This window comes from Hydra vulgaris, chromosome 01 (genome assembly GCF_038396675.1).
Source record: "Hydra vulgaris chromosome 01, alternate assembly HydraT2T_AEP".
NCBI lineage: Eukaryota > Metazoa > Cnidaria > Hydrozoa > Anthoathecata > Hydridae > Hydra > Hydra vulgaris.
Genome location: NC_088920.1, coordinates 55,492,857 through 55,637,035, shown reverse-complemented (window position 1 = coordinate 55,637,035; position 144,179 = coordinate 55,492,857). Strand labels below are relative to the sequence as shown.

The 144,179-nt window shown below is 27.4% G+C and overlaps 3 protein-coding genes and 3 long non-coding RNA genes across 8 annotated transcripts; 3 read left to right on the top strand and 3 right to left on the bottom strand.

Annotated features, from left to right (window-relative positions):
* Positions 1 to 5,191: 5,191 nt before the first annotated feature.
* On the bottom strand, positions 5,192 to 5,889 carry LOC136074566 (protein FAM200A-like). The gene is made up of 2 exons (XM_065786898.1): positions 5,822 to 5,889; positions 5,192 to 5,651 (listed from the first exon to the last, which is right to left on the bottom strand). Exons 1-2 carry the CDS (start codon positions 5,887 to 5,889, stop codon positions 5,192 to 5,194), a joined length of 528 nt encoding a protein of 175 aa, XP_065642970.1.
* Positions 5,890 to 27,094: 21,205 nt separating this feature from the next.
* On the top strand, positions 27,095 to 71,704 carry LOC100209202 (disks large homolog 1). Its single transcript, XM_065788701.1, has 15 exons — positions 27,095 to 27,363; positions 44,906 to 45,019; positions 45,584 to 45,631; positions 45,864 to 46,091; positions 47,995 to 48,204; positions 52,115 to 52,283; positions 57,231 to 57,333; positions 61,439 to 61,595; positions 61,711 to 61,919; positions 63,695 to 63,871; positions 63,970 to 64,045; positions 64,136 to 64,427; positions 65,739 to 65,911; positions 70,629 to 70,830; positions 70,944 to 71,704. Exons 1-15 carry the CDS (start codon positions 27,280 to 27,282, stop codon positions 71,048 to 71,050), a joined length of 2,349 nt encoding a protein of 782 aa, XP_065644773.1. The 5' UTR covers positions 27,095 to 27,279; the 3' UTR covers positions 71,051 to 71,704.
* A 7,026-nt stretch (positions 71,705 to 78,730) lies between these two features.
* Positions 78,731 to 92,709, bottom strand: LOC105844442 (uncharacterized). 2 transcript variants are annotated; one of them, XR_010635546.1, is made up of 5 exons: positions 92,629 to 92,709; positions 92,284 to 92,384; positions 92,021 to 92,066; positions 91,056 to 91,143; positions 78,731 to 79,306 (listed from the first exon to the last, which is right to left on the bottom strand). It is a non-coding gene; the product is annotated as an uncharacterized LOC105844442 (long non-coding RNA). The 2 variants fall into 2 exon arrangements; XR_010635545.1 differs by having other exon boundaries at positions 92,544 to 92,683.
* LOC136074904 (uncharacterized) lies at positions 84,160 to 89,491 on the top strand. Its single transcript, XR_010635544.1, has 2 exons — positions 84,160 to 84,438; positions 84,882 to 89,491. It is a non-coding gene; the product is annotated as an uncharacterized LOC136074904 (long non-coding RNA).
* A 16,416-nt stretch (positions 92,710 to 109,125) lies between the features above and the next one.
* On the top strand, positions 109,126 to 115,439 carry LOC136075450 (uncharacterized). Of its 2 annotated transcripts, none has more exons than XR_010635954.1 (7): positions 109,126 to 109,599; positions 110,320 to 110,592; positions 111,255 to 111,353; positions 112,090 to 112,248; positions 112,552 to 112,614; positions 112,700 to 113,791; positions 113,913 to 115,439. It is a non-coding gene; the product is annotated as an uncharacterized LOC136075450 (long non-coding RNA). The 2 variants fall into 2 exon arrangements; XR_010635955.1 differs by having other exon boundaries at positions 109,130 to 109,599; positions 110,320 to 110,377.
* A 24,755-nt stretch (positions 115,440 to 140,194) lies between these two features.
* Positions 140,195 to 140,899, bottom strand: LOC136074565 (uncharacterized). The gene has a single exon (XM_065786897.1). The coding sequence runs from the start codon at positions 140,897 to 140,899 to the stop codon at positions 140,195 to 140,197; it is 705 nt and encodes a 234-aa protein (XP_065642969.1).
* Positions 140,900 to 144,179: the final 3,280 nt, after the last annotated feature.

Here is a 144,179-nt window from a genome sequence, read left to right as displayed (position 1 = left end):
TGATTTAATTATTTGTTCATCTTGCTAAAAAGAATTGTTTCAAATATGTTAAAATTTTCACGCGAACCATAGAATTGTTATTTAAAAAATTAACTTTTTTATTTATAAAACAATTTAGCTTAAATAAAACTATAGCTAGTGTTAGTTTTATTACAATGTTGTTAGAATTTTTGGGGCTGGGGCTACTTTTATATTTGAGGCCTTTTTATGTGCCACAGCGTAAAAATGATTAAAAAAAAAGTCTTTTTGACTATTCCGGGGCCCGGGGCTACTGCCTCCTTTAATCCCAACCCTCCTTAATCTAGCATTGGAAATAAGACACGAGTATATGTATAAAAGTTATATTAAACTCTTTAATAAATAAAAGAAAATTTGCTTCTTTATTAAGCAATCGTAAGATCTTACTTTATGTAAAAAATTTATAAAAGAGCGATGTTTCGAAAATATTTGTTCTAAACGTAATTTATTTGCTTTAAGTTTTATCGCATTAAAAGTTATTTTCTATTTCTAGTTTATTTTTTTATGTTATTGTCTTTCATCGGTCCAATTAATCTTTTTTGCGCTTTTTTTTTTGTTTTTTGAAATTTATTCAAATTGACTAAAAAATCTGGCCAGCTTTTCGCAACTAAATATTATTCCCGTGGTCAGTTATCGAGAGCGATCGCTCCCGCTTCCCAACCAAGCCTGTTAAGTCTCTGTGTAATATGTTATAAAATCGCAACATGTAATCAAAAATCTATACAATGCAACTCTTGCAATAAGTGGATCTACATTAGGTATAATAATGTTGATAAAAAATTCTACAATTCTTTGATGATTAAAACTGGCTATTGGTACTGTTTTAATTACTTGGAAAACACTCTACCATACTCTTCTCTGACAGGATTTTAAGGTCACTATAAATGGTGCAAATATATTTACTCATAATTTATTTTATTACTCTTCATCTAACCTTAATAATATTTTTCAAAATAAACTTGACAATGATAATATTAATTGTGAATACTATGATACAACAGAGTATAACAATGCTATTAGTATTGATTCAAAAACCTATTTATAAGTAAATATATCATCCCTGACATATTACCTTGATGATCTAAAACTTCTACATTCCCTTATGAATATAAAACCCAACATCATTGCTATATCTGAAACTCCATTAAATCACAACAAAACACTTTGAGCTGATATCACTTTATCATTGTAATAAATGAGGAACTATTATATATATAAAATCTGAATTAAATTATCACTTAAGATCTGACCTCAAAATTCAGAATAAAGAAGAACTAGAATTAACCTTTATTGAAATTTTACTGCCATCAAAAAAAAATATTGTTGTAGGTTGCATTTATTGCCACCCATGTATAAACACTAGTGAGTTCAATATCACTTATATACAACCCTACTTGACAAGCTATCAATAGAGAATAAAAATGTAATTCGTTTAGGATACTTCAACATTAATCTTTTAAAATATGACTCCTGTAATGATGTTTCTAACTTTCTAGATCTTATGTGCTCTTTCTCCCTTTTCCGATTAATTACTCAATCAACCAGAATTACTCCAAAATCAAAGACACTCATAGATAATGTATTTGTAAACTTTCACACTCAAAATACTAAATTAGGCAACCTAACAGTATGCCTTACTGACCATCTTATTCAGTTCATATTCTTTCCATGCAAGAACTTAAAACAGTCTCACCATAAACTATATTGTAGATATTTTAAAAAATTGGATGAAAAAAGTTCTCTTAAAGACCTTAAAGAAACTGATTCGCTTTCAATAAACCAACAAAGGGAACTATTGCGTTAATAACTCTATTTCTAAATTTTTGGATGTATAATACTTTCAAAAATTCAAATATTATAGAAATCAAATTAGTTACGAACTGCAATACTCAAAAAAAACTTATTCAACCTACTTTAATGAAAATCTAAATAACCTTAAAAACACCTGGAAAGGAATAAGGAGTATTATTTATATTAAATCAAAGAACAACAATAATATAGATAGTTTAAATACCAATAGTAAAACTATAACTAACAAGAAAATAATAGCAAACACATTTAATGATTTCTTTTCTTCAATTGCAGATAATCTTGCTAAACAAATTATATCTCCTAGATTTTAATTCCATTAAAACCAAATTAAATTAAACAAAAATAAAGATTAAAACCAAAATCCTGATACTTTCTTTATATCTCCAATTACTTCTCAAGAAGTAAATGACTATATCTCCCAACTTGAATCAAAAAAAATGAACTGGACCCAATAGCATTCCTTCAAAAATAATGACCTTAGCATCTTAAGAATTGAGTTTCCCCTTCAGTATAATAATAAATCAATTATCTCAATCGGAGATATTCCCTGATTTATTTAAAGTTGCAGAAGTTGTTCCAATTTTTAAAAGCGGCTGTAGACAAGATCCTTGTAACTATCGGCCTATATCCTTACTCTCAAATGTAGGTAAACTAATTGAAAAGCTTATGTATAACAGGCTACTCAGTTTTTAATTCTATCAGATAGCATATATAGTCTGCAATTTGGATTCCGAAAGAAACACTCTACTAACTAAGCACACATATAACTGAAACCATACACCAGACTTTGGATCAAAAACAATTCGCTAATGAAGTGTTTGTTGATCTGCAAAAAGTTTTCGATACTGTCAACCATGAAGTTCTATTATCAAAGCTGTATCATTATGGTGTAAGGGGAATTTCTCTGAACTGGTTTAAGTCATATCTTAACCATCGTCCACAAAACGTTTCTATTGGTAATATTTCATCCACTACTAAGTTTACGTCTATAGGTGTTCCTCAGGGTTCAACTCTGGGTCCCCTTCTTTTCCTTATCTGAATACTCAAAGGTATATCATTTTGCTGATGACACTAACCTTCTGATTGTAGATAAGTCTTTAAAAGCTAAATAAGTACCTAAATTATGACCTAACATCACTGGTTCAATGGTTGCAATCAAACAAAATATCTTTGAATGTCAAAAAAACTGAGTTGGTTCTATTTAAACATCGAGGCAAAAAAATTACCAAAAACTTAATTTTAGAATTAGTGGTCAAAAAATAAATATTGTAGATAAAATAAAATATCTAGGCATATTATTAGATGAAAATCTTTTGTTCCTTCAGCAAATTAAATCCATATCAAACAAGCTAAGTTGAGCAAATGTAATTCTTACCAAAATAAGACATTTTGTGAATTACAAAACCCTTGTTAATATTTGACATGCTATTTTTAACTCCCATCTACGCTATGGTTGTCAGATATAGGGACAAAGTTCATCCGTTTATAAAAAAAACCTCATAAATCTCTAGAATAAATCTTTAAGAATAATTTACTTTCAACCTAACAGTTTTAGTTCTGAGATACTGTATAATCTTTCTAAAATTTTGAAGCTTGATGAACTTATCTACTTATCAAACTGTGTTCTTGTGTCGGACATTTTCCACAATAATATGCCCAGCTGCTTCACTAGCTATTTTAAATTCACAAGTGATATTCATGGTTATAAACTTAGGTCTGTATCTTACTGTAGTCTCTCTGTGCCTTTAAAACAATCACATAAGTATGGCATAAAGTCAATCAAGTATCAATCAATTCACTGTTGAAACTCTCTAAACTAACTAAAAAATATTCTTTAAAATGACAAATAAAAATGTCTTCATAACCCATGTAAAAAAGTATATCCTCAATAGTAGCGGACCGGCAAATTTGAGCGGCCCGGGAAACCCAAAGTGGACCGGCCTCAAAAAAAATATATATATAATATAAAATAACATTTTAATATAATATTACATATAAATACATACTTAATAAAAATTAAATAAACAAAAGATTCTTAACCATTTAAATATTTACTAATACCAGGAGCATTTTTTCTTATTTTATCTATTATTGTATAATTATTTAAATTAACCAAAATATCCTTCTCTATCGCCATAAGCATCAAAAACTGCAAATTATCTAGTGGCAAGGAAGATCTGAGTCTATTTTTTATAATTTTTAATTTGGAAAAACTACGTTCACAAGCTACTGGCGTCGAAGATAAAGTTAAAATAAATTTATATGCAAAATAAACATTGCTGTATACTTTGCTATATAAATTATATTTAGCCAAGAAATTAAAACAGCAATAAATACAATTTTTGCAACTCTTTTTGTTTTTGAGGCATACTTCACTTATTATTTCTGAATCTGAATCAGTTATTTCATCGGTGTTATATATATCTTGCATAGATATTTTAAAGTCGTCCCATTTTGTCATTAAATCAGTTAATTCCTCCCTTAAATTTGACGCTGTAGCAGTTTTATGATATTTTACTAGTAATTTACTGAGCTCTTCTAAACTGTTTTCTGAACATTTATTGTCGGTAAAATTTTTAGGGTCTAATATTGCCATGTCTGCATATAATTTTCCATGATTTTTAAAACGGTTTTCTATAGTATTTATTGTGGTATCCATAATTACGTTAAACGTGGTTATTTTATATTTTTCGATTGGGTTTTGAAATTCATGATCTTCGCTTATTTCGTCGGGCATTTTCTTTCGTCGTCTAAATCTCTCTTCTAGTATATCTTCTTTGACAATTGTTTCACAATTTTCCTCTTCAAGTCGTGTATTTGCACGTTTAGCAAATGATTTTGACTTTTCTTTTACATTACTAAAATCACGTGAAAATTTTTTTAACGAGTTTAATGTGGAAGTTACCATGCTATAAGCTGTTAAATAATTTAAATTGCTGGTTTGTAAATATTTAGATAACGGTCCAATATATTGAAAATTTTTTAAATAAATATGCGCTGTAAGTATAACTTTAAATTTCAATAAAGGCTCCATTAGTGTTGATGCAGTGTGTCTAATTTGAGGATTGAAAGATACATTAGACATAAAATAATTCAAAGTTATCAATAAGTCTACATATAATGAGGATTCTTTGTTATCATAATGCCCAAAAAAAATTTTAAGTGCTGTTTCTTTTGCTGACCATCTTGTTTCACCTATAACGTTAAGTCTCTGATACCTTATTTTTACACTGGTGTTTTCCCAAACATCCATACGTTAATAAGATTCTCTTACGGCACACGAGTTGAGTAATTGAAAGAGAGAAGTACCTTCAATTACCGAATTAGTAGCATCTGTGACAACTAAATTCAATACGTGGGCTTAACACCAAACGTGAATTTGACCAGGCGATTCTTTACTTAACCAACTGGTGAAGCCATTATACTGTCCACGCATGTTTGCTGCTCCGTTTGTCGAATTTCTGATACAATTTTTAATATGTAATCCATTGTTTTTAATAAAAGTACTAATTAAATTGCACATGTCTTTCCCTGTAGACGATTTGCAATTTAAAACAGCTACTACACGGTCATAAATATTTCCCTTTACATATCGGACAACAATTGAGCACTGATCCTTTTGTGTTATGTCCTGTGTGGTGTCAATTTGCAAAGAAAAAATACCTGCTTCCTGCATATCTAACAAAATGCTATCTTGAATTAATTTTCCACTGGCCAAAATTACCTGGTTAATAGTAGATTTTGAAATTAATGAAATGAAACTGCCTCTACCTTTAGTTCCCGCAGATGTTTCATTATTTTTCTTCTTTTCTTTGATGACTCTTGATAAATGTAATTTTAAAACAGCGTCATATTTAGAGAGTAGCAATATTATTTCTAAAAAATTACCATGATCGTCTTAATTATTTTCAAGTGAAAGTGAAGAAACAGATTCAGATCGGTGAGCGCGAAAAGCTAATCCTCTTTTTCCAATTAATTTTACAACACCTACATTCTTTCCAATACTTGCTTTCGTTCAATAATATTTTTCTGACGTATGCTTCCTTCATTTGTGAACATTAAATTATAAATATCTTTGACTTTAGATTTGAGCATATGACATTTTACACAATTTTCATGAGTTTTACTATTTTCATGTTCTTTAACACGTTGCAAAGTGTGCCTCTAGTCCGTCATTCCACGATTTACAAAAGAACTCTCGTTTGTAATATCACTGTATACCAAACACATGGTACAAAACAGAGCATTTTTTTCCAAACTATATGATAGCCAACGCCTATTTACTTTATCTTCTCTATAAAATATTAAATTTGGTTTAAAAGACAAATTAGTAATGTCATCAATGGTTGGTAGGCATGGATGTTTTTTAAAAAACTCTTCATAATTTTGATTTCCTGGCCTTATCAAATAATTATCTGATAAGAAATTAAACATTTTGTTTGTTGGTGTTATCATTTCATTATTGGCCTGGGTGGAAGTTGAAACTGAAGTTATTTCTTCGAGAATTGATGTTTCAACTTTATCTGCGCTAATGGGACACATAATAGTATCATCATTCCTCGAAACTGATGAACTTAAATCCAAATTCTTATTCAAATTTTCAATATCAAATGCATTGATCAAAGAAGTTGAAGCAAACATATCACTTAATTTAAGAGTATTTTTAGCAGCTTCTTGCATGATTTTTTTTCTGCTTTTCTCTCTCTTTTTAAGCGCCTCCTTTAAATTTTCTTTTTTCCATTTTTTCTAAATAATAAACGTAAATAATTTAACAATATAATACAATAAGTATTTATTTAATCCATTAACCCCTAAACAAAAATTAATCGATAATTTATTCTTAAAGTTTGCATTGATAGTATACGCTTTAAGAAAATAAGATTTATCAAAAATGTATGAAAAGAACAATAAATCATCTTACATATATATAGTTTATAAAATAATAATAATAATATTATATAATTAAAATAAAATGAGCACTTCCAGATGGATGCAATATAAGTTAACAATTTTGTTTAAATTGTTTCTATATATAAATTCTACGAGCCTGCATTATTGGGTTAAATTAATTGATGGATAGTAAAACATTGGGGGGAAAATAGTTAAATAGACAACCTGTTAAGAGTTAATTTTAAATATCACCGGACGAAAGTGCAAGGTGTAAAAATAAAATGAAATAAATGTATAAAAACATATTTTCTAATTATGTGATTGCAATACCAGTATTTGGTATTTTTATACTATATAAATATAACATTATAAAACAAAAAAAACAAAAAAATATATATATAATATATAAAAATAACCTTATAAAATATTAGAATTAAGAAAAAAAATGAGAATAAGATCTGCCAACAACGTTCTTAAGATTTTTTATTTTTAAAATGCAATCTAAAAAATTTTAGTTTTGTAATTTTAACAATTTTTATAAATTTATAAGATGTATTTTAAACGCTGTTCGACCGGCCCACCGGGAAATGTCCCGGTGTCCCGCCGGCTAGTCTGCCACTGGTCCTCAATAAAAATAATCAATGAACTATCAGTTATGCAATCACCCCCTAGTTATTCTCTATAACTAAATTTTTAATAAAACAAAAGTTTAAAACTCATAAATAAAGATAAAAATAAATATAACAATATAAAACCAAAAAATAGAAATAAAAATATAAAACTCATAAAATAGAAATAAAAATATAAAACTCTAAAAATAAAACATAAAAATATATAAATGTTCATACAGTCGCAATCAAATGTCGACGAATCTTCTTCACAAGAATATCTAAATATAGATTATCTAAATATAACCTGTGGAATTCCACAGGGATCTATACTAGGGCCCTTATTATTTCTGATTTATGTTAACGATCTCCATGAAGTCTCAAAATTAACAACTATAATGTTTGCTGATGATACAAACCTATTCCTATCTAATAATAACATCAATAAACTTTTTTTTGATATGAACATTGAACAAACAAAATTATCTGACCGGTTTAAGTCAAATAAACTTTCACTCAACATTGATAAAACTAAATGGATTTTCTTTCATCCACGATTTTAAAAACATTTACTTCCAAGTAATTTGCCTCTTCTTCATATTGATAATATTCAAATAAAAAGAGTAGTTTTCACAAATTTCATCATTGTAGATGAAAACCTATCATGGAAGAATCACATCGGACATTTATGCACAAAATTGTAAAAATCATTGGAGTTTTATATAAAGCAAGAAGCGTTTTAAACAAACATTCATTAACTCAACTATATTACTCTTTTATACACTGTCATATTAATTATGCTAATATTGCATGGGGTAGTACCCATAAAAGTAAATTAAATCCACTTTATTGTCAGCAGAAGCATATTGCACGTCTTATAAATTTCAAAAATCGTTTTACTCACGTAAGGCCACTCTTATTTAACATGAATGTTCCTAATATATATATCAATTAAATGTTTATAATGTTCTTTGTTTAATGTTTAAATGTAAAACCAACTCATCTCCAGCTTCCTTTTTTGATTTATATTCTTTAAAAGAAAAAAATAAATATTCTTTAAGAAATGATGATTTTATTAAACAACCAAAATTTTAAACAAACTTTGGTAAATTTTGCATTTCTTTTCGTGGAGCTTTTTTATGGAACCAAATAATTTTAAAAAATTTTGATTTTTCTCATGAATGAAATTATTATATGTTCAAAAGAAAATTAAAAAAGCAATTTTGTTAATTGAAAATATATTTATATACTTTTAATTTTACCCAGTTTTGTCATCAATCATTTATATTTTACTTTTATACAATATTGATTTAAAGTTTATGTGTGAAACTATATCTAAACACCATTATTTCATTTTTGTTAAAAGTTGCAGTGACATTATTTGTACAGTAGTCATTTATTATTTACTTGTTTACTTAAATTTTTATTTTAATTCGTAATATTTGTAAAAAGTTTGTATTACGAACGGTATATACTTTTAATATTGAATTTAATTTTGTAATAAAAAATATATATTAAAAGATAAAAAAAATATATAAAAAGATAAAAAATAAAAAAATTGATGTATGTGAATGGAAGCATCTGCAAATATTGTATGTATGGTAACCATTTTTGACAGTGGTTTAGCATTTTTGTCGGTGGAAGCGTAAACATAAACGCACCAACATTTGAAAAATTCTTCTACACAATCTTTTGGACAACCTTAAAGTGCATTTGGATGTACCTAGTGCAATCATATTCTAATTATTTTCGTTTATTTATTAATTAATTAACAATTAAGATTAGTGTAATTGTAAGTTACATTTGTGTAACAAGAATCAGTGATCGTATAGATGCGAGTAAGATGCGAGACGTATTAGTTCATCAAGAATATTATGATATTATTGTTTTAGCTTGAGTCATGCGGTTCAGAAGAATTGGTATTTTAATTCAAGCCATAAAGACCATAACTAATGAAAAGTTTAAAATTTGTATTTATTTACTTTTGTTTTTTCTAAAATCTAAATTAAGTTCAAAGTTCTTCAACAGCGGTTCTTGGTGACAAGACCTGTACGGTCTTCTTTGAGTATCCGCGTTCTTTATCTTTATTCTTTATTTTATTTTTTTTAACGATTTCTTTGCATGTAATTTTTCTTATTGATATATTTGTAAATATTTTATTACATATCGTAATAAAAAACAAAAACAAAAAAAATAACCTCATTTTCATCATCCTGTAAAGTTTATATGGCTCAAAAGTTTGTGGCGTTGTTACTAAACCATGTAACATGTAATAAATAAACAATAAACTATTTTCTATGCAATCGCCCCGCTTAATTCTCTATAACAATTTTTTTTTTTTTTTAATTCTTTTTATTTTACTTTAATGCATATTCGATATTTCTATTTCCTTATAAAATACTATGCTTAAAAAAATCTGGTACATAACAAAACTCTCCTAGGATTTCTCCTTCTTTGACTCTTCTTACCAAGTCGTTAAACTTCTCTCCATTTTCTTTCCTTTATTATGCCGGTTATATTTTTTGTTATTGATAATATTATGATTTTTATATTTTTTATTTTGCATTATTATTAAAGATAATCACTATTATATATATAGATAAATACATAGTAAAATATATATATAGATTATACTTTTTTATATTAATGTATTTAATATTGTTATTACTATTTATTACTATTATTATTATTTATTATTATTTATTATCATTACTTATTATTATTATCATTATTATTATTATGCTATAATTTATACTATCATAGGTCTTTACACGTCATCAGTTTATAACTGTTTGTAAATGTCTCGCACGATTGTATATATATACAGTTATTATCAAAGTGAAAATATATTGATTTGATAATATTATGTTATTGATACATTATTTGATTCAAAAACGGAATCCGCCGAAAAAACATTGTTAGTGGCACAAAGAACAGCATTTAATTAACTTGACTTTAATTTAGTCATATTACTTAGTGTCGTTACAAAGAGGCGACACCAATCGTTATTGCTTTGCACTCAGCTAACCACATTGCAAAAGAAAATGACGTCTGAAGAAACATTCGCATATTTTTTGGATAACAAACTTTCAAAAAGTGTTTGTGAAAATACTCATTAAGAAGCACCATGCAGATTTCCGTTTTATCGAGTAATTTTCGAAATAAAAAATGAGTGCTCACCTTTAAAAACATCCGCTGAAGTTAATGAAACAAAGTCCAAAGTAAACTACAGCATCTTATGGATAAGGTACATCCAAGAAGCTTGTGAAACTACAACAATTTTAAAATATTTGGACAATAAAAAAAAAAACATTGATAAGTTAATACTAATTAGTAGTATGGGTATAGTAGTTAGGGGTATGGACGAAACATCAAGTCACTCAAAATACCATCAATGTTTTAATAATTCCGTTAAGATTCGGATCTATAAGTCACAGCAACATCACCTCTTCGACGATATGTACAATCAGATTCAAACAATGCTTTATAGAATAACATAATGTCTCAGAGTATTAGACTCTGTAGATCAATTTTGCTGGAGTATATAAAGGAAAATAAAAAAGTGGTATTAAAAATTAAGGATAAAATTGAAAAAGAAATTCTTAATTTATATTCTGTTGAAGTTTTCCTTCCAGAACATAAGTATATTTTTATCAACAATAGCTTTGTCCTTTCAATGATTGATCTTAGTTTACATCAAAGACACTTCTTTGACACAATATTGTCCGATTTGTCACGCCACTTGATGAGCAATCTAAAAATCTGTAAGTTGGATTCGTTACAGGTGGGCAGGCATTGTGCTATGGCATTCCACCACTACATGCTTGAATAAGGTTTTTTAAATTAAAATTTTAAATTTTTAACATATTTCAATAGAACTGAAATAAAAACTTGGAAAGTAAAAGAGCTTTTACAAATTCAATATTCATTGAGAAATAAAAATTATTTTTGATAGAATGTTTAAAGAATTTGGTTTGAATGTTGATGACCAATTAGATATAGATGGAAAAGAATAAAGATCTAAACTGTATAATCTGTATAATGTATAACTTTATATTTGTTTGCATACTATATAAATTTATTAAATACATAAAAAATATTAAATAAAGTATTTTAAAAATTGTAGTGATTTGGTTCAAATCATTGGAGTTTGGAAACAAGATTATCCCAAAAGTTTATTTATTAGTTTTATTATTATTTATTATTGGTTAAGAATTAAAACGACAAACTTTAATTCTCATTTAATAATCTGTTAAAGTTCAAAAAATATCGAATTGTAGTAATTATAATAAAGTTTTCCCCTCCCCAAATTGAGGGTGTTGTAAACTTTACATGATCATAACTTTCAGAGAGTAAAACATTATTCAATGAAAATTAAAATTTATTAATGAATTTAAATTTAGTATAAGATAGCAGCAAAAATCTTTTTTGGACTCATTGCACTCATATTTCGGGGTAGGGAGGGGGGTGGGGGTGAGGGGTTAACTTTTTGAAGTATTTTTCATCCCGGGCTTTAATCACCGCAATTTTTTTTGCAAAAAATTTATTTTGACTTAAGCGTGAACATAACAAATTTGGAGCATTGGAAAATTGTCCATTATTTAAATAATGCTAATATCACTTATAAAAAAATCCGACTGGTGCCCCCAGCGCTCGTGTCATCTCCCAACAACCGTCCTTACCCCCCCCCCAACCATGCTGCGTGTTTGAGGTGGTTAAACACAAAAATCGAAAATATTTATCTTAAATCTCTATTTTACTCGAATAAGACTTGATATCCACTATTCAAAGGCGATTTTACGGGTGTGTGTGGGGGGGAGGGTGGTGTTACACCCCATTCCTCTAAAAGAAGGTAATTTTCAATTTATCGTCGGTTTTTTCACGAATTTAGTTGGCCAAATAATATCAAGCCAGTTGGTACTTTTTGAGAATTCACCCCCCCCCCCCTCATTTCATTCGTAGAATTGCTCCTATTTACAGTCGATGTTTTCGCTTCGAAGCTTTCTTTAAGCCTTTACTAAACCATGGCGAATTTAAGGTTTTAACTTTAATTTTAACTTCTGTCTCTGGGAAGTGTTTTTCATACAAGTTTGAAAAATTGTGATGGAAGTTATTAAACATGGAATTAACATCATTGAGTGATTCTAATGGAGACCAGTCTATATTTCCTAGTTCATTTTGAAACGCTAATTGATTGTTTAATGATAGGAGGCGTTTAGTAAATGTGACTTTATTTTGTTTTTGTTTTTGTTTATTTGACGTATTAGCGGATATGAAAATTGGCATGTGATCTGAAATTGGTGTTTTAATTATTCCTTTTTTTAACGAGTTTTCAAATAAAAAGTTAGTTAAAATATTGTCTATTAATGTTGCTGAATTTCTTGTTATTCTTGTTGGTTTGTTTATTAAAGGGATCACACCATATCGAAATAAATCATTGTAAAAGTTTCAATTTTTTCAATTCAAATTATTTCAATGGAATCTTCCCACTGTACCATGGTACAACATGAGCTATGAAAAAAAAAACACGGTTCACCCATAGAAATTCCATGGAATTTCAATTTCCATGGGAAAACCATGGTTATTTTATAAAATTCCATGGAATTTCCTTGGAATTCTATGAAATATTTCCGTAAGGGTTAACTAACATATTAAGATAAGTATGGTCACTATGTGTCTATGTTAACGGTATGAGTTTTGACATGAATTTTTTCTAGCATTGAAGACATTTTTTCATGAAGGCTATATTACTCTTCTCATTAATATTACTGAAAGACGTTGACGATTCAAGCTGTAGAATAGTGCATAACATAGAGGAAGGTGTATGTTGAAAAATGATTATGTCAAGTTTCTGTTAACTTAAAGCATGACTAAAACACCTATTTGTGATCTTCGAAATAACTTTTACATTTATTGAATTTTAACGCTTGCAAAAATTCACTAGACTTAAATGCTATTTGCGAGACTTGAATTCAGCTATTTTATCTTCGGATTTCAGTGTTAATATCTAATGACTCCAATGGTTAAATGCTTGGCCTGGGTATATACTTATGCATCAATTCACTTACTTATCAAGAAATGAGATTTAAATTCTCCGACAATTATTTATGTGCTTTCGCTTAGAACCTCTTTACTCAATAACCCTATTTTATGCTCTTTACTTTTTTCTTCTTTACAAGATTGCATACTTTAGATGTAAATTATGATCAAATCGGCCAAACCCTTTCTCTTCATCCTTTTGCCATTATTGTAGTTATTAGAGACTTTAATCCTTATTGCTTGGCTTGGCTCAAATACCACTGACCCTGTTAGCACTAAAGACCATAAATAACTCTGTATTTCTCAACCTGTGTGGCCGTGGTGACGTGTTAGAGCGTTAGTGGTGAAGTGGTTAGAGCGCATGCTTTAGAAGCAGGAGATCCAGGTTCAAAACGAGCTCTGGACATATTTTCGCGTCACGGTAAGAAAGGAGGCGTGAACTTACTGGTTAAATGCACTTCCGCGGTGCCCTTTGACAAGACCATTAGGTCTTCTTGGAGCACCTAAATTCAAAAAAAAAAAAAAAAACAAGTCTCGTGAGAAGAAACGCCAATTTATTATTGCAAGAAATCAATGTAAAAAAATCTTTTTTGATGCTAAGCTTCATTATCCTCAGTTTAATGAATCTCGTATCTTATCTCTGAAGTTAGGTTCTTAAGACATTTTTCAAATCTTCAACAATATCACTAATTCATAGCAGTAAAAAACTTTTTTAAACTGGGTGGGGAGAGGGTTATGAAGAGGAGGGACTTAAGCAATCTGTCCGGATGCACATCGGTTAAATATTATAAATGCAAACATGTTGAGTAACTATTATGGTTATAACTTTTTCAACTCCATGCTCTTGTACTGTAGTTTGATGAACTTTTACCTAAAAAGCACGAAATGAATTATTATTTGCATATCTTTTAAAAAAAGATATCCAAATAATAGTTCATTTCGCCATTGAAAAATAGATTTTGACATTAAATCGATTTTTCAATGGCGGGGTGAACTTTTTTTAAAAGATATGCAAATAATAGTTCATTTCGAGCTTTTTAGGCAAAAGTTCATTACATTTAGTCACACGGGGGAAAAAGCAAAATCAGGGTTAAACTATATGTGCTGGGCTACCTTCCGATTTTGAAACATCCCTTTTTTCGAAGATTTTTTCTTTTATGTTTTGTATATTATTAAGTACACAATAATTATTTTTTTGTTTCTAATTCAATAGATAAATGTTTATTCTTTTAAAAAAGTCTTTTGACATTGTTTTTTGTTAGTACATGTGCAATCTACTTTTTCCTGTCCGGGGCTATCCGACTTTCCCCTAACTAAAAAGATTTCTCAACTTTATACATATGTTTCGACTAAAAATCTTCTTTTTTTTTTATCTCTTAAATCTTGAATTACCCCTACTCCGTTTATTTTCCTGTCAACACCTTGAGAGAAGAGTTTGAAGCCACAACCAATGCTCCTGGCCTTGCTGCCTTTCTACCTGGTCTCCTGTACACACAGTATGTCTAACTTTCCCCTCTCCATCGCATCAGCTAGCTCTCTCCCTTTAACGATCATAGAGCTCACATTTAACGTACCAAATTTAACCTCCATCTTCCTGCTCATCCTCCTCTCTTTCAGCTTTAGAGCTCTTTTTCCCCCTTTCCTCTTCCTCCTTGTCCCAACAGTAGGCCAATTTCCACTAGTTCCCGGTTGGGCTACAGCACTAGAGGCGGTTGTTGTACACTCGGGCCCCATCCGATCCGGTATGAAATTCCTATTGTTGATCCCCATCATTTGATTTGGCGCAGTTCTATTATTGATTATCGATGTTAATTCTTAAACATGTCAAATTTAAAAAAGAAGAAAATGTCTGGAAACGATTATAAAAAACTAAAAGACGCCGAATGTTGGAAAAGATATCGTAAAAACTACGGCAGTGTTCAAATGTATTTTAAACCTATAGAAACACCAAAAGATGTCGCTGTACGTGATGCTGATGATGGTGACTCAGTCACAGATCATACTACTTTGGTGAAGCCCATTATTAGTTTCCTAGTAAACTACTCAACAGACCCTCACTTATTTTGCAATGAAAACATCACACCTGCAGTTAATCAAGACTTACTACAATACGGGCCGTGCCACTTAGGACTTTATGATATTTTAATGATTTCACAAAAGGTAACAAGGGAAGGCCCTTTAGCACAACTAGGTAGAAAAAGAAACTGTTAAAAAGTTTACGGAAGAGGAACATAATCGTCTTTGGTTGATTTATTTCCCTATAGTTAAAGAAGAAAGAGCATAGAAGGAGTATTGATTGGCAAACAAGGATTAGTTTTTCATGGACGAAAAGCCAATGCTTAATTTTCAGAGAACTTGGTAGTAGGGGTTCCTGTAATGAAGGTAATTTTCTCGAACTCATAAAGCCTATTGTTAAATATGACAATGCATTAGAACAGGATGTCAGTCAAAGTTACCGCAACGCCTCCTATCTAAGTTCTGGCATCCAGAATGACCCTATACAGTATTTGGCATCTGAAGTTAAGCAAAAATATGTTCTGAAGTGAAGAATTCAAAGTATTTTGTAGTTATGATAGATTCCACAAGTCGAGTTGATAAATTTTCTATGTATTTGCGATATGTTACACCTGGTGAAGATTTTACTGAAAGGTTTTCAGTTCCTAGAGCTACTCAATGCAAATGTTGAAACCTTTTTTGATCTTCTAAAGTCTTCTTTAGATGAATTGGGTATCCCAGCAAAACTGTGCTAAAGCCAGTTATATGATGGTGCAAGCGCCATGTCTGGTAAAATTTCTAGGTTGCAGAAAAGAGTTAAAGATATTGCACTATTTGCTTTGTTTTATTGGTGCTGGTTGATGCTGAAAATTCTTATGTGCAATCAAAATTATTTTTTGGCACTTTAGAAACCGTATACACATTTTTTACTAGCTGTTTCGCTGGGTTAACTTAGCTCAAATAAGAGCAACGTCAGAGTGTGGAAAACTTTGCCTTTAGTCTGAAACGTCTCAGTGACTCAAGTTGGGCATCTAGAAAAGTAGCTGGTGATTCTATTTTACAGAATCTTCCAGCATTGGTAATAGATTTGAAGAAAATTGGTACAGGCCAAATAAAAAATTGTACAGTCAAGCAACTGGCAGCAGCTAAGGGAATTCTAGTATCACTTCAGAAATTTGAACTTGTTGTACTTCTAGTCTTTTGAACTAAGCTGTCAACACTGGTTTTTTATTTGTCTCAATAATTACAGAAAAGTACTACAAACATAGTTGTTGTGTCAGCTACATCAAAATCTTTGAATCTCAACTTAACAATATTAGAGAAACTATGATGCTAGTTTGAATGATCTGAAAAAAGAAGCCAATGACCTTGCTAAAAATGCAATATAGCAACAGCTTGTTAGCAGAAAAGAGTTGGAAAAAAGAAACAACATTATGACGAGCTTGCAAATAACGAGTGAAAAGAAGATACCCGAAAGAATTTTGTGGTTGATACTTACCTGGTCTCACTAGACTCTGTAGTCAGCACAATAAAGCGTCGATTTCAACAGTTCATGAAGATTGCTTTAAAGTTCAAATGTCTAGATCCGAAGCATTATGAGGATAAAGATAGTTTAGAGCTTATCAAAATTCTTTCAGAGCAATTTCGGAAGAGTTGAACATTAACAATGCATTAAAATTTATACTAACTAATGATCTCTGTGACACTTACTATACTATAATACTATACTAATACTAATATACTATAATAATATGCATGACGTTGCCGATTTCGAGTGCATCACCGCAGTCTTTTAGCAGATAAATGCTCCTTAAGTCGTATTTATGGTCCACTATGAGCGAGGAAAGATTGTCGGAAATGCCATTATTGACAATTGAAAGAGACTTGAAGTTGTGTTACATGGTTTTTCCCGAATGAAACCTAGAAGAATGAAGCTAAATACAGTTTCATTGTTGTATTATTAAGAATAATATATTAAATTATTTTAATTATTATAATATTAAATTATTGTAGTGTAATTACTTGTTGTTTGTTATTTTGGATGTTGCCAACATTCAGGGGAAAAATTTCTGAGAGGTTGCCTCCATAAGCCCGCTTTTGGGGGACCTTACAGCCCCTAGACGCGTTTTCAAGAAACATTTGTTCCCCAAGTTATCAAACCCTGGCTGCGCCTCTGTATGGAACATATAGGGTAACTTTAGGAATCCTTTAGTAATCCTAAGATCCTATCGGAATCCTATAGAATCTATAGGATTGCTATAAGATTCTATAAGACTTTTTTACTAGGGAAGGACTTTTTACAATTTGACTTCCTTCACAAAGCCAATTCTTTTTTTTACGAAAGCTTTTATCATTTTATAAGAAACCAAAAAATATATAGACAGCATTAGTTGTCTCTTCCCCTGCCCCCTGAGCATCTATTTTTGTTCTTCTATTTCACAAAAGTCTTACCACTCATTTTATATTTTCTTGTTATTTTTTATTTAACTACACAATTTACTATATCTTTTTATTATCACGTCTCCCAGGTCTACGTAACCAGACGGCTCCGTTCGTCACTTTTTGCAATTATAATGTCGCATAAAATTTTCTAATTAACTTGCCCTACTTTGAAATAATGTCATTTTAAAAAGCTTCTTTAACAAAAAATTAGCAACGTAAAAGCTAATACGACGTAAATAACTTTTAGTTTTTGTTATTCCTAACATTTCAGAACAAAAATTTAATTTGAATAAGGTAACTGTATAGCATAAAAAGTATAAGATTATTTAGTTTTTAATACGCATAAAAAGATATTTCGTTACTAAATTCATCCAAGTTCTCAAACTTTAAGACAGTTTATTATAATCCCTGACTTTTTAGCATAGTTTTCTAGCATAGTTTTCCTTTTCTTTCATTTTTGTATCGAAAGGATATAAAGTTTACTAAATTTCACCAACTTTATTTAGTTATTTAAGGACAAAATTTTGATTCAATGAAATAAGTTACTTCAAAATTTACTTTTTCGTTACTATTTTTAATAAGTTTTTAAGGTTTGTTTCGCACCGAACATTTTGAAGAAGATGCAATATGCAAATAATGATATTAGTTGAAGTACAAGTTTTTTATAAGTAAAAGTTTCAGGTAACAAATAAAAAACTAAGATGAGTAAAATATATTTAATAGTTAAATTTTGACAAATATTTAAATTTTTTCTCAATTTTATATGAAATTATTAGCTGTGTAATTTTATATGAAATGCCAAATTTTCTGACCCCCAATCAAAATGAGGGAGATTTTAATTTTGCATGGTCGTAACTTTTTAATATACTTATTTAGTTATTGTATATTTGTTTATATAAACAAACCAGTGGCGTAGCTAGGTAACCAAGGGCCCAGGGGCAAATTAAAAAATGGGGCCCCACTGCTATGTAAACTGATTAGGTTTTATCAAATAAAAATATGAAATATACAAATACATTAAAAATGCTAAGCTACTTAAGCTCTTTTTTTGTGCACTGCAGGGCAGGTAATAAAAATATTAAACAGTAACAACATAAATTACAATTAATACTTGGTATAGGTTTGGCTAATAAAACGAAATAGAGAAGATTTACGGGTTTATTATATAAAGGTCGGGCCTACCAACTGACTAAATAACAATTATATTAAAAAATTTTTCCTAGCTTTAGTTTTCGCAAAAGTATCAATGACTTCGTTTAAATCCAGGCTTGATGCGGTTTTGTTTTCAATTACTATTAGCGATAAATGTCGGAGTCGAAATTGGCCCATCTTACTTCTTAAATAATTTTTTGTTATATTTAATTTGCTAAATGACCTTTCAGCTGCTGCAGAAGTGACAGGAATCGTAAAGAATAATAACATTGCTGTAAATACTTCCGTTTGGTCGCATTCTAGCACTCCATATTTGCTCATTATTTCCTTACATAATTGGTGAGCAGTCCATGCTTGAGTTAGTTAAGGTAAAACTAGATGGTAAATATTAATAAATTGAAGTGAAAAACTAAGGCCTATTATATCTGAATATTTTTTCTTTGGAATTCGTCACACTTTTGTAATAAAGTTGCTTCATCAACATGTAATAAAAATATAGGTGTTAGAAAATCGAATATATGACAGACTGCACTAATACCAATAAAACGTGTATCTAATTGAGATATTGCTGTGTCTAGTACATTATTGAAAATCACAATTTTAGATATTTTTTCTCGGTTTAGAAATCGGTGATCAACAGCTAATTCATCAAAATGTTTTCTAACTTTTCTTTGCCTTTTTTCTTGAAAATGGGTATCAATACCATATTTTCTTGCAGTTTCACTAGCACTTGAATAATTCGAAATCAGTTGCACTTGAATAATTCGAATTCAGTTGCACTTGAATAATTCGAAATCATTTCTACAAATTTGCAACTTTGCTTTGGTCTCTGCAAAAACTTTACTCGCCTCGACCAAATTAATGTCGCATTTTTGTAAAGTTTTGGATGCATAATTGATGTCGGTCAATACACTGTGCATGAATTCGCAAAGCAACACGAACTCTAAATTTAGCATTTTTGTTTTGATACTCTCTGCTTCACTACGCTTATCTTTATTAGGACTCTTTAGAACTATTTCTGATAATGTTTTGATAATATCAAAATAACGAAGTTTTATTGCAGATATCGTATTGACCCTACTGGACCATGTAGTCTAATTTATTTAAACAATACAATATTAGATAATCTAATATTGCATTGTTTATACAATATATAATATAATAGTATAATATAATTAGTGCTGGGCAACGAATAAAATTTTTAATCGCGACTAATCGCACGATTTGGTGGTTTGCTTGCATCAAGCGTGTGTGCTGCTATTAAGTGATACTTCAAACTTGAAGCACTACAATGACAAGAAAATTCAGCTTTGCAGTGGTTACACAAATAGCTTTATTTTTATCAACTCCACCGTCTGGAAATAGTTTAAAATAAAAATGCCCATATAAGAGTTCTGTACCTTTTTCCATTTTTTCGGTTCACACAAGATATTTTTTGTTTCAAATTAATCTACATTAAAAAAAGTTTTTACTTGAATCAAGCAAACACATAAAAAAATTTATGTCTTTACACGGTTTTTTGACAAAAGTTGCAAACAATATATTAAAATTATTCGCTTGAATGTTAAAAAAATAACTACGCGCAAGTTTAGAACGTTTTTGAATGTTTTTGACTGAATAAGAATGTTTTTATTATAAGTTATTATAAGTTTTATTATATGTTTTTATCATAAAAACATTCTTATTCAGTCAATAACATTCAAAAACGTTCTAAAAATTTTATGAATATTTTTGTTAGAAGAAATATACAACTTTTCCGATTATGTTAAGTGTAATTATGCACATATTTATTTAGAAAGCTTATTTTGTCCATAGTTATTAATTTTTTTATTTATATAAATGAAATTTTTATAAATAAACTTGACATAAATAAATGAAAAAACATATCTTTTGACAATTTAATAATCACATAAACTAAAATAATTTTAAATATTTTAAACAAATTTGTTTTAGAATTGACGCGCTGCAGCTCTTAAAGGCTTACAACAAATGCTTTCATTGGTTAAAACGCGAGGTGAAGCCCACCCCAAGCAGCCAGTAGCTTACTGATTAACATCCCACCCCCTGCTGTGATCCAGCCTGGGTCACCCAGGGTTTTGTGTGTGTTTTCAGAAGCAATGAGCAACGGACTTTCAAAATAATAATAACAAAAAGTTAAAACGCGCGATAAAATAATTGTCGGCTTTAATTTATTAATGCATTAACTCGATAATAACGCGTTAACTTGCCCAGCATTAAATATAATATAATATATAATACTTAAACAAATACCTGCTACTACCTACGTACTCGAGCACAATCTAATTTAGATTGTGCTCGAGTAGGTAGGTACTCAATGTTCACTGACGACGTTAAAAGTAAAATAAAAGAGAAACACACTGATACGCTTCAAGTGTCGTTGGGGAATGACGCACATATCACCATCCGTCAAATTGACAACACTGCCAACCAATAGAAAGAATTTAGGGAAATTCCCTAGGCATAACTTCTCATAAACATAAACTATTTTTCTATATCATTTTTCTTTTTTTTTTTTCTTTTTTTTTTAATTTATTTTGTAGTCTATATATTTTTTTGTTTCTTTATAAAATTTATATAACCTAATAAATATGATATAATAATTTTTTTTTTTTTTTTGAGATTTATTAAATTGTAAATTTTATTTTACTATTGTTGTTATTATTGTTCCTGTTATTTATTTTGATATTTTACATTATTATTATTTATTCATTATTAATTTCATAAAATCGACACAACGTCATAACAATATTCATGATTAAGCAAAGTGAACTTAGCTGTTCGGAACTATCCGATATTATACGTGATCAAAATGAAGCTATTCAAAGACTTCGAAAGCTATTCAAAAAATCGAATTATAAGAATCGAAAAAAGAAACCGAAAATAGTTCAGCTATATTTTGGTCAAATCTTTATAAAAAAAAATAAATCTGCAGAAAAAGCTATTGTTGTAAACTCAATTACCAAAACCATATTATCTGAACTGGAAGAGAAAAAAAAGCGTGAAAAGAACATAATCGTTTTTGGAATTCCAGAATCAAATAATTTAAATGAACTGGAAAAAAACAACGACAATAAAAAAACAATTGACGAGATATTTGAGGAAATTGATAAAGGCAATGAAAAACCTATTATAATAATAAGATTAAAAAACAAAAAAGGCTCAAAAACTCCTCCGCCCATTATTGCTGTACTTCCTGAAAACAGCGAACGCAATAAAGTTTTACTTGCCACTCCCTAGCGGCAAGTAAACTTTATTAAGTAAAACTTAATATTATTATTATTATTGTTATTATTGTTATTATTGTTATTATTGTTATTATTATTATTGTTATTATTGTAATTATAATTATTATTATTATTATAATAAAGTAAAACTTTATTGCATTTGTATATTTTATGTTTTGCCTAATTACGCAAAAACATAAAATATACAAATGTCTTCTTTAATCCAGATATGACACTCGCCGAAAGGCAAATCGATTCTCAACTTAGAAAAGAAAGAAATAAGAAAAACCAAATACTCCTAGAAACTGAACCAAACTCACCTTTTCGATGGTGCATTAGGCGCAATGAAGTCATCAAACTTAATTTTCGTAAACAAAAAATACAAAAAACTATAAAAAATTGGATTAATTTTTAAACCATTAAAAAAATTACTGAAATTAAATCCGTCAAAGCTATATACACAAACATCGACTCCTTATTAAATAAACGCCATAAGCTCAAACAAATTGTAAACAATCTGAAACCCGAAATTATTTTTTTAACAGAAACTCTGCCTAAAAATGAAAAAATTGAAGTTAATGATCTCGAGTTTGCTATTGAAAATTACTTGCTATTTAATTTAATAACTTAATATTTAATTACATACAAATCACAACAATAGTTCTTGCCGAAGAGGTTTAGCAATATTTATACAAAGCAAACTAAAGTCATCCCTAATAAACCTAGATATATTTCCATCTGAATTCCTCAGTTGTGAAATTACAACGAAAACTTCTAATTTATTGTTAAGTTTATATTACAGATCACCAAATAGTAACGATGAAAACACTAACGGCATAAATCAACACATTGCCAAACTTTCAAACAAATATCCAAACATTCTTATCATTGGAGATTTTAACTACCCAGATGTCAGCTAACAAAATCCAAAACATCCTATAACAAATTCCTCTAAATAAATTAAATTTACTGAAAATATTCGCGATTCTTTTTTAACCCAACATACTTCAAAAGCAACACACATCAGACAAAATCAAAGCATTTTACCGTATGTCAAACCAAAAAGAAAAAACAAAGAAGCATTCCCTGACATCCAATACAATAATATTGTTGCAACTACTGATCTAGATAAAGCTCATCTATTTAATAGTTTTTTTGCTAATACTTTTTCAAACAAAAAAATAACAGCAACACCACTATTTGATCTAACTTATAAAAATGTAAATCCACTAACAAACAATATTGATCTAAGTCCAGAAAATATCGAAATAAACCTCAAAAGTCTAAACTCATCTATATCATCAGGCCCTGATGCATTACATCCAATAATATTTGAAAAAACTTGCTTTCAAATGTCTAAACATTTATCTATTATTTTAACAAAGTCCTTGAGAGTGGATCAATACCCCAAATATGGAAAGACGCAACAATTACACCCATAATCAAAATAGGAGACAGATCAAAGCACTTTAGACCTATCAGTATAATTTGTACTTTAATAAATATCTTTAAAAAATTATAAAAAATCATATTATGATCTACCTGATTAACAATAACTTAATAAGTCCACACCAATATGGATTTCGTCCAGATCATTTCTGCTTAACTAACCTTTTAACTGTAATTAACTATTGGACATCATCACTTGATAATAATATTACCATCGATAACATTTAACTCGATTTTGAAAAAGGCTTTGACAAAGTTCCACATAAATTTTTTATTTTTAAACTTATAGCTTATGGTATAAATGAATCAATACTATATTGGATTAAAAACTTTTTGAAAAACCGTAGACAATGAGTTGCTGTTATTGGTACTTATTCAAACTGGGTACCCGTTAAAAATGAAGTTCCCTTAGGCTCCGTCCTTTCAGCGTTACCTTTTATTATGTATGTCAACGATATCCCTGAAGTACTCAAATCAAAAGCTGCTCTTTTCGACGATACCAAAATCATCCGTTCTATTGAAAATACTCAATTTGCGCAAAAATTACAAAATGACATTGACGCTCTTGTTACATGGTCTCATAAATGGGGAATGAAATTTAACATTGATAAATGTTCTGTAATGCACTTAGGAAACAACAACAAATCCCATACTTATAATATGCTTGATCCAGAAAAAAATATAAGAGTAAACATGAAAACCACAAATTGCAAACGAGATTTAGGTGTTCACATAGATTCGAACTTATTATTTTCCAAACACACAACTATTTAAGTCAACAAAGCCACACAAATAATAGGAATAATAAAAAGAACATTTACATCGTATCCAGGCTTACTATCCTTCAAAAAACTATTTTCAGCACTAGTCCTCCCTCACCTAGAATATACTGTGGATCAATCTGTAACCCTGAACTTCTCAAAGACAAACGGCAAATAGAAAATGTGTTAAGAGCTTCGAAACGAATCAATAGATTATATGATCTACCGTATGAACAAAGATTGTTGGCGTTAAATATGACAACTGTAAAATACAGGCTACTTCGTGCAGACCTAATCAACGTCTATAAATGGTGCACAAATAACAATAGTGACAGAAGTCTTTTTGAAATAGATAGCCAATTTATTACTCGTGGTCATGTATATAAACTGAAAAAACAATCTTCACGATTAAATTTACGTATGAACTTTTTTTCTCTAAGAATAATAGATAAATGGAACTTTCTTCCTAATGACATTGTATCAGCATTGTCTCTAAAAACGTTCAGCTGCTTTTAGACAATCATCTAAAAAATGAATGGCTACTCTAGGACTAATCCACATTTTATTTTCTATTAGTTATACAAACTCTGTAATTGCCAAGTATTATATAACTAGGTTGACAGGCAGTTCATGCCAACCCAATTTATAGTAAAACTTTAATGTTAAAAAAAAATAATAATAACTTTTGAATTTCTCTCAACTGTGTTGTCATGATTAAAGAGGAGTTGTAAATTGCAACCTGTCATATTCATTTTGAAAATGGGAGAAATTTCCAAAAGTTCAGTTTGATCGAGATTTCAAGGGTTCGAGGGCCCCCTGAGCTTGAGGGCCCCACGTAGTCCCTCGGTTGCTACGCTGCTGAAACAGACTATACTTATGTTTGGAGTTTGCTAATTGTATGAATGTCTGCTCAATGTATTTATATATATATATATATATATATATATATATATATATATATATATATATATATATATATATATATATATATATATATATATATATAAGGTTGGTTTCTGATGGTGGTCAAAGGTACGTGAAGCTAAGTGGAAACATTGTGCCAATTATAATGTGTTTGCTGGGTCGAAACTTCTAAAATAGTTTGGTTTTCATTGTACCTCAAAAAGAGTTCTAAACAAGAATACCTAAAAAAATACGCAACAATTATATGATTTACCTTCTGAATCTTTTGTTACACCTAACCGAAAACCAAGTTAATAAAGAAATAAAAATTGAAACATCAAAAAGGTTTGTTGAACATCAAAATTTTAACCAACCTTACTATTAAAACAGACTTTAAAAGACGTTGACCAATAAGTTTTGAAAACTTTGCTTTTTTTAAAACATCTTAAAACATCTATAAAGTCATATTGGTAGAATGCATCCTAATGTCGTATTAACAATGATTTTTATAAACTGATTTATGGTAATATATATTAATCGTTATGATCTTGTTTCATTCTTTATATACTTGAAAATGTCAATTTAATTCTCAATATATACTATTTTTTCTTATAAAAACTTGTGAAGTAGTAACACGGTGTTCGGCAAAAGTTTTTTCTTGCTTCCGCCTTTAACATAATTGTAAACTTGTGTATTGCAATTTGAAACATTTATTCAACATAATTCTTATCCCACTTTGTTGAAGATAACACTTTCTATGTTTATGACAACAACATAAGTAGGGTTATTTTTCGGCTTTAACTAAAAATAGAAAATGTTATTTCATGGTTTTTATAAACCAAATGGTTGATCCTGATGAACTTCAAATTCAATTAGTTTTCTTATAAAGATGCGATGGTCTGTTTGTAAATGTTGGTAATGTTATTTGTCTTTGCTTCTTATAAGGTTAAACTTTTTGGGTTTACAAATGATAGAGTCTTAAAGTTTGATGATCTTATTAAAAATCAATGTGGGAAATCAAATAGTAAATGCTTTGTTCTCTCGCGTATGAGAAACTTTTTGTCACGAAAACAAGTTACTCTTTTATTCAATATTTTTATATCGTCTAATTTTTTTTACTGTCCATTGATTTAGATGTTTTGCTCAAAAGGTGATAACAATGCTTGTAACTTCTGGCCATGCACTGCGAGCATTGAATATCTACCATTGTATCTTTTTAAGATTATTCGTTGCTGATAAAAAATGTATAGTAGAAATTTTATAACAAATTTTTAGATCCCTATTGTGCTGACGTCCTGGGTTCGAAAATGAAAATTGCCATACTAAGCTAGGAACTGTTGAATTTATCTCCAGTCCCACCGGCTTGATTGCAATTCTTAGTTCAGAAGCGTAATAAATTAGCAACAACAGTAATATTGCAGTGCGCTATATTAGTAGCATCTGATCGGCTGAACTCATTGAATACAACTTTAAGCTCTAGCTCTATGTATGCTTACAATAACTAAAATCAATTACTAAAGAATTAATTAAATATATAGGATAAAAGATAAAACAACTCACTGGATTCCATATATTTTTTGTTCCATGACGAGTTGTCTGTTGCAACTGATTGTTTATTTAAAAAGTAAGTCTGTTATATAAAATGCTTATGAATATAATTTAATTCTAAAACTATCAAAAACTTAAGAAAAATTTTTCCCTTTTTACTTATGTTGCTTATTTAATAATTTTTCTATTTATCATTTAATGAAACTTAATAAAAAAAAAAAAAAATTTTAGTGTTATTGCCAATTTAACTTTGTCTTAAAGATTCAAAGCGCCTTAATTCTGTTGGTTCATGTTATATGTGATAAGCCAGGGTTTATTTTTTTAATTTTAATGCGAAGGGCCACTATAACCTTATTCTTTTATTGACCCATTTTAAATCTTGTAGTAACTTTTAATGACAAAAGTTTAATTCATTAAATGGAAAAAAGAAAGAAGAGAAAGAGTTTTAAGCAACGTTTTATTTGTTTTAATGTTTTAAATAGAAGGAAAAGTAGGAAAAAGGTATCTTGTACAATATAAGCAAAAGTTTAATATAGTAATTTATCATTTTTTGTAACATCTTTATTTACTCTAACACTACTTAGTTATTAAACTTTACTAATTAGTAACTTTTGCTAGGCAAATTTCAGTGAGTATATCATATACTCACTAAAATGTACAATATGTAAAATATACATTATATATATATATATATATATATATATATATATATATATATATATATATATATATATATATATATATATATATATATATATATATATATATATATATACATGAATATATATATTTATAATATATAATTGCTCTGTTCTTTTAAGAACATTGAGCACTCTATTGTGTAGAATACTTTTTAAAGTTGTTTAAATATATACATATATATATATATATATATATATATATATATATATATATATATATATATATATATATATATATATATATATATATATTAAAAAACTGATATGTATGGTTTTACACCTAAAATAAATTAAAAACCAACTAAATTTATTTAAGAAGTTTTTTATGACATTAAACTGTCATTTTTGAACATAATTCTTTTTGTCATACTTCAAACATTATTTTCTAAATATTTGTTTTGAAACTAAAAATCTGTTTTGAAACAATTTTTTTTCTAATAAAAATTATCTTTATAATTTTAAAGTTAACATATATTGAGCTCTGAATGTTTCTATATCTTCTCTCTTACGGTAACAAGAAACTAAGACGCACATGTTTTTTTTCTCTATATATACATATAATCTGTGTTGTATAAAATACTTTCAAAAAAGTTTTTTAAAATACTTAAACAAATAATTGATCAAAAAAGTATTTAGAATACAAATACAAAATAATTTCAAGCAAAAATATTTAGAATACAAAATGCTCTGTATCAAAGTATTTTTTATTAAAGTATCAAAATACAAAATACTTTTTTCGATTCTTGAAAGCAGTACAAGTTTAAAAAGACTATTGAATCTAATCTAAATGTTTATTGGGATTCAGCAAAAACAGTTGTTTAAAATGTTTATTTGACAGCTGATTTTAGTGTGGCATAGCGAATAAGGCTCATTTTTAAATTAGACGTTCAACTAGACCAGACAATGCTAATGAGAGCCGCTGTCAAGTATTTACAATATCTTCAAGATATTGTAAATACTTGACAGTGGCGGCTGACTGGCTAGCTAGTGTGCAGTTTGTTTTAGGTGTTTCTGATATTAATGTTTCTTCAGCATCTGTCAGGACTTCACCTAAATTGAAATTTTGCACTTCTTCTATAAAGGCTTTTTTTAACCCAGTCTCTTTTTTCCCTTGAAACTGCTTCAAATGAGGATGAGATGCAATTGCATAGATGAACTGTTGTATTTAAAAAAAATTCTGGAAACGCTGATCTAGGTTTGAAATCAAAGGAATCAAATGCATTTACATTTAACTGCCTTTCCTAATTCTGTGATTTAAAGTTCTTTCTTATCAATGTTCAGCAGTTCTTAGGATGAAATATAAAGATTAATGACTCCATAAGTACTTGTCTAAATGATCAAAAATAATCTCATAGAAATTAGGATTGTTTTTGATCATTTAAAAACACCAAATTCTTAAAGAGTTGTTGACAAAGGAGAATAAACTGTATTTAACACGCATGACCAAGTTTAATTTTTATAGATTGCGATTCTCGTGAAAAGGGATTTCAATTCATAAATTTTAATAGTTTGCAAACATATGTTTCTTAGTTTTTTCTAAGGGATTGTTAAGTGCCATGTCAAGTTGTGTTAATATCTTTAACAATCCTCAAATAATAAGTTAATTAAATATTCCAAAACAAATTTTTTTTTGAGATGAGAGATTGAGAGAGAACTTCATAAATTTAAATGTTTTTTTTTTTCTCTCAAAGATTTTAAAATACTGGTTTGATTAATGTGCTTTTGTAATTAATAAATGACAACAATACAAAAAGTTCTTTTAGGTAACTTAAAATCGAAATATAAACATTTATCTACATTTTTCCTTTTGCAGTTAATTTTTAGGTAGAAAAATGCTTTTATATATAACCTTCTATAAAATGTATAATAATCAAATAGAGCAATCAGGATTAATAAAGTTTTAAAACAAAATTAAAATAAATATAAAAATTTTTAAAAAATCTTTTTTTTTTCCTGCTATTTAAATTAAAATAAAAATAGCGAAATAAATGCTTTGAATAAATTCAGAAAATGAAAACAAAATACCTGCACTTAAAATATCAAAAGTAGAGGAACAGTATTCATTTAATTACAATTAAATATTTTAGGTGCAGTATATTGTTGTTTTTGAAAAAAACTATATAAATCATTTCTTAATATAAACTCATTTTTTCCAATTTTGGTTGGCTGGTTTAGCTCTTAACCAACTTCTTAATCCAACTTTCATTTTGTCAAAAACCTACAGTTAACAAATCCTAATATAGCGCAAACATTTTTTTATATAAAAAGAGAAACCCAATCTGATTGTATAAACTAAATCATTTAAAAAAACTCTGGTAAATATATTTATTATATAAACTAGATATTTTTATAACAAAAAAAATTATGCAGATTGTTAAGATAATATTAACATCTCAAGCGGAAGTATAATGGCAAAGTAATGTTTTTTTTGTTAATATCTCAATAAATAATTTGGTAATAGTAATATATTAGAGTTGTAACTAATAATTTGGTAAGTGTACCAAGTTTACTTATTGAGTTACCACTTAGCTATATCATTATTAAGCATAGTTTCATTATTTAAAATCCATGTCAACTATAGCTTTAAAAGACTTCACAGAAATAACATTAACGACATCTGTAGGTAGGCAATATTAGTCAAAAGGTGCACTTTTTGTTAAAAAATAATGCTTAGGCAAAAAAATAGTCATTTCTTGATTATGTTTCATTTGATGACCTCTTGCTGATTAATAACTTCTTGGCTAAATTTCATTAAGTTTACTTTTTCGATTGTTTGATTGTTTTTTGATTATTTCATTGAATAACATGCTCAATTTGAATAATAAAGTAATAATGAATAATAAAGCAATAACATGCTCATTCGAATTAAGTCACCCTGAATCCGTTATACAACTAAATTAGTGAAACTTAACTTTTCTTATAACATAGCTTTTTTAGTGGTTATGTTATTCATGTAGCAGGATGCTGGACCTTTTCTAAAAGATTAGTTCCATTTATCAGACATGTAGACCACACAGGTACAACAAATTTAATTAATGGTCTTGCAAAAGTTATGTATATTTTTAGTAATTCTCTGTTTAAACCTAAAAATGTATTGCTCAACATACCCAAAACCTTGTTTGCTTTACTTGCTTCACTTGGTTTGGCAAGTTAAATAAGTTCCAAACTTATTTTCAAATATTTATTTGCAATATAAACATTACTTGTCTCAGCACTTGGGAATTATGTATATCGGTAACAAAATTGGGATTTGAGTAAATATTTTGTTTTTTAGCAAATGTTTTAGTGAACAAAAAAATTTTGACTCAAAAAACTGGTGTAAATACCAACCTTACCTTACCAACCCTCAGAATTAGGGTCAACATTCCGCAATGCCGACCTAACAGCCGACTTGAAAGTGTTTGAGGTCGGCAAAAAATTGCTGACATCCTTTCTATGTTTTATGGTCACACCTTAGTATCGAATAATTATTGCTGACCTGATGCCGACCTCAAAAAGATTGAGATCAGCAAATTATTGCCGACCTCATTTTTCCTAATTCCGAGGGCTGCTTATCTTAGTTTTATTACTAATGTTGTACACAAGTGCAACAACCTTTTTGTCTAAAACCGTCAAAGTTAATAATTGCTGAAATTAATGTTCTGAATTCAAAATTTGCATACTATCTACAAATTTCTACATTAAATATGTATAATTTGTTCATTTTCTTGTAAAATTAATTAGTTTAAATTTAACTATTTTGATTTTTTTTTTTAAAGCAGATGAATTTTTCAGATATTGTTTATTTATTAATGTTAATTTATTATGGTTGGTTATAAAATAGATTTTAATGAATGATTAACTAATTAATTAAAATATCTGGAAATATTTCTGGTCTTCTGATTATTAGTTTTATCGTTCTCAGTAGAAGCCAAAAACACTGTCAATTTTTCATTTCAGTAAAATTTATTTAAAAAATTTAATTTATTGTATGTTAATTAAAGTATTATATATAAAGATGCCAATTAATTCAAGTATTATATGTAAAATCGTTCTAAAGCTATTTGCACATTGTAAAAAACATTAAAATCTAATTTTAGTTATGGGAAAAACTCTAAAAATTTATTTAAAAATTAAATGTTTTAAATTAAATGCAAATTAATTAGTGATAAAAGTAATAGTCAATAAATACTAGCACTAAGTGACCTGTAATACGGGTTATTAGTAATTAAATCATTGCTTATTGTTAACGACAAAAAAAAGACTACATTAATATCAGTTAAGTTCTTTTTAAAATCTGTTACACACAGCAGGTACCAAAAAAGGAAAATCAAGTAAAGCCTGCCAACACCTAAAAGAAATAAAAAATAATTACAATTTTTAATTACAAAAGTATCATTTGCATTGTATTGTTAGTAGAATTAGGATAATAATATAACAGAAAATATAAAAAATTAAAAAAATAGCTATAACAGTCCAGCTCTATCATCACAAAACACAGAAACAATAGCGCATAGCATAAGATATTTGTAAGGACACATTACAAACATGTCTCTCCAAAATAATTAAGAGTAAAATAATAATAATAAAAAAAGACTAAAATAAAAATAATAAGAAAAGATATGGCTAGACAAAGGCTAGACATTAAAAAAAGAGAAAGAAAAACTAGAAAAAGGCTAGAAAACTAGAAAAAGGCTAGACAACTAGAAAACTAGAAAAAGGCTAGACAACTTAACATAAAAACACGGCCAAATAACACCACAAATTAATAAGATATTTTATCAACTAAAATACTTGAACTAAAAAGATTTTACTTATTACAATATTGAACAATTATGGTTAAACAATTTGAACAGTTATATTATAAAATAGCAAGCAACTCGTAAAATATTTTATATACATGGTCATTATTAATTGTGGTTAAAGTTAATTAAGAAGTATGTAAGAGCTCAGTAATTACATGTTTTATTGATGCTCCCTGTACTAATTCTCATTTAACTCTCATCTAGAAGAGAGAGGGTGAGAAAGCATTCTCCAAAGCAACATATTAAAAAAAGTAAAAAAGACACGCAGTAAACAAAATTATTTTTTCCTTTATTATTTGAAGTTCCAGCTTCTCTCTAACTGATGACTAATGATTAATAGAGTAAATTTCATATCATTAAATTATCACAAAATTAAAACCATGATTCAACTGTAAGCAAACTAATCAAGTGATGACAAAGGCAACTAAAAAAAAAGAACATAATTATGTTTGAATTTATAAAAAAATTTAAAATCATTTTAATTTAAAACTGTTATTATAAATAGTAGAATTCATTCTTAGTATTGTTTTAAAGTGTTTAAAATCAAATAAACAAAAATCAACACTGCTTGACACTAAATTCTGGCAAGTAAGTTTTCTGCTCGCCGAGCAGCATTTTTTACATTTCAACAATGACTAATTTAATCTTGCCTAGCTCTATCTCTTTCATTTAGACAACAATTAGTTAGTGTAGTTGTTTATTAAAATAAAATATATATTTTATATATATATATATATATATATATATATATATATATATATATATATATATATATATATATATATATATATATATATATATAAAGTTGTTTATCAAAAATAAAACAATATTTATGTTAATAAATTGTAGTTTAACAAAGAATCTAGACTACAATAAAAGTGTAAAAAATGAAGCAATATCAGTCAGTATGTTTTACTCTTAAGTAATAAAAAAAATTAAGGAATTCAAGAGTATGTGTATATTAATATTTTCTAAGAGAAAATATTCATATACAGAGAAATATAAAATAAACTGAGATATAGGCACATTTATGTATATAAAATTATTTGTCAACAAATTACAGACAGTTTTCCATGTTAAATACATGAAATATATATCTAATAAAGAATATACCCAATACAAAATTAAAAAAAATAGCAAACTTACTAATATCAGTACCAGTTCTACTGTCTAAAAATTTTTATTATTATTAACCCCTTTTAATGATAATAATAAAAAGAACAATAAAGTGATCTAAATTGACTAAAAATCACTTCACCTATTTCCAATCGCTCTAAAAAATAGTTTTCAGCTCTTTCCAATTGCACTAAAATATAAAACAAAACTTGCTAAGCTAAGTTGCTTAGTTCTTAAAAATCTGAAAACAGAAAAGCAAAAAAACCTGGAACAAACATTTTTTATTAAAACTACTATATTTAAACAAATTAAATTAAATAAAGCTCTAGGACTTTCTTCATTGTTGATGGCAAAACTATAGCACGTCCTGGTCTAATACGATGATCATTTCCATGGTCGTTTACATGTTTGTGTAAGGCATCATACTGCTCGCTTCTCTGTTAAGGTTAACTGTCTAACTGAAAGTCTATAATTGTAATACTGAAATAATGTAACATGATTTCTAACCAATGTAGCATGTTCAAGGTTGTGAATCAATTGATTATGTCTACCAGCATCACTCCTTTGAAAAAAATAGAATAAACCATAGGATCTAAGTTGGCAAACATACTTGATATAGTTTTAAGAGGATGACCTCTTGGGTAAATAACAACTTCCCTGGAAGCAGGTGGAGCACCATCTTCGCCAACAAATACAACCGCAACATCACCATGTGAAGGGAGATTATAGCAACATCTATCTTGCCCTTCAAGTAAAGACATTATTACAACTGAGCAACCTTCTATAGCTGCTCAGTGAATTTCTTCATCTTCCAACTCAGCTATGTTTTTAAATGCAGGAGCAATTGGGTTCTCTTCACTAATAATATTTTCTAATCGAAACATTAAATCATTTAAGCAAAGATCATTACCACATTGTTGCATTCTAAAATTTACCGCCGCAAGTGTATCATAGATGTATAGTTGACAATATGTCAGCGGAACATCTTGATTTGGCCTAAGATTATCTATACGATGAAAAACTTGACCACATATTCTAAAACATGACGGCCCATGATTCATTGAACTACATTAGCTTTAAATGAAGCAAAAGAAAGACAAGCATTATAATTTCGAATATATTTAAAAAAATTCAGATTAACATTTTTATCTTGCATAGTTTCCTTTAAATAAATCTTCTAAATCTTGTAGAAATGATGAAGGTTGCAACATAACTACCTTTCAGTTATGGCAACATAAAAATGTGTTAAATTTCTTAGCACCACAATGCTGACAAATATAACTCATTTCTCCTAAATAATTATAATCTGGAATAGTATTACTTCTTGCTATACAATGCATTCTTTCGCATCTAGCAGCAATTCTAGCATTTTATCGATTATTAATTTCATCCTGCATAAGCTTATCTCTTTCATTATTGCAACAATTATTTTCAACTCGCCTAACCAAGCTCTCCTCATTTGGGTTTGAACTATTTGCTGCTTGCCGAGCAGCATTTCTAGCATTTTGTCACTTATTAATTTCATCTCGCCGAAGCCTATCTCATTCATTTCTGCAATGATTAACTTGCGTATTAACATTTCCATTTTCTAAACTAATATCTACTTCTAGCCTAATATCATCCATTTAAACTTCACTTTTAATTGAAATTAGTAACGAAAAATCTTAAATGAATCCTGAAGATTGTGATCTTTCCTGAAGATTTTTCCTATATAATTTTTATTCTACTCTAAATAGCACACACAAATAATTTTTTTAACAAATAATTTAACAAACTGCCATTTAAAATAAGTTATACAATAATCTTATGACTTTAAAAAAAATATATATCAGCTAGGAGATGTTTGAAAAAAAATTAACTAATAATAATAAAGAAGATATCAAAAACATGCAATTCTAATTATAAACATACTGCTAACACAGAAAAATTAAAAAAAAATGTTGTAAACCCTTTTTTGCAAACTTAAATATTTCTTTGGAAAAATTATTAGTAAATGTTTTTAAAAAATTCACAAAACTTTACAATATTTTGCTTTTTAATACATCATCTGATAAATCTTAAATAAAAAATGTAACGAATATGTAAATAAGAAAAACATTACATACAAAAAATGAATAAAAAGCTGTTGTGATTTACCAGAGTAGTAGTTGTAAAATATTATTTTATGTTAGCTTTTACAAAATAATTTATGCTGGAACATAATTTATTTTGTAAATTTTATCATTAAAAACAACTGCTTTTAAACATTCACTAAAAAGCAAAAAAAAGCAGCGATTTTTAGTAATAAAATTGCCTATTTATCATTTTTAACAATAGACACCAATGTGAAGGTAAGCCATATGTCTATCAACTCAAAAGATAACAAAAAAATAACATCACAGCAACAACACACAACAATAGCACACACCATAAATTAATATAATATCCATATAACATAATTTATATAATATATATATATCCATATAACATATATATCCATATAATATATATCCATAATATATATCCATATAACATATATATCAACATAATATATATCCATATAACATAACTTAAGTAACATAACATTCATATATAACAGAACATAAGTAACAACATTACGCAAAATGTGATTAAAATACATTATTATGTATTTTTAGAATAATTAATAATAAAGGTTTGAAAACACCCAGACCTAAAGCAGTAACAGTTTGACACTAAACACTGTTGTGTAACTCTCTGTTATATTACATCACTTGGCTGGCAAGGTTGACAAATCTTGCTCTACACGTTTACCAAGTCATAGCACTTTGAAAACATGGAAACAACATAATATAAACATATGTACCAACTATAAACACAATTAATGTATTTAAATATGTATTTAAGGTTAAATATGTACCTTATATACATATTTAAACACATTTATAAAACAATTATACAACCCTTGGAATTAGGAAAAATGAGGTCGGCAATAATTTGCTAATCTCAATCTTTTTGAGGTCGGCAATAATTTTTTCATACGAAGGTGTGACCATAAAACATGGAAATGAGGTTGGCAATTTTTTGCTGGCCTCCTTTTTTTCAGGTCGGCATTGCCGAATGCCCACATACACATACTTATCAACAAAGCATATATGCAAACAATAAACATGTGCAAACAAAAATTTTAAAAATGATGCAAGAAAATTTAAAAAGATTCAATGTAAACAAAATAAATATATACTAACAATATACTTCATTTTTTTTTTTTTTAATTGAACTGTAATCCTCATAACAAAATTTAGCTTTTACATACAATAACATGTGACAAGCCATGTCAGTGTTAGCACAAAATTTTAATTTATTTTTCTAAATTTTCTAAAAAAGAACAAAAATAGTTAATAGCATCACAGAAATTTCAAAGTAGTAATAACCAATTTTATGGAAATAGCATTAGTATAACTTTTTTGTTGCGTAAAAAATAAATAGGCCTCATCCAAAGCCCTATTTTCCTTCTAAAAAATAAAATTATAAAAACTGCTAAAAAATAAAGCTAAAAAAAAAACTAAAACAAACAAAATGTAAACGATTTTAAAAATTAATAGGAGTGATCCTTTCTACTTTATATGTAATAAAAATGTTATTTATAACTATTTTCTATACTTACTTCATATATAATATGATCTTAACGATGATTATTTATCTAAATGTGATTCTTTATGTAATAGTTCTAAACTAATAAGTAATAAATAAATTCCAAAAGGAAAAAAAAATTTTAACTCCCTTAAGAGATCTTTCTCCAATGACCGCATGTATTTTGAAAACGCGCTCTTTTAAAGCCTAGTAAGTAATGAAACAACGGTAAATGTTAAACGTTTTCTGTAGCAATTATATTAAGATATGTGAATATATATGTTATTGAAGTTTCGTTTTGTTTTAAAATAACTATAAGTTGTTTAAATTAGTTTTTGTATGTTTTTAAACACCTCTGTATTTAATTTTAGATAAACAACTGTGCAAGAAAGTTACTAACCAGTGATGTATCCAGGCCGATTTTGATACTGGTATACTGGTATGGGTCCCCAAATTTCTGCCCAAACTCAATTTAAAACAATTTTATATTAGCACCAAGTTTGTCATAAGAAAATTAAAATATAACAATTCTTTATTACTTATTGTCTTGCTGTTTTGTGATAAAATTTGTTACAATAATTATGATGATAATTATTATGATAAAATTTACTATGACAATTACGAAATTGTTATAAATGTTGTTTAGAAAAAGAAACATTTGAAAAATGACTTTTAAAACAGATTATTGATGTATTTTAAGTCAATCGGAATGCTTAATATGTTACAATTGGATTAAAATGTAAAATGAACATTTTGATTGCATTAAAATATGAATCGCTTAGCAGTTTATATTTTTAAATAAAAACATTAACTTTTTAAAAATACTCTTAATATAAGTTTTTCCTCGACTTATGTTTTCATCACTATAATTTACAATACGATTAAACTTTTTAATTTCAAATAACAGCAAAATTGCATTAAAAATATTTAAATAATAAAATAAATAAAAGTTTTTTAAAACATAATAACATATCAATAATTACATTTAAAAACAAGATTTGAAAAGTAAAAGAATAACAAAAAAGTTATTAACTTATGAATGAATGAAATAAAATTTTGAATGAATTGACCTTGTTATGTAATAAATATGCTGTGTAATAAATCTTCTTAGTCTATATAAAAGAAACATACTTACATTTTTAATTAAATTTTTTAGTCATTGCTTGCTTATGAAATATTATAGTAAATGCTTCTCATACAAATAAAGCATTTAAATGAAAATTAGCGGCAAATGTTATCGTTAAATTAGCGGCAAATGTTATCGTTAAAGCTGTCATGTTGTAAAACTTAAAATACCTTTTAAAAAAAAGGTCCTTTACCCGTAGACAGGATTTTTAGACGGGTATACCCAAAAAATTTATGGATACGTCACTGCTGACATGAAATATTAAATGAGATTTGATAAAAATATATAATAAGATTAAACTATTTAAAAATATTTGATCACCGCTAAATTCCATTAGATTTTTTTGGTTTTCAGTTGTTTCATTTTTAATATTAGATTGTACTGTATGCTTTATTTTTCTAGTTTTTATCTGATGATTTGTCAAATATTGAAGTTAAAATCATAATTAATTATAATAATAATAACACATCAGTAATAATAATATGATTTTATAATGAGATCAAGATCAATGCACAAGTATTTTTTATTGAATAAAAACTCTTAAGTTTTATGATAGTGCTTATGGTTTTTAAATATTAAAAATTTAAAGACCAGAAGCATTTCCAAGTATTGCAATTCAGGATTTCTTGATTGACCCCTTTGTCATTAACAACAAATGGTTTTTCAATTCATTTTTAATGATTGACATTAAAGTTTTTGCATTTTTTAATATTTCCAAATAGAACTTAACATTAAGCAATTTTATGAGAAGGTGAATAGTGAAAAAGTCATAAAGTACTAAAAAGAATTTCTTGGATTACATTTATTATTATAATAGGTTTGTTGCAAAATATAGTTTAAAGAATGATTTTGTATTTTTATATTATAAGATAAATATTGATTGAAAAAAAAGCTCAGGCTTTTGCAGGAAGGCATGCGATTGCACACAGTTATATGACCAGGCAAATAATATTTTACTTCCATTATTTGATCAGAAATGAAACAGGCTGAATATAAAGATTCTGAATTATATTTTAGAGAAATAAATGACATCCAAAGTTTTATCTTTACTAATTTTTTATATAGTGTAACAAATGTAGTAATGTAGTTTGCTGATAATGATTTTTGTTTAAAGTATCATTGAAAGTTGCATATAATTTTTTAAACTTTTATTATATAATAGTATGGATTTTTTATAATAAATGTTATTAAAAAAAATATTTTGTTTTTATAAATAGCGACTTTCTTTGAGAACTAAAGTTCCATTAAAGAATTTTAAATAAGAATCATTAAAGTTAATACACTTAAAGAGATAAAAAATTTTTGAAAGCCATTACAATTAAATAAGTTTGATCTTTAGTGCTTTAATATTAATGAAACACTTTTTAATGAAGTTTCAAAACAATACTAATGATTTTTTACACAAAGTAATAATGAATATTATATATAGTTTTTTTTATTTATATAACTATTTATTTTTTATGATAAACAAACTTTTTGAAACAAATAAAAAAAAAAAAAGAATAATGTATAAATGTTTAAACAAAGGATGAAATGGTTTTTAATGCGTAATTGTTTACTAGGGTGTGTTTACATGTGGAAACTTATATTTTTAAATTAGTAAAAAAACAACACTATAATTCAAATTAAGTGCGAATATTTTTTTAAACAATCATTAGAAGTAAATTGTTCCTTTATTTTAAAGGTTTTTAAAACATATTATAAATGGCATGCAATTGTGTGCCTTACTGTGAAGGCTTCGTACTAATCTACTTGAAAAATTGCGTTCCATGAATTTAAATTGCCTTAAAAGTGTTAGCTAATTTTTGTTGTTGTTGAAGTAACCTTTTTTTTTTTTAAACATCTTTGCTTCCAACAAGGCTGCAAGCAGCCACTAAAGTTGGAAGTTACTGAAAGAGAAAAGATGAAGATTGTAGAGCAAGGTAACGATTGACGGGCGACTTAAAAGATTGCAAATTATATGAATCAGGAAAGCAAGATGAAGGAAGCGAATTCCAAACGACTGATGTTTGAGGAAAAAAACTAGACAAATAAGCGTTTTTGGAGCACTTAGGAACAGTCACAGATAAAGGATGACACTTAATTGAATGACGAGTAACACAAGAATGAATTTTAGTAGATGGCACAAGAGACGCTAGCTCTTTGAAGCAGTGCCCATTATAGTATTTGTAGAAAAGAGAAAGAGAAGCAACATTATGACGATGTAATAATGGTTGGAGGTTGGCTGCAAGAGCAGGTCTAACTATGTTTACAATGCGTTTTTGCACCTTGTCTAAAAGAGAAAGGGCATCATTAGAAGATCGGCCCCAGATATGGCAACAGTATTCCATACAAGGCCGGATTTGAGATTTATAGAGATAGAGAATAGAATCCGAAATGCAACCTTAGCAGATGCTAATTTTGCAACTGATTTGATATATGGTTTCTAAGAAAGATTGGAAGTAAGAGTTAATCCTAGAAGATGAAAAGTAGGTGACTCATCGAGTACATCACCGTTCATAAATATAGGAAGATCTAAATTATTGCGATAACGAATGGCTGAAAAAAATTGAGTTTTATCTGAATTAAAGTTCACCAGCCACTGTGAGCCCCATGCTGTAGCAGAAATGAGATCCTTTTCAAGCTCAAATGCCCCCTCTAAGCAATCAGAGGGTTTTGGTTTCTTATCACGACAAGAATAAATGGTAGTATCATCTGCAAACAATGCTACCTTAGATGTGAGAATATCTGGAAGATTGTTAATGTAAATTAAAAAGAGTATAGGGCCAAGGATAGAACCTTGAACCCCTGAAGTTACAGAATAAGAAGAAGAGTGTTGTCCATCGAGGACAACTTTTATGCTACGATTGGAAAGGAAGGATTCAATGATCTTAAGGATGTTGCCAGATACACCATATGAAGAAAGCTTATGGAGAAGACCAGCATGCCAAACTTTATCAAACGCTTTTGAAATGTCAAGAGCGATGGCCTCAACCTCTCCACCTTCATCTAATGCACGATAATACCTGTCAGTTATTACTGTTAGCAAATCAGCTGTAGAACAAAAGATCGAAATCCATATTGATGGTCAGAAAGTAAGTTATTAGATTCAAGATAAGAAATTAAGTGTTTGTTAATTAAACATTCAAAAACCTTGCTAATGATAGGAAGAAGACTTGTGGGACGGTAGTTAGACGAATCAGATCGCTCTCCAGAATTTTTCAAAATAGGAATAACAGATGCCGCTTTCCAGCAGACTGGAAAACAAGACTCTGATAAGCACTTGTTGAATAGTTTTGAGAGTATAGATGACAGCTCCGGAGAACACTTCTGCAAGACAATAACAGGTACGTTGTCCGAGCCACAAGCTGTAGAAGAGTCTAGGCAGGAAATCACTTTAGATACAGATGCTGGAGTGATATGAATGTCAAGCAATGGATCAACCTGTTTGTTGGCAATATCAGGTAGAACGCAACTAGTGGAATCAAGAGATGATATTGATTAAAAGTTTTTAGCAAACAATTCGGCTTTGTCTTTAAGTGAGGTGACAAAGTCTGAACCATACAAGAGAGGTGGAATTATAGATTTGCCCTTATTTTTGATATTATTAAAGATTCTCCAGAAGTCACGAGAGCCTAATTTTTGAGATAAGATAAGAGATTTCATGACCTGAGAATAGCGGGTTTTGGCGATAGACAAAACCTTTTTACAATTGTTTCTAGCAGTAATAACAAACGTCTGTTTTCTGGAGAATTGTTTTGCTGATAAATATAGAAGTAACAGTTTCGATTGGCAACCTTCGCAAAAAATTTCCCAGCAGCACAGTGTGAGGAAAACCACGGAGGAGAGTGAGGCTTGACCTAGAATCGTCGAGAGGGAATAAAAAATTCCATGCCAGCCTGAATCCACGAAGTTATGTAAGAAGCTCATTTGTCGACAGGAATACGAAAGATTTCTACCCAAGGGCCATCACGAAGAAAATCACGGAAAGAATCCCAGTCAGCTTTACTGCAGTTGTAAGAGGTTCGATAATAGGGGGATTCAGGTAATGAAGAAGAATGAGATATTAGTTTTAGAGAGATCAAACTGTTATCAGAAGAACCTTAAGGTGAATGTGGAGAAACTGAGCACTGACTAGGTTCAGAAACAAGACATAAGTCGAGTAGAGAAGGTAGATGATTCGGGTTGTCAGGAAAGCGAGTCGGAAAGTTGACTATTTGAGTTAGGGATTGAGAAAGGCAAAAGTTGTGGGCTTTAATGCCTGCAGAGTCACTGACACTAGAGCCAAGCCATTTAGAGTGGTGAGCATTAAAGTCACCAACAACAGCTATATTAGCTGATGGATAAAGAGAGAGGGCTTGGTCAATATGATCAGAAATAATGTCAAAAAGAGTGCAGTCTTGAGATGAAGGAGAGCGATATAGAACAAAGAGAAAGGCAATAGAGTGAAGTGGTGCTAAACGAAAGCAAATGAAAGAATAGTCTGTGGATTCAAACCTAGTTTCACGACAAATTGGTGAATTCTTACGAATGTAAATGCCGAGGCCAAGCATGTGACTATTGGAGTCTTCACGAATTAGAGGGAGATAACCATCAACACAATCACAAGATGAGCCAGCCAAACTCAAATTAGTCTAACAAAAAGCAAGTAGGTCTGGTGAACTTTGCAAGAGATAAGACTCAGTAGAAAAAAAGTTACTTCGAAGACCGCGAATATTAGTGAATGATAGGTTTAGAGAACTTGGTGATGATGATGGTTTTTTGTGTTTTATAGTTTTTGGTACTTCATTCAATTTTAAATTAGATTAAAGAACTTGACTCAAAGCATAGATAGTACTCAGAACACCGTTTAATAGCCCAAGCAATTGCCTCATTACTACTAATAAACCCTAAGTCGTAACAAAGGGCTCCAAATGTGGCCTCCGCAATGCACACCAAAAGTACAAACAGGTACACCATTCATGCGCAACATGGCACTGTTAATACTTTGATATTTTTCAGCTGTTGATGGAATCAGCCTCTCTGAGAGCTACCACAGAGTTCGAGAAACCTGACTACCAGCCGGCCTCAGAACCATAAAACTGAGTTTTAGAGCTGTTCCCTCATTAGGAGATAATAGAATGAGTTGCCTAGTCATAAAAACTGAGACACAAGCAAAACCCATGCATTGAGTCAAGAAGATCCAGCATTCAACATCCTAAACTGAAAACAATGTATTAAAAATACATCTGCGCCAGCCTAATAGATGAAGAAGGGGTGCGAGGCTGGTCAGCAGATAGAATTTGTTTTCCCCTTAAATTGAGCTAGGCTACCCCTTTATTGAGCTAGGTTTACCCCTACCCCTAATTTACCCCTTTATTGAGCTAGGTTATTCCTTACAGTTAAAGTAACCTTGTTTGGCGACAAATTTTTGCAGAGTATGGATTATGTAATGTTGTCATTAAGTCTGAGAATATCCACTACATTTACTTAAAATTAATCTTTGTGGTAAAATTTTGCAAAACTGCATTCAGCTGAGCGTTTTAAAATTTTATTAAAAGTTTTATTGTTTTGATGTATTGCAGTTGTTTAAACTGTCAAAAAAGCGCCCGAAAATTATTTTATCTTTTAAGTTTTTTTTTTGCTCTTTTATTAAAGTTATAAAAAAAAAAATTTGGTTTTAAATGCAATAATATATAAATAATTTTCAGGTTATTTAAAAATTACTTTATTAATAAAAGTGTTTATTAAATTCTTAAGTAACATAGTTTTCTTATCGTAACTAAAAGTTACATGGTTATGTCCACCAGTAAATTGGTGTATTCAAAGAAATGCTTCAAATCAACTCCTTACCTTTGGATAAAACTAAACAAAATAAACACAAATGATTAAAATGATGATTAAGAAATGAAAATTAACAATCATCGTTGCGTCACCAGTTTTAACTAGAGGAGGAGGAGGGGGATCTCAAAAACATTTCTCTCTCCCCAAGTTGCACAAGTACAAGTTGTACTTGTGCAAGGTAAGCAGGTAGTGTTGTAGCCATTATCTAAGATAATGATGTATATTGAGTAAACAATATTTTTTTCCTATTGGTTGCTTGTTTTGTGTGCTGTAATTAAGTGCAGTGCCTGTCAAAAATTGAGTTAATGAGCAAAGCAAGTAGCCCCCTGACTTTTTATACTGGTAATGTTATGATGTGAGCAACTAAAATATTGTTTATGTTTTACTTGAGTCATTTGCTTATCTATAGGCCGGTTAATTTTTTTTTTTTTTCTGTAGATTTCAACCGCAGGGGAAAAAACTGAAGAAAAAAGTTAAAATCCTAGACTACTAAAATACGATTTTTTTAACAAAAAAAAAGTGAAAAATATTTTATTATTCTTGCTTGATCTTCAATCAGTTTTAAATTGGTTAATTAATTAAGAAAAAAAATTCAACTTGCAATAATTACTTTTTTTTATGAATATTGAACCATAACTTTTTTTATGAATATTTTTATTTTATTTATTTTTTAATTTTTTAATTAGTTCTTTATACTGGTTATTTGAACTTATCAAGTTAATTAAAAAATAATTAAGATAAAATGAAAAAAGAATAAAAAAATATTTTAAATATTAAAAGAAAATTTTTGTGTGTATTTGTGATTGGTTGCATAGTTATAAAATAATGCTTTGTAAAAAGCTTTTTTATTTTAAACACACAAATTCGAAAATCTACATATTTTTATGCATAAAAACAATACATTTTAACTTTTTTTTTTTAAGCTTATTGAGCAAGAAGCAAGAGAAGATGAAGAAGCAGCTAAATTACTCCAAGAAAAATCAGAAAAGACTCCAGATGTTAAATGCAATACTAATGGAGTAACACCTAAAGAACAGGTATCATTTGAAATACTATTAGTACTATTTTAGATATTATATCTGATATCTTGATTTGAATGAAGCCAATTTCTCTGTAAATATTTTCAGGAATCAAAATTGAATGTTTTTACTAGATGTTACTGTATTTAGAAATTTATTTTGCTTAATTTATTAAACCTTTAATGAGGAAGGTAGTTAGTATATGAACTATTCATTTGAGTTGGTCAAAGTTAATAAAACCAGTTGAACAGTATTTAAAACAGAAGCTTAAAAATAGTGATTATTTGTTAAAAAAATATCTTGCAAAGTTTCAAATTAGTTAAAAATCCTTGCTTTTTTAAATCATAAAAAAAATATTTTTTAATTTATTATTTTGAATGAATTTCAAATAAAATGTATTTCAATACAAAGCAGACTTGATTTATTTTAAAATGAAAATAAGAATTTATTCAATAGGTATTTTCTCAGCACACTTTATTGAAAAATATGTATTTTAAATGAAAATTTTAAATTAAATAGTTTAGGAATCTTTTTAGTACTTATTCTTTGGATTTCTAAATATAATAACTTTTCGTATTGTAGTCAAATCCACTGGATACCAGTAAGTACCTGGATATATCATTAAAAAGGGTAAGTTGCACTCTTATTTAAATACCAAGTAATCAAAAAGATTTTTATTCTAATTCTTATAACAAATTTTATTATAAATGAATATTTTCTTGCTCTTTTAAACTATTTAACTTTGTCTCTATTTTCTTAAATTTACTTGAATATGGATGCTTTTATTTTACTGATAACAACAATATATTACTTATTTAATATTAAGTATTTAGTATATTAGTTTATAAATTTTATATTTTAGGGAGGTGCTGGTTTAGGATTCAGTATAGCAGGAGGCAAAGACAACCCACATATAGACAATGAACCACATATTTATATAACTAAAATAATTCCCGGTGGTGCTGCACACCAGGATGGACAAATGCAAGTTGGTGATATCATTCTTAAAGTCAATGATACAGATACTGTTAATGTGGAACACATTGTTGCTGTCAATGCATTGAAAAGTGCTGGTGAAGAAGTGAATCTTGTAAGCATATTATTCCTTTATTAATATTGTAATAACATTACTAAGTTTAAAAAAGAACCAAGTTTAAAAAGAATTGCTAAGGAAAAAGGAACAAAGAGTGACAACAATAAAGATAACTGATAACAAATACATTTAAATATTTATACTAGAAAAGCATCATTGCTTTTTTTCTTTTAGACTAATTTTAAATCAAATTTAACTTGATTATTTGGAAATCTGATTTTTTTTTTTTTTGAAAAATTTGTTTTTAAAATAAAACAATATGGGTGATAAATGATTGGGAGTGTAAAAAATTCCACTCCTATGTTTACGAGTATGATCAAGGCTTAAATTAGACATATCGCAAATCACAATCATTAAGTACTACAATAAGCAATACATCTGGAATAAATGTTTTAATTCGATTTTTTAATTTGATCAGGGTAGGCTTTAAGGTGGTGCAACTGTGTTGGGCTCCCAGCTTGTTTAAGGCCCCCAAATTAACCAGTAAAATAAAAAATTACAAATAAAAGTAAAAAGTAGCTAATTGAAAGTGTACTCAAATTAAAAGTTACCATATTATTTTTTCAACAGCCATCGTCAGAAAACAGAGCTATAAAATGAAAAAACATGATCTGTTCTTTTCAGTACTTTATTAAAAGTGTGCCATAACTCTTAATAGCTTAATAAAAGTGTTTAATGAAAATTAAATATAGTATTTGAAACTATTATATTTAACTGATATTGTGCATTTACTATTACTAATACTGATAAGTGTGCATTTACTAATACTAATAGTATGGTATTAAAATATGTCATTATTTCCTAGTGTGGATCTATAGAAGGGTAATATAGCAATTGCCCCTTCTCCTAAAAACTAAATTTTAGGAAATTTGTGAATGATGGGCTTTATATTTTATTTATAAATAATATTTGGAATTTTAGTTTTCTATATGTTTTTCAAACAAGTTTATAAAAAGTACAGAAACTAAAATTTTGGTATTGGTTCAAATTGAAATTTTGGTTTAATCAGTAACAGTCACAACACATTGTGCCATAATCAATATTTTTTAGATGTTGCTTGTATTTGATGATGCAATGAAGAGAGGAACTAAATTTTTTCATCACATCTTATCAACATTTTTAACTATGAAATCTTTTTTTTAGATTATTCACTTCCCCAAGGCCCAAGGGAGGCCACTACAGTCGAAAAGGCTACTCATTTTTTTTTATGTTTTTTTTTTTTATTTTTTAGTTGTTATTCGTGGTGCAACCCTCTCTCAACTCTTTAACTCCGAAACACGAACCTTGCTGAGCAAGGCCGCTGCGCGGAGAAACTAAGTTGAGCGCGGTACTTCCAGGGATGTGGTGGAAGTCGAACTCCGAACCTCTCGCTTACGAAGCGAGCGCTCTTACCACTACACCACTACCGCATTGTCATATATATGTCTGTAGCACAATCAGGTCTGCAATTATTTCATTTGCAGTAAGAATTTAAAAAAAATTAGTTGGTTGGCGGTAGGTGTAAAAATAAAAAATATATTTTCAATTAACTCATTAAACTCATCTTTTTATAGCTTGTCAATAAAAAAAATGGATGAAAAATAAACAACCCTCATATATACATGTATATACACACACACACACATATATATACATGCGGCAGTGGTGTAGTGCTAGAGCGCTCGCTTCATTAGCGAGTGGTTCCAATTTCGATCGTCACCACGTCCCTGGTAGTACTGCGCTGAAACTTGTTGTTTTGTAAACATTTACTCTATTATATTTTTTTAAATAGCACAAAATTGTAGCCCAAAGTAGTTAGGTATCTATTTTTGAAAATCAATTTTAAACTTACACCAAGTAATGCTACTTATGTTAGATCTTTCAATAATTCTATGGTAATTATGCTTTTATTTGCTTTTAGAAAATTAAGCGTATTAAACCAATTGAAGAACCGATTCAGATCATTAACATTCAACTGAATAAAGGAGATACAGGATTGGGTTTCACCATAGCTGGTGGTATTGACAATCAACATATACCTGGTGATAATGGAATATTTGTCACTAAAATTATTCCAGGTGGTGCTGCTCAGAAGGATGGACAAATGCAAGTAGATGATAAAATATTAATGGTTTGTAAACATATTTCATATTTTTTTAAATATATAATAAATATATAAATAAAAAAAGTGTGTATATGTCAGGGTGGGCTGTGGCTCCATGTAAAAAATTTTTTGTTTTTTTGTTTGCTTCAACATACCAAGAGCGAATTGTGAAAAATTTAGGTCATTTGGAGAGTATCTTAGTTTACCACAATCACTTTTACTTTCACAATGGTGATAATAATATGATGCATTTTTTCAGACGGAACAAATTTTGTGAATACTTTTATTTTAAAAATTGCTGCATTAAATTTTTTTAATAACTTTCAAAGAATATTTAAGTTTATAATTATATTCAAATGTTTAAAAAAAAAGAAGTGCAACAAATAACCTAAGTAACTAATGTAATTTTGGCATCATGTACTTAATATTGGCATCATGTACCTTATATTGGTTGTGATACTAATAAATGTTAATAATAGCAGCCAACACTGAAATGTGTATGTCTTTAGTCCAGCAACTTACTACTTGACAACGAACAATGCTCTGACAACTTACTACTTGACAACTAATACAGAATTTAACGCTCTTATTCAACTGTTGACTTTTTACCCATAACAGAAAGATTTTATTAACTTTATTAGTATTTAAAAGAAATGCAACTTTAGAAATGTGACAAAGCAATAAGCCATAGAGCAAAGCTTAGCTTATGTTAACAGTGCACCTTTATATTTTGTTCAAAAGAGGAAGAGCATTATTAGGATACCTAACCCAAATAAGATAGCAATATTAAATGCAATGAAGGATAATGTAAAAAACAATAATAAAAGGCATATATAACCATAGCAACCATAGTAAATGCTAATTTTGTAATGAATTGGATATTTGGTTTTCATAGTTAATAATCTTTACTATAATTTGTTGCAGAGTAAAAGCTTGGCATTATTTTGCGTGATTTAAGTCAATCATGAATTAACCCATTTCTTGTTCCATCTTTATCTCCACAAAAGGATGCTCAAGCTTCTGTTACTACTTTACATTAACGTGTGTGGAAAGGATTTTATTATTTATTATTATTTTATTATACTTTACATTAACGTGTGTGGAAAGGATTTTATTATTAATATTTAGGAAAGTCTATTTGTGGCGCATCACAAAATGCCACATATATTTCAATATTTTCAGCAAAATAATTGAAATAATATAAACAGCAAAATTAGGAGTTCAGAAATTGTATTGTCAAAAAGATAAAATTAATACTTCTGCAGAAAAGTTCTTTTTTGGAATTTTAAGTGTTCTGAGACCATGTTGCTCAGGTGTCTATTATCTATGTCTATTATCAACCTTCCATGTCTCTTTATCAACCTCCCATATCTATTATCAACCTCTCAAATGTTTTTTCTCTTGTCAGAAAGCTTATACAAAAGGATGTTTTCAAGATGTGGAAAATAGGCATTGCACTGAATTACTGAGTCATTTAATGCTATTAGGTCATCAGAAAAATAGTGAGAATTGTGAATTAGTTGTCTAATACGACAGGAACCATCCTTACAAAATGAATTAACCTTAATTAGAAAACCAGGCTGGTGTATACATATTCACAGGGTTTTACCCAGCCTGATAGCACTGTGTATAATGGGTAATTCCTAATTGGTTTTTAAATTTTTAAAATTCTTAAAGGTTCAAAGGATCATAGTTTTTAAAACAAAAAAAACAAAAAAATTATATTAGGCTCAGATTTTAAGTGTTATGCGCGTAGAAAACTTAAAATCTTAGAAAAAAGAAAAAAAGAAATTAATTAATGATTCTTAATTGAAAACAGTGTTTATTTTTAATGTGAAAAAAAACGTTTTGATTAATAAGCAAGATTATTCATTTAAAAGTTAAGAAAAAACTTATTTTTCAATTGGTGTTAGTTATTCTGTAGTTTAGATTTATTTTATGTTTTTTATATATATAAATAATTATAATTCAAAAATTCTTTATTTACATTTTTACTGTTTATCTTAATTTAGGAAAGTTACAAAAATCTTTGCATAATAATAAATAACAAATAATATTCTTAAAAATAAGTTATTAACATTTTTATGTTAAATAGATTAAAAGTACAAAGTTTTTATATTACGATTTTACATTATGATTTTATATTACAATTGTCTTTCATTCTTGTTTTCTCTTTACTATATCACACAAAGAAGAGACTCAAAATAAATATGAAAAAATTTAAGAAATTTGCTCAGAATGAAACATGTTGCATAGTTTAACATTTATAAAATATAGAATTATCATTTATTTCTGCTAAGAATATAACTCAACTAAAAAAAAATTCAAAGATATCTATGTCTCAAAAATCTTAGATTTATGTAGTTATGTTTAATTTTTTTTTTTAATGTTGTAATACAATGACCTTTTGCAAACTAACAAAACCTAAGTTGCTAATATTGCAACAACACTGTACATTTTTTTCTGGCTAACACCCTTCTTCATGACATATCTTACAAGAGTAATCTGATTGTTACAAGAGTAATTTGATTGATACAAATGCAACAATAAGTGATTTTTCACAGTTTTAAGCTTTCTAATTACTCCAGAAAATGTGAGGGCCTGATGTAGGTTAATCCAAATGTATTATTAAGTGGCAAAGTGGTAACTTATCTGCGTCACGTTGGGATATAAACCAATGTAAAGGCCTTCCTATTCTCTCTTCTAAAAGTTGAATATTCTGCTTTTGTGATCAATTGTAATATTTGTATAATCACATCCTGCTGCAAACAAATTATCCAATGTTTCGTATTTGTAATAAACCCAAAATAGTTTTTTATGATCTGACTAGTTACTCTAATATATTCTTTATTTAAATTGTAAAAAAATAATAACTTGTGCTTATACTTGCATTTGAGCTTATTTGTAAGAGCTTAATCATTCTGGGCCATGAATATTAATCAAGCAGATCTTTGGTTACTGAAAAATAATTTGTCATGTAGGGTTTTGTGCTCCTTCTCACGACAACACTTTTTAAACTCACATTTACAAGCAGCAATATCAAAGACAGGAATGTCCCTCTTCTTTAAAAGAACTCAGTAACTTTGTGTAACTTTCTTGCTGCTGACATTGCTTGAATGACACTTTCTTCTGTCTTTGTTAAGTTTCTGTTCTGGGAAATATTCAAACCCAAAATTAATATTAAATAACATTATTGTCTGTTGGCAAATCATTTCTAGAATTTTTTTTGGCGATCCGAACACTGGTTGACCTGATTTTTTTTTAAAAAATAGAATCTATTATTTAACCTATGATTTTTTACATAAAATTATCTTAGAAAAAAAAAGCACTTGTTGATGATTTTTATATTTAAATAGAATGAAAATGAAATTTTCTTACAACATAGCTAAATATGCAATGACTTCTTTTGCTGTGCTTTATAAAATCTATAGAAATCATACAACAGAAACAATAGTTGTTGCTTTTTGAAATTTTGAAAAAGGCAATCGCTTGTCCTATCTTTATTAATTTGTTTTTGCATATTCAGAGAACAACTTAGTTAAAATACAGTATTATAGTGAGTTTTTGGCTAATGGATTTTTTTAATATTAAACCTTAAAAATTAAAAAAAATGTAATTAGCTACGCTTATTTTTTTAAAAAAAAGATGCTTATTATAAAAAGGATAGAGAACCCACCTTAGTGTGTGTGTGTGTGGGGGGGTATATGTATATATATATATGTATATATATATATTTATATATATATATATATGTATATATATGTATATATATATGTATGTGTATATATATGTATGTGTGTGTATATATATGTGTGTGTGTGTGTGTGTATATATATATATATATATATATATATATATATATATATATATATATATATATATATATATATATATATATATATATACTTATACATATAAATATATGTTTAAAAAATAGGTAAATGACACAGATCTTCAAAACACTTCTCATGAAAATGCAGTTTTAGTTCTGAAATCAACAAATCAAAGTGTAAAGATTAAAATTGCACGAATAGTCCAGGGTACACAAAAATCTTTAGAAGAAAACTCTGCACCATCTCATCCTTCACCATCTGTTTCATTTAGTGGTATGTTGTTTGTTTTAATTTAATAATTGTTTGGTAAATCACAATTTAATTCCACTAGCTCTAAATCTTTAAAGTCCCTTTGTAAAGTAATGGGGTAGTGTTGTTGTTTTGGTGGAAAGAAAATTTTACTATAACTAATTATGATATTATCTATAACAAGTAGTAATTATTATATTTTTTTAATTAAATTTATTATATTAATTTAATATTATTTAGTATTACTATAACAAGTAGTAATACTATCTACCAGTTGCAGTAACCATTTTTAGATGTCATTAAGTTTTTAACTAATGTCTTATCACTCTACTGAGATGGAAGTGACATTGGTTATGCAGTCTTGACATCAGGATTGACATGTAATTGTACCCTATTACTAACCATATACAATACTTTGTTTTGATAATTTGATCCACAGCTGTTAACTAAGGCTAAGTTGTTACTGAACAGTTAGAACAAAATTAGTTGAATAAAACTGAACTTATCAAATTATTTTGAATATGAAAAAAACTGAACCAGCCAATATCTTTAAAAAAAAACAGCTTTTTTAAATTAATCTTTTTATTTACGAGAAGTTAAAATAACAAACAAACTCAAAACTTTAAGTAAATTTGATTTTAGTAAACAGAAAAGTAACTAAAAAGTGGAAAATATTGGTACGTTATTTATAGTCCAAAATGGCTTGAAATTCTTGCTCTATTTTTAATTATCATAGCTCAGTTTTCTCTAAAAATGTAATGAGGATAGTGGACTACAAAGTTAAAAGAATAATAGTTTCATATTTTACTGTTGAAAAGTAATTTGTTTTTATATTTTTTACATTTACATTAATTTGTGCAAAAGATTTTTTGTTATTATTGACTTGGACTCAAATCATTGTCAAAGAATTGCTTGTCTCTTTGTGTAGCCGTCTTGTTCGTTAAGGTTCATGTTTCGGAGTTATAGAGTTAAGAGAGGGTTGTAACCACAGCTAAACCTAGCCTTCTCAACTGTAGTGGCCTTCATGGCCTTGTGAGGTGAATTAAAATGAAAATAAAAAAAATTGATTTCAGATTAAAGATGCCAAAAAAAAAGTGATGTTTGAAAATTCTTCGAAAAGCTAAAAAAGTTTGAAGTGTGCAAAATATAAGCAAAAAGCAAGATAAACATGCCAAATTTAAATATCTTGAAATCTTGGCAGAACATTTACTGAAATACAGTTAATTATCTAAGGAAATAAAAACTTAATAAAGTATATAAGAGAAAATTGGAAAAAGCAATATCAAAGGATGCTTAAAATTCAGAATTAATTAAAAATTATAAATATGACTCAAAAGAGCCAAAGTAATTTGAGTTAAACTTGGATGAAATAGGTTTTGTTCTAAAACATGAAATGTTTTAGATAAATTGATGTTTTAGAGGAAATTTTAGATGGAGTTTATAGAGGAAATGAACAACAAGTTTACTGTCAAGTCTGCATCAGTTTTTAGACAAGAAAAAACCTCCAAAAAGGTTGCAAACAAAGTTCGACAAAGATTTTATCTGAATAAGCTTTACTGGTTATAACAACAAAAGTGATCAAAATAGTCAGCTTAATCATCTTGATTTGCTGAGCTAAAGACTCAATCAAAATACTTAAGCACACAATTTCTAATGTCATCTGAATTTGACTTTATATGTTAATTATAAAGCAAAATATCTATATTATAAAGTGGTGGAAAGTAATGAAGTTCCAGTACTCAGTTATTTCTAAGTATGCAAGAAAATACTTGTGAATATTAGCAACTTCTACAAATTTAGCAAGAGTTCTCTACTGGCAGTAATTTTGTCACTGCAGAAGAACTATGCTGGCTGTTGGCAATATTGAGAAAATTGTTTTAATTAAAAATAATTAGGAAAATCAAAATTAAACATTAGTTGTGTTTTTGAAAATATCAAGCGTTATAAATAAATGATCTCCAAAAAGTTTCACAGAAAAATAAGTTATTTATCTTATTATTCTGTGAAACCATATTAAAGTTAAATCAAGCCTATAAAAGTAAGTTTAAGCCAAGAAAACCCATAAGCCTTACAGTAAGGCAACACAGTAGTCTTTATTTTGAAAATATAAACATTTAAAAAAAAAGGCTGAAAAAAATTATTTTAAATTAAGTTAGAAATAAATAATTTAGAAACTTTGATCTTTTCTGTTGTTTTTATATTATAAAAAATGTTTTTAAATAAAGTAACAAATTACTTATAATGATTGTTTATAATGAAATATTTTATTTAATATATTAAAGGATATTATTATTTTTTATTAATATAAGTATGTATTTTTTATGATAAATTTAAATGATTTAATTTTTCATTTCTTCATATCTTCAAAGGATTGCCTAAAGTTTTTTGTTTTTAACTTTGTTTACTCAACAAAGCTTGAAATTTTTTGTTAAGTATATAAATAAGGTTTTTAAAAAGTTGACTTTATTTAATTGTGTTATTATTAAACTAGTGTGTATTTTGTTAGAAATTTGTTGGAAAAAATACATACTTATAAAATAGATAAATTATAGTAATCTTTATTGATTTAAGTAAAATGTAATTATTTATTAAACAATCATTAGAAGTAAGTTGTTACTATTTTGAAATATTTTGTGTATTATTAAAAAGTTAGAATTATTTATTCCAATGTGTTGTGATCTAACAAAGTCCTATGCTGTAAGAAAGTCCTAATGTAACAAATGATAAATTTTGGATATTATAAAATAAATATTTGAGAAAATAAGTTTTGCTTTTTTAACTAAATGTTTTTGAAGAAACTTTCTATAATAAAATTGACTGGATTGGTGAAGAATTCGGCCAATCAGAGTATTTGTTCTACTGAGATGTAAATAGTCAATATAAGCTGATGCCATATTGAACATTGCGTCAAAAATTGTATGATGAAGAGTTAGGTTTTTTATTGTAAAAATCTTGTTGTTAAAAAACTATTTTGATCAATAATGGCACATGAATGTGGTATGTTTGGAATTTACATGTTAAAACAATTGATTTACACGTAAAAACTATATTTTTTCAAAAAATTTGATGTGATTTTTTCCTCTTTTTTACGGTGTACAAAAGAAAGTCCTACCCTTACAAATAAAATTTAATTTTTTGTTTTAGGTCCAAAAAGATCTTACAAGCCATATTCACAACAGGATATGGATGAAGTATTGGATAAAATTAAAAAGAAGGCTATGATAATATATGCAGCATCTAAATTTTATAAAATACCTAAAACAACCTTGTTCAACAAACACAAGGTCGAGCAAAGAGTCAAATAGGGTGTTCAACAATTTTTGATAAAACTGTAGATGTTAAAATTAAAAAGTGGCTAATTGATATGGCCAATATTGGTATGCCAGTCACAAAGAAACTTCTTCTTAAGGGTGCATCTATTTTAGCACATAAAATGAATCTTGACCAAAAAGTAATTAGCACTCGTTGGGCATGCAATTTTTTCAAGAGACATTCAACACTTTCAATTTGAAAGACTCAGACACTTCCAAAACACAGAACACTTGTTTCCAAACAAGATATTAAAACGTGGTTCCAAAAAATAACAGAGCATATGGATAAAAAATTTTGTTTGCCACCTAATTGCACCCACTTTGTTTACTTTCATCTTGCAAAAAGATATTTGGACCGACATACTCACAGAATGGAGAATGCAAAACCTTAGAGTTGCTCTACCAAAAAGGACCCCTGGTCCAGACTGCAATTGCTAAAACACAGGATAATCCAACTTTAATACCAAATGGATTTAAATGCTGCGGTTTGTGTCCTTTTTTACTAGAAAATTTGGATCTTACAAAAATCCCGTTAAGTGTACAAGAAAATGAAGTTCAAAGGGATCCCAAAGAATCCCCTGAAACTCCAGTTATAGCAGAACTGTTAAGTCCAATTGATAAGGCCAAAAATGATTTAGAAAATGATATGACATATGGCCGAATATAATAAGACAGCTTTAGCACCAGTTCAAGGACCTTTGCAAGCAAATGATAATGTTTTCGAGTCAATATTTGTTAGTCCAGAAGAATTTCTGAGTAAAAAAAATCCAAAACAAGCAACAAAAGTTTCATCAGTCATTACATCTGACAAATATATTGCTAGTTTAGAGGAGAAAAAGAGAGCTAAAGAAGAATTAGAAAGACAGAGAATTGAGAAAAAGCAAGAAAAAAAAGCTGAAAAAGAGTCTGAGAAACAGGAAAAAAAGCGAATTCGGATAGGAAATTTGAAAGAAAAACAAGAAAAAGCAGCTAAAAAGTCTAAAACTAAGTAATATTTTACGTAGAATAATAGAAAGGAATTTTTAATTTCATATTATGTGTAGAATTAAAAAATCTCTATCAGAAAAATGTCATTAGTGTATTAAACATTTTAATATTCAAGAAATATATAATATTAAACATTAGGACTTTCTTTTTTACTTATTAGGACTTTCTCATATCACAAACAAAATTGTAGTACTTTTTTTTTTTCATCACCTCGAACTACATTACAGCTTAAATAAAGACTTTTTTGAAAGTGTTCACACCTAAAATAGGGTAAAACTGAAAATTTATTTATTGTTCTACAATATTATCAAAAAGCAAGAATTCGAATAAATAGTTAAATCTTAGCTAAGTTTTGTCAGTACATTTTTGTAATGCTTAAATTGTCAAAACATGTCAAAAGTTGTCAAAATAAAATATTATATGCATGTTAAGTTTTATATTTCAAAAGAAAATAAGATTGTACGAGAAATGCTGTATCAGTCATTGCTTGCTATATTTTTATTAATATCATCAAATATATGTGTTTACTTTATTAGTTGGTAAATAATTTTTTATTAAATAAAATAATCAGTATTTATCTAAAGCTATTATTATTAAATACTACTATTACTACTACTAATAAATACTACTATTAAGTTGTTTTTTTTTAAAAAAGTATAAATATTTATTTTAGATACAGATGGAGGAATTACTTCTTCAATGGCATTAAAAAACAAAACAGTTGAGTATGATGACAGTCAAGATCTAAATGTTTCTAATACAAATGATTTTACAAGGTAAGTTAATAATATTTAATATGAAATCAGTAGTTTTAAGATAAGTGTAAATGAAATTGATATTTTGCATACATCAATCCTTTTATTTGCTGAGCAATGTTGAACTAATTTCTATTATGGAATGGCTTTCTATCCAATGGGATGACAATAACTTAATTTATCAGGATAATGAGGGTTTCTGTTGGTGAGTTTGACTAACAAAAGTTGGATTCAATGAACTGAAAATAGTGTATTTGTTTAGTATGAAGTTAACAATTTTATTCTTAGTTGGTTTTATACCCAAATCTGTAATTATCTAATTTGTCAAGTTATTCCAAGTATAATTGGATGTCAAATGCCCCAGAAATTTTTAAAAATGTCACCTGAGTATATAATATCTGAGTATATCTCAGATTTTGCTGATAAAAATCAGCAAAATCTGAGATATACTCAGATTTTGCTGATTTTTATACTGTTGAGAGTACTTAGTAAAATAAAAATTCCTTTAAATTTTTAGCCTCCGGCTCCTATTTTAGAAGATTCTGAAATATGATCATTTTATATTTAGCAGATATTGGCCAGGCTCTCTTGTTCTCTCAGCATCACAACATTCATTTCAAAATTTCAAGTCATAACTTTGAAAATATTTGATCTTTTTACTTTTTTTGTATTTTTTGTAATTTTGTTATTTTTATAATTTTGTATAATTTGTATCTGGCTATTTACAGGGGTGATAAATCCAATGAAATGATCAAAAATGTAAAAAATTATTATTAAGTACTTGTATTTATCAATTTAAATAAATTTAGGCAATTTTTATATACCTGACTTTGATGCTTAAGAAACTCATTTGGCCTTGATAATATCAACAAAAAAAAATTTTAACATTCAATACTTATTAATCTTTCAAAAAACAATGAATGATTTTGATCTGTAAGTATATGGATTTCCATATATGGGTAACAGGGCACAGTCCCCACTTTTTTATAGCGGAATATGCATTTGATTTTTCATTACCTTCCATACTAGCTGGAGCTCTGAAACTTTTAAGATTTCTAAAATGCTGATAAACACGCATGTTAATATTGTTTCCAGGACCCAAGACTGGTTCTTGTGCCCAACTTTTTTGTAGTGGAATCTTGTGATAGATTTTTCACTATCTTCCAGACATACTGGAGTTCTGAATATTTCAACTTTTGTGTATTTCTGATGAAGGTGTGTTAAAATTTGTTACCAGGGCCCCAGTTATTTACACAAAAAAAAGTTTTTATGATTTTAACAAAGTATAGGTAACTTTGAAAATAGTTTCAAAATTTTTTTTTTGGTTTTAACTGTTCTGTTTGATTTAATTATTTACAAATCATTAAAAAAAAAATTAAGTCTCAAGATTGTGTTAAGATTTGCTTAGATGCGTCAATGATAACAGTATACATATGTCCAGTTTTTCTTTGGCATATTCTCTATAACAATCAGTCTTTAAATCAGTCTTTCTACCATAAATTTGTTTATGACAAGTATCATTCAACAGTTTTGCAAAATCACATTAATCTATTCTTACTGTAAAACAAAATACTAAGTTGTATTTTAGATTAAATTAAAAATAAGAAACCAATAGTAATTAACTTAAAGAAAGGAACTTAAACACCATAGTAATGAAAAGCTAAACAGTAATTGATTACTTTTATCTTTTTGAAATGTTTTTTGAATGTTAAAGATAATTTCTTGTTTCTTCAACTATTAAAGATAAACTTAATAGGTACTAAATTTCTTTTATACTAGAGTAATGACAAGATTTTTTTTTTGTTACTTTAAATAGTTCTTATTTAATAAAACATCTTAATGTTAATATTTTGGAATTAGCAGATATCAATTAAAGTAATGATTTTAAAAGGTGATAAATTTCTTTTTTATTGATTTAATGTTATGGGAGGGTGTTTTTTTTTTTTTTTACTGCTGGATTTTAGTTAATTAAACAACTTTCTTGCTATAAACAACTAACTTGCTATAAACAACTGACATTTTAGCATTTTAAAAAATCAACTTTTTTTAATTCAAAAAGTTTATAATTATGCAATGTAAAGTTCTGTTAAAATCATTATTTTAGATAGATGACTGTTTTAAATCTGTATACTTGCAGAGTTGAACCCAGACCTGTTTTAGTGTTGCTGGAGTGGTATGGGTGCCCTAAAATTATTTAATCTTTTTATTTTCTTCTGCTTTTTTATTACAAGAAAACAAATAAAAACAAGAAAAAAAATAGTATAGAAAAAATTTTCAGTTCATTTTAGCTACTTCATTTTTTCTTCAGGACGATAAAAGAATTAAAAAGCAATTTTTTTTTCCACATAATGTGACATAACTGTCTTTCGGTCACTAACTGAATGTTTTTAAAAAATGAATGTCATTACGAAACTTAAATTTAAAAGCTTGTTACAAAATTTCATAACAATGAAATGTATACAAAATTTGATTTTTCAAAAAATATAATTTTTAAAATATCCATTTGTAGTAAAATTAACTTTTGTTTGTTGGCAATTCAGAGTGAACAAAAGTGAAAAATTTCAGTCTTAATAACAATTGCGCAAACACGATTAAATTTGAGTATTCACGCAAGTTTAATTTTTGGATGAATGAACTTTTGATCTTTAGCTTTCTATTTTAGTTTACATTAGGAAAACAAAATAACAAAATGTAAACTTTTTCAGAAAGTTTCGTTTCTTTTCCATATTCTTTTTGTCTAATAATAAAAATAACGATTACAATAAATTAATAATAGTTTTATTAAGGTCTAGTTATTTTTAAACTTCAATGTCTTCAATGTGTAAAAAAATCCATAGTAAATATAACTTATTTATTAAACTTAATTTTTTTTACCTAATGAATAAAAAAATTAGATATATTTTTTAAAATATAATACATTTTTTAATCAAAAAAATATATCATTTTTTAAATTACGTTTATTGTAATTATTTCTTCTTTAATTATCTTCAATTTAAAAGGCGCCTTATAATCACTTTAATAATAAAAACCTTTAATAAAAACTTTTTAAAAACCTTAAGTAAAAGTTTTTTTTATTAGCTGATATTTAAATCAAAATTTTAAAGTTAAAATAACATTAAATACATTTATAAAATGTTTTTATTCAAATAGTTGAATACATGATGTAAAACTATTTTGTTAATTTTACAAATATTACGTCATTTAATATATGTAAATATATTATGTAATGTAAATATTAAGCATTTAATTACTAATTATTTAAAACATTAATAACTATTTATATTAAATTTACTAAAATATAGTTAATAAATGTTTAAAATACTATAAACAGTTTTCAATGATTATTTACAAACAGCATGGTTAAATTCTTTAGTAAAATAGTTTTCTTATTGTAACTAAATTAACATGGTTATGTCCACCGGTAAATTCATGTATTCAGGCAAATGTCTTTAAATCAGCTCCTTATCGTCTGATAAAACAAGGTAAACACAAATAATTAAAATGATGATTTAAAGTCATGGTTGCAGCACCGGTTTTAACCAGGGGAGTGGGGAGGTAACCTCAAGAACATTACCCACACCACGCCACATTTTTTATGAGAAAATAAGTGGGGCATGGCCCTGTTGCCCCAACCCCATGGGCACTCTAATTGTCAACCCTGGAAACAATTTAAACACCATTCATGAGGACTACACCAATGCTAATACATTTAGAGCTCCAGTGAGTGAAAAATCTATTGCAAAGTTCTGCTACAAAAAAGCAGGTAACATAGGTATCTTGAACCCTGGGAATAATTTTAACATGCACTTTTATCAACATTAAAAAATCCTAAAAGTTTCAGAGCTCCAGCTAGTCTAAAGGTAGTTGAAAATCAATGAGATATAGGGTGACATTTTTAAAAATTTCTGGATCATTAGGCATGCAATTACCCAAGTACAAAAATGAAATTGATTTTTCTAAAATATAACTCAATTTGGTTTATCAAAGGTTGCTAAATTGTTAGTCAGTTCTAAATTACCACCTAGTACCACTAGTCAATAGTTATTTATAATATTATAATATTATAAATATTTCAGTCAATAGTTAGGCGCTATAACGACTAATTATAATAAAATATATTTTAAAGGGAACCACGCATAGTTGAGTTGCACAGAGGTCCTTCTGGATTAGGATTTAATATTGTTGGTGGAGAAGATGGAGAAGGTATTTTCATTTCTTTTATTCTAGCTGGCGGACCAGCTGATTTATCCGGACATGTGAAACGTGGTGATCAAATCCTAATGGTTAGTTAAAAATTTCTCAATAATCTCTTTAGTGAACAATATATATTATTAAAATACATTAATAAAGGTTGTTGTAATATTTATTTCATTAAATTTTTGATAAAATTTTGTTTAGGTTAATGATATTGACATAGTTACAGCCACTCATGAAAAAGCTGCTGCTGCACTCAAAGGAGCTGGTTTAACAGTCAATTTAAAATTACAATACAAACCAGAAGAATATAATCGTTTTGAACAAAAGATTCATGCATTGCGAGATCGTATGATGAACAGTACTGGTGGCGGTAGCCTAAAAACATCAGCAAAGCGTACACTATATGTTAGGTAAAAATTTTAAAATAATGTGTTTATTTTTGTATATTTTACTAGGGATTTTATATATGCTATGAATGTATTTTATTTGAAAGAAATGAAAATTATATATAAATTTAATGTATGTTATTCTAGCCAAAATGTACTAAAAAAGTACATTTTGAAAAATTTTTATTCATTTAATCACTTCAAAAAACATGGGTTAGTAGAGACCTATGTTTTTACTCATTGAGCCCTATAGCTCATATGGTTACATTTATTTGTATATATCAAATTTTTATCTTAAAGCATATTCGTTTGGGTAACATTCAAGTTGCATTAATTATAAAAAAGATTTAATAGTGCCAGCCAGGGCCTTAAAAAAAAATTAAACCAACTTACATTGAGGCAAGGTAAGTTGTTTATAATCAAGGGGTAAGTTCGCTCACTATATTAAAAGTTAATATTTAACGTTTTACAGAAGTGTAATTCGAAAATTTTTTACACCTTTTATCCTTTTTTTCTTTTTTTAAAAGGAATCTCAGCTGAAATATTTGTTGTCATTATCATAATTAATTACATTTTGGTGAACCTAATCAACTTAAATCATATTTTGTGAACTTAAAACATTTTGGTTGCCCCTTCTGAAAAAAAAAGCAAAAGTTTTTTTGCTAGTTGCTTTTTTACTCATTCTAATATTATTATAATTCAAAGGGTTCAAAGGGCACAATATTCAAAATCACAAGGGTTAAATTAAATTGATAAAATATTTGTTAACATTTTTGAATATTGTATATTGAGTAATAATTTGAATAAAGCTAAACGATCTTGCGATGTAAACTGCTCTACCTACTCTTGAGTTTATTCACAATGTCTTTTCATCTGTCAATATCTGTCATAACGTTCGTATAGGGTTTTTTAACTTGATTTATAATTTGAATCTCAAACAATCTCTCTTTTTTCTATTTAGCCAATTTTTCTGAAAATATATTTATATAAATATATTTTCAGAAAATATATTTATATAAATATATTTTAATTTAATAATAAAATAATTTATATAATATTTATATAGCCTGTAGTTTTATAGATTAAAGAAAAAGTTGATTTTAAAAGAAAAAAACTGTTATTTTATTGGCATTCTATAAACTACAAAATTATTCCTAAAATATTTTTTCGTGTCAGCCTGGGTTTCTAAAATCATATTTTATAAAAAACTCAAAAAAAAAAATGTAATTATACTTGTTATTAATATTTTACACCATTTTAAAAAAACATAGTTTTTATGCAATAAACTTGGATAAAATATTATTTATGTAAAATGGCTATTATTTTTTATCTTCTTATAAAATTTTACTACTTTTTTTTTGATATTGTTAGGGATCCATCTGGTTTTTTTCTCAAAAAATAATTTTTATACAGAAATGTTTAAAACTTAATATTATTTTATCATATAAAACACTTTTAGGGAGTTCAGAGCAGATATTTCTTAAAAGTATTGTTTTGTGAGCACCCAAATATTATTATAATAGTTGTTTGTTATTGATTAATTAACAATTATTATTTATTTTAGTATGATCAGTTAAAATGAAAAATATTTTTATTTTGTAAATTAACACGAGTTATTTAAAAATAGTTATACCGCACAATATATAAAAATCTTGTTATACAAACACAATAATATGAAAATCTCATTAAAAAAATTTTTATGTAAAAAATATTTTTACGTAAAATTAAAATTATAAGAAAAGTATAAAGAAAAAACTAATTGATTTAATTTAATATGATTATTACTTTGTATATTTAAGGACATTATTTAACTATGATAAAACAAAAGACAGTGGTTTACCATCACAAGGGTTAAGTTTTTCTTATGGTGATATTCTTCATGTAACAAATGCTAGTGATGATGAATGGTGGCAAGCATATAGACTCAATGCTGCAGGAGAAGAAGAAGAATTAGGAGTTATTCCAAGTAAAAGGAGGTGCATATTTGTTTGGGTTACAATCAAACATTTTTTGATGAAATTAAAATAGAATGTGTAACAATTATTTGTATTTATTAAAAATAAACTTTTTTTAGAGTTGAGAGGAAGGAAAGAGCTCGTCAGAAGACTGTTAAGTTTAAGCAATCCCAAACAAGCGAGGATGATGGGAAGGTAGGTTTTACAATAATAGACTTTATAATAGAACATTTTTTTATAAAATAATAGAACTTTTTTTTATTATTATTAATTATTTTTTTTTAGAATAGTGCAAATTCAAATGCATCATTTAATTCAAAATCTAAACGTAGCTTTAACTTTGCTAAACGATTCCCCTTTAAAGGACAAAAAGAAACTGATGGAGAATCTGAGACTGACACTGTTGCAAAAGATGAGACACTTGCAAAAACAGAAGAAATTATTTTATCTTATGAATGTGTTGCGCAACAAGAACTTAAATACACAAGACCAGTTATAATTCTCGGACCTTTAAAAGATAGATTGAATGATGATCTTATACAAGAATTTCCAGAAGAGTTTGGAAGTTGTGTGCCTCGTATGTATATTATTATTTATTGTTTTAATTTTTCAAGGTGGTAGTGGTTTCCAATATAACTCATTCGAAGTTTTGATATTTTAAATTAAATCAGGAAAGTAATTTCAGATTTGTTTCAAAAAGTCTCTATTTATTGGAATCGAATCAAGGCTCTTTATAAACTATTTTTTAGTCATGGTAATTTCATTAAAAACTTTCCAACATTAACTTTAAAATATTTTCTAATTAATAAAATTACACTTTTTAACATTAGCATGCTATTACTATAACAATAGTTGCCGTCATAGAAATTTCATTTTTTTAAAAGTTCTCAGTGGGCACATGTTTTCCTCGGGATGTTAGACCTCTTACAGCTATTAAAGATATGTATAAGTTAATAGATAATTAAAAGCGTGTATAAACTAATGGATAAACAATAGCGCAGTTTTAAAACAAGTAGTTGTCAAAACAGGTTTACATCAAGTTGTTTTTTTGTTTTTTTTTATTTAAACAAAACTCAACTTTTAATTTTAAATTAAAGACTTGTTTTCAAAATGTTGCTATTGATTTTTTAACATTTTTAAACTATAAAAATACGACTATTTTCATGCTTTGCAAATCTTTTTCATAGAGAGCAAGTTCAGAAAATAGTTTATAAATTGACTTTTAATTAAATAAACTACTTCAAATAGTTTTCTACATATAACGATGATAAAATTATGCATTTTAATATCACAATTTTTAAATCATATTTTGAAGTATAATGTGCAAAACATCTTTAAGTGTACAAAACTCTAGCATAACTCCACATCTCTGTAACATCCCCAGTGGCATTTTTTTGTAAACTTAAGTATGTTCGCTCATGCTTTGGTCAAATCAGAATGTTTTGCAAAAAATTTCAGTAATTTCAACTTGGGAACAAAAATGTCCCTTGCTCATTTTCATGCCCACAAGCTCATTTTCTCTGTTCAAACGTTAAGGCAATGAGTTGAGAAAATATTTAGTCTCATTGTTTAATACTAAATTTATCTACAGTTTTTCAATATCATTTTATTATATTTTAGTGTTTGAAAGTAATGACCATGTAAAATTTTCAACCCCCCTATTTATTAAGTTGTATTTTCTCACCATAATACTAGAAAAAATATGAAAAAATGTTACTGTTTTTTTGCAGCTAGTTTGATATGTTTTATAATAAAAGTAGAAAAAAAACTAATTCAATGTTTAAAATTTAGAGTAGCAGAAGTCTATTTCAAAACCTTTTTTTTTTTTTTTTTTTTTTTAAAAAAAAAAACAAAAAACATTCGAGTTATATATTTCTGTTGAATTTAGACACTACAAGACCTCCTCGAGATCATGAAGTTGATGGTAGAGATTATCATTTTGTTACATCTCGTGAAAAAATGGAGGAAGACATTGCTAACCATCTCTTTATTGAAGCCGGTCAATATAATGACAATCTTTATGGTACAAGTGTTGTTTCTGTTCGCGAAGTTGCGGAAAAAGTAAGTAGATTTTTATAATAAACGAATGAAATGTTCTAAGGAAGTTTGAGAAAAACATAATATTTGTTAAATACAAATTTACAAAAAATCAACTCAAAAGTTATAAAGTTTCTCAAGGAAGTTAAATTGAGTTTCTCAATTTAACTTTCTGTATTACAAATTGCTTTTCAATTTTTTTCAAATATCTAAGAAATCTGTCTAATACCATGTTTGTTACAATTACAATTAGTCAAATTACAATCAAATCAATCAAAAGTCAATTACAAATTACAAACATGGCATTAGACAAATTACAAAGACTAATTTTTTTTTTGCATGAAGAAAGCCTGAAGTAATAGGATTAATTGACAAGGCTTTTGCAACAATAAAAAATCATCAGTGCCAGGATGCTAAAAATAAAACTATATTTTATGTAATCATCCAGTTGGAATCATCAGACTGCTGTAGTAGTAATGAGAGTTAATGTGATGAGGATTTGGTGCTTAGGGATTAGCTGGACCTTCCAAAGACATCACTAATTAGAGTTGGTGGTTTAAGATGTTTTTTACTTCCAAGTAAAAAAAGCATCTTCAACCATTTACTCAACCTATTGACATTTTTTGTTCAAGTCAGTCTTGACATTTTTTTGTTCAAGAGATTGTATTCTCAAAAGAAACATATTGATAAGTTTCAGACATGCGCAAAAAACATCCTAATCTTCTACATTGTTTAAAAAATGTTCTAGTTCTAAATAAGTTAATTTTTATTGTTCACTCATATTATTCACTCATACAATAACTTAATTAAATTGTTCACTCGCATTTTCTTATGAATAGTAATTATCTTTACCATAACGAGCCTATAAAAAATTTGGTTGCTTAGCAATGATTTACAACAAACTGACGACATTGTTTACCTTGATAAGTCCTGATTCAATGTCATGCACTAAACACAACTGATAATTTGCACTAATATACTTTCTCACTTTCTTCATCACTGATGCTCCATGATTAATTTTCTTTAACAAATATTTTACAATCAGCTTTAGCTGTTATTCGTGCAACATTTAACTTTTATTCGTCAAATTATTTTATAAAGTATCTTAATATAAATGTTTTTAATATAATTTGTGGATTTGAATTCTTAGATGTTGAAGTTGTAGTTTTGATTGGTTCGTCTCTTTAAAAAGTTAATTTTGTGCTGTATTTGATCATACCATTTGTACTGTTGCCAGAAGTTTCAACTGTTTTTAAATATTTCTTACATTGACCTGCACTTTCATTTTCTACTTGTATGAAATAACTCCATGGTGAATTTTTATCCTTAAGGTGTTTGCATATTTGTATATGTAGAATGTTTATAATATAATAAATTATTAAAATAATATTTCTATAATTCTGGCAGTTCTCCTGAATAAATCGAATTAATGTTAGTTCTTATTCGATAGGTAATCGTAGTTTTTTAATTTTTTTTAAAACAACTTTTACTGATTTTACCAGTAATAAAATTATGCATTTCGATAAACCAGTATTGTTATCTTTCCTAATAAAAGATCAGGAAAGTGATATCTTTTTCAAAAGTTTTTTTTAAAAAATAACACATAGTGGTTTTTCTTTGCTATTAATCACAACACTAATAAAACCAAAGCTAACATAATCATTATTAATTTTCTTCAATATTAATTTAATTTTTAATATTATATCAATAACTTTAATATCATAATTCAATATTAATAATCTTCAATATACTTTCTCTTTTTAGACTCTTTTCTTATATATCTTAAATACATATTATTAAATACAAAATCTAAATTCATGACATATAGTTGTATTTTGCGAATATATTCAAAATGAAAAATAAAATTAACTGATGATTTTTAGGTCAATTAAAATTGGAAATAGGAAAACTATTGAGAATATTCGAATATAAAAATTAGATAAAACAAGTGACACAAATGCATTAAAACAAAATAAAAATTAAGAAGTTAAATAGAAAAAGTTTTTTGGAATTTATACTCCTTAAGATTTTTTTGAAATTTTCATTCCCTTTTTAAAGTCATATTTCAAAAGTTTGGAAACACTGATTTTAAATCATGAATAAAGTTATTCATGATTTATTGCCATCAAATTTTAATCCTTAAAAAAATACTTGTGTTTTTGAAGTAACTTTTAATCTTTTGAGTCTTACATCCTCTGAAATTACCCAGATCTACTTGATCTTAGTGAGACAAAATTATATTCAACTGTTTCAACTTCAGATCTCTGTGTTGATGGCTATTATCCTTTAATATGCAAAAACTTTAATGATTACATGCTAGTCATATATATTACATATACAATAATTATAAATATTACATATACAATAATGATAAATATTACATATACAATAATTACAAATATTACATATACAATAATTACAAATATTACATATACAATAATTACATATACTTAATATAGCTTGAATTCTCTTGTTATTCCTTAATGTGCTTTTGCTTAGTACCTCTTCGCTCATTCACTTTTCTCTTTATCCTTCATTGCTCCCTTTCTTCACAGGACTGCACTTTTCAATGTTGTTTTTGATAAATTGACAAAGCCCTTTCTCATTATCTTTCAGCCAATATTGTTTTTACAGATGATTTAAATACTTATCACATAAATGCCTCGACTTTAGTACCACTGGCACTTAAGCTTAAAACTTTTGTCTTTCTCAATTTTTTACTCAGATAGTTAACTTTGTGTTTTCTAGACAATACTATTTGCCTAATTTCACTCCTTGATTTGTTTACCAATTTGCTCAATTAAATGTGCTCAATTTTTCTCTGTTTTTCTTGGTTATTCAGGTCATGCTATGATCTCAGTGAAACTTTTATATCCTACTTCTACATCAGATTCACCCTAGCATCGCATTTCTTACTACTACTTTAAGGCTTACTGTGATTCTTTTTGTGACATTTTTTGTGATGATTTTTAGGTTGATTTCTTTTATTTTCTCTTTGCTAAAAAAAGCAACTTATATTTATAATCTCCTGGATTCAGGCAGTGATAGAAGCTTTTTTCTTTTCTCGTTAATTACAAGTAAAGCTTCTTCTTACTCAATGGTTTTCTGCTTCTTGGGCAGCTGCTATATATATACTCTTAAGAACAAAGATCTTTTTATCATTACTAGAAACCAATGCAAAAAAGTACAGTCTGATGCTCATATCTGTTATTCCTAGATCACTTAATCTCATATTTTAACAAAAGCAAATCTAACATTCCATCTCTCACATTTGGGTCTAATCTTATTACCTATTGTTACCTCTCACTAGGATAAAGCAAAACTATTTTTAGAGAACTTTTTCTCTAATTCATCTCTTAAATCTCACACTTTTCATTTCATCCCAAAGAAACAGATTAATCCATGTGAAAAATTAAAATCATCCCTGCTTCTGTTGCTGAAGTTCTTTTTAAACTCCTCTTCAGCTTGTGTTTCGCACGTTATTACTGTTATAGTCTTACAAAAGTTAAAATTAAAATTCTTTAGAATTCTATGCTTTGTAGCATTCTTTTCAGATGTGTTTGTCTGTTATTAAATTTTTTTTTTTATAACTGCTCTTTTCCTTTATTACTCCCTCTGCTTTTTTTTCTAAATTCTATTTTTGTCAATTTTATTTAATTCTAGTTGAATACTTTTTAAAAATGAAACTTTAATTTTGCGCAAAATAGTTATTAATGTTTTTTCTAAAAGACTTGACTATTTTTTACGATGAAAACCTGAAACAAGAAATATTTTGAGACTGTATTAAATTATTGGTTATTTAAAAAAATTTAAATAAATCATGGTTTGTAAACAGCTAGACAATTTACAAGAGCATTACTTCTGCTACAGCATGTGACTCTCAGTGGCTAACAAACTTTAACTCAGATAAAACTCAATTTTTTTCAGCTAATTGTTATTGCAACAATTTAGATCATCCTATATTTATGAAACGTAATATACTCGATGAGTCATCTACCCTTCATCTTCTAGGATTAACTCTCACTTCCGATCTTTCTTGGAAACCATATATCAAATTCGTTGCAAAATTAGCATTTTTCAAAAACCATTTGGCTTAAAGAATACAATTATAGTTAAAGTTGTGTTCATATCATAGATAAACATTAGAAAGTAAGTTAAAAGTTAATTAAACTTTCTAAAACAAATTGTTGAATGAGATATTAACAAAAGCATTTGTTGTAATAATAACAAAACTTTTTTTACTGTTATATTTTGTTCTGTTAATATTTAGCTTTTGGAAGTGTGATCAAAATGTTGCATGACTTTTTTAATTGTTTCTTTTTTTGTTGTTTTTTTTTTGTTTAGTTGGATTTCCACAAGTGTTTTATATATATATATATATATATATATATATATATATATATATATATATATATATATATATATATATATATATATATATATATATATATATGTGTGTGTATACATACATATATATATATATACATACACATGCATATATATATGTATATGTATACATATACATATATATACCTATACATACATATATATATATATATACATATATATATATATATATATATATATATATATATATATATATATATATATATATAGACACACACTCTCCTAACAATAAACAATGAAAGTTTTTTTTTTGAATGTATATAAATGTATACAATAGTGTGTCCGTGTCTCTCTCTTTCTCTCGGTGTATATATTTACTTTTTTTTTTTCAAAGGGCAAACATTGCATATTAGATGTTAGTGGCTATGCAATTAAACGTCTTCAGGTGGCTCAGCTCTATCCAATTTCAATATTTATAAAACCTCTTTCCGTTGAATGGATGCAAGAAATGAACAAACGTTTAGTTCTTGAACCAGCACAAAAAGCTTTTGAACGTGCTCAAAAACTTGAGCAGGAGTTTGGTGAATATTTTACGGGTAATAGTTATATTATAATTAAATTTATTTCTGTTTTTAAGTTTCTTTTTTTATCTTAAAAATATAATGAAATTGTGAGATTTTTAAAATTTCCTTTTGATGTTTTATTGTAGCCATCGTTACTGGAGATTCTTACGATGAAATATACTCTAAGACAAAACAAATAATCAAGCAGCAAAGCGCTCCCATTGTATGGATTCCAACCAAAGAGAAGTTATAATAGGATTTACATAAACGGTCTGTAAATTAGATTCCTACGCTCTAAGTCACCTATACTAACCGAATTCTATGAAATAGATTGTAAAAAACTAGACCTTTATTAAACGAATATTAGGCTAGGGTGCTTTGGGTACTTTTCTTCGGAACATATTTTTAAATATCCGCATTAGTCCTAAACAGAAAATTCACTTATGTTTCGATATTATGCCATTCTTCATTGTTACTTTGTTCTGAGAACAAGTTATTAACACATTAGTGTGATTTTTAATTTTAAAGATGTCTATAATGTTTTTTATGGTTAATTTTTATCTTGCTTCTATTAAAAAGCTTTATTTAAACAACTTTATATAACTTCTCTATATATAAAAATTCCTAACAAAAAAACATCTTTGAGCAAAATTTGGAATGTTTGCTTTTATGAGTTGTCGTACATATGTAGTTTTTTATGGCAACGATTTGGAGAGGTTTTTTAATGAGCCTAAATTTAGAAATTTTAGTAAATGAATAAATCTTTTTTTATAATTTATATTTTAATACTAGTGTAATTCTTATCAATTACTTTATAATTTCTTTATTAGTAATGTTGATTTTTGTTTTTTTCTGTACATAGGGTAATTATCTCAAGTAAAGAGAAAAATTTTATTTTGTGTAAAAAGTTGTTTTATATTATTATTAACCCCTTAGTTGGTTTGTTTTGACTTTTTCACAAGGTGTTCGATTCAATGAAAGTTCTGTGAGAAGAAACAAGTCTCATGTTTTAAATTCAAAACGACTTGAGAGAAATGGGCTCCTTTTTAGAAATAAAAAAAAAGAAGAAAAACCTGGAGTAACTTAAAAAATTCAGTTAAAATTTAAAAAAAAATACTTTAAATCAGCGAAGTTATTGTGAAAAGGACGCATAAGAAATGAGATACAAGAGATAAGAAAATAGAGGTATAACAAGAAAAAATTAGGTAACTGTATAATAATTCAGATTGCTAAACAGTGATAAAACCCTATCTAATGCAGTTATGAAAATTTTAACTGGAAGTTTTGTCTTTTTATTTAACCCTATATTATGTTAAAAAAATTTCTGTATTAAGATTTTTTAATACAGAAATTTTTTAAATGACTAATGTAAATTAAAAGTTTAAAACAGGTTTAAAATTAAAAAATTCAGGATTGCGTGTATTGCCAGCATGCTTTTTAATTATATTTCTTTATTTTTGAAAAATGTACTAAATACGAAAAAGTGAGACACGTAATCACTAAATTGCCCTTACGTTACAAGAACAATAGCTTAACTCCAATGATAGTGTAAAGATGAAGGGTTAATAAACTACACATTGTAGATCATTATTTAGTATGTAGATCACATTGCGAATAAAAAAAACTTGAATGCAGACAGCGAAGGCGAATTTATTATAATGGTTACGAAATAAGTTCCATACTTTGATAGTTCTTTTGCTGTAAAGCAATCTTGTATTATGAATGTTTTCTTGTTAAATGTTTGAAAAAGAAATTAGAAAATGGTAAATCAACAAGATGATGCACAATTTTATGTCGTAAAAAGATCAAAATCAACTCAGCAACATTCAAGAGATTTGAGTTGAAAGAAAATTAGTCTTGATAAGTAATCATTATATGCAATACAACATCTTTTTCTGACACTTTTGGTAAAATAATATTGGACTTTTTCTATGCAACTTAAATCTTTTAAAAGTGTTCTAAACTGTAGTACAAGATTCTGGTACAGATCACATATAAATTAAAAATAAAATTGTTAGTGATGCAGAATTGCAAAAGTAGGTGAATAATGGAGTATGCTATATTATATGATCCTAGATAAAATAGGAGTATATTTGAGATACGAGATAATAAAGGAGTATATTTGAAATACGAAGAATATTTGAGGTTAGAGTTCATAAAGGAGTATATTTGAGGTTAGAGTTTATAAAGTAGTATATTTGAGATACGAGATAATAAAGGAGTATAATTGAGGTACGAGATAATAAAGGAGTATAATTGAGATACGAGATAATAATGGAGTATAATTGAGATATGAGATAATAAGGAGGATATTTGAGATACGATAGCAATAATTAAAGAACTTTGTAATAGAAGACATGGTTCCAATACCCTAAACTGAATAAACAGTTTCAATATTAGTGACGGAACTTAAAAATAAGAATGAATTAGATAAAAGATATCTTCTGCAGCATAAATGAAAATATTTGTTGATTGCTATTTTAAGTTGCCAATCGTTATATAGTATTGCGATTTTGTTTTTTTATGTTTACGGTATAGATTAAATAGGCTAAAGCAAAAAAACATATAATTTAGATTAATATAGGTGTTAATACACATCGACCCAAATATTTAATAAAAAGTAAAATAGTTTTTAGATTTCAATAAATGTGAATGAGAAGACAAAATAAGAATTCAAGAAGTTGTTAAAATTTAAAAAAACAATTATTATTTTTTAACCTTTAAAGTTAAATTTTTTTTTTTTTTTTGTGACAGTTTAAGGTGGCTACCCACTATTTAAATAAAATCTTTAAATGAACCCTTTTATCCCCCCATATTTAAACATTTCAATTGCATTGGAATCAAATAAGACAAAAAAGCAAAAAAAATTTATAATTTTAATATTATGTCATTAATTATGCGCATAATTAACTCAAAAATAGCATATTTTCTAACAAGGATAACTAGTTGCAGAGTATTCCAAATTAAGTGAAACTTTTCAAAAACCTTGCTTCTTATATGAACTGTGTGCTGAGTCAAAAATAAAACTGATATTTTTATTTAATTCTCTGAAATTTACAATTTAGTATAAATCCCTTTAAAATGGCCCCATTGACCTAAATTTTAATTTGAATGGGATACCATAGTATTTTTGACTCAGCACATTCATCTAGCTAAGGTTTATCTCTGTAAAAAATTTCAAAGAATATTATATTGAATAAAACCAAAGATATTTTTGTTAGAAGGTAGAAAATCTTTAAATAGAGAAAAACGCATTGGAAAAAAAAATTCAAAAATAAAAAGCTACAAATTTAAAAATGGTCTGATTTTAGTACTTTTTACCAATGTCATTTAGCTCGGGAATAACTATTCAGTGTAAGATATGAACTTGGTTAAGGTACAGTAAAAATAAGGAGAAAAAGTGCATATTAGTTCTGGAGAAAAAAAGCCCCAACTGTCACTAAGGCCGTTGCTAAGGAACTTTTGGATGTTTACCCCTTTTTAAGGAACAAAATTATTAATTTTTAAAACGTTATAATTCAATATTATTTACTATTTTTAAAACGTTTACGACTTTTAAAACGATTTTAAAACGATTTTAAAATTTAAAACGATTTAAAACGATTTTAAAACAATTACTATTTTTAAAATGTTATAATTCAATATTATAATTTTGTTTTCTTTTTTTTTTTTAAAATAGTAGTTAACGATTTTAAGTTCTTTTCATTCAAAATAAAATTTAGCATATTATTTGAAAAATGGTTACTTTATAAATAACTTTTGAAATAACCATCATATTGTCTATAATTAAAAAACTAAAAAAAAATCAGTTTAAGCTTTAGTTTAAACTGATTAAGAGTTGCACTTGTTTTAATATCAAAATAAATTATCTTATTTCATACATTTCAGTATATTAAACAATGGTTTTAAATGTGAAAGGCAATACCTTCTATAATAACCTAGTTGCATGTTATTATTTAAATAGTTTTTTTTTTATTGATGCACAAATCAATGATTGCAAAATTAAAGTCATTTTGCTTTAGAGTGTAAACTTATATTTTTAGAAACTTTATTTTCAATTAATATTTCAATCACATTCCATTTTTTCTTAAGAATTTCACCTATGAATTATATTGAGTATTCTCTTATAACCGAGTGATCAACGATAATAAGTTTTAAAGGTTTAGCGGGATTTTTATCTCTTTTATGTAAGCGATTAAAAAAAGGTTGTTTTTAGTAAAGTTAATAAACAGTTTATTTACATTTAAACACTCAGTTAGGTTTGAAAGTTTAATGTTAACTGTTCTAAAAACGTTTTTATTCTAAAAAAAAACATTTTTGTGTTACAAAAAATGGCATTAAACTACATGGAATTAACACAAAACAAACTTGTGTCATCAGTTAATGATATAGAACCTAATCTTTTAAAGGCTTTGCTTATATCATTAAAATTTATTAAATGTAAAAAAGACACAAATTTGTTTTATTTTCAGAACAATATAAAAACATTTTTTAGATCGGTTAACATTAAACAAAAAAGAGAGACAAAAATCCCAATAAACCTTCAAAGTTTATTTTCGGGGTTCACTTGGTTAAAAGATATAACTTGTCCCATTGTAGATCCTAGAAGAAAATCTCAAGTGATTGTCAGGTTTTTAGTTTTTTCGTTGCTTATTAAAGCACGTTTTTTTGTTTTTTAATAAACAAGTAGCTTTTAAACCATACTGTTTTTTACCCCGTAGTTTAATTTTGTGATAAACAAAATTTTGTGATGTTATACTATGATCACTTGTTTCAAACGTCCTTCTATGTGTGTGTCCTGTTTTAAACACAAACTGTTACTAATAAAAAATACTGAGTTCTAGTTTTTTCAAAAAGCACAGAAGAATGAAAATAAGTTTCTAATTAGAGATGTTATGATCACCTTTGAACTTAAAAACTGGTGTAACCTTTATAATTTAATTTTTTTTATATAATACTCTTATTTAACGATAAATAATAGAGTAAAGCTTAGCTTTGGGGTATGAGTAAACGGTTTAGCTTAAAATTCAATTATTTTTTTCAAAGAAAAAATATTTTATGCTTTGTTTTTTGTTTTTTTTTTTCTTTGTTTTTTTATTTATATAGAGAGAATTTTTTTACATTATATAAATAAATAAAATTTTAAAAAAAGTCGTCTTTTATTAAGAAAAAAAACTAAAAGTAATTAAAAATAAAATGAAAACTAATGTTGTTAGAAGTTAAGTTAACAAAAAAACTATTTTTATCAAATATACGAAAAAAACTATTAATTAGTTAAATAATTTTGGTTGTTTCATGGTCAGACGGCATTTTTTAATGCAAAAAAACTCTTCACTAATTTGGTATTTATTGGATAAAAACAATCGACAAACCTAAGATTTGCAACTAAAAGCTTCACATTGGTACCACATATTGTTTTGAGTTGGCGATGCTTCTTCCCAAACTCTGCGACGCATTTTGCACTTCTTGATGTCTTAGTCTTGTCTCTGTTTTTTGAATGTTGCTCTTGCTGAGTTGTATCTGAAAGTTCACTGAAGTCAGCCTTGCGTTTCTTTAATTGCTTTGATTTTTTGGCCTTATTGTCTTGCTTTAGTTTCTCAAGCACCTCTGATGTACTTAGTCACTGGCCTCCAACTCTAGAAATGTTGACTTTTTGGGGGGTTTTTTTTGTGTGTCAATATGGTGGTGCTGTAAAACATTTTTCAAATTGCCTTCGGGTTCTTTTTTTAAAGTGCAGCATCATTTGATACGTCTTAGCCGGACTCACTGGTGTTGATATTAAATTTTGAAGTTAGCGAACGTTGAAGTTTGATGCTTACTAATGTTAAATGACAAATTAGTTAAGGATAAATTAGCCGGTAAACATATCAGCTTGAAGTTATTGACAATGGAAATGCGTACAACATCGTAAGTAACATGTGAGTGTCTGTCCGTCCAAGACTAAAAAGTGAACACCTGTAATTGAAAAAATTAATTGATTAATTGGTTAAACTACTCAATTTAAGTAGACCAAACTAATTACAAGGAATTAATTTGAGTTTTTAAATAAATTTTTTCTCTTTCATTCAATCCGACTTGGATGTTGCAAATACGGTGTTTTGTGGTCTTCCTACACACCAGTCTTTGTACAGACGTGAAATTGATTTGTAAACTACGAAAAAGGTGGTACGAGGTACACAAAAGTGCCATGAATTACAAATACTATTAATAAATATTACTAGCGCTTGTAAATCACTGATCTTTGCATTTGTCAAAACCTCGTTAAAATTTTGCTCAATTCGGGCCTATCAAAAATGCATTTTTTTGCTATTATTTAGAAAATAGAACTTTTCTTGTATGTTACTTATTACAAAAGCGGTGTTTATCATTAAGCACCACATTTAACATTAAGCTTCACAAAAAAAAAATGTTTTATTGAATCAAAACGAGTTCACTTAAACATGTTTAACTCCGCTGCTCGAAAAGCTAAGAAAAGAAAAGTATTAATCTTCTAATGAGTGATTTAAATGCAGACTTACTGAGTTGTAATGAATCTAATCATATTTCTTATTAACTCGATACCTTATACTCTTACTCGTTTAAACCATTCATAAATCCCACCTATTTGTAGAACAGCTAAACGTTAAATACTCATTTTTAATTTAACTAAACATAACTTAACTCTCTATCTCAGATCACACGTCACAAACTGTTGTGTACCTGGCACAGTCAGCTAACTAAATAAAGTTAAAATTTCCAGACGATGCTTCAAAAATTTTGATCTTAGCAATTTTAGAATATTCTAAAATCAACTGGAAATTCTTGATTAAAAAAAAACTACAATATTAACAAGCTCCTCAACTATTTTTTTTAAAACATATTATGAAATCTTAGACCAAAATGTCACCTATAGGACTTTAACCGAAAATCAAATCGAATATAAATTTAAATCCAGGATCTCAAAGGTTTACTTAAAAAATAAGTTTAAAACAAAAAGTCAAAAAGGTTTAGTTAAATCTATTTCTGTGAAAAACACACTTTAAAAAAAATAAAGGTTTAAAAAATAATATTAAAAATGAAGCCTTCACAAAATTTAAATACTATAGAATTACAGCCGAAGTATAAGATATTTACAACTTTTTAAAACAAGTTTTCATAGCATTTTATTTGACGTTAAAAATTTTTTTTACAAGATATTTTCAAGAGATAAGTGTTTGAAAAGTTTGTTAAAACTGCAACTTGAATCAAGCATTTTGCAAAACTTTAACTTTTTATATTGGTATATAAAAAGTTAAAATATTAAACATATAAAAGCTTTTTTAAAACTCATTGAATTTTCCAAATAACTATTTAAGATATAATTATTTTGCACAACTTTAACGGATATTTATATAGACGGCGTTGCGCGGATAAATTTGTATTATATATTTAAATAACTTTCCTAATATTCATCATTTGTTAAATAAATATCCCTATAGAAATGTATACATATATGCATACATTAGATGTATACATACATACATAAATACATACACATACATACATACATACATACATACATACATACATACATACATACATACATACATACATACATACATACATACATACATACATACATACATACATACATACATAAATACATACATACATACATACATACATACATACATACATACATACATACATACATACATACATACATACATACATACATACATACATACATACATACATACATACATACATACATACATGCATACATACATACATACATACATACATACATACATACATAAATACATACATACATACATACATACATACATACATACATACATACATACATACATACATACATACATACTATATATATATATATATATATATATATATATATATATATATATATATATATATATATATATATATATATATTCATATGTACATTCAGAATAAATTATAAATAATATAAGATATTTTCTATGTATATTATTAAAAGTTTATTTCAAACATTTTCCTATCGGCGTTAATAACTACGGGATTGATTTCTTGATAAATATTTTCATATTTATGGGACAATTCTTGATACTCTTCAATTGAAAAACAAGAATTCAAAGTGTCTGTTAAACTATTTGAAGATGAACTTTTTTCTTTTATTTTTGTGGAAAGATTTATTGATTTGTCATAACTGCCAACTTTGCTATGTTCAAAGGTTTCAACTCCAGATTTATTTGCATTTTCTAATACCTTATCAAGATTTGCTAATGCTTCTTTAAAACTTTTTAATGAATTTAATTCGCCAATATCAGAAACCTCATCTTCTCTATGAATAGTCGTTTGTTCAAAATTTTCCTGTTTAGGATTATCTTTATATGCTGCCAAACTACTTTCACCAAATAAAGATAGGTTGTCTCTGTTAACCAAATCTTGCTCTAATGCCTCGATATCAGACTTCGAATAACTCACTAAAGGATTAGCTCTAAAGTTTTGATAGTAGTTGACGTCTGTGTTTTCTTTATGCGTTAATCTAAATAAATGAAACTTAAAACCTCGTAAAAATGATATATTGTTAAAATTTAAAATAACAAATATATATATATATATATATATATATATATATATATATATATATATATATATATATATATATATTTTATACTTCTATATATTATATATATATATATATATATATATATATATATATATATATATATATATATATATATATATATATATATATATATATATATATATATATATATATATATATATATATATATATATATATATATATATATATATATATATATATATATATATATATATATATATATATATTATACATTTTATACTTCTTATATTAATGTGTATTGCCATAAAATTATTTTTAAAAGTTTTGAGTTCAGTTTTAAAACTTTTAGCGTTGAAATAAGGTAAATCAAAATTATTTATTCGAAAAATTTGCGTATCTACGTCACAAAATCATTGAGTATATCATTTCAATAAAAGTTGATATGTCTAAATCAGAAGAGTTAGTTTCGATTGCTATGATGAGAGAGCTACTAAATATTCAAAAAGAAACAATTTTGTCTTTTTTTCATGAAGCATTATCGAACATAAATGAGAGGTTTGATAACTTTCAATCTAGTTTTAAAGAAGTTCGGCGAGAACTCGACGAAATGAAATCTGGATTAAATTTTGTTGGCGATGTATTTAACGATAAAGCTAGAGCAGTTGAGGAAAAAATTAATAAAGTTCACGACGATTTATCAAATGTACGAAAAATGCAGGGTAAAATATCTTCTGACAATATTGAGTTAAAATTAAAAAGCGTTGATATTGAAGACCGTAACAGAAGAAACAATTTAAGAATTGACGGGGTCGTTGAAAATAATGAAGAAAAGAATTGGGAAATCACAAAAAAAAAGGTAAAGCAACTATTTAAAGATAATCTTGGTATTGAAAAAGAAATTATAATTGATCGGGCTCATCGAGTGGGAGTAGCTAATGATAAACGAGAGCGAACAATTGTCTTGAAGCTCCGGGATTACGAGGACAAAAAAACAATTTTGCAAAAGTTGTTTACAACAAACTGATTGTTCACGAATTTCGAGAAAACACCCGCAACACAGATGTTATTCCGACATGCGTAAACGAGTAAGCGTTTTGAGTATTTTCGTTTTTAATTATATTAAATATTTTTAAATTATACATTTTTAAAAAATGGCAGCGCTTTTTCCACAGAAATTAGATTTTCACAATTTAAATTTAGACTTTTTTGAGGACAACTTTATAAATAACCTATCAGAAGAAAATATAAATATTTTTCAAGAAACTCAAATGAACTTAATTAACACACCGTATATTGATCCTTTTGAATTTAAAGTAATAGCAGATGATGGCTCATTTTCTGTATTACACATAAACATTAGAAGCATGCAGCAAAATTTTGATAAACTTAAAGAATTTTTAAATATTTTAAACTACACGTTCGACATCATATCTATTTCAGAGACTTGGCATGATACAGAAAGTTCTCTTGAATTAAATTCTAATTATATATTACCATTTTATAAACTAATAAGTCAATCAAGAGGAAATGGGAAAAAAGGAGGAGGATTAGGAATTTATGTCTTAGAAAAATATGCTTTCAAGATAAAAAATATACTATGCTTTTCAAATGATAATTATGAAAGCCTTTTCATTGAAATTATTAATAAAAAATACCGAAACATTTTAGTTGGATGTGTTTATCGTCCACCGAGTGGAAAAATAAAAAATTTCGAAACTTTTATCAAAAATACGATTATGAAAATAAATAAAGAAAATAAGACATTATATATAACTGGTGACATAAATCTTGATGCTCTTTCTAACACAAAATTTCCAAAAATAAAATCTTTTTTTGATATGCTTTTTAAATTTAATGTCTTGTCAACTATTAATAAACCAACGCGAGTAACAAAAACCTCTGCAACAGCAATAGACAATATTTTTATCAATAATTATTTAGAAACGACATTTGAAACCGGTATATTTTTGACAGATATTAGCGATCATTTCCCGATATTCATAAAAATAAAAAACTTTAAATCTATGTCTGATTGTCATTCAAAAATTATACATTTAAAAAAACGAAATTTAAAATTGAGTAACACTAATAAATTAACAAGTAGACTAAAACAAGAAACATGGAACAACGTATATAAATGTAAAGATACTAATGAAGCTTACAATGCCTTTTTAAGTACATTTTTGGAGTACTTTAATGAAACCTGTCCAAAAGAGATAATAACAATTAAGTCAAAAGCAATTGCTAATCCGTGGATGGATAAATCGTTATTAAAGTGCTCAAAAAAAAAGCAAAAACTTTACAATAAATTTTTGAAAAATAGAAACAATGATAATGAAAAAAATTACAAAAATTATAAATTTTTTTACCAAGATCTCATTAAAAATGCAAAAAAAAAATATTACAGTAATCAAATTAACAAATGCAAATTTGATAGCAAAAAAACATGGTCCATCATTAATCTCTTAATGGGAAGAGAAAAACTAAATTCACCTTCTCTTCCTAAACGAATTGTTATTGAAAATAACGATATATTTTGTCAAAAACTAATTTCAGAAGAATTCAATAAATATTTTACAAATATTGGTCCAAATCTTGTAAATAAAATTGTACCAACATCTGTATCCTTTAAAACCTATCTTAAAAACACGAATAACGTTACCATGCTTGATTATGAATTAGGCTATGAAGAATTAGAGGCAGCCTTTGCCTCCTTAAAAAAAAAAAAGGCTCCAGGATTTGATGAGATATCAAGTGATATAGTTATTGCAAACAAACACAGTCTTAATAGACCCCTGTTTCATATACTTAAGCTCTCATTAAATTCTGGGATATTTCCGGATGTACTTAAATTGGCAAAAGTAATTCCATTATACAAATGTAATGATCATTCTGACATTACAAACTACAGGCCTATATCAATACTTTCTGTATTTTCAAAACTCTTCGAACGTGTAGTTTATAATAGAATCTATGATTACTTCATTAAAAACAATTTTTTTTACCCAAATCAGTTTGGCTTTCAAAAAAATCTCTCTACAGAGCATGCAATCATTGAAATAGTAAATCAAATAACTAATGGTTTTGAAAATAATAAATTTACTTTAGGAGTGTTTCTTGATTTATCAAAAGCATTCGATACAGTGGACCATTGCATTCTATTAGATAAATTAAGGCACTACGGAATAATAAATAAAAGTTATTATTGGATTAAAAGCTATCTTACAAACAGAAAACAATATGTAAATAATGTCCAATCTGGAGTATTAAATGTCATATGTGGAGTCCCGCAAGGATCGATTCTTGGTCCACTTCTTTTTCTAATATATATAAATGACTTTTGTAATGCATCTTTAAAAATGAACTCGGTCATGTTTGCAGATGACACAAACTTATTTCTCACCAACAATGATATCAAGAAATTATATGCAGACATGAATATTGAACTGTGTAAAGTAAACAACTGGTTTAAGGCAAACAAACTCTCACTTAACGCTGAGAAAACAAAGTATATACTATTTCACAAAAAAACACAAGAAGAAAATCTTCCTCTCAAGTTGCCTAACCTATCTCTAAATGATAAACTAGTAAATAAGCAATCCAATATAAAATTCTTAGGAATCATTGTTGATGAAAAATTATCCTGGCTTCCACATATAATATATACCCAGTCAAAAATCACAAAAATAATAGGTTTGATGTATCGAGTTCGCTCCTACGTCAATAAAAATAGTCTTAAATTAATCTACTTTGGGCTAATTCATAGCTTCATCAGCTATGCAAACATTTCATGGGCAAGTACTCAAGCGGCAAAGATTAAAAAAATTTATAGTCTACAAAAACATGCCTGCAGAATCATTTACTCAAAAAATAGGCGTGAACACGCTAAGCCCTTAATGAAAGATATGAAAATGATGAATGTGTTTGAAATTAATATCTACCAGCATTTAATTTTCATGTATCGTTATAATCACAATATCTCTCCTATAAGCTTTAATAACAAGTTTAAAATAAATAAAAATGATAGCTATAATCTTAGAGCGAATATGTCCAACACATATAAACTGCCTCGGATAATAAACAAATATTCAGAGTACAGCATTCTATATCGAGGTCCAAAAGTATGGAATACTTTTCAAAAAGGATTCAAAGGCACGGTAAATTCGTTAAGTTCCTTCAAGTTTTTAACAAAAAAAGAAATTTTTAAAATATAAGAAATGTTTTTGGTTAATCATACTTTGAATAATTTCTCATAAATCTGTTTTTGTTTTATTTCTACTTTTGTTGGTTGCTTATCAATTTTATTAGCGAATTACGCGTTTTATTACGATATTTTATTGAAATTTTATTACGCATTAACATATTACGATATTTTTTTGAAATCTTGTTATAGGGGCTCTATGAAAAGATTGCGATAACGTACTGTCATCCTCATCTTCTTTGAGCCCCTATCTGTTTTACTTATTTTATTTATTGAAATTTTATATTACGAAGTTGTAAAATCTTATATTATATTAAAACAGAGAAAGAAAAAAAAAAAAAAAAAAAAAAAAAAAAAAAAAAAAAAATATATATATATATATACAGTGGCGGCTCGTCAATAGGGCCCATAGGGGCCCGGCCCCACCTATATTTATTTAAGATAAAATATTTGATAATGTTAATATGTATTTTTATATATGCAAATATGCAATTATTAGACTAAACTATTTGCAGACAAGTTTTATAAAAATAAATAGTTCTAAAGTTAGTTCTAATTTTAAACTATTTCAATTTATAAGTAATACGTTTATTTGCAATTAATTCAAAGTATTGTAGCGTTGTTTTAATTCATTGCCAATAACGGCTGGGCCGATTTTTACTGGCCCTATTTATTTTGTTTGTAGTAATATTATTTTTGATGCGCGCGCAGAATTTATTGTGCTTTCAGATAGAACGAAAAAACGCACCGCAGGGCCTCATTGAACTGGCCCGAAAAGAAAAGAACCATAAAAAACATCACGAATTTTAAAAACTTTATACACCATTTTTAATTCTCGATTTTAAGAGTGAAGAACTTAGTTTAGAAGTTTTGTTGACTCAATAAGGTACAGTAATATTAGGAAACTTTATAACATTAAATGTAAACATTTATTAGTAAAAATAATGTAAACATTATACATTTGTTAATATTGGAATTTCACTGTGAATATTAGCAGTGTTTACATTGCAATATTAACAGTGTTAGTATTAGTTTCTTAAACTGGATATGTAAATAAAAAATTTACCAAGTAGTTATTAAGATTATAAATTAACAGGAATAAGAACATGGCAAAAATATGATATTTAAAACAATGTAAGAAATTTTATAAAAAAGTTTGGAAATTTTATAGTTGGGAAAATTGATTTTAAAATATCATAAAAAAGTTCTGCATTTCTTTTATAATCAACAATCTTGTACGTTTTATAATATTTGCTAGTGAACTACATTTTTCAGGCATATATTGTTTTATTTATTTTTTTAAATTTTAAAGCTTTTTTTTTTTTACAGAGAAAAAAATTGTGGCTCAGCCATATTAATGATGATCTTGATTTGTGTATTGTTTGGCAAGTTTATATGTTGTGACACGAGAAAGCTTAGTCATTTCTACAAATATAATAAGAGCTACTGCAATTTTGAAATTCTTGTTCTTTTCTCAATGAGGGATTGCTAAAGTGTATTTTTTCCAAATAGCTTATGTATCATATTCTGTGGCATAATGAATCAGCCATTGAAAATTGTTTACATTATTTGGTGGCAGTTTAGTCATTTTATCTTTTAAGTTGTCAATTGGATTGACGCTGAACCAGAGCCAATATCAACCATAATAATAAGCATTAAACACAAGTTTTAAAGACTGGATTTTCAAGTAAAGATTAAAATTAGTCAATATTATTATTAGTTCGATACAACAAAGGTACAAACAACAGAAGATGTAAAGAACATTTTTTTTTAATCATTAAAACTCTACCACTGGTGGTACTGTTACATTTCATAATACAGCTTCAATAATTGCTTCTTCCAAAAAGGCACTAATTAAAAAAATATACAAAGTTTAGATTATTTTAACATGTTGGACATTTACCATTGCCATCGAAATAAAAAAATCAGAGTATTTTATTGAAATGTTTTTTTTTTGTGGGGGAATAAAGCTAAAGTCAAAGAACTAAAACTATATAAATATTTATGTATGCTTACAAACAGATATTAAGTTTTTATCTTTAATTACATAAAATTGTTAAAACATGTAAAGGCAATGTAAATAATCTTAAGAAGTTTACTATTATTTATGACTGACATTGTAAATGTTGTATTTAAGAATTATGGATTTAATTAACTAAAGTATGTGTTTTATGAAAAGATTCTTTAAACAATTTTTTGTTGTAAAAGTATCTTTCGTTTCTTTTGTTGACCTTTTCATCAGAGAGTTAAATGTATATGTAATGTTACATTCTTTATTATTTTATCGATTATTAATTAAGATTAAGAGTCCTTCTTGACTGAACTACTGTTGATAAAATTTTGAATCATGCCAAAATCATATTCTAGTTACAATATAGTTTAAAGTTATCTTATTACAATAATTTAGGTTCATTAATAAGATAATTTAACATGAACAAAATTGATAGTTTATTGGCAAACGTTTCTAGTTTTTCTTGAAGGCCCAACTTCAAGGAAAACTAGAAATTAAAAACCTTGGGGCGTACCAACCAAAAGGTGTTCGTATAACTCAAGTTGATGGTAAAAAAAACGCGAACATTTTGTGTAACATGGTTTGAAAAAAATCATGGTTAAGTGTAAGTGATAAAAAAAATTCGTTGTTTTGTTTTTATTGTGTTTTGTTTGGTGGCGAGAGCTTGTGGGCAGAAAATGGCTGTAAAGATACAAAACAATCTTTCTGAGCGAATACAATAACACGAATCCAGTAAAACACGTATAAGTAGTTCGTTGCAGTTTCAAATGCTCGGAAAGACAAACATTTTATCGACAATTGATGCTGGATACATTCTTAGCATAAAAAAACATAATGAATTAGTTGACAAAAACAGATACATTATCGAGGGTTATAGATTGTATAAAATTTTGTGGTGTACACGAATTGCCCTTAAGAAGACATGACAAAACTATTGACTCAAATAATCGAGGGGTATTTTTAGATATGGTTTCATACACAGCTACATTGGATAGTGTGTTAAGCGATCATCTTAAAGATTCAAAAAATACTTCGAAAACAAACCAAAATGACATTCTAGAATGTATGTATAAAGTATACATAGAAAAATTAAACGTGAGATTGATAAAGCAAGATTTGTTTCCTTGCAAGCAGATGAAACAACTGATGTATCTTGTCGTTCTCAGTTCGTCATTATTTTGCGTTATTTAAAAGGTTATCAACCAGTTGAAAGATTTATAGCATTTATTGATGTTCAGGATAGAACTGCTATGGGTCTTACAAATGTTTTAAAAGAAGAATTAAATTGTTTCGGTCTGAAGGAAAAATTAATTGCACAGGCTTATGATGGTGCAGCAGTTATGAGCGGATCAAGGAATGAAGTCCAAAGTCTAATGAAAGAAGTTTACCCAAATGCCCATTATGTTCACTGCTATGCACACCAATTGAATTTAGTTTTGAAAAAAGTTTGTTCGTCGAATAAGCGAGTAAGAACATTTTTTTCTTCTTTAAGTGGATTTGGCGTGTTCTTTACATCCTTGCCAAAACGAAATGATTTACTTCGCGAAATTACTTTTAAACAGGTACCAAGAGTTTGCGAAACACGATGGAATTTCCGTTCAAAAATAGTTACTTGCATAAAAAAAAAAAAAAAAAGATTGGGAAATGTTTTAATAAAATTATAAACGATGAAGGATGGGATGATACAAGCGTGTGGCAATCTGTTGAGTTCAAAAAATGTTTGGAAGACTTAGAGTTCTTTTTTTTACCTATTTTTTATTCAATTTTAAAACATGTTGATGTACTTTACAATATATTGCAATCAAGTAACAGCAACACTATAACAATCAAGGAGGCTTTTGAAAAATTTGAGTTTTCTATAAATTTTGTGCGAAATAGCATCACTAATAATGTTTCGATAATAATGGATCGATTCTTAACAATAGCGAAGAAATGCATGAAAACCGAATGAAACGAAACACATCAATCGAACTACTAATAGAAGATGCTAAAGATGCTTGTGATAAAATTATTTACGAAATTAACGAGGTTTAGAAGCATTGAAATATTTAAATCATTTTCAATTTTGGATCCCAAAAACTTCAAATTTAATAGACAACATTTTCCTCGTAAAAAAAAAAAAATTATTCTAACAAACTATCCAATGCTGAGTGAAGTTAAGTTGATGTCCGAATTAACTGTTTCGTATGAAAATGCTGTTTTTAGTGATATCGGCACCATTAATGCCCTATCCCAATTTATGCATGAAAATAACTTGATTGAAACATTTTCTGAAGTATCAAAGTTGATAGAGATTGTTTTAGTCACACCGTTCAGCATCGGCTGTGTCTACAGCGGATGCTGAACGGTGTTTTAGTACTTTAAAAAGAGTTAAGACACTTTTGAGAAATTCCACAGGTCAAGATCGATTGAATGCATTAGCTGTACTATCAATACATAAAGATTATTTATAGGATATTGATCAGTTTAATTAAAAAGTAATCGAAATATTTTCTCTTATGAAACAGAGAAGAGCAGAATATTTGTATAAATAATATACTTAAATCATTGTTTTTAACATCATTCTTTATTTCAAAATATATTATACCTTTATGAAAATTATAGTGTTAAACGTATTTTATATTTATGACTTACTTTAAACTAACTAAAAGTTTTTACCATAAAGTTAAAATAAAATAAAAATCTAAAAAAGAAATCTGTTCAAATCATAATGCACCACTATCAGGGCAGTTTTCAGTCAGTTTTTGCTGCTTTTTACGTAGGTTTAAAAGATTCAATGCCATTAAATACTTATGCTTTATTTTGGGAGTATGCTAGCGCTTAACTCTCTCAACCAATCAAAAACCCTAGCGACCAAAGAATTCCTAACAAACACTTAAGTATCAGTTACGCTGACAGCGAGTCGTTGCGATATTTTTTGGTTAATATTTGCTGGCCCCACCAAAGTTTATTGTCACCGGCCGCCACTGTATATATATATATATATATATATATATAGATTCATAAACAAGACAAATTTTCTAATTTTTAAAACCATTTTTTTAATAAAAAAAATACATGTTTCGACTAACAGTAGTCGTCTTCAGTTAAAATTAAATATTTAAAATTTGTTAAAATAAAACAATACAAATATAATTATTCTTGTACAAACTAATAGTAATATAATTAAAAAACTAAAAGTAAAAGGTCTTTTTAATGATTCTACATATAACAAAATTTATCCGTCTGGATCCCATCCTGCTCGTATCTATGGACTTCCAAAGATGCATAAATTAAATTCTTCTGAGATACCATTTTTATACAACTTTAGATCCATTGATATTTAGATCAATTGATAGATACAACTTTAGATCTATTGTATCATCTTTTGGAACCTATGACTACCAACTAGCCAAATTTCTTAGAGATTTATTATCTCCATTATTAAACTCTGAATTTTGTACAAAAGATTCATTTTCCTTCGTTAAAGAAATTATTCAAGTCGATCTCCACAAATATTTTTTAGTATCATACAATGTAACGAGCTTATACACCAATGTTTCGCTTCAAGAAACCATTGAAATTGCAGTCAATTTAATTTTGATCCATAATTAAAACATTAAAATTACTAAAACTGATTTAAAAAAACTATTCCAATTCGCCACTTCGCAAACACATTTTTTTTTTAAAGGACAGACTTATGACCAAATCGATGGTGTAGCAATGTGTTCACCACTGGCACCAGCTCTTGCCAATTTGTTCATGGGTCATTTTGAAAATAAATGGATCAAAAATTTCAATGATGTAAAACCAGTTTTCTATAAAAGATATACTGATGACATTTGTGCTGCTTTCCAGTCAGAAAATTTCTCACATCTTTTTTTTAGATATATAAATAGTAGACACAATTCTATTTCTTTTACTATGGAGCAAGGAGTAAATTCAAAAATATCTTTTTTAGACGTAACTCTACACAAAACTAATTCTTCAGTTACCACTACCGTTTTTTATAAAAAAACCTATTCTGGTCTTCACTAAATTTTATAGTTTCACTCCATTTTCGTACAGAGTTAGTCTAATCAAATGCTTAATCGATAGAACGTTTAAAATTAATAGTACTAAACTTGGGTTTCAACCTGACATAAACAACCTCTTTAAAGTATTTCAAAGAAACATGTACCCATCTTGGCTCATTTCAAAAATATATAACTCCTATTTAAACAAGATTAATTCAAATCCTCCACCACAACCAAAAATCAAAGAATCTTTGTCTTATTTTAAACTGCTGTTTTTGGGAAAAGTTAACTAAAAAAAGACTGAATTCAATTGCTAAAAGATATTGCCGTTCAGCAAATATTAAATTAGTATTTACCTCTCTGAAAATTTCTAGATTCTTTTCTTCTAAAGATCCTATTCCTCTAGAATTCAAATCGTTCGTGGTGTATAAATTCATATGTACAGGATGTAACTCCTGTTATATAGGCGAAACTCTTCACCATCTCAAGACTCGGATATGTGAACATTACAAGAGGGACAAAATGTCTCACATCTATAAACATCTCCATGCTAAGGAAAATTCTTTCATGCAAATAAACGATAAGTGTTTTTCTGTATTAGATTCGTCATCTTACAAATTTGAGCTTAAACTTAAAGAAAGTTTGTTTATAAAATGGTAAAAACCTGGTATGAATAAACAGGTTAACCATGTAAAACATTTGTTAAAACATTTTATTTGATGAATATGCATTTTTTTTGGGGGGGGGCTTAATGATAAGATGAATTTTGTCTTCTTCAAGCCCCAGTCATGTAAATATTTGTTTTTATAAATTACGAGTGTAAATTATTTTCAATCGGCAAATACAATACTAAAAAAAAAAAAAAAAAAAAAAAAAAAAAATGTACAAATGACACTTTCTGTTTAGCTGCTATTTTTTATACATATTGGGTATCTTTTTAACCTATTCTTTTGTTATTTCCTATTTCTTTTTTATGACATGATAAACTTTTTAACTGATTTTATTGTATTTTTGTAATTGTATTATTATTAGTTTATACAAGAATAATTATATTTTTATTGTTTTATTTCAGCACCTTTATAGGTATTTTAACAAATTTTAAATTTGTTAAAATTATTTTTTTTAATTAAAAAAATGGTTTTAAAAATTAGAAAATGTGCCTTGTTTATGAATATATATATATATATATATATATATATATATATATATATATATATATATATATATATATATATATATATATATATATATATATATATATATATATATATATATATATATTATTTTTTATATGTTTATTTTCTATGTACATATATACTGGTGTATGTGTGTCTGTTATGCACCTTAAATAATTGCAAATCTCAAAATCCCGAAAGTAAAAGTCTAAAAGTAACCAAGATTTCTAGCAATCTAAAATATCTAGGAAAAGCGTTGTTAGTTGTCATTAGACTATAAAATACATAAATTTTATTTTTACTTTATAATAATATTTATTACCTGGGAAGTATAGCCATAACAAATATTAGCAGAACTAATAGTACACCAAGTGTTGTTAACAGTGCATATAAACGTTGATGATTAGAATCTAAATAAGATGATTAATTTAATAAGATGTTTAAATATTAATCAATTGAAGTTTATTTTATAAAAAGATCTGTCGGTAATTATAAGAATAATCAAATCTAAATTTCCACTGCACTCGTGAATAAAATTAATATATAAACGGGACCAAAAGAAAGCATTATAAATCTGATCATCTAAAGGTAATATCTTTTGAGTAAAACATTGGTTAATTTTACTTCTGGAGTTTTTAATGTTATCATAGGACCTTTTTTTAACGTAAATAACAATAAATTTTACCTTTTTTTAAAAAATCTATAAAAACCTTACATTATTGACTTTTTTAATTTATTTTATTGTTCTTATATTTTATTGTTCGCTTACTTTACTTTATTTCTATTTTTACTTTGTTTTGTTTGTTTGTTTTATAATCTTTTGGGGATAAGGGTGTTAAGTGCATATTGATAGATAATTTAATTTAGCTATAAACTGCTCGGAGTAAAGATACATAAGTCGAGAAATTTTAAACGGTCTTCATTTTTAACATCATTTTTAAACTTGTGTTGTGTGCTTAAATGCAAATATATTATTGAGTAACTTACGGTCGGTGAACAAATTGAATTTGATTTTATTTGTATGAAAGAACTCAAAAAACTTTTTCGCAATGAGATATTTTTTGCATCATCCTCAGCTAGTCCTAATCTTTTTGAGGACTATCTTTAGTTCTAGCTTGGCTCGAATTAGACTCCGAATAAATCACTCCTTTTTTTAGCGATTATATATATGTATATATATATATATATATATATATATATATATATATATATATATATATATATATATATATATATATATATATATATTAAGAGATTGAGAGAGAAAGAGAAATGTAAAAAAACAACCTTCGTTTAATGCTGAACATGCTTTTTCACAACTTTTTTGATTTTGCTGTAAGTTAAATAATATAGTTAAAAGCAAACTATTATTATTATGTATTTCACCATAAAAAAAAATTTACAAAAGTATTTTTCATAAAATGTTAATATACGACTGGGCAAAAATAAGACAAATTCAGTCATATTGCCAAGCCCCTTAAAATGCAAAAATATATTTACAGATAAAATGAATTTTATTTTATTGCATTGACTATTGAAGAAAAATTTACCTCAACTAAAACTATAGAGTTATTAGTTTTTAAGATAATGCATTGGTACTGAAGCTCTACCAAAGAACATTTCATATCAACTTGCTCCAACTTTACGGTTCCTAAAAAACATAATTAATCAATCTAAGTAAGTCGAGTTATAGGAAATTCTATACTTCGGTTTTAAATGATACAGTTTAGTTGTATTTTGCTTTGTTTCGATTTCTCAATAATATTTTAATAACTAAGCATTTCAGTTTTGGTTGTTTTATTTTCCTTACCTAAACCCATAACAAAAACAACTAGCGAATTTTTAAACAAAAGATTTACATTATACATATCATCATATTAGCATCTGATTTTTACCGCAAGTTCATTTAGTGTCTGTTAAAGATATTTTTCCATTAGATGAATAAATGATATATTTCAATAACTTTAAATGAATTGCATGAATATAAAGATGTTGTAAATGAATGGAATAAATAAATATATTTATGTCTATTATTTATTGTTAATCATTTAGTTCCTTATATTGTTTTTTAGATATAAATTTTGTTGCAGAATTATTTCTACTATACAAGAAAAAGAAAATCTAGTTGCAGTTTAAGAAATGGTTTAAATAATAATAAAAATTTTTTGGTATTTTTTAATTTGCTTTTCAAGATTGATAAACATTATTTAAGTTAGATATCTAGATATGAAACGACCTTAAATGTATAAAAAATAATTATCATGTATTGAAAAACCAATAAGAAGCCATTTTGCCAAAAAACTACTCAACTTAGTAGAAAATTGACAATTGAGTTTATAAAACCAATGTTCAACGCGAAACAAAACATGTTTAATTTACCAATCATTTTAACGGTACGATTGATAAGATCAAGATTTATTTTTTAAGTTTTTTTAAATGTTACCGACTTCTATACTATTTAAAATATTTTAAATATTTTACAGCGTCTACAATTTTGAACCAGTTTCGCTATTTTAGAGCATTATATTTCATTAAAGTTTTTTAAATGTCTCATTACTCGAATTGGTAGTATTTAACCTACGTTTCTGTTTTGTTCTCTTCGGCATTCCCTTTGATTAGGCTGACCATTGTCCCAGTTTTTACCTAGAAGAAAGTAGCGCCAAACTTGTTAAAATTAGTTTAGCGCTCCGTTCTCCTTCGTAAAAACCGGGACAATGGTCACCCTTCCTTTGATCATGTTTTAAAATTGATTGAGTTATCAGTAAAAAGTGAAAATGTTAATGTTAAAATTCATTTTAACTATTAATAAAAACATTAAATATTCCATCTTTTTTTTAAACATAAATATTATCTACATAATCTTTTAATTTTTTATTTAAATTTTTATAATGGACTTAAAAATAATACAATGATTATATAAATTATTACCAATTATATCAATTATTATGTTCTCTAATGCATAGAAACAATGTATAGCAAGTATGTAACCACGCGACTATTTTTACAACTAACTACAACCCCGTTCATACTGACGATAAAACACGTTTTATTTTAAGTGCGATTTTATATTTTTAATGTTATGAACTGTATAAAACATCAACAAACAAGGTGAAGTTTTTTTATTTTAACCAGTGGTATTTTGACGCCGAACACCGGAATGTCGTTCTGGTGCTTTTTTATTATTCCAGAACGCGTTCCATTACTTTATAACACGGGTTTTGAATTGGAGGGGTACAATTGTCAATTTCTAAAAAACGTCCCCTAAATCTAGAATTTTCTTTAAAAAAAAAATTGGGGGGCCACCCCACCCCTGTGATGACGTCTCCATATAAATATACAAATAAGCTGATACAATTCTAATCGAAATGTTAGTTCTTGCATAGTATGCTATATACTGCAACTTAATACTGTAAATGAATTTGTAATCTGTAAAATGTAAATGAATTTGTAATCTGTAAAAAAATGAAAACATGCCTTAAGAATAATAAATTTTTAAAATAAAAACGAACATGCAAAACCACTGTTCGAAATTATGAACATCTTTACGTTAAACGAGATAAACGTTTATAAAATTTTATGTCTCATGTACAAAAGTAAATTTCAACAATGCCCCTCAATTTTTAATGATCTTTGTGAAATAAAACCTAACATTAAGTATACTTTACGCACAACAGGCTTAATTGAACCATTGTGCAAAACTAAACAAAAACAATTTAAAATTACGTATCGTGCTCCGCATATCTGGAATAAAATCTTAGCAAAATATAGTAATTTACAAGATGTAAACAATATAAATTGCTTTCAAAAACTAATAAAAAAGAGTATTTCAAAGTATAAAAATCTTATTAATGATTTCTTTTAAACTGCTTTTTTTTTATTTTATTTTTTTTTATTTGTTTCTTTGACTGTTTGTTTTATTTGTTCTTGTCTTTTTACCTTGAATGTTTTTGGTGTTAACACTATTTACCTTAGTTAATTAAGTTTTGCTTTTAGCAAAAATATAGGAATTTAATATTGTAAAAACATAACTAGTACAACGGTTCTTGATGATAAGACTTAATGGTCTTCTGCAAGTTTCCCGCGTTTTTATATATTTTTGTATAACCATCTCTTATTATTTTGTCTTTGATTTTTTTTTATATTTATAACTGGATTATTTTTGAAAGAATAAGAGTATCTTGTATTATATTACGGAATTTAATTGTAACAAAAACGGAAAATTTAAAAAAAAAAAAAAAAAAAAAAAAAATTTGATTTTTTATTTATTATGAATTATTATTCCAAGGTTGAATATATTTTCATTTTTCAAAGGATTGTTATTCTAAAACCAGTTTTGCTAATTACAACTAAAGTTTAATTAATTCAATTTTTTAGTTTGTAAGATACAAAATGAGCGAGAAACGAAAGCGATGTACTTTAAAAAAAAAAATTTCAGAAAAAAACTTAAAACCGTTGATGAATAGCAAGAAAATTTAAGCTACAATGAGAATCAAAACAATGATCCGATTTTATGTTTGGCTTCAACTTCAACATCTATGTCCGTGAAAGCAAAATCCGAAACGTTAAATTGGCCTTCTATTTGGGATATAAATATGTGCTCCGAGGAAAAACTTACATATCCTTGGATTACATGTTCAGCTGGAAAACTAGGGTGTTTAACGTGTGCAAAAGTAAAGAACGTGGGGCCTTCTAAAACTCAAGGTGTTAAAATTTCAAAAGAGTGGACTTCAATAAGCATTACATTCAATTGATAAGAAAGAATGGCGCAATAAACATGCGCAAAAAAAATATTAGAGCAATATTGAGCAAATACTGCGCATTAAAAATATAAGAGCATTTAAAAAGTAGCTCATATTCAACCCAAAAAATAATTGAAACTGGAAATAAAGAAAAAATAGAAAATTTTATTAATACAATTAATGAGTTGGAAATGAATAACACTCCACAAATTTTTTGTACAACCTATTACATTGCGAAACACAATCCTACTTGGACCATTTTGATTTATTACATTTTCAATAACTCAATGGATCAAATATTGCACTCGGGTTGCAATCAAGGAATAGTGCAACTAATATAATAAAACATATTGCAAAACAAATGAAAAAATAAAATTTGTCAACAAATTATAAATGTTGAACAAAACTTACCATTAATAGTTGATGAGTCTACAACGTTGAGCAAAAAATTAACTTTAATAATATTATTAAAATGCGAAACCGATAAATCAGAGGATCCTCATTTTATTTCTGGGTTTGATTGAACTACCTGATCAAAGCTCAACTACTATAACACAAACACTGTTGGGGTCTTAAAAATATGGGTTTACTGATGACTATTTAAAACAAAATAGAAGTAATACATCGAAATCAGTTTTTAAATAGTGTTATTAGTAATATGAAACATAGACTGAATGGTATAAAAGTTCCTTTACTGCCCCCCGGCGTCGTCAGCCCTGGCGCTAGCATCTACAATTGTAAATCCTTTATGGCAATTTTTACAATGTTTAATTTATAATTCTTATAAAGTGCTATCTATTTATATATGCATACTGTGATTTTGTTTAACCATATTTGTGACAAAATGTTTCAAACAAAATGTATGTTTTTACTAAAGATAAACAACTTTATATATCAGTTGAGCAATTTGAAAATTTGTATAGGATTTATCTTTGCACGTCTTCTTTACTTATTTATTTTCCGCATTATTGTTACCTCTTTTATTATTACCTTTATTTATTCGCCCTAACCTAACGCGTTCCGGTACTTATTATTTTAACAAAACATCACTGATAAATACTATGCAGAAATGATGTGATGTTTTTTGAACAAACACATTTATGTCACGAAAATAAACTTAACTTTTTAAAATAGATGCTAGACTTTGAGAAACCCTTGCACAACATTTTATTTTTAAGATTTTTTAAAATTTTCATTCAGTTCTTTTTTCGAATTTTTATTTTAATTTTAAAACATGGTAAAATAAATCAACATAAGTGTATGTACATTTAATAATAGCTTATAATAATGTATAAATACAATAGTTATTAGCTATATATTTATAGTTTTAGCTACAATATTCACTAATACTCAAGGTAAACCTGAATAATATACTTAATCATAAAGTTTTAATATGCATTTATAAAAAGCTACTACATGCATGCATACATTACTTATATATTTGAGCAAGTTATAAAATAGAAATACAATCGATTTATAAATAAATTTTTTTATTATTTTTTTATAAACTTTTTAATGCATGTTTTTTTAGTAAAAAATAAAGATGAAAATACTTTGTTTTGCTATACTAATAACGCTCATTTCTTCTGGTAGGTAAATTAACATTCTTTTGTAAAATAAGTTTACATCGTTTTTATAAATAAATCTAAAATGGAAGTTCTTTTTCAAGCTTTTTAAAAAAAACTGAAAGGGTCGTCCATTAATTATACGACTGTTAATTTATTTAAAAAGCAGACGCAGGTGATCTTAAGCACTTTTACGGGGGAATTTCATTAAACTTAATCCACTATTTTAAATTTTTATTTAACTTAAGTCTCTGCGAGAGAAAACTTTTGTTTTGTTTATTAGTAAAATTTAGCGTTGCGTAATTTATGGACGATCCCAAATAACTTTCATGTTTTTTTAAATAATTTTTGCTTTCTATTTCGTTTCTCATATTATTTTTTACGTGTTTCTACTATAATTTTTTGTTAGTTTTGATTAAAGAGATAAATAATTAACTTTATTAAATTAATATTTTTAAAGCTGAAAAATTTGTTATACTATTTTATATCAAAATCTAAGATAAGACCCATCGTACAACGTCCTTAAGACGTCCAACCAACGTGTTGTGAACTTTTGGAGAGGGCGCGAATAAAGTATGTACTCTTCTATGGTACAAAGGAAGTTAGCCAAAATTGTAAAAGTATCTGCAAGAGGTATTCTAGAAAGGAAATACATTCGCAGTTCAATCATATTTTTATAAGTTTTTTCATAAACTTGGTTTCTTTTTTTAAATAAAAAGTAATTGACTTGAGTGAACAAAAGACTCTCGAAAAAACCAAAAGCTTAACTGTTTTGATTTAACTGATTGAAGTATTTCAAGCTAATATTTCGTTCGAATCTACTTTAAATAGTACTTAATATAGCTAGAGTTATGTGTATATATACATACATATGCAAATGTATGCGAAACATGTTATGTACTATCATTTAATAAATCTATATTTATTGATAAATTCTAAACTTCATAAAATAATCTCTTAGCGTTAAAAAGTTATGACCTTATAAAATTTGTCCTCAAATTGAGGGGGTTCAATTTGAGGACAAATTTTATAATAAAATTATAAAATTTGTATAGTCATAATTTTTAAACGCGTAGAGGTTATCGTATGAAATTTAAAATTTATTGAAGAATATAAATTCATTAAAGAATAGTACATAAAATATTTTATCAACTTGTTGCTCTCATGTTTGGAGCAGATGTGACCAAAATCTTTTAACTTTGTTCCCAGCCACCAATCATTGCAATTTTTTGCAAAGCATCCTTATTTGACATAAGTATAAACATATAAATATTTGGAGATTGTTCCATTTCTGGAAGTTAACTCAAACATCAAAAAGTGCTGAATTAACCCTTGCATATACATGCATATATAGATATATACTGTACATACATATTTAGCTTAATGAGCTGACATACTTACTCTGCCCCATACTTTTTAGAGTTTTCAGAACCATACCATTCTGGGAAAGTTAATGCAAAAAATCATAAAACTACTCTATAAAAAAAGTTCAGATTTATACAGGGTCACTAATAGTCCCAAACTTTGGCGCCCCTTTGGCCATTCCTGAGAAAGTATAACTACTCGTTAGTTGCCCACTTAGACGGGTTTCAAAGACAGTCCGAGGGGTACAAATGTCCATCACTTTTTTCTACAATAAAAAGAAATCAAAGATAAAAAAAATATAACATTATTAAAAAAAACATGACTTTTAATTAAAGAATAAATAAATGTTTTCCATAGAAATTAACTATCCATAGAAACTGTAGTTTCCGAAAAAACTGCTTTAACTACTGCTTTTTCAAAAACATTGCTTTTGACGGCTATCAGACACTTTTGATGGTCATCAGACACTTTAACGCGTTTCCATTCTTCCATCTGAAACAAGAAGCAAACAGCTTCCCTTACTTATTCACCTAAAAGTAAATCTAATATCAGTGTCCTAAGTTTTTTTAATTCAGTGCAATTATATTTTAAAACCTCTGTTCTTATTTATGTACAAATATAACAAGGGTGAGTTGCTATGGAGCTTGGAGACATATCACATTTGACTTGACAGAGCTAGATATCTTTCACACAAGTAAAAATATGTTTTAGCTCTTCTGTTAACTAGATAGTTAAGTTTTTCTGTTTTGTGTTTTGATACCTAATTATTTTGTTAGCTATAGCCTTTTTGTGTTACGTAGTCCTAAAGTTGATTATATTTCAATCATACCATTTGTAGACAGCTGTTGTATTTTGATATTATCATCAGTGTTTCTCTTAAGCTTCACACTATCTTAAATACTACCGGTAGCAAGTATCTTAATTACGGTAGCAAATGTTTTTGCCATCGGTAGCAAATGTCAAGTGCTAACTTCTTAATCGATTATTTCTTTTATTGCAGCATAAGGTTTGCTAATAATTTGAAGTCGAATTTTAAAAGCTTGACCATTAACTGGAGTAGGTGTGACCATTAACTGGAGTAGGTGTGACCATTAACTGGAGTAGGTGTGACCATTAACTGGAGTAGGTGTGACACTTTTACGCTACTTAAATTCCTTATACCAAAAAAAGAAAGATTTAAGCTTAGAGACTCCGGTGAGGATATTAATTTCAAATTCAGCAAAACTTGAAAACTAAATCACAGAAAAGAGCTGGCTTCTCTTTATTCTTACCGATATTATGGATAGGTTAGCATGTTGAATTTTTTTGAAAAAAATTTTTTTTTGACTAAATTTGGGTCACTATAAAAACATATTTAATTAGAATGATATTAGAAAGTTGTTTTAATACTTTAATTTTTGTTGTTTCAGTATAATTAAATAAAATATATTTTTCATTATTTATAAACTTATTTATAACATTTAACAATTATTATATACACAAGGGTCAAACTTGGTCATGGACTTTGGCGCCCCTTAAACTTTTTTTAAGATCCGTCTAAGGAGGCAACTAACGTCTTGTCATATTTAAAAAAAATATATACCACAGTTGCTTGCCGTCCTCAGTTGGAAAAATCAGAGGAAGCATATGTCTAGGGCAAATTTTGACCCCTATATAGCCCAAATGTTTTATAAAAAGTAATATTATGGATCACATAAATCACACAAAAAATATCCTGAAACTATTTGGCAACATTTTTGATGAGGTGGCTTATAAGCTATATACCTATACAGAGGCTTATAAGCAATATACCTTTACAGAGCAAATCTATATAGAGCAGCTTTTCTTATTCAAGGTTCCTTTTTACTCATAGCTAACACTAGATTTCATCCCATTTTTGATGATTGATCGTTCTTACATAATTTCTTACCATCATTGTTTACATTAAACACTATTATCAAAGTTAAGTTATAAAAAATAATAATTTCTTTGACTTTATTACTAAAATTATTTTTCTAAATAATAATAAAATAAATAAGTATAGTAAGAAAAATAATAGATTAAAAATAAAATCATCAAACTGTTAACAGCATCACGAAATAGTAACAACATATAGTCAATTATATAAATAACTTGTTGTCCCAATATTCCCCAGAATAGCCATTTTACTGAAATTAATGCTATTCAAAAAGTTCAATACCAGATATTTTTTTAAACCAGATTCTAAAAGAAGATAAAAGTACTCTTCGAAAAATATAAACTTTTTATAAATAAAGCAAATTAGCAATAGTTCCAAATATATCTTTTGTCATTGTATCGCTTATGAAAATACGCAAACTTTGTTTTTCGCAAACTTAATAATACATTTTGGTACGTTTAATGCATTTTGGTATTTCTAAAATAAATTTTTTTTACAATAATAAAGTACAATAATATAAAATGTTTTATCAAAAAAATTTTTGGAAAACAATAATTTTTAGCTGAGATATAAGGCTTCAGGCATAACTTTTCCGTTGTACCCCTCTGTCCCGATATGCCCCGCACTACCCTACACGCGTACACAAACTTTACTATTAAATTAAGTTTTTACAGCGAACTTTTTTTAAGAAAAGTTCGCTGTAAAAACTTAATTGAATAGTAAAGTTTGTTATACTTTTTTATTATTGTTGTCCATTTTCGAACTTTTTTTTTAACTTTTAACTTAATATTTTGTTTCTAGTAGTTTTTTTTTTTTCTTGTTCTTTTTTCTCTTCAGTTATTTTACTTATTTGATTTGTTTGTTTTTAATTTGCTTGTTGTTGTATCGCAAAACTTAAAAGTGTTATATAAGTTTTATTCATGCAACACGTTTGCATAATTATAACTTTTTTTTAATCTCACAACCATGTCAGCATTATTATAATAAAACACAAAAAGTTTTTTTATTTTAGCTGTTTTTTTTGTGTTGATTATGGGTGTATGTGCGTGTAGTTTTCATGAGATTATGGGTGTATGTGCGTGTAGTTTTCATGAGATTATGGGTGTATGTGCGTGTAGTTTTCATGAGATTATGGGTGTATGTGCGTGTAGTTTTCATGAGTATGTTACTTTTTTGAGAGTTTAATGTCTGAATATGTTTAAATTATAAAATGCCCTCGTTTATTATCATTTCTAAAGCTTTACAATTAACAAATAGCTGCTGCTTTTTAACTATCTTGTTTCGCCCCACCCACTTGCAAAATGTAAAAATTTTGTTAGTTTAGAGTTTTGTTACTTTGGTTGTCGGAGCTTATTTTCAGAATTTTTTTTGTTTTTTTTTTGTTTTATTATTTTCTTATATCAATGAGTTTTAGGAAATTCAAAAAAAACAGTGTTAACTATGATTAGTTTATCCGCAACTAGCATTTGTTTCTTAAGTGTCCCTATATGCCCCGCTCTACCCTACTCCCTACCCTACCCTAACAATAGTAAAGTTTTACTTTTTTTAAAGCTTGTTTGTTTTTCTTTATTTTATTTTTTTTATGTTTTTTGGTGTAATTATGTTTAATTTTCTGATTATTTATCCTTTTTCTTTGTTTTCTATTTAAATAACTGTTTTATGTCTTATTTGTTGTTACGTTTTATCAGTTTTTTTAACTGCTTGTAACTTTCTAATATAGTATATATAATGTGCTTATAAAAATAAGTAACTTATTATTATTATATTATAGTCGTTTGTGCTTCGTTAAGATTTATTGCAAGCAAAACTGTATTCGATGAAGGTGAAAATCTAACTATAACTTCCTTAGTCTCGCTCAATGAATATGAAGAGGTTTATCTTTTGATTTGTTATTACAATGAAATGGCCATTGCTTTTACTTCATCTTCATATTATGAACTAAAGCCATATGCTACATCTAAATTTCAAAACAGAATCAATTCTTTAACTTATAATGGTACTAGATATGTTATAACAATTATGAACTTGCGTGCAAGTGATTCTGGTATTTATAAAACATTTTTGTTAATAAGCTATCGGGGTGCTCTTTTACCGCGTGGATTAACGTCAAACATATCAGTCGAAGTTGTAGGTTTGTTTTATAATATTAGTTTTTTTTTTTTTAATGCAAAATTTAATCTTTAAAGTAAAATATAAAATATTTTTTTAAATGTAAAATGTCCATATATAGTTAAAAAAAAAACAGAAAAAAGTTTGATGAAAGACAAGTGATAAAAACAAATCATGTAAAGCCATGGAAGTAATAAAATTAGAAAAAGGAAAGCTATTAAGTAATGAACAATAAACAATAGAAATATTGAATAAGTTCATCTAACTAAAAAAGAAATATTAGTTTTCAAAAATGTTTAGTAACAAAGTTTTATATACTTCAGCACAACTAATATTATTTAAGCAAAAAAGGAAATCAAATAATAGTCTATTTTGTTTATTGTGTTATGCTTATTTCAGGTATATTTTTCGATATTTTTTCTTTTATTTTATGTTAAAAAAGCTTTTATTTGCACGGTCTAATTATTTATTGTAACCGTTGCATCTATAGTATAATAATATAAATCTACTTATCACCAATATTAAATAAAAAAAGGAATGTTCAGCATTATTTTACACCGTTGTTATAAGTTACATTATTTTTGATTTTCAAATTTTACTATAATTAAATTAATCTTGGTACTAGTGTAAACGCCTATTTTTAATGAACATTGGCAGCCAAATATGCAACGTAATGAGACCTAATACCCAGTAAACACAAGACGCATTCTTGATGTCGACACCTAAATTAGGTCTAAATAAAGACGCATTGTCATATACGACTATTAGACTACTGACTTCTATATATTACAATATATAGAATATAATACAATATATATATATATACATATATATATATATATATATATATATATATATATATATATATATATATATATATATATATATATATATATATACATATATATATGTAATTTAACTTTATAGGTGTGAAATGAGAGTTTTAGCATGATGGATGGGCCACAAAATATCAAACTTTGATCATAAACTGACAATTTTATTTTTTTACTATAAATTTTTTTATAATGACTTTTCCGCTTTAAACTTGAAAATGTAATTTTCTTTTTTTAAACATTCGTTTTGAATATGAAGCAACTAATATATTCAATTTTATTTTTCGAATTTATTTGATTTTATTGGATTTTATTTGATAACAGTCACTCTGGCTAAAAATAAATCTTGGCAATAAATCGTATAAAAAGCAACTTTTATTTCAAACTTTATATTTTTTACGAATTAATATTTGAATTGCTCATTAACTTAAAAACAAACGTAAAAATGTTTCTCATTATTTCCGCCGGGAAGCAGAAGCCACTGGAGGCGGCCTCCATATCATTTTGCTTCAAAAGTTTTGTGGAGGCGCGAAGATTTAAGCTGTTTATCAAAACTGGCACCAACTGTTTAATGTTCTACAAAATATGTTGTAGAATAAACATTGAGTTGAAAGTTTTTTCCAAATACACCATATGATTTGAGATTATGAAGACTGGAATGATAAATTTTATCAAAACTCTTTAGTAGTTCTAATGTTGCATGGTTTTTATTTGTAAAGATTATAAGAAATTTTCTGGATAACCAAAAAGTTAAACAATGAGACAATGAAAACAAGAAAAACATAAGTATTAATAATTAAGCATCGTATTTCCTCAAAATTCTTTTTTTTTTAAAAAAAATCCAGGTCATGTTTGTTACAGTCATGTTTGTTGAAAAAAAGTAACAGATTTTACCAGGATATTAAACTAAATCCGAAAACTAAATCCGATAACGGTATTAAGAAAGCTGCGAAATAAAATGGGCTTTAAATCAAAATTTAAGTGCCTGGTTTCTATTTCTGTTATAAAAAACGAGTGTTTTTACCAGAAATTTATCAAACCTTTTTTTTTCACTTTAAACTTTGTTTATCTTATTAGATAACAAAACAAAGTTTTTCTAGTAATTTTTGATAAACGTTTTGAAACGTTTGATAGCAGCGTTCCATAATGCAATTTATTACCAAAAACAAGAATATTAGGGTAACCTGGGGCAAACTGAGAACAAGTATATTTGAATAAAATACCAAATCTCCTTACTAAATACAAAATCAATTTTCCTTTTAAATCAAAAAACATGACAGAATTAAAAAAATAATATCAATAATGAAAATTTAAATGCAAAATTTCCTGTTAGTCAAAACATTTGAATAAAATCTATTCACATAAAAAGCAAACATCGTTTAATGTGGAGTCTTCGTGTACCCAAATAGTACATGCACATCAAACTAAACAAAATCATTTCATTTCAATGTTTAAATTTTTTTTCAATCAAACATTTTTTCAATTTTTATTTCTTTTTGTTCTTTTAAATTATTATCTTTGTTATAATCTCAGATATTTCAGCTAATTTTCTTTTTGGAGAATCAAGTTTTGGAATTTGAAGTATGTCGTGATGGAAGAGCTTAATAAATTAACAGTGGTCTCTGAAAATATTTTTGTTGGCTTTAATTTATCATGAATCTTTAATTCCTAGGTAGTCAGCTCTGGCTGCTGTAAAGTTTCACTTTCTTTTTTGTTATCGCGTTCAAAGTGAATTTCATGAGGTATGGATAACCTGATATTATTAATATTATCTCTCAAAGATTTTCATGGATTTTCATTTTCTATCACACACCGATTAAATGGGACAATTCTAGTTGCTCTAAAACTTAAAGTAGCATTTACTATATTTTCGGCTCTTAAAGATGCTTCGTTAAAAAGTTCTCCAAGATTTTCTGTTTGAATTCGTCTTCCTAAATGGTTTCGCATCCATCTCATACATCCTTGATTAAATTAGTTATTCAAAAGCTTAAAAAATCCACGATCCAATGGTTGAAGCTTATGAATTATGTGTGGTGGTAGCGATAGCAAAAACAATCCATTGTCACGAGCATAGTCTTTAAGTTTTAAGCTTTGGTATGAGAACAATAACCGTCAAATATAAGTAAAATTTTGTTGATCAAGGAGCATCGTACGTGTTTAAGAAAATGTTGTATACATTCAAAAATTAAATCAGTATTAACTGAGCCATTTTCTGAGCATTCTTAAATAATTCCAACTGGAGCATTATCTGTGAGTTATAATTTCTATTTTTTTTGCGCTTAAATATCATCATGGGTGTAACATAATGACCAACAGAAATACATACACATAAAATTTTTGTTGTGGATCTCCAACTTGTCACTGATAAAACAAACTGTTTTCCTGTAGATGAGATTACTTTTAATGGCTTTTAGACGCATAACAATCCAGACTCTTTACAATTAAAAGTTTGATATGGCTCTAAGTAATATTTATTGTTTTTTTTTAATTTAATTCATCTTCCCACGACCATGAAGGCCATTACAGTCGAGGAGGCTACGTTTAGTTGTGGTTACAACCCTCTCTCCACTCTCAACACAAAACATGAACCTTGACGAACAAGGCCGCTGCGCGGAGAAACAAGTTGAGCGCGGTACTGCCAGGGACGTGGTGGGAATCGAGCTCGATACTTCTCACTTTTAAGGCAAGCTCTCTAAATTACTAAAATAGTTTTTAATATTATCTTCATTCAAACCAAATACTCTGTTTATAGAAATTGCTTCTGGTTTTCTGAGTGATAAATCAGGATGGCGTTTAAAAAGCATTGCACAAAGTCTTCTGCTAATTTACAATCTTTATAAAAAATTTTACAAGCTTTTCTTAAAGAAATTTGCTTCGAATTTACTGCTGTAATAACATTTTTCATGTCATCTTCGTTCCAGTAAGCTTGATTAGTTTTTCTCTGATAGTTTCTCATTAAAAAAATTTTGCTCACTAAATAACAACAAAGTTATGTTATATTCTTTTAAAGTTTCTATTAACATAATGTTTTACTTTTATGTGCAATTATTAAGTTGAATTCTTTTATAAAATGATGATAGAAAGTTTATTTTGACCATCTTTTTCAGTAACTAGCTTTGTTGCACTTTCGCCGTAAAAGTGAAGTCATACATTTCTTAAATATCTTTGAAACAAAATAGTCTGACACAAAAAAAAGAATGGTAGCTTAAAGGCAACAAATAATTTATTACAAGATCAATATTATGTTTGTTCTGTGGTAAAAAATGGTAGCGTACGTCAGGGGCGGATCCAGACCATCAAATAACAGAACAGAGCAAGATATTTATTTTCCTCAAACTTTACAATCATATAATTGCAATAATATATTAGTAATAATAATAACAATAATAACAATAGTAATAATAAAAATAACAATAATAGTAATAACAACAATAACAATAATAAAAATAATAAGAATAAGAATATTTATAAAATTATAAATAATAAAATCAAAATATAATTATTAAGAATAAATATAAATAATTGATTGAGGAAGGAGTCACTCATGCAGAATCCTGATCAAAGGAGTGACACCAAATAATTATATTAATGATAATAATTTAAAAAATAGCAATAATAACTTTATTCATTAATCGAGCAAAAGTAACAGCTAAAGTAATAACTTTATTCATTAATCGAGCAAAAGTAACAGCTAAAATAATAGTATTTATAATAAATGTAATAATAATAGTAATAATAAAAACAGCAGTAATGAAAGCAATAATTATTAATGACAAAAACAATAAAGTTTCTATAGAAATAGTAAGAAAAAAAACAAAACAAAAAAACTAAAGGAAGTTAATAATAATAAAAAATTAAATAAATTTTTTTTAAATTTGTTTAAATTTATTTTGTTTTAAATAAAGAAATGAAGGAAAACTATTTTGAAGTTTTAACTTTTCAAACTCATTCGCAATGCACATAAGACTTCGATTCCATTCACTGATACACTGATGAGTAATTGAATACTTACCATACCTCAAAGTTTTATAGGGAGATACATTTAGTTTTCCATTAATGATGTTTCTAGTTAAATGTGAATGTATAAATCGAGTTTCAGTGAAGAAGGTTGTAATAAAGGATCATAAATTTTTATTAAGGGAGTCAAAAACAAAAAGAAGTCTAGCAAATTTAACTAGTGCTGACAAGGTAGGAACTTAAAGTTTTTTGAAGAATTTTCTGCATTATGGAGTTGAAAATTAATTATTCAGATTGATTGGCGCTGAGCTGATAACAATTTATTAATATTACAGTTGCCAATTTGTCCCCAAATTCGACAACAGTAGATGAGATGAGATTGAAAAATTGAAGAATACAGATTCTTAAGGGTAGTTTTATCAACATAATGGCGAATTATTGAAAGCATGCCATTAACTCGATTAAGTTTTTTACGGAGTGCATTTATATGAAAATCCATGAGAGATTCAAATCTATAAAAATACTAAGATATTTAACAACTTGTGTTGGATATAAATGTCTATTATTAATTTTAATTTTAGTTATATGATTGTTGTATAAAATTTTTGTCTTGGAAATGAAAAAAATGTTAGTTCAGTTTTTTCCAAGTTCAGAGAAATTAAGTTTGCATTTAGCCAATGAACTAAACCTTTTAGGTCCAAGATTATATTCTTACACAAGGAATGATAAGACTTATTAATATACAAGATATTAGTATCAACAGCAAACTGATGGACTGATAAGAAGTGGACAGAGTTATTTAAATCATTAATATAAATCAAAAACAATAAAGGACCAAGAGCAGAACCCTGGGGAACACCACAAACTATATGTTTGCTACTTGATTTGTAACTATTAATACTAACAAACTGCTTCCGATTTGAAAGATAAGATTGAAACCAGTTACAAGCAACTCTTCGGATTTCGTAATATTCAAGTTTAGAAATTAAAATGGTATGATTAACGGTATCGAACGCTTCTTTTAAGTCGATAAAAACACCACCTACGAAATGACCAGTATGAAGTGCCTTTTTTATTTTTTCGGTTATGCTTATTAAACCGTGGCAAGTTGAATTTTTTGATCGAAATAAGGGAGGGAATTAAGGGAGAAATACGGGAGGGCGATTTTTCAACTACCGCGCAAATCTTTTTTATACAATTTTTGTTTGAACATTTTTCTTTTTCTGTCATTCTCTTACACTTATACTTATTTATATTACTCTTTAATTTTAATTTTAATCTTTAATTCTAAATAAACTATTTTAACCAGAGTAACTATGAAAAGACGTTATATATTGGTATCTCAGTAGTCCGGTGTGTCAATGTAGTCAATTAAGTGTGCGCGGCACAACTTAATTGAATCACTTTTAAATAGTACGCTGAAAGTTTAAAATCGAAAAGGAATTTATAGGAATTTCTAAATTCTAAATTCTTTTTATATAATTACTTACAATGGTTTTTGTTTTTAAAAATGTGTTGTAATAAATATTACAACACATTTTCTTTTTATTGTTTTACTTTTTATTTAGTTTTTTTGTTAATGACGCAATTTAGTATTTCATTATTAATTTGATATTAGGGTAATTCCGCTTCAAATCACCCAAAATTTAGGAAATTTTAAACCATGGGTCCTCAAATTTTTAAAAAACTTCTTTGGCTGTTGCATCTTAAAGAGAAAAGTTAACACATAAAATTTCAGCTAAAAATGTTGAGCGGTTGACAAGATACTGCAATTTTAATATTGACCTGGTTTCCCACAACGATCCGGTTTTCATGACATTCTGAAAAAACATTTTTCTTAAAAAAAAAAAAGAAAAAAATTAAAATGGCAAAAGTATGAAAATAAACATATATAATGTTTTTTTGATGCTGAATTCAATAAATGTACTTACCCAGTAGGCACGCAACGTTTTATTCACGTTTCAATCACGTGTATTTTAGGTGACTTCGTCCAGGTTGCTATTTTACGTGAAAGTCACGTGAAAGTTACGTGCCAAAATATCTCGTCTTTCGGAACTTTTTTTATTCTCAAAAAAACTGGCATAAGAAATGTGAAATAATATTTTTTATTATATTAATTATTTTTTTATAGTATAGTTTTTGTATTCATTATATTAGTTATAATTATTTACTTCTATGATAATATAATTAATTTTTATTGTAGTATTATCTCAATTAAAAAAAAAAAAATTGGTCTATATACTATCTTTTAACGCAATGCATTTAAAACAGAACTAAAAAGAACAATATATTTTAAGTTGTAATATCTAATATTTAAATTATATCAAATTAAATTAAATAAATTAGTACCCTATTTGCCGTCCCTATTTGCCACACAAATAAGATTAAACTCAAATACAAGGTATGCTTTTTTTCTACTTTATGATATAATATTTTAGACTGGCGAATTTGTCCATTTTGCTTACTTAATTTAGTACGAAATAAGTTATGTTATAACGAATTTAATATTAAATTAAGTAAGCTACATGGACAAATTATAAGTTCTAGCAGAACTTATTCTTGATTCTTGAGCAATAATAATGTCTCTAGAACTTCTGCATACATTATTACTCAAGAGTCGTTTAGATAAAAATCCAAAATAGATTTTCTTTCTTTATTTGGTTTTTATCAACAAGGTTAAAGAATTTACCCAAGATAATATCAATAAATAAATGTGTTATGTTATTTATTATTGATATATGTATATATTATTATTAAATACTTAATCTTTTTATAATATATGACATCTTGATCTCGTGCTTTACTTGTTAAAAAATGTTAATACTTATTTCCTTTTTTTATATTATTTAAATATTATATGGTTAATATATATATATTCGAGTTATGCGAAATTATTACTATATATATTATATGACTTTTATTACTATTGTTATTATGTACAATATAAAACAGGTTATTAATGCGCATTTGTTCGATGTTTTCCCCACAAAAAGATAATTATGATGCTATTGTATTTAAAACTGCATTTTACTTATCTTTCAATGTTGACGACCTTCCAATATGTAAAGCAAGTTTCTCTCAAGTATAGCATTGCTTTTTCGAAAATTGTTTAATGATTTAGATCAAAGAAATAGCAACACCAGAAAATCTTGTTGCCAAAACAGTTGGTGACTCACCATGTAAGATTTGTGTTAAAAATTTGTGATTTAAGATGATTATTTAATATTCATATTATTATTTAAGTTTTTATTTGTTTCTTTTGAGCTATATTTGGTGTTGTGAGCTATTATTGGAGAAAATATCGACTTATTTATTAGATAAAGTTTGATGCCTGCTCTTACCCCGTTTCCTTCTTCATGTTTCAATCATGTATTTTTTAGGTGACCTTGTCCAGGTGACAATTTTACTTGATTAAAACGTGAATGTTACGTTGCCAAAATATTGTGTATTTTGGAACTTTTTTTATTCATAATAAATACCTGTAATTAGAAACTTGGAAAGATGTTCTTTATTTACTATTTTTTTATAATTTAGTTTCAGGGATAACCTTATTCAGGATATTCCCAGAATACCAGATATTTTTCTGAAATTTATCTTTTTCCAAATATCCGAAAAGTTTTCCATACATACAACTTTTATTACAACATATAACAAGTATATATTATTCATCTATTTGTTTTTATGTTATTTTAGTCATCATTCATACAAAAATTAAGAAAAGTTTTTAAAAAAATGAGAAAAGACTTGGCTGAATGCAAAATTAAGGGGAAAATATTCTGAATTTTTTCCGGATATTTTCCGCAAATTTTTTCCGGATATTTTAGATATAATGATTACATGAAATATGTAGTTTATATATTCATTATTGTAATTACTTTTTATTTTACTTTTATAATAATGTAATTATTTTGCATTGTAATTTTATAATAATTAATTTAAAAAGTAGGGCGTAAGATATCTTATAACGTCGCAATGCATTTTTGCGACGTTATAAATGTCACATATATAATATTTTATCCAAACATATTATCTTATAACCAAGTTTTATCAATTTAGGTTTAATAAATATATTATAAAGCTTAGTTCAAAATTGTGTAACGTTATGGCAGATAATTCTCATATTGCAACACGCAAAAGATCAAACCCTACTGCAAGGTATACTTTTTTTCTACCATATTGTATACTATTTTAGACTGTCAAATTTGTCAATGTAATTAATTTGATAATAAATAAGTTATAACTTATTTAATATTAAATTTATTAAGCTGTATGACAAATGATAAGTTCTGCATAAAATAATATTAACTAGGAAGACCCAATGGTATTGTTATGTTATTGCCTAGGAATATCATTCTGTAGTAAGACCCAATAACCTTTTAACTTTTAAAGTTTGAGAAATTTCACTTTTCCCTCTCTTTGTCTTCTTTTGTGATCACACTCTGTAGTAAGAATTTGATTTAATTCATATCTTGTTGGAGAATGCAACTTGATTCTGAGTTGAATTTTCAGCACTCTGTATTTATTGGTGACCTAATTTGACAATACTTTATTATACATATTTTTAGTTTTATACTTAATATATTGTATATAATTAGGGGTAATATATTGCACTCTGTATTTATTGGTGACCTAATTTGACAATACTTTATTATACATATTTTTAGTTTTATACTTAATATATTGTATATAATTAGGCTCCTTAGCCGTGGTGAATGTTTCCACAGCAAAAGGAGCCTCAAGGTGAAAATCTGACCATGGATAAGGAAAATCATGATATAAAATCCCCACTATAATGCTTTGTGTTTATGTGATAACTATTACATTTTTATAAATTGTTTTAATTTTTGTGTGCATTCTAAAATGACATTTAATGCTGTTCAAAACTTTGTAGATTACTCATTTAAAGCAACTTTGTGGGCTGTCACCTTTGCATCTAGTGAGTTAATGTATGAACAAGTTAATGCAGAAACAGATGCAAATATAAGAAAATGGAAAACAAAGAAAACAAATTATCATGTTATCACATAGTACACAGATGTTATCACATAAGGTGAGTACAGGTCTTTTTCTAATCACGCCCATCAGTTATTAACTTTATAGATATAGATATAGATAAATCTATAGATAGATATTAGATATAGATATATATAGATAAAAAATATTTTTTTAAACTTGTATTTTTTATTATGTACTTCTTTTTTTTTAATCTTCTGTCGACTTTTTTGTTACATCTTTTTTTATTAAATACTTATTTACTTTTTTAGCAATCAGAGTATAAAATTAGAAGGCAAATAACTTTTATTTTTTTACATTGTATGTAGTATTGTTTTCTTAAAATTATTTAATGATTTAGATAAAAGAAAACAAATAACACCCTAGAAAATCTTGTTGCCAAAAGTAGTTGGCAACTCTCAAAGTAAGATTTGTTTTAAAAGTTTGTGATTTAAGATAATTATTAAATAATCATATTATTATTTAAGGTTTTATTCGTTTCTTTTCAGCTAAATCTGATTCATTAGATAAAGTTTGATGCGTGCTCTTATAGAAGAAAATATCGACTGATTTGTTAGATTATGTTTGAAGCGTGCTTTTATGGGAGAATAGATATATAAGTTTGAAGCGTGCTCTTCGTAAGTTGCAGATCTACGACTTCGTACTTATTACTTTGGATATAAGAAAGATATTTTAACAAAAGTGCAGCTTTTATTACAAATTAAAAATTTTTATGTCAAGAACTAATATACTGACTAATAAAACCATGCATTTATACGTATTAAATGTTTCCTCGACGATGAGTTTTTTTTCTTTACACGAATCCAAACACTTATAATTGTAATTATAAAGCATAATTATTGCTTAAATATTACGTGCCAAAATTAACGTAAAAAGCACGTCTTTTGGACAGTTTATGGGGACCAAAAAGTCAGCTAAATATCACGTGCCAAAAGTAACGTGAAAAACGCGTCCATAAATCACGTGAATTGGTCATTTCATGGGGACCAAAAAGTCACCTAAATATCACGTGCCAAAAGTAACGTGAAAAACACGTCCATAAATCACGTGAATTGGTCATTTCATGGGGACCAAAAAGTCACCTAATTGTCACGTGCCTAAATAACGTGAAATTCACGTTTTTGTCACGTCGCTGTGCCTACTGGGTAATATGATGAAATATAAAAAGAACATGCTTAAAGTTAATAAAACAACTAGTTTATATAAACCAACTTTGTGGCCCAATATCTCAAAAAATTTTTTTTTTTTGATAATATTTTTAGCTGCTTTTTAAAATTTTTTTGAACAGAAAATTTAGTAGGAAAGAAGAATTCTTTTTTTATTTTTAGGAAATACATTCATACTAAGTAATTTATTATAAGATGTGTTCTATTGGCTTAATGACATCAGATGCATGCAAAGGCCAACAAGATGTTTTGAAACTTTAAGCAGTGAAGAAAAAATAACTATATCATTACGCTGTAACATTGAACTATCAAACTTAACAGTATTATGTGAAAGATAAAAATATTTGAAAATGTATCCTATATGGCAGAAAGCATGCTGTGATCCATTCAATAAACATACAAAGAAAATCACAAGTAAGTAGATGTAGAATTTAAATATTTTAATATATATTTTTTTTAATTTGTATTTTCCAAAACATAAACAATGTTTTAAACAATTGTGCAGATAAGATTTATACAATTCAATTACTTTTAGAAAATCTTTGAGTAATTACGATAAATGAGTCACAAATCATGATGAAAGTAGTCTTTTAACTTTTCTCCAAAATTTTAATATACCTTCTCTAAAATCTCATTCAAAGACATTAACATATACTCTCACGAAATGGTAAGTAACGTTACTAGAAAAACTGAAAGTCAATTCAATGTTCCCTCAAACACTACAAGCAATGGCAAATTACTGATCGTGCAACACTATTGAGTTTAACAGCAGATGTTCCAACGTTTGTTGAACTATTAGCATCTTGTTTTGAAAAGCTCATTTTTTTATTGCTCACTCTCAATCACAGTACCTTAACCAACTGAAACAATATATGGATCAATCAAACATTATCATTATTGGCGACTTTGCTGAAAATTATGCTTTTGTAGTCCAAGATGAAATACAAAGCTATCATTCGAACACCCAACAATGTTCTTTACACCCATTAGTGATATACTATAAAAATGATAAAGGTGTACTGAATTATATTTCTTATTGTTTTATATCAGACGACATTACACATGATGTAACTTATGTGTACAAAATATTCCAACTAATCATACCAATATTAAAAATAAAATTTTCCAATCTGTCCAAATTACATTTATTCACTGATGGTTGTGCAGGACAGTACAAATATTGTAAAAGCTTATACAATCTATGGCAACTAAAAAGCGAATTTGCCCTTAAAGTTGAATAAAACTTTTTTGCCACGTCCCACGAGAAAGTTACCATGCAATGGGATTAGTGGTACTGTAAAAAGGTTAACAACGCAAGAAAGTTCAAAACAACCATACAGAAACCAAATTCTCACATCAGAAGCTATGTATGAATTTTGTATTGAGAAAATCAAGGTTGTAAACATCATTTACATAAAGTGATTGGACTTACAATTGCAACATGAAGAACAAAAAGAAAGGTACACTGGTGTAACAACTCTACATGGTACTCGAAGCTTTCATCAATTTATACATCTTGGTGATAACAGGGTTGTGGCAGATAGGTGTAGTTACAGACACTAATTATACAATAATCCACAATCTTAAAAAAAAAACAAGATATATTTTAAATTGATACTGTCACTTTAGGAGGTTATGTAGCTGTAGTCTATGATGATAAGTGGTGGATTGATATTGTAACTGAAACCAACCTAGAAGAAGTTGATGCTTAAGTTAAGTTTCTTCACCCAAAAGGTTCATCAATCTGTTTTAACTGGCCTGAAAGAGACGATTACTGTTTTATTTCCAACACCAACATATTGAAAAAACTATCTGTTCCACAAGCTTGCTCTAGTTCCGGTAGAAACCATGTGTTTGAAAATGCTGAAATAGAAGAAGTACAAGTGGGAACAATATTGTGAACTATTACAAACACAGTCAAAATAACTTACATCTTCGATACCTTTAAAAATCTTGTATATTTAAGTAACTTTTTAAATTACGATTAACTTATTTTTATTTTATTTACAAATATTGTTTGAGAATTTCTTGAAAAAGTAATACATCTTTGAAATTAAAGTTTCATATGTTTCAGTTGTTTTTCCAGTTAGATTTTTTGTGCCTAGTGAGATTATAAGCAGATGAAAATATTAACAGCAAAAAAAAAAAAATTTGACGGGGTTGTCTTGCGATATTGTTCCTTTTATATTTCAGCATTTTAAGTACATTTATTGAATTCAGCATCAAAAAAACATTATATATGTTTATTTTCATACTTTTGCCATTTTTGTTTCTAATTTTTTAAAGAAAAATGTTTTTTCAGAATGTTTTGAAAACCGGATCATTATAGGAAACCAGGTCAATATTAAAACTGCAGTATCTTGTCAAACCGCTCAACATTTTTAGCTGAAATTTTGCATGCAATATTTTTTTATAGTTAGGATTAATGTGTCAAAATATAACACAAAAAGAAGACACATAGTTCAATGGACTGGGTGATTTTATGTGGAATTACCCATTAGTAATGCTTGCTTCAAATATATTCAAATTGACATAATAAACTTAACGTTAGGGATAGCCAAAATGTAGAAACGTTCATTATTTTGTTTATTTATTTTACTTATTTTTATTTATTATTATTTTTTTAAATTTATTTATTTGAATTTTCATGCTATATTTTTCTATAAAAATTCTTATTAAGCCAACAACATCTTAATAATCAATATTAAGATATTGTTGGCTTATCATGGGAACAGCCACAAATAATCATAAAGACTAATTTAAAGTAGCGTCCGTTATTGACCAACATTTTTGCGTACCGAAGTACTACTCAAGCGCTGAGTTGACGTGGCAGGATTTGAACTCGTATCTTTCAACAGTCAGGGTTTTAACTTTTCGTTAGACGCTCTAACCAACTGAGCTATCCAGCCACAATTAAGGTTTTTAGTTTCGCAACATACTAATTTTTTAATGTTTTTAAGCTTTTTACTGTCGTTCTCTAAAATTCTTTTAAATAATTTTTTCTACAATTATCTCAGTTAATCTTATTGTTTTTTATAATCTTGAAAGAATAATTTACCTGTTAAATTAATGTAATAGTTTTTTTAATAGAAACCAGCGGTTTTTATTCAGCTGGTAACAGCTAACTAACTTGAGTATATTGAATGATTAAATAAAGTTTTTGATCAAATGATCTTTACTTAAACTAAACTTAAACTAAATTGTAAAAATTAGTTTCAAACAATTTTGTAATATTAGTTTAATATTAGTGCACCATACAAAAAATTATTATTTTTTCGAGACGCAATAAAGAGAACTAATTCTTTTCATTTTCAGAGTAGTTTAGATTCATTCTTTATAGCATTGAAGAAAAAATTTTTTTTTGAAATACCTTTGACTAGTTTTACTCCTACTATTAAGGATACTAAAAGAACGAATGAACTCAAAACCGCATCAGCACCACCACCGGAAATTAGTGTTAGTATTGCTATTCATTATGTTGAACATGAGAAATCAGAACTACAAGACAAAAACATAAAAGGAGAAAGGCAGAAAAGGAATGATATCTCACTTGACATAGTTATGCCTGATTCAGAAAATGAACAGATTTTAAGTGAACCTCAACCTGACTCAGAAGTCAGGTTGAGGTTTACTTAAAATCTGTTCATTTTCTAAAATAGGCATAACTATGTTCATTTTTTTTTATAGTTATATCATCAACAGTTCATAAAAATCTGTTTATTTTCTTTTATAGTTATATCATCAACAGTTGTACCGAAACTTTTTCGGTACAACTGTTGATGATATAACTATAAAAAAGCCTGTTAAAATCGCCATGGAAACCATCAACTGACAACAAAATAACGCATTCAGTTAATTCAGCAAAAGCGATATCTTAATCATTCTCATCTGGAAAAATACGAATGGTTACGAATGGTTAGTGTATTCAGATAGAAAAAAGGGACTACACTGCAAATATTGTCCATTATTTTCATACCACCGGATCTCACAAACAAGTTGCACTTCAGAAGCTAATTAAGCAACCATTACAGGTGTTTGCTAAACTGTAAGGACGGAGATCTAACAAGTCACAAAAAAGCAACATATCGCAAGGAAACTGTTAAAGCAGTAAGGTGTTTTTTAAAAAGCTATAATAAACCAGCAATGGATATTATAAACAGAGTAAACACTCAACGGCTTTAACAGATTTTAGTTATAAAAAAGTTGGGAAAAAAGTTACACCTTTCTTTAGAAAAAGTGTGTCGGTGTGGGAACAGATGGTTGTTAGTGTTATGCTGTCATTGCAAAGAGAAGCGGAAGTTGAAATTCAACAAGTTGCATCAAATGCTGTTTGATGTTCATGTTATAATTATGCTTTAATTTAACTTTACCCTAGGTTCGAAAGAACAACCAATAAGAAATTGTTTGGGAGTTATAAGCAAAGTGGTTGCTTTTTTTAATGCTTCTGCAAAATAAAATTTTATTATAAAAAGCTAAATTCGCAACTGCTTTCACTCTGCGAAATACGATGAATTGAAAGACATGATACTTTGCTGACGTTTAGTGAACTATAGCAGTGCAAATGTATAAGGATGAAAGATGAGGGAGGAATCACATCACTACCTACTGATCTTTCTGCCGTTTTTAATTTGTGTGACCAGGTGCAATATCCAATCACTTACAAGTTTTTTAAATTATCAAGTCATATCCTGTAAATGTCGCCAGTGCTGAACGTAGCTTCTCAACCTTGCAAAGAATTAAAAATTGGCTGAGAATAACACGATTGACAGAAAACAGACTAGTCGGATTAGCTTTATTTAATGTCCACAGAGAAATTCCAGTAAATGTTTGAAAACGTGATTGACCGTAATATGTTGTTAAAATAATCAACAAATCAAGTATACTTTTTTTATAAAAGGCTACAAATACTAAATACAAAAAAATATTTTTTCAAATCCTGTAACGGGGGGTGATCGCCCTCATTTCCCCCCTCTCCTATGAATCCGCCCTTGGCGTACGTGGATCCATTATACGATCCATAAACGATCTTTCCACAAAAGATTTTTTTTTTTTTAATTTTTAATCAAATTGACGCAACTCGTAAAATTTAAACCCACATTTCTATGTCATATTTTAAGAAAAAAATGATTGAAACTACTTTTAAAAAAAAAAAAACATGAAGTTTTTAACATAATAAAACAAAACTACTGTATCATTTTGAAAAAATTCTGTACAAGGCTAGAAAATCTAAATATCTCACTTTACCCCGATGTCTCGCTTTGCTCCAGGTTACCCTACATAAAAAAAGAGCAAGTTGAAAATTTACAGACTTTATTTTTGAACATAGATTCTTCTAATAACCAAGAAACAGCAATAATATTTTTAGCATTTAAACAAAAAAAAATTATATTTTACCATTTTATAAAAAGATGTGTTAGACGGGAAATTAAAATATTATCAAGATATTACTTCCATTAAACTACCTATCAATTTTGAAACTTTTACTTTTAGTAATGTTTTATTTATGATATATTTAGTTATGTCGAATGACCGTTAAATATTTGTTTTAATGCAAACGATTTTTTTTATTCACAGTTAAATTAAATAACTTTTATGTTTATGTGATTATAGCTGACCCCGTAATTTTAAGTTTTCCAAATATGTTTCTTGGATACGAAAATAACACAATGACATTCAATGCAATAGTATTTGGTCGACCAAAACCTAAAATCATTTTGAAATTTGAACAAGAAACTATCATTGCTAAAAGTTTCACTGATTTACCAAACAACACATATAACTATGTTTACAGTTTGGGACCTTATGCTTCCGATAAAGATTGTGGAAAAACGTTCCTTCTTACTTGTTCAGGAGTTAAAAAAGAAGTTAAACAAGCTGCGTTAATTCAATGTAAGCGTTTTTTATGCAAATTTGCTCATGTTATGTTAGTTTCATGTCAGGTTAAGTTATCTTATCTTCGTCTAAACACTAAATAAAAGATGACCCTGAATAGTGTAAAAATTTCTTTAATTTTCTTTTAATCAGTAATTACAATAAAAATAATAGTCTTTTACATGTAAATAATGTTTATCAATATCACTTATTATTAACAAATTTAAGCACGCTCGACGCACATAAAGATTAACAACTCTGTACCTTTAAAGTGGCAAAATCAGTTTTCAAATTTATATTTAGATAAAAATGAATCTAGAATAATTTTATGCCAAATCACTAAATTTTATAATAAAAGTTTTTCAACAAAAGTTTAATGATAACAAATAAAACAGTATTTGATAGCAAAAATATAGAGTATAGTTACTTATTAACGTTAGAATAACCTATTGATCACGCTAAAAATGGTAATAAGCGTTATCATGATAATCGCTATGGTGATAAGCACAATCATGATTAGTACATGGTGATTACCACAATCACGATTTTATTAAGTAATGTAAAAAAAATTTAAATCTCAAAAGACAACTGTCTGGTGTAATTTAGACAACAAGTTCACACGAAGCTTTAAAGCTGTGAGATTGTTGTCTAAATTACACACGAATTTTAGATGTTAAATTTACGATGTAAAAAAGTTACACAAATTTTAGCGCTAAATGAATATTGAGAACATATCATTGAAATATTAAAATGAGTAAACTATAGCCGTAAGCAGTAGCGTAGGCAGGGGAATGCACGGGGAGCGAATGCTACCCCTTATAATATATTTTGAACTGGTGGCTCCTTTTTGAAATTTAGCGACATAGAGTTTTTTTGATAAATGTTTTGCCTAATGCAATTTTTTTTTTTACCGTGTAAATATATACAAACCGTATGTTAATAACAAGATATATATGCGCAGGGGCGAGACGAAGACTAATATGTCTTTACGCTAAGCCCCTTGATAAATTCCTTAAATTCAAAGTTTTATATAAAAATATAAGCACTTACGGTAACAATATAAAATAAATAAACGTAAAATTGGTAAAGAAATAAGTAAAATATCTATTATTAAAAAATAACAAGAAACGCTATTTAATTAAACATATTCTTCTAAAAGCACGGAAAAATTTAATTTTTTACATTAATTATAAAATCATGAATTAATTTTTATTATTATTATATTTTTAAACATAGGCGTAGAAAGAATTTTTTGGTGTTCGAGATATACTTACTAAGAGTAACTTCCAGACATGGAGCAAACTCCAAACATTTATATGTTTATACTTATGTCAAATAATGAGGGTTTGCAAAAAATTGCGATGATTGGAGGCTGGGAACAAGAAAGCCCCAAAATTTTCGCCCCACCCCCCCTGCCACAAACGTGAGAGCAACAAGTTGATGAAGTATTTTTTGTACTATTCTTAACTAGACTTATATTCATCGATAAATTTTAAGTTTCATTGTATTATCTATTAGCGTTAAAAAACTATTACCATTTAAAATTTGCAATCCCCTCAAATTGAGGGGGGTTTAAACTTTATATGGTCATAATTTTTGAACGCTAAAATATTTTAAAATGAAATCTAAAATTTATCGATGAATATAAGTCTAGTTAAGAATAGTACAAAAAATACTTCATCAACTTGTTGCTCTCATGGAGTTTGCTCCATGTCTGAAAGTTACCTATCTCGAACACCAAAAAATTCTTTCTTCGCCTATGTTTTTAAATATTAAACTTCAAATAACAAAACCAAAGTCTAAGGATCAAAAAATAAAAAGAATTACAACACAAATTAAACAACAAAAACATAAATAAATTTGAAAAGTTACTAAGTGCATTTAACTTAAGCGTTTCTAAAATATTACTTTTCATTTAATTAATAGATCAATCGTAAGGATATTTTGCATTTTTAGAAATAGTTTTGTAGTAGATCATTTTTTAGTAATAACTGTCTAAGTTTAGCCTTAAACTCGTTCAACATTGTAAGAGTTTTAAGTTCGGTTGTGAGTATTTTATTCCATGCCTTTGGCCCTCTTATTGAAATTGAAAACTCAGTTGCCGCAAAATAACATTTGGGTTGTATATAGGTGTTACTTAAATATCTAGATAAGTATTCATTCTAATTAGTTTTGAATAAGAGTTTTTGGAACGATACTTTTATTATTATTGAACATTAAAATTAGGAGATGATAAATATTTATTTGGTAGATATTTAGTATATTTAACTTAGTAAATAAAGATTAGCAGAAGGTATAGCGACTTTCATTGGATATAATTCTGATTGCATGTTTTTGCATATTAAAGAGTTTTTTTGATTTATTTTTATTGGTACTATACCATACAATATTAGCGTAATTAAAATAGGAATGAATAAAAGAAAAACGTAAGAGTTTTAAACAACTTGAATTTAAAAAAGGTTTTGCCCTATAAAGTAGGCCAATGCTCCTTCATATTTTACCTTCAATATTTTATATGTAGTTTTATATATAATTTTAATCATACTTCTCTTTTTATTTCGCAATTTTTAATACAAAGATTTGGAATTTTTAATGTAATTTTGTCTCGTTTATGATGGAAAGCGATGGAAAAAAGTATATTTTGTTTTAGTTAAATTTAATAGATAGAGATAATTTGTTTGCTGTAAACCATTCAGCAAGGTATAGTGTTTACAGTTTTAAATAACATTTTTATATCATTGTGAGCATAAAATATATTAGTATCATCTGCAAACAAGATTGTGTCTAATACATTACAAAATTTGCCTAGATCATTTATATATACTAGAAATAAGAGTGATCCTAATATAGATCCTTGTGGTACTCCACAAGATATATTCATGTTGTTAGTTTTTCCATAATTACGAGAAATATATTGCCCGTCTATTAGACGGGTAGCTTTTAAACCATTTAAGGTTCGATTGTTTAATACCGTAGTTTCTTAATTTGGTTAATAAAATATAATGGTTTACAGTGTCAAAAACCTTGCTGAGATCAATAAAAACGCCTAAAGTGTATTTATTTTCATTAAAAGATTTAAGAATATCATGAACAAGATGAACAATTGCCTGATCAATAGAGTGACCTTTTTTGAATCTAAATTGTTTATTATAAAGAATGTTATTAATATCTAAGAAATAGTGCAGTCTTTTATACATAATATGTTCTAATATTTTTGAAAAGCATAGTATTGAAATAGGTTTATAATTTGCGATACAAGTTGCATCTCCAGATTTTAGAACTGGTATCACCCTTTTTTCTCACCCAAATTGTAAAGTGATAATGTGTTAAGTATATTTGTTACATTCATCTATAAATTTAATGAAACAAATTGTTAAAAACGCTACTGATTGGCGTCTTTCACAACTTTTAACTTAAGTTTTTTATAACTTTAAAAAGTTTAGCAGTATACTAGCTTATTAAAGTGAAATCACATGTTTAGCTTTTTTTTAAACAATTTTTGAGTTTTATAAAAATTTATTACTTAAGAATATGTTTTATGATTTTCTATAATTAATATAAATTCATAACTTATTGACATATTTTATTAAAGAAATCATTTAGTTTTAAATAACAAGTTTTGTCTAGTAAACAATATAAAATGTAAAAAACGCAGAAATTGTTGGCAAAAGAACGACAGCTAAAGAATGGTTAATTTAGATCAATACAACAATTCAAGCATTTGTATTGAAAGTATTAATATTGTTGATGTAGAAAACACTTAAACCTTAACACCAACAGTGCTAACTGATGATAACACGGTCACATATACTTCTACTTTGGTAAAACACATCATTAGTTTGCAAGTAAGCTACCCAAAAGACTCTCACTTATTTTGTAAAAATAAATCATTATATCTCCAGTTATTAAAGACTAAAATGTAGACCGTGCCACCCCGGAAATAGTGGTAACGTTTTCACAAAAGATAAATTAACCCAGCATGGTACAAAAAGAAACTGTTAATAGTTTCACAAAAAGAGAAACACACTTGTCACTGGTTTTCTCATTCTCCACGAGCCAACGTAATGTTTTGTTTTTCCTGCTAGCTTTTCAGCAATAGAGAAGACTCTGCTTAGAGCAATTTTCATAAAGTTTTCTAAAATTGAGAATCATAAATCATCAAAAAACCATGAAGAATCTGTGAGACAAAAACTTTTGCATATCTAATGAAAAAAATAGTTTTGACAAAATTTGAGACCTTAGATAGAAGTCAGATAGAAAAAGCTGGAAGAATTTGTGAAAAAAAGTAACTTTTTTCAAAATATGACAGCGCGTGTGAGTACTAATATAAAAGGCGTTAACGTAATCAATAACCTTATACAATTTTTGACATCTAAAGTTAAAGGATACAGATACAGGGTGTCTTAAAATAAAGGAAACTCATTAATTTGATTGCGATTTATTGTTAAAACTAAATACGTTGAAAATCTTAACATTTTCTGAGAGCTCACATTATAAAAAATAAATATTGAAAGTTTTGGACTTTAGTCTTAACTTTATTTAAACATATGTTCCAAATGACCACCATTCCGTCTCAGACAAAGTTGATAACTTTGCTCGCCGTCTTGAAGTCGGCGAGCAAAGTTACCAACCACTTTGTGACATTCTTTTCTTTTTATTGCACAAATTTTTTGCGTAATTGCGTAATAGCCATTTCAATTTAGCAACAGTCTTAGGATTATTATGATTAAATTCGTCCTTTAACATACCCACTGGAAGAAGTCTGGGGAATTCAAGTCAGACGAATGTTAGTAAATCCTGGTAATCCGTTAGTAAATATTCTGGGCTGCATAAAAGAGTCTAAGACAATACACTGCATCCCTTGTTTACATATTACTGTACCCACAATTTCAATCTTGTTATAAATGATGCTGCAAATTCCAATGTAAAATTGAAATTATTATTTGGAACTTTAGAAACCACATACAAGTGTTTTACTAGAAATTTGACGTTAACGTTAAATGAAAACGTTAACGTTCAGTAACGTTAATTTTTGACTAGATTAACGTTACTCAAAGATGAACAACGTCAAAAGGTAGAAAGGTTTGGCATAAGTCTTTAACGTCTTAGTGACACAAGGTAAGCATCTATAAAAGCAGCATTTGATTTTATATTACAGAATCATCCAGCACTTGTAGCAACTTTAAATAAAATGGGCAAGTAAAAAAAAATGTTACCTGGCAGAAGCAAAAGGAATTCTGTTCAGAAATTTGAATTTTTAGGTTCTTTCAATTTTTTGGAGTAACACAAGTTTTTTAATTAACTCATTACTTACAAAAGAGTCTTATAAGCATAGCTGTTACTTTGAATTATATCAAATTTTTGAACCTCAACTTAAAAATATGAGAAAAGGCTGTGAAACTAGTTTGCAGAAACTAGAAAATATAGTCTATGATCTTGCTTACAAATCCAACATAACAACTTATCAACGCAAAAAAAAAAGCGGCATGATGACGAGCTTGATCTTGATGAAAAAAAAGAGAGATGCTAAAAATAGCTAGTTATTGATACTTACCTAGTCCCTAGTTACCTAGTCTCATCAGAATTAAGACTTGTTGAAACCGTGGTCATGAAGCTGTGCCGGGTTGTTTTGCCCGTCTAAAACCAAGACACCTGAAGCTGAAATAAGACATCAATTCTTTGTGTAGTGTTGAGAAAATTATGCATAATTTAACAAATTTCGGTTTTATCAGCAGTTGTAACTGTTGTGATAGGCATATTAGCAATTTTACGTAAATTCAGTATAACTTGAAGTTGTTACTGCTTTTAATATAATACATGTTAAGATGTAAAGGTTCGTGGTGCGGTACTTGATTACAAACAACAGACTTAATGTAAATATATATGTATATATATGCAACAGACTTTTGCAAAATTCCTCAAATGAAGTTATATTTAACCAGTCTAAAAACAAATATGAACAAGCACTTAAAAATAGCGGATACAAAAACTTTTCCCTTAAATATCAGATCAGAGAAGGAACATCCCAAAAAAATTGTAAACGCAATATCATATGGTTCAACCCCCCATTTAACAAAAACGTCTCCGCAAATGTTGCTAAAATGTTTTTAAATTTACTAGAAAAAAACTTCCCTAAAATACACAAAATCTTAAACAGATGCACTGTAAAGGTTTGCTGCAGCTGCACTGAAAATATCAAGAAAATTATAAAAAACCACAACAAAAAAATCATTTTTCCAAGAATTGAAAATAATGACCCAAAATGCAATTGTCGAAACAGAATACCCCCTGAATGGTAAGTGCAAATCCATAAGCATTACATACAAATACACGGTCGCAGCTCAAAACCAACTCAACAAAGTTTATATTGGATTAACGGAAGGTGAATGGAAAACCAGTTATGACAACCACAAATTATCATACAGTAATGTTAAATACAAAAAGTCCACCGCCCTATCAAACTACGTCTGGAATTTGATAAACAATTTTAATGAGTCCCCCATACTAACATGGTCTATTCTGAAGTCTGTACCCCCCTACTCAAACATTTCCAAAAGGTGCCCACAATGTCTGTATGAGAAGTTTGCTACTATATCGTATCCAAAACCAGAGGAACTGCTAAATAAAAGGACAGAAATTTTATCAAAGTGCCGCCACGAAAACAAATTCTTATTAAAAAACTGCAAAGCTCGATACAAACCTAAATAACAACTAACAATAACTATGTTACTCTACTTCATACATCTCTAGGCTAACTAATAAATTACTCACACACACATCTACTGCAATATATTTCATAATGTTATTTATATTTTTATATCAATTTTTAATTTTATTTATTTTTAATATATAAATAATGCACATTATCACATAAATGTATATTTTTAAACAACCATTAAAACATTTAAATATTAAGTCCTATACAACTATAAGTCCACTAAACTTATCGTAGCAAAATTAATTCTTACTACTTACCTACTTACCTGAAGATTGTGGTAATACATGAAACTCAGAGTTACAATTTAAATTATATTATATTATAAACATTATCATTTAGCTAATACTTGGTACTGCAGGTAACAGTGACATATATACTATATATATATATATATATATATATATATATATATATATATATATATATATATATATATATATAAATTATGTTAATTATATATATAATGTAAATTATGTTAGTGTATTTTACAAATAGAGTGCTCAATGTTCTAAAAGAACAGAGCAATAATTAATTAGTAAAAAACTTTATGGAAAAAACGTTATGCCAACCACAAACAATCGTTTAAACACAAAAAATATTCAAAAGAGACTATGCTGTCAAAATATATTTGGGATTTAAAAGAAAAAAATAAAAATTTTAATTTACAATGGTCTATTCTAAAATCTGCCCCTGCCTATAATAACATTTCCAAAAAATGTATGCTATGTTTGCAAGAAAAATTTGAAATAATTACTCATTTAAATCAAGAAAATTTATTAAATAAAAAATCTGAATTAATTTCTAAATGTAGGCACGAAAATAAATACCTCTTAAAAAATTATAAAAACAAATGACCAAATTAAACTATCCCCATTCCAAAGAAAATTATTTCATAATTACTTTCTGTAACTTCCCGTTAACAAAAAATATAGTAATTAAAAAATTTTTATAATAATTTATAACTTCCTGTAAAATATTTTTTTCTATAAATTGAATTTTTTTTGAGATTTAGTAACTCTTCCTGATGATCCAGCAATGGTGAAACTTCAAGTCGAAGATAAAAGTTAGATAAGTGTTTTTTACTAATTATATATATATATATATATATATATATATATATATATATATATATATATATATATATATATATATATATATATATATATATATATATATATATATATATATATATATTAGGGTGGTTCAAAAATAGGTCATGTCAAAAATTTGAAAAGAGCCCTAGCTTATGATCTGCCTTGACCCCAAAACAGTACTTAAAATTTTTTACAAAAATTTTTTTGATCATCGGAAAGGGCAAAAGGGTCAATTTTTGCCCCGTTTTAAGAAAAACTTTACCCCGCTTGTGGGACCCTTAAATTTTAACCAATTTAAAATAAAAAAATTATCCAATAACATGGTAATGAGTTATACAACTTAAGTTTAAGGGGCTCTTTTCATAAATATTTTTTTAAGTAACTTTCAGAAGAATGATAAAACATTGAAAATCACCAAAACATAAAATGTTTTTTTAAAAAAAATAAGTATTTGTTTGAATACAATAAAAAAAAAACTTTACCAATACAAAACAAAAACCAAACATTTACAAGTGCAGCTTTGGCATGATCCAACTTTTTTCTACCATTTCGATTTCGTTTGTACACATGAGTAAAAAGAAACGTATCTTGCCTTTTTTCTTCTGAATGTGCTTTATTAACAAGTTGTTGAACTAATTTGACTGTTCTTTCTGTCAGTCATTCACAACATCAAGATTCATGATGGCTGTTTCAAATTCTTGATAGAAATCATTTAAAATCCAATACTCTGCAGGAAGCTTCATCCATTGAACCTCAGCTTTTCCATGACCAAGCATGTCAAATATAAGCCAGGATTTCTCTGTAACTAGTGGAACTAAACTGGGAGGCTCATCCTGTGAAAAGTTTAAGTTCTTCAGAATGTCTTTATCCAACACCTGTCTTTCTAAGGAATACTCCTCTATAGAGAGTCGTTTTAGACCAAATAGTCTCTTAGCCATGTTACTACGTTCTTCACATTTCTGATGTGCAATTGCTATAATGACTAAATATGGGTCAAGGTACCAAGTATGTCGCATAATGGATTCAGAAACAGCTTGAGCTCCAGCTTTATTCAATTCCTCAAACCTTTTCATCTGCCAGTATGATTTCATATCCTAATAGTTAAGGGTTAGATTTTTCAATGTTTAATTTAAAAATAAATAATAGACCTACTTTTTGTATTTATTCAAAATTATATCTTTATATTAAAACAATTATTCAGACCGTGTACCTGCGTTAGAGCAGTTGAACTTAGCTCCGCTCTAAGAAACCATTCAGTGTAAAAAATGGAAAGAAACTTTGTTGTTTCAGTGATTTCATCCTTGCTTGTACTACTTTACTATACTATTTTTTGGAAATAAGAAGAGATAATTAGATTTTAAATTAATTTATAAAGCTATTATTACTCACCTTCTTAAAAACTTTAGTGCTAATTATATATCTGCAAAATTGAATAGCACTCAGCCTTTGTTCATTAATCCAGGAATCAACAGGAGTTGATAATCTTTTTAAATCTTGATTTTCAGTATCTAGATCATTCCAATGGTTCTTCAGAAGTTTAAATAATTTATTTTCTGGTCAAAATGCATACTATGCCTACAAGAAAAATTTGAAATAATTACACATGCAAATCAAGAATGCTTATTAAACAAAAGATCGGAATTAATTTCTAAATGTAGGCACGAAAATAAGTTTCTCCTAAAAAACTATAAAAATAAATGAGTTCAAATAATATTAACATTAACTACCCTTTTTAAAAAAACATTTTAAAAAAATAGCATAAGTAATCATTTCTAAAGAATTCTTTTTATAATAGTGTCAGCAAATTCCACAAATGTATGAAAATTTACAGTAGTTAAGACATTTGCAAGTTCCTGTAATTTAATTTTTGGTATAAATTGAAGTTTTATTAATTTGATCATCCATTTCTGATGAATCTTTGTTGATGAAACACAGTGTTAAATGGAAAAAATTTTTGTTAAGTGATTTTCTACTACTAATATAATTGCTCTGTTCTTTTAAGAACATTGAGCACTCTATTGTGTAGAATACTTTTTAAAGTTGTTTAAATATATATATATATATATATATATATATATATATATATATATATATATATATATATATATATATATATATATATATATATAATAAAAAATTGATATAAAAATATAAATAACATTATGAAATATATTGCAGTAGATGTGTGTGTGAGTAATTTATTAGTTAGCCCAGAGATGTATAAAGTAGAGTAACATAGTCATTGTTAGTTGTTATTTAGGTTTGTATCGAGCTTTGTAATTTTTTAATAAGAATTTGTTTTCGTGGCGGCACTTTGATATAATTTCTGTCCTTTTATTTAGCAGTTCCTCTGGTGTTGGATACGATATAATAGCAAATTTCTCCTATAGACATAGGGGGCACCTTTTGGAAATATTTGAGTAGGGGTGTACAGACTTTAGAATAGACCACTTTAGTATGGGGGACTCGTTAAAATTGTTTATCAAATCCCAGACGTAGTTTGATAGAGCGGTAAACTTTTAGTATTTAACATTACTGTATGATGATTTTTGGTTGTTATATATATATATATATATATATATATATATATATATATATATATATATATATATATATATATACATATATATATATATATATATATATATATATATATATATATATATATATATATATATGTATATATATATATATATATATATATATAAAATAAAAGAAGTATAATGTACAAGAAATGCGTTGAGACTTTTCTATCTCAAACAAATGAAGTTCAGGAACTTTTAACTTTAATAGATGAAAAAAAGTTCAAATTTTGACTTTAAAACACATTACTGAATCCGGAGTCCTGATTTTCTTTCTTCAAAGTATAGAAGGTTGTATATATTTTTAAAGCTCCAAACTAGAAAGTCTAAGCAGTAATAAGAAATAAGTTTAAGTTCTTTTGAGGGCATCATATCTCTGTCTGATACATCATATCTCTGTTTGATACATCGTATCTCTGTTTGATACATCATATCTCTGTTTTATACATCATATCTCTGTTTGATACATCATATCTCTGTTTGATACATCATATCTCTGTTTGACACATTGCATTTTCGTGTGCATTGAAACAAGTGCTACGTTTTAGCTTTATAAACCATCTTCTAGAAATATTTCTTGGTAAATGTCCAGGTCTTGTAGCATGAGCTTTTTGACTTAGCTCAAAAGCTCATGCTACAAGACTTAAGACATCTTTATTTAAGGATCTTTATTAAAGTCATATAAAGTCGTATAGCAATATATAATCAATATAAAATTGCAAAATCTTTAAAAGCTCAAATGATATCAAACGTTAAGGGAGTTAATTTTCATATAAAAGCCATTTTTCCAAATATGACAAGACTATGTTTACCACGGAAATCACTAAAATTCTCGCAGAACTTTAAAATAATTATTAATAGTTAATTATTATTCATAGTATTAAACAAAAATATTTGATAAAATACTTTTCATTTAATTTGAAAATTTTAATTTTATGTCTAATTTATTATTTTTTTTATTTTTGTAATTCTATTTTTTCACAGTTATACCACCAAAGGTAACAGTTGTATTCCTGAAACAATATATGGATAAATCAGTTTTTATTCAATGGAATAAAGTTGTTCTTGGAAAATGTAAGTTTATGTACAACATTGAGTTCATTAACAAGACATACGATAGCGTCCAAACATTTGATGGAATCAGCAATACTGAACTTTTTGTAAAAAATTCCTTTAATGCCACACTTGTTAAAATTTATGCTGAAATTTACGGGATAGCTGGAGAATCTGTCCTTCTTAATATACCACCTGCTGCAGGCATTTTCACAACAAGTATGTTAGTACGTTTAAAAAAGTAATTTATTATTAACTCAATTTATTTTATTGCTGAAATAAATTGCCTCGGTTTTCTTCTTTGTTCTACTTGGTTGTCTTCTTTAATCCACAATATGTGTCTTTTGACTCAATTGCCAACTTTATTTTGCAATTGTTTACTTTATGAATACAATGTTACCTGATGTTTTATTTTGATATCAATGGGTCCTTAAAGGCGCCAATCATTCTCTGAATCTATAGGATATTAAAGGTAGTATAATAGTATAAAGGTAGTGACATACAGCATGTTTTTATTTTTATTTTGCTGCAATAATGTTGCACTGGCTAGCGCCATGTAAAGAATAATTTGTTGTTATTCACTTTTTATGCACTTGGCGCCAATTTTAATTTGATTATGATTTAAACTATGTATGAATATGTAAAATTTTATAAATTTTTGTAAATTTTTTGTAAAACAACCCTCAGAGTTGACAAAGTTGAATAACAGGAGGTCAGTAAAGTTTGCACTTTACTAGCTATGCATTTTAAATGAAGTAAAGTAACATAATAACTTTTGAATACTGTGAACATTTTTCATACTCATAGTTTGAAAAATTGAAAATTATTGAAAGAGTACATTTTTGGGAAAAGTTTAAAGATTATTCGCTATACTTTAAAAGAAGTACTTTGCTGCACCTTATAAGGAGTACTCTTACGAGAAGACTACTACCTTATACTGTACTTTATGAGAAGACACTTTGTAAGAAGACCCTATGAGACCTTATGAGAAGACTGTACTTTATGAGAAGACTCTTTAAGAGAAGATCTTATGAGACCTTATAAGGAGACTGTACCTTATGAGAAGACTCTTTATGAGAAGGCCTTATGTGAAGACTCTACCTTTTAAGAGTAGACTATACCTTATAAGTAGTAGACCTTTTTTACCTTTTAAAGGTAAAAGAACTATAAAATTGCACAATTTTATAGTTCTGACTCTTTTTTATCTTTATTCATTTTTAGTATTAAAAAACATTATTACAATAAATAAACAGCAAAAATTAAGTCGTCTTTACTTAATAATAATCCACAATAATCTGCAAAAGTCTTTCAGATATTAGTGGTAAGATCATAGGAGGGTCAGTCATACAGGAAAATAGCACAGATTATGCGAATTATTCTGACAACGATTTGAAAATTTATAAAAAGACAACTACAGTAGAATATCAACCACTTCAAGGCCGTCCAAAAAAAAATACCAAAAAGGAAGATAAGATCCTGGCTCGTTTTTCCCTGAGAAATTAGCACTTAACGTCATCAGATATCATGGTGACTATGGAAAAAGATCATGGCATCAAACTATCAGCAACGTCAATAAAGAAACGGCTGCTGAATGCAAGGTTTCTTTATTGCACAAAGCCCTGATATGAATTCCATAGAGCACTTATTAGAAATTTTATTCCGCAAGAGACAAGGAACAAAGTCTGGTTCCAAAGATGATCTTTGGGCTAATCTACAGAAGGTCAAGTGTGAAATTGCATACCATACAAGCTCATGTTGAGTCAATTCCAAGGCGTATGAAGGCAGCAATTGCATCTCATAGGGGAAATACAAAATATTGACATTGTTAATTATTTTATGCAAAAGATATAAACTGAAGATGTTTATATACTAATGAGTTATATATATACTAATGAGTTATTTATATAAATAACTCATTAATATATATATATATATATATATATATATATATATATATATATATATATATATATATATATATATACATATATATATATATATATACATATATATATATATATATATACATATATATATATATATATATACATATATATATATATATATATATACATATATATATATATATATATATATATATATATATATATATATATATATATATATACATATATATATATATATATATATATACATATATATATATATAAATATATATATATACATATATATATATATATATGTATATATATATATATATATATATATATATATATATATATATATATATATATATATATATATATATATAACGTTACATGTTAAGTACTTCTAGCAGTTCTTACAATCATTTTTGCACAAAACGATTACACTCCTTCTTGATCTTTTAAAATTACATTTAAGAGCAACAATCTTTGGTGAGTTTGAGAGGTATTTGTTAATCTCGATTGTTTCGACATAGAGGCGTCACGGTGTTGTTGATCTCGCTGTCAGCCGCTGAGTAATCGGCACCCTCATTGGTTTTGTATTTGTCTCCATGTTTCCACTATCATTAGCGTGTTCGACATCTTCGCCGTCTATCAAATTACCATCGCTAATTTCTACATTGTCTTCTACATCCGCTATTACTTATTTGGCCGTTCTGCGTTCTGCTTCTTGGACTAATGTGCTTCACATGGTGCGGCATTCCGTTCACCTTGACTACTTGCTCCAATACATCTTGAGTAATGGAATCTATCTAATGGAATTTTCACACTTTTTGAAAAATTCTCACTTTTTGACAAATCACAAAAATTTTGTTCAAATCTTATAAGCCTCAGAGTTTATGCGTACATTCATAATACTAACTCCTTTTTTGTTAATTGAGAAATTATATTAGATACAGCCTCTGCTATGGAGATTTTTGATAGCTCTTACTTTCGCTTAACAGTTTGATGCTTTCTTTATACAATACTATTCCCAGACAAACAGAAGGCTGTTCGAGACTTAAAATGCATATCCCAGTTCTCTAGAATATGATAATGCATATCTAGTTCTCCTAATCTCCTATCTTTTGAATGGTTTTAAAAGATTGATTTTCTCAATACAAAAAATTTGGATTTACTGCGTTTTGAAAGTTTGTCAATATTTTTATAAGTCCTCTTCTTTCGCAAAATATCTTTTAAAAATGTCACATTACTTCAGCGCTTTCTTGTGAGTGTGATAACTGCCGCCACATAGCGAATCTTGAAGGACATTAAACTTAGCGCAGTAGGTAAAACTTATTTAATGATTACTCTTTAATGAGTAATATTCATGCTTAATCACTTCTAATTTCTTTAAACTTTTAACTTTCCATGCTGAATGGTTCTGGATCTATCAATTGACACGGTTTACGCTCTTGAATCATCTTACGTACATTTTCTTCTTTTGTAGACAAAAACTTCTGAAAAACAAAGCATAAATTTTGTCTGATTCCAAAGAGTTTGGTCTGCTAGTGTATTTCCAGAACTAATTCTTTATGTGTAACGGCAATTTTGATACTATTTGCAGTCGTTTGCTGTCAAGTTTCAACATTTTCATCCACCGATTAGGTACTCTTATGTAAGAATTGGAATTATAACTGTTTGATGCTATCAAATTTTCGTCAAACTCTAAGTTATAATTGTCGACTATCTTTCAAAACACGTTTACTCTTCAATTTGTTTGACGCTTTTGTCGTCAATCACTATTTTCCCGTTAAAGCATCAGAAGTTTAGTAAAAAACCGTTACGGAGACTGTACAATTTTCGAACTTCCATGCTGAAACCACTTTAATACTTCGCAAAACACGCTGCAGCAAGTGAATTACAAACTGTCCACAAATAGAAAACACTGTCTTTTTTAATAATTTCTGTAGAATACTTTCTATTGAATTTCCTTTTGACCACATTAGTTTTCCTTTACATTTCTTCACCGTCAATGCAAGCATTCGTTTTCCGTCAACACCGATTTTTCACTATTTTTTACTTTTTATACCCTCTTCATAAAATATCTTCTGGGATTATCCTTTCTTACCATACTCTTATTGACAAAGGTGTCACATTGAGTCCAAACTCGAGCTGCGTCAGGCAGTTCCATTTGTTCTAAAACAATATCTGAAAATACGCTTTTCGCACAGACGTCTAATTCTCTTTTGAATGCCTCTAAGAATCTGGTAGCTTCCCTCCTAATTAGTTGGGGCCTAACTTTTTTTTTTGTCCTATTGAACAACTGATATTATCGGGAGATAACTCTTTGACAGTCTCATCCATGTTTAATATACTTCAATAACCATACTTGCCTTATCCATTTTCGTAATTTGTTCTCGTACTATTGCTAAGTCATTTAACACATGACAGTTAAGGTATACCACCGGTAACTTCGTTCTCACAACTTTTTGGGAGACGGTAGGAGCAGAAACAATCACTTTCGTCGCCTCAACTCGATTAAAAGCAGCTTTTAATTTTGAAAATATTACGTCTGCGGTCTCATTTTTAGACCAAAATTTTCAAGATAATCTCATATGTTTAGTTTAGATTTCCAAAAAACATTAAATTATTCCATAAAACTTTTTTAATACAAAAAAGTTGACAGAAAATGTCTGCAATCTACCCTTTATGGCGATCATTGTTATTTTTTAAAAAGGTTAAAACTGCAATAACAAAATAGAAAAGTATTTGGTAAGTAAAACATAAATATTACAGGCAGCTGGCGAGTTACATTCATCACACAGGTGGTGTCACGTTGGTATTTATTGTTGCGTGAGACAAAATAAATACCAACAACAATAAATACATCGGTATCAATTGTTGTTTAATTTTTTAATAGTATGAAGTAATAAATAAATAACATATATAAGTCAGGAAATAGTCGTAAAAAGTATGCTATTGTTAGATACATACTACAATTTTAATGTCTTTAAAATATGCTTATAATAGTTTTAACAAACTTGGTAACATTATTTAGTAAAAATATTTATTTAGATAATGATGGGGTATTACTTGGAATTACATTTGGTATTGTTGCATTTATTATTGTAGCTTGCATAATAATCTTGGTTGTGGTTAAAAAAGGTTACCATTTCTTTCAAATTTTTATATACGAATTTTTATGCATAAATTTTATAATTAAAGCATCAAACTAAAAATTTTGCACATTTTGTTTTAAAATAGTTTCACGAGAAAATATTTTATATTAATATATAAATATTACATTTAATTTATTTTCACCAGGGGAGGTATTTAGGGATATGACTACCAAACACAACCAAAAAACAAAGTGATTTCAACTTATAGGGTATTCGGCATTTGACAAGATTTTTAAGGATTCGCACCCCCTCCCTGACCCTCGTTTTATTCCCAAATTTGCCTTTAAAAAAAGTATATATGCACTTTATATAAATATTTGTATCGAAGTACTTTGTCACAAATTTATTATTATTACTCATAATTAATACGTGTTAATTATGAGTAATAAAAATCAATCACTTCAAATCAAAGGATTAACCTGTAAAATTAATTAAAACTTTATATTATTATACACCAGTATGGTAGTCATGTATTGATCAGTTTAATCGTGATCTTGTATTTATCAGTATGATAAAGACTTTATCAAAAAATTGCTTGCCTATAGGTGTCTAAACTGATAAATTTTTAAAGTCAATATATCTAATAAACTTTTCTTTGTTTTGCATTTTTTTTTAATTTGCGTTTTTTATCAATATTTTAATCATTTTATTGTTGAATAGTTTTCTTGTTCAACTTTTATATATAGTTTATTCGTATTTCATTTTTTAGTTTTACCGTCAACGATTGCTTATAATAAACTTCATTCTTCGTTGGATATAGTTAACGAAAATCAAATAGAGGTTTCATCGTCTTCTGATGAAATGGAAACTCCTTCGTTACCTGCTAAAAAAATAAAGAAACTTTCATTGCCAAATATGCAAGACCTTCCTTTGTCACCAAACAAAATTTCTTCGCCATAAAAAACAGAGGTTCTACCATCACTATTATGCCAGGCTCCTAAGTTACCTCAAAGATAAACATTCCATGTTATAATACTCCTTGTGGTATAAGTATTTGTAATGTGTTATGTTCCTGGAAAAGTTTGTTTGTGATAATAAATGCTTAATGTACATTTTTAAATTATTAAACGCAAAACTTTTAAAAACTTTTAAAAACGTTATAAGTTTATTTCCATAGATTGTATAAGATAGTATATATAGTATATATTTCGTGAGTGAATATATAGTGTATATACACTATATATACATATACACTATATAACCTATATATATAAGGGCTGTATGCCAAATTGAATATATGACACATATTCACTCTCGCATAAACCCCACATGCACTATATTATAAATTCACTCCATATATACTAAATGAGGAGGGAATATATAATCAAGTGTATATATAAGGAAAAAGAATTGCAGAAAGAACAAAAAAATATAGAACTGATGTTAAATAAACTCAAACCTATTTTATTTTTTGTTTTACTTTTATATGTGCAGGTGCATGATGATATTATATATAGTTATACATCCATATACCACATATATATCACATTATACATATATATCACATTATATATAGTTATACATCCATATATATATATATATATATATATATATATATATATATATATATATATATATATATATATATATATATATATATATATATATATATATATATATATATATATATATATATAGTTAAACTGCTCAAAAACTTTCCAATTCTCGGAAAATTTACAAACAAAGATTTCCATTTTAGGGTGATATGTAAAATTAAAATAGAGGCTGTGGTATCTTTTGCTTTAAGTGTAAACTGTTTGAAAAATGCTAAAAAACGGAAAACAGTTATAAATTTATTTAATAATTATGTATTTGCAAACTAAAAAATAACTTATTCTAAATATAAATGTTTTTCGTAAAAAAATTTAAACGACATAAATATTTTGAAGAGGTAATTTTAGCAAAAAGCTCTCGAAAATTGGTATACCGATTTCCGAGAGCTTTTTGAAATGTTCCAGGATATCCTATAGGATATCTTGGAACATTTCAAAAGAAATGCCTATCTAACATAATTTTAAAAACATTTTTAAATCTTTCATAAATTGAATATAATATAAAACAAAAAAATGTTAGGAGCTTTATGCCATTATGCTATGTCGAAATCATTATGCCATTATGCTATGTCGAAATCATTTGGAAACTTAAAGAATCGAAGAAAGTTTTCATCGCCTATAATCTTTTATGGTAAAGGTGCTTTTTTATGGAACAACTGTCTTTGTTGCTCTTTTTTAAACTCTTTATTGAACTCTATTTAAATGTTTTCATTGTATTTAATTTATGAATTCCATACAGGTACAGAGTATTCCAAATGTTCCTACATAAGACTGGTACAGAGTATTCCAAATGTTCTTACATAAGACTGGTACAGAGTATTCCAAATGTTCTTACATAAGACTGGTACAGAATTTTTTACAGCTTTTGTTTTTGCTACTAATGCTAATAAAGATGTGCTCTAAAGGGCGTAGAACTTTGTTTTCTTATGAGGTTTGCTGATTCCTTCTGCCTTTTCTATTTTAAGTAAGGTGTAATAAAATTTCTATAATATTTATAGAAATTGTTCTATAATATTTATAACAATAAAATACCCTCATTAAAATTAAAATAAATAGGACCTGCTAGATATAAAAAAATTTACAAATGATTTTAAATTGTAAAAGTATGATTTGCTGATTTTATCGAGCGAATTATTTCAAATTATTATTTCAATTTTATTGAGCGAATAATTTTTGACTTATTAGGGCAAATTATTTATAAAAATAAAAAAAGTAAAGAAACTTATATCTCGTAGATATATCCTGAAAGATCTCTAAGGTATACCACTCGTTACATCAACCCAATCGGGCTGATGTAACTCCCTTATCAAGAATCACATTTTCTTTTTTTTTCACAGTCTTCTGTTGCTAAGAAACGCTTTGATTCAACCAAGCATTTTCCTATAATCCTTTTTTTATAAATTTGCAATGTACTTTGTCAAAAGCTTTAGCAAAATTAAGATATATTACATTCTTAAGATGACCCATTGCTAGTTCATACCTTATTGTATCCATAGTTTCTAACATTTTTGAGATATAATGATATGATAAGTATAACTTAACAAATTGTTTTTGATAAGATGCATGATTACACTTCGAAATGCTGTCTCAAATACTTTGCTAGATATTGCTGTGAGTTAAATGAGTCAATAACTCTTTACAACCATTTTTCTTTTTTTTTATTTGGATTTCATGCTTTTCTGTCATACTGCTTCACTTAAAATCACTGGAGTTGCAACATTAAAAATATTTCACTATGAACCTTTTTATTGAGCACGTAAGCATGAATCTCATTAAAACCCGTGGAGAATCCAATTGTCAAAAGCTAAAAGAATCTTACAAATATTGACTTTATCTATACTGTAAAATCGCCTAAGTTCGGTCACTTAAGCTTTGAAAATTTATTTATCGCACATAAGTAAAAGAATTTCAATTTTTTTTCTCAAACAGACAGAAAATTATATTGATAATTGATATTGTATAAATAAAAAAATGAAAAATAAAAACTAGTACTTAATATTTTGTTTAAAATGAAAACATTTACTTTGACCAACCTTTTAATACCATCTCATAAGTTCGACCACTATATAAATACTAATAACGTATCACAAACGTCACAAAAAATGAAAACTAATTTTTAAATGTTGTTTTATCGTAAAATTATGATATAAATTCAGGTAATATCAGTAACTAAGGCGGGCGTTGCCCCGGGCTTAAAAAAAAGTCTTTTGGGGCACCAAAGAAAACAAAAAGGAGCACATAAAAAAAGGTCTTTTTAAATATAAGTAGTAGTATTTTTAATTTTTATTATAATTAGTTAACTATTTTATTACTTTGGCCATTATCACATTTGCTACGCCACTGGTTAATAAAGTTTAAAATATATATTTTTCAATTAATTTAAAAAGGTTTAATATAATAAAAAAAAACTACTTTGCATTAAATAAACTTTGTATGTTTATTGGCAATACTTGCACGTAGCATTGACCATAGTAGGACAGCAAGATCCACACAACCAATTGCCACAGGATTTGCAACGCATCCATTGTTGTTGTTGTGCTGTAATTTTATCTCCAAAAAAATATTACAAGCTTGATATTTTTTAAAACTCAAAGAACCGTCAGTTAATTTTGAAAGTATAAACAAATTTTTTATTCAAATAAAATACCATGGTGTGTATCCATTTTAAAAATGTCAAAGTTTACTGGTAAATTTACAGGTAAAGTTACCGGTAAAATTTACATTCGCAATACTTATTAAAATTACATAATATTACTGCTAATTGTCTCCTTCTTTGTTTAACGGGTGATGCGGTAGTTATCGGACAAAATAAAAACGTCAATAACTTATTTATAAATAAAAAAACAAACTACTATTATATTTTTTTTAAATAAAGCATTTATCTTTTAATAAAAATATACTATTTTTTATATGAAAAAACATCACCATCTGCAATTGATCTCAATTTTGCTCTGACGCCTTTCATATGCGACTGTAAAAAGTTTAAATCAATTTCTTGTAGTTTTAGTTTAATGCGATCAATCAAAACTTGCTCTGTTGAAGCTTGCCAATCTCCCTCGTAAACCTTCTGTGCCAAATGTCCCCAAAAATTTTCAATTGGTCGTGCTTGAGGCACATTTGGGGGATTGGATTCTTTATCAACGTAATAGACATATTGGTCCATCCAATTTAGAGAATCTTTAGAATAATGAGAACTTGCTAAATCTGGCCAAAATAAATAGTTAAAGTCTCCATGATACTTGTGAATAAATGGAAGAAGTCGTTTTTCTAAACATTCATTAATATAGATTGATGAATTGATCGCTACAGCCTTGGAAGTGCGAAACAATGGCTCGGACATACCACGGTCAGATATGGCTATCCACATTATTAATTTTTTTGGAAATTTCTCTTTTCCTATAAAACGAACACTTTTTGTGTAGTATCCAGAATTTCCAGGCATGCTGTCCCCTGCAAAACAAAAGTATTTTTCGTCATCGATGACTAGAAGCGATTTTGTGTTATAGAGTTGGTTAACTAGTTTCCTGCTTCTTTTCTTTGTCTTTATTTGTTGTTCTATAGTGTATTTTGGAGTCTTTTCACGTTTTCTATATTTAATATTCATTTTTTTTAACTGACGACCAATTGTCGATTGATTTACACCGAATTTAATACCTATTTTTCTCTGACTGACCCCATTTCGATTGTTGAGGTCTCGTTAATTCGGCTTTCTTTTCTCTAGTCCAGGATGTCGGACGACCAGGGTGCTTTCTATCAGAAAACGATTGAACAGTTTCAAGTCTTTTTAGGTTATCATATATTGTACTTCAAGCAAATCCTTCCTTTTCAAAATAATTTACGATTTTTTTTTTTTTTATATTAGGTTTATTTACAAAAAACATTTTTAGTCGCTTTCGAAAAGATTCTCGTTCAGCTGCATTTAACCTCATTTTAAATAATTGTGTTTCAAAAATAAAGTTTATGTTTTATAGAACGTTTATGCCTACGCATAAAACCACAAAAACTAATTATTATGCTCAAATAATGAAATTAGGATTTGTCCGATAACTTCCGCATCACCCGTTAACCGCGAATTACCGAAGCTAGAGTATTTCAAAATTTCACTAATTTTTATGAAAAAAGTAATTAATTTTTAAAAATTAACAATTTTTTTTTGTAAATATAATTAATTTGGCGATTCTTAATAATACTAAAATTAAATTTGATCATTTATTTGAATAATTTGCTTATTTTAGATTTTAATAGTTTGCATTGTTTCAAATTGTTGTTTTGCTAAAGAATTATTTCAACAGGTTGCGTATAAACATTATTTTTTTTTATAGATTCATATTTACGAACTAATTATAAATATTATTCGAGAAAAAAAGTTTATGAAATTTGAGTTTAGCATGCTTTTTTTATACTTTTTCTTAAATGACCAAAGTTACATGGTGACCAAACTTAGACGATTTTACGGTACGCTTAAATATTGTGGTATATTTAATTTCAACTAATGTCCTATTATCAAAATCAGTCACGCAAAGGCTGAACAGTAAAAACAGATTTGAACTGATCATTTAACGTGTTTGCAATCTTAATTGTATTAGTTATGAGATCTCAAGTATTTAAACACAGTGCTTTTACGTGCTTTTTCACAACATGTTTAAGTTGCTCATAGTTATGATGAAGCTTCGGACTTTTTTAGACAATTTGACCAGGTTGGTTTCATGATCGGCTATGGCCTTGGTAACTTCTTTTTTTACGAACAAACTTTATTAAATTGTGATTTCCAGTTTTTTAACTGCTCTAAATAGAAGAATTGATTTTTTTAATTGAATTTTAACCATTTGCATTAACCCAGGGCTCTGCATCTTAGGCTTCGGGTGTAAAATTTGCTTTCTTTTTTTCTTTCCAAAAAAAAAAAGAAAAAAGGAATACTAAACTTTGTTTTTTGTAATCCTATTTTACTTAATTGTGTTAATTAGTCTATGGTATTAAGATATTTAGATACATACAGAGTTGTTATCAAAACCAAAAATAGTAAGACCAAGGCGAAATGTTTCAAGGCCAAGGCCAAGACCAAGGAAAATGTTTCAAGGTCAAGGCCAAGAACAAGAGTTTTAAGACTAAGGCCTACGCGAATATTTTCAAGAAGAAAGGCTTAAGTTTTGGCCTTACATTAAGGCCAGTTATTAACAAAACTGCAGACAGCAAGTGCTGTGACAATAAACTACATGTTATGAAGTTAGACCAAGGCTATGCGCAGAATTCGCCGAAGTTGATATGAAAATATATTTAGAGATACATATGAAAGCCAAAAACAAAAATACCTAAAAATAAATAAATTTTTAATTCTTTATTTTTATGTTTCATACATCTTTTAGTTAAAAATATGTTGATATTAGTTGTAAGCATTAACTATAAGTCAGAAGCATTAACTATTACAATATAGTATATAAGTCTTTATCACATTTAAGCAACATCAAAGTTTTAAGCAACGAGTCAGATATACAAGCTCTATAAGGGCACATTGTTAATCTACTCTGAAAAAAGATATGCTCGACAGGAGCTGACGTTGCAGGGACACAGAAATGCTTATTAAATATAAATTTTTACTTTTTGAGTATTGTCTTATTGTGTACAGTTTTTTTTAACAAAAACACTTTTTGATTAAATTTTAGGGATTTATTCGTTCAAGAAAGTTTGTCATAACTATTTTGTTTGTAAAAAATGATTTTTTTTTATTATTTGCAAAATAACATGTTTTTTTTTGTTTTGATTTTTTCTGATAAAAGGCTTTTGATTCTGAGGTGTAACATTATTTTTAGTAGAAATTAAAATAATTTTTGGTATTGTTTTTGAGCAAATCTTTGACAGTTCAGTGGTCAAACTCTCAAAGAAGGATGATTAAACTACTGCTTATTGGTTCTAACTTGGATTTTATAAACAAAATTATTTAAAAAAACTCAAAAGTACATTACTAACAACTTTTTAAATAAGTTGAATAAAAACAGTATATATATAAAAAAATACTTTAGAGTAAATTTGAATTTAAATGTAATAAAAAATTCTGTTTTTAATGTCAAGAAAAATTCACGTGATAAAATATTTTTTTTCAATTTTGAAAGGTTTTAACTAATAAAAAACGTTAAAACAAATTATGCGACTTTATATTTAGATGTAATAAATTCCCATTAACCAATTATGTCATTGATTATTGTTTTAAAATGGCTCGTCAAAAACGGCTACTTAAACCGAACACAAAACACAAAATTAAGTTCTAAAGCTTTCAAGTAAACAAAAATAACTCTTGTAAACAAAATCAACTGTAGTAAAATTTTTAAAATGTAAACACAAAAAGAAGTTCTCAATTCATAAAGAAAAGATGGAAGGCCAAACAGTTAAGACCAAGACCAAGGCCAAAACTTTTAAGGCCAAGACCAAGGCCTAATTTGTTGGCCTTAAGGCAAGACCAATGACTAACAACTCTGGATACATGTTCATTTATTTATGGAAAATGTATATTACTACCCCGAGGGGGTTGTTTTGAGTAAATTTGCATGATCATAACATTTGTAATTTACAATATTTTTAAAATAAAATTTAAAACCTTTCAATGAGTTTAAATTTAATATAAGATAGTAGAAAATTTTACTGCATTACTGTGTCTTTTGCACTCTTTAAATAATGTTATGTTGTGTAAATAGCTGGATCTAGATCTAAAGCGTTGTTGCGGATGTTGTTGGTATGCTGTCTTTAACAGACTACCATCTAAGAAGAGTGTAAACACTTTGTTAGATAAAAGATTTGCTTAAATAGGTGAATATAAATGTTTTTTGACACTCTTAGCCTTCTTCCATCTCCTTTTAAAGACTTTGAAGGTGTATATAATATTTTTAAAGTAG

Coding starts and splice junctions, on each gene's coding strand:
- LOC136074566 (XM_065786898.1), bottom strand. CDS start 5,889: ATGTTCACAAATGAAGGAAGCATACGTCAGAAAAATATTATTGAACGA. Junction 5,652..5,821: donor AAGCAAGTATTGGAAAGAAT/GTAGGTGTTGTA, acceptor ACATTTATCAAG/AGTCATCAAAGAAAAGAAGA.
- LOC100209202 (XM_065788701.1), top strand. CDS start 27,280: ATGGAAAAAAGAAAGAAGAGAAAGAGTTTTAAGCAACGTTTTATTTGT. Junction 45,020..45,583: donor GAGTAACACCTAAAGAACAG/GTATCATTTGAA, acceptor TTCGTATTGTAG/TCAAATCCACTGGATACCAG. Junction 65,912..70,628: donor TTCGCGAAGTTGCGGAAAAA/GTAAGTAGATTT, acceptor TTTTTTTCAAAG/GGCAAACATTGCATATTAGA.
- LOC136074565 (XM_065786897.1), bottom strand. CDS start 140,899: ATGAATATTAAATATAGAAAACGTGAAAAGACTCCAAAATACACTATA.